The sequence below is a fragment of the Dermacentor variabilis genome, chromosome 7 (assembly GCF_050947875.1).
Source record: "Dermacentor variabilis isolate Ectoservices chromosome 7, ASM5094787v1, whole genome shotgun sequence".
Taxonomy (NCBI): domain Eukaryota; kingdom Metazoa; phylum Arthropoda; class Arachnida; order Ixodida; family Ixodidae; genus Dermacentor; species Dermacentor variabilis.
In genome coordinates, this window is record NC_134574.1 from 98,992,481 (window position 1) to 99,119,123 (window position 126,643).

The 126,643-nt window shown below is 47.4% G+C and overlaps 3 protein-coding genes and 1 pseudogene across 3 annotated transcripts; 1 reads left to right on the forward strand and 3 right to left on the reverse strand.

Annotated features, from left to right (window-relative positions):
- Nucleotides 1–5,531: 5,531 nt before the first annotated feature.
- LOC142588746 (isocitrate dehydrogenase [NADP], mitochondrial pseudogene) lies at nucleotides 5,532–8,606 on the reverse strand (annotated as a pseudogene).
- An 18,270-nt stretch (nucleotides 8,607–26,876) lies between these two features.
- Nucleotides 26,877–58,702, reverse strand: LOC142588747 (uncharacterized). Its single transcript, XM_075700565.1, has 8 exons — nucleotides 58,575–58,702; nucleotides 53,512–54,382; nucleotides 52,872–52,944; nucleotides 48,487–48,709; nucleotides 41,221–41,371; nucleotides 33,722–33,840; nucleotides 31,535–31,646; nucleotides 26,877–27,062 (listed from the first exon to the last, which is right to left on the reverse strand). Exons 1-8 carry the CDS (start codon nucleotides 58,700–58,702, stop codon nucleotides 26,877–26,879), a joined length of 1,863 nt encoding a protein of 620 aa, XP_075556680.1.
- Nucleotides 58,703–84,502: 25,800 nt separating this feature from the next.
- Nucleotides 84,503–91,012, reverse strand: LOC142587669 (isocitrate dehydrogenase [NADP] cytoplasmic-like). Its single transcript, XM_075698831.1, has 4 exons — nucleotides 90,807–91,012; nucleotides 89,295–89,599; nucleotides 88,324–88,665; nucleotides 84,503–85,839 (listed from the first exon to the last, which is right to left on the reverse strand). The coding sequence occupies exons 1-4, from the start codon at nucleotides 90,921–90,923 to the stop codon at nucleotides 85,353–85,355; spliced, it is 1,251 nt and encodes a 416-aa protein (XP_075554946.1). The 5' UTR covers nucleotides 90,924–91,012; the 3' UTR covers nucleotides 84,503–85,352.
- A 16,983-nt stretch (nucleotides 91,013–107,995) lies between these two features.
- LOC142588748 (uncharacterized) lies at nucleotides 107,996–120,163 on the forward strand. The gene is made up of 3 exons (XM_075700566.1): nucleotides 107,996–109,162; nucleotides 111,359–116,637; nucleotides 119,470–120,163. Exons 1-3 carry the CDS (start codon nucleotides 107,996–107,998, stop codon nucleotides 119,993–119,995), a joined length of 6,972 nt encoding a protein of 2,323 aa, XP_075556681.1. The 3' UTR covers nucleotides 119,996–120,163.
- The last annotated feature ends 6,480 nt before the right edge of the window (nucleotides 120,164–126,643 follow it).

Consider the following 126,643-nt stretch of genomic DNA (forward strand, 5'->3'; position numbering starts at 1 on the left):
AGACAGACAGACAGACAGACAGACAGACAGACAGACAGACAGACAGATAGATAGATAGATAGATAGATAGATAGATAGATAGATAGATAGATAGATAGATAGATAGATAGATAGATAGATAGATAGATAGATAGATAGATAGATTCAAAACACCTTAAATAGGCAGGGAATGTTAATCGCATTAAAACGCAGAGATGCTCATGCAACACCTGAGTGACTGATCCCATAGCATCATGGCTTCGTATCATGCACTGATTTATGTATCAAGATTCACACGAACATTATCCTACTCGCATGGCCCTTCATGAACCATTACGATGGTACGTTACTCTGATGTTCCTTACGTTGAGCGTTCGTTCGATTTAAATCCAATGATACTTTTTTTGCATGAGGCATAAACAGTATATGTGCCTACGACAGATGGTTACTGAATTACTACGCACCGCGGTCACCTCGACGTTCAAGGTGGGTCAAAAACGCCGCTATGGTTTCAGCATCCTTGGTGTCTCCTTCAAATGAGAACCGATTTAAGTGAAGATATTGTGCTCCAGTATCGCTATCACCCCGCCCACGCATTTGATGACACAGCAACCAGGAGTTGTGTGACATTGTGAACTTCTTTCTAGACACCTTAAGAGAACTTATGGAGAGGTAGGGGAAAATCCTACAGAGCCCTACACACTACTTCGCTTGAAGCCATAATACGTCCCGAACTGCACAGGCAATTTATGTCTAGCCGTGTAAATATGCTGATTATTCTGCTGGGAGAAGTGATAGACGTGGCACAGGACAGCTTAAGCGGCTAAATATGGCTTTGAATCGCCACAATAGGCGACTTTTCCAGTAGGAGGGCAAGGAGACTAAATTTCGCCTGAGGTGCGCTGAAAGATGACAGCAGAATAGTATTCAACGTTTTAGCCCTGAATAACAGCCAGAAAAATACAGCCGCACACTTAGTGGTGTCTCTAGATAAACAATTTTGAAATAAAAGATGTTCACGAAAAGCCAGTCCAATTGTGCGACGTTGGAGCTGCAAGCGCGTGAGATACCCGGTGTTATCTCGGTGTTGTTACTGGTGGTATGCCAGCCATCCGCCCCGAACACGAAGCAGATAGCATAGGTCAGCCATAACAAACTCCTACAGGCCGAACAATCAGCGAAAAGTTTAAGGGTTGACAATACCTTGCATTTGCTAGATATGTGCGTCGTAATGAATGTCACTAACACTCACCCATGACGTGGGTTTCTTGACGAGGCCGGAAGGCAGAGGAGAGAGGGCCGACCACTAAGGGTCCAAGGACCACTAAGGACCACCAAGACCGCAGGAAGCTCAAGAGCAGCAGCAGAAGCAGACACGGCGGTTGCAGTGTTGCAGTCACGATTCACAATATACCAGAAACACGAAGCTTTGATTTGGAGCCTAACAGGAGACACGAAGCGCACCGTCACAAACCTCCGCTGGCGTCTTCTTCTTTGTCGCCCTTTTATAAGGCGCGTGCTCACGTGACCCAAACACTTAGCGGGAAGCAGTTGCGCAGAAGTAGCAGTTTGGCCAAAAATTAGCAAGCACTGAGATCTATGCATAGTTGAAGGTTATCCTCAGTAGAGCGCTGACGATCTTTAACATTATTTTTCAGAGTACGCAATTGTAGCAACGAACTAACAACGTGATTTGGTGTAAGATGATGGGGAGGATGATGTCTTTATAATTAAAGCACTAAACATGAGGAAGCTTCTGCTTCATCCTCTTCATTCCTCGCTTTGCTTCCTTTTCTTTTCAACTTGATGTATTAGTCTGCTACAACATAATATTGTGGCCACCAAGCCACCTTCTATGCATCATAGGGGAAGCAGGGTGGTGAGCGATCAAGCCTCAACGCAATTGAACTGAGAAGAGTTATTCCGGCCACCCAGTATTTCTGGTTCTCAGACAATTTCGACAAAACCACTGCGGCACAGCCTGAGCTGAATGCACACCAGCCGCTTGAAGGTGGCATTTCTGCACCCAAGACTACAGTTAAGACCAGGCTGTGTTTCCATGGAGAGTGCAAACACACTTCAGCCTCGCATCCACCTGGACTACAGAACATTCGAACAATCAAGTCTGAGTGTTCCTGAACTAAAGACTGCCGAGGCCAGCTTAACATTCTGTGAGTGTACCATAGCGCACTCCCTTCCTTCTCTTATTTATTGACTTCGACTCGCGCCTTCAGCGGGCTGGCTCCCTCTCGCCAGGACACCGCAAGGTATAGTACGTAGAGATCCGGTATGAAACTGCTGGACTACATCTTGAAGCGTCGGGGAAAATCCCCTACATTTGCAATTGCTTAAAGCAGCGCTTTTTGAACAAAATACGGTTTTGACGCGACGGCACTGAATGTGCGATTGAATGAAAAAGCCGGCGTCTGTAGCAGCGAAACGACGTCTAAATTCCCATTGGCTACGACGCCACGTCACGTGCCTGCCTCGACGGAGCAGAGTGGGCGAAAGGCAACCATTGCTGCCTCGCCAGGTGTTGCGTGAGGGGAGAGGGCGTCGCAGCTAAGCAGCGGCGCCCTCGCACTCTCGCCCTCGGAAGCCTGTCCTTTCCGCAAATTCCTTGTATGCGGAAACTCTCGCCTGCGTTATAACTTCACCTCGGTAATCGCTATAACTCAAGACCCAATACTCTCAGAAGCCGATTGTCTCACCCACCGGGCATTACCAGCGCCTCCTAGCTATCACGCTTGTGGACACTGCTTTATGACATCATGCTAGTTGGACCAGCATTTCCAAACGAGACGTGACGAATGCGGTGACGTCAAATTCACTGTGGCGTACTCGGGACCGTCTCCATTTCTGTGGCAGTCGGCCAAGGTAGCTTGACGTAACGGATCTAAGTGCACCGGCTGTGCATTTCGATCCTGGTAGTATTGATAGTAAGGTCAATACTACCATGGTGTAGTTACTCGACGAAAAGAAATATAAGTCTTTCTGTGTTCTTTTTTTTACGTTAGAGTAATAGGCGATGGAGCTTTTGCTGCAAGTACCTCAATACACATGCAAATATATTTTGCATAGAGAGCACTCACTCCACAACCGTCATCTTAGAATAAATTTATTATGCGGTGGAATCACTTCAAAGGCTATCGGTTTTGCTTGGTGTCCTATTTTCAGCACGAGCCGATGTAGACCATATAGGCAGTACGACCTTCGAAACGTCTCTCTTTTACTTTTTTTCTTTTTTCCAACTTGACTTGTTCAGTGACTGCAGACCTCGAGACCGAGGATATATTTCGAAATCATACTAAAATATTACTAAAGGGCGATTTAATAAATATCTTACACGGCCACCTACACCAGCTAACCACTGACAATGTAATAGCTACTGACGCTTCTGTGTGCAATGAGAAGGAAGCAGTGGGGATCTCTGAATCTCTTCAATGCTCTTACTCGCTTTGCCTTCCCGACTTCACACCTATATTTCGGGCAGAATTATTAGCAATTATATTATCGTTACGAATACTCCCCCAAAATAACCCATTAGCTGTTATTGTAACCGAGTCGTTATCTGTATGTACAGCACTAACTGCATCTTTAAATTCAAGAAATCATACAACATTTCGTTCGATGGTGCCTCCGTACTTACGGAAAGTACGTTTGTTTTGGGTACCGGGACATCATGGGTTGCAGTTAAATGCAATGGCTGAATTGCTCGCACGAGCATTCCTCAACAGCCCTATCCTATCTCTTTTGCCGACATCAGCTTATGTCACCGCCGCTAGGTACAGAAATTTGCTATATCTCAAAACTCTGCAACATCCATGCAAACAACGTCTTCTGAATTCCACCATCTTCTCTTCCCAAGGAATAATAATTGGTGTCCTTTAACGCAATTCGAAGTTTCCTTTACAAAATTGAGATGACGTATACCTCCTCTAAATTTTTACGTACACACGTCTGGTCTCGCAATGTCCACTCTATGTTCTTTTTGCAGTGCACCTGAAACTATCGAACATTATTTTCTCTCGTGCCGCCGCTTTCTAAGACAAAGACAACTATCAGAATACTCATTTACCAAACATGGGCTATCGCTAACCTCGACAACCATTCTTTCTTTTGCGGCGACTTCACTGGGATCCAGCCATAGGGATGCTTTTCTTGCAGTTTACAATTTTTCTACAGAGACAAAAACAGTGCCTTGCTGAATTTCTAAGAAACTATCAATTATTTCTATTATTTCATTTCTTTACGTTAACTTATTTTATCAAAATTCTTAACAATTTTTTATTACACTTCTAAATTACAATTCGATCGTCCCACGCTCCCCTATTCAAATATAGTTCCGCGTTACTTCTAAGTTTACGGAAAACCGCCTGATTCTTGGCCAATCTCCCATAGTAGGTACGCGACACTGTTGAGGATAGAAGAAAAGACTGCAACTGCTTGGTCATCGTGGGAATGGATTTGGGAGAGTTTTAGGGGTTCACTGATTCAATAATATAATAAGGAGATGCGCTGGGCATCGCCTGTCTAATGTGTAGCTACTTCGTCTTTTGTCCAATACTGAGCACTTCGCAAGCTACATGCCAACTCGCTCAGCACTCTATCTTAAGTGCCCTAGCAGCGCACGTGTTTAGTACTACCAACCATTGTGAAGGTTCCACAGCTCGTTTCACTCGAAGTGGGACACATTCCCTTAGCTACGCGAAGAAACAGCACCCGACTCCATATGTTATCTCAACGAATGAATCAGGTCGCTGCGCCGCGACGTGGCTTCCACGACATACGAAATTTTGGCCCCTCAGGAGCAGCCATCGACGAAATCCCGCCTGGGAAGTGCACGAAGGCTTCACGCGCAGGTGGCAGCGCCAACGTCAAAACAGCAAGCTGCGACGGCGCATAACGAAGCTCGAACTGGATAGAGGCTCAGAACTATACGTTGGAACGTCAGCAGTGGGCCCAGATCTGCAACAGCGTCAACGGCCAGCTGCGCTGCAAGAAGACATGGCACCAGCTGCGATACCTACTGGATCCCGGCAATACCACGTCGGTGGCACGGAAGCAGCCGATGCAACTAATACACCGATAACCAGGCACCGACGCCGAGCTGCTTGCGGAAATCGCCAGGCGGTACATTAACACCTCGACACAGAGCGACGCTACGTCGGGGCTCCCGATGAACAGCTGGATGCCGATATTTCGGAGGCAGATGCCTGCGCTGCACGAGCTGCGCACGACGTCAGCTCCGGGCCCCGAAGGGGCTACGAAATAGGCGCTGCGTAACCTCGACACGAAGTCGGTTGGAGCGATAACCGAATACATGAACGAGTGCTGGTGCTCCAGCCGTTTACCTCCCGAGTGGAAACACGTACGGGTGGTGTTCGTACCAAACCCGGGCGAGAAACTGAACCTAGGGAACCTTCGCCCCGTTTTACTCGCCTCCTGTCTAGGCAAGCTCATGAAGCATGTAACACTTTGCCGCTTACGGATCTTCGCAGAGCAACACGACCTCCTACACCGCACGATGCTCCGTTTTCTAGCACACTTGTCTAGCCAGGTCGTCCTGCCGCAATTACACCACGACCTCTTGCATACAGACAGCGGTTCGAGCACCAAAGCTCTACGAAGTCTGGACGTTCATAAGGCTTGGTCATGTAGCCCGACTCGACGAGGTCGACGACCACCCTCTCGAGGGTCCTGGCGAAGCCGAACAGCTTGGCGTCGCCGTCCAGCTTGCCCCTGTGCCGTATCCCCTTCGTCCAGGTGAAGATGGTGGCCATCGAATTGGTGGACGTCTCGAAGCCGGCCTTGTAGCGGCGAAAGTGCTTCGTCACGGTGCCGTGGGCGACGTCCGCGATCAGCGTCTTGCCGTCGGGGCAGAGGAGCACGCTCGTCATGAGGCCGAGGGAGCCGAATCCCTGGGCCACGTACCCGGACTGGATGACGCCGTCGTAGTTCTTGCAGGCCCACACGAAGCCGCCTTCCATCCGCAACGACCTTGAAGGGGTTGGAGAAAAGAAAAGAAACTTTAAGTAAGACTTTTATTAGAACTTCGCACTCGACACTTTACTGATCATCATTCTGACGGGAAGCGCTCCTTTCCAACTAACGCATGAGCAAGCGCCAGGCCACCCCGATATTCTTGAGAAAATAGGGTCCTGCGTGAAACTGGTATTTGAAAATAACGAGAAATGGGGTGCACTACAACGAAAAGCAATCATCAGTATTTGTTAGAGGAGTATATTGCTGCGAAGCAACAGACGCTTAAGAGAAAGCCCGAGCAGAAGACCGGTGGACAGGAAGTTGACGTGCGACTCTTTTTGCTTGCCACTTGGTCTCTGGCGGAGCTGCTGCTGTAAATACATGGTAAACAGTGTGTTGTCTTTGTTGCTCCATCAATAGGCTTATGTTTTAAAACGTGGGAATAACATGATAAACAATGAGCAATATCCACTAGTTGGCATCTGAATATTTTCTCTAGGAGCATGTTCTTGAGGCTGAATTAAAGTCAGCCAGCACCCAGAGCATAACTTTCTCCTAGAAATTTCGCATGTAGAACCAGTTTTGAGAAATACGAAATCTGTGTCGTAGAACGCATTGCTCTTTCAGTTCACAGTTTTCTATACAGCATTTTCCGCCGTGCGAGAACGCTTGAGACAGCATGCATCATCATCGTCGTCTACGTCATAATCGGTCTAGTTTACCTCCACTGCAAGACTGCCACTCCCAGTGACCTCCTTCCCCATCCTGTCTTGTGTAGGCCTGCTAATCTTATTTCGTCACAACACCTATCTATATAGTTGTTATGAACAGCAATGCATTCCGCTAAAAAAATTGTGAGTACTTTAAACACGGAGAGGTGGGCGGGGGGTGGGGCAAGCGAAGTGGAGCCTTAAACGAGCGCCCGATCCAGTCACAAAACGTACAGGCTCAGACGCTCCGCAATAGAATTCGAAGCTCAGAAGGCACCTTCTACACAAGAGAGCAACGTTTTATTGCACTTATTCCGGTCGTGGTTGTCGCCTAGGGACCGCGCTGTTGCACATATCTATGACCATGATCATGCTGTTTGGGGACACGTCGTTTAATGGTACATGTTGCCCAATTATTACAGGTTAATGGTACCGAATTTGGCCAGTACCTCGGAATATGGAGTGACCTGCATGCCAGGAAAGAGTCTGAATAAAATTGTTGTTACTTTTCTGTTGTTACTTTTGTTGGTACTTTTCTGGTCAATAGTTCAGTTCGCATGGTTGCGGCATGCATTACTTTTATTTTTTTAATCCAAACGACGAGAATTGTGCGCGTACACATTGGGGCGGCGCTTGCGACGTTTGAATTTGGCGCCTACTCCTGCACACTCCATTAGCTCGGGCCGGTGCACTGCGTTACTGCGCTAAAGAAAGTAGTTCATCAAAGAAGCCAAGCAGAAGACTCATACATTTGCAAATCGCCGCAATTGTTCAGCAATAACATGATATTACGAATTTTGTTATCAAATGTTACTATTTATGATAACATAAGCGTGTATTTGTATGAGTGCACTTATATGATTGCGCATTTGCGCTGTTGATTAGAAATCGGCAAAACGGCTCACTTCAGTGAGCGGCTCAGAACGGCTCCGCTCACTGAAATGAGCCGGCTCCTTTGAGTGGCTCACCGGCTCACTTAAATCTGTAACGGTGATTGGGTCACTCAGGAGCGAGCCGGGTCTTTTGAGCCACTCCTTTAAAGAACTAGACTTCATAATACAGGTTACACTGTAACCTCTGCTATAGAGTCTAGTTATTTGGCTTTGAAAAAACCATATGTGCATTAGTAGAATAACCGTCTTATAGGTATTTTTACTAATACCTTCGAAATGTTGCACCACCTCACGATGGACGATCGGTGGGAGTCGTGAGAGGCTCTTTTGGAGAGCCGCTTCTCTCTCGTTCAGTGAGCCGTGCCGACCGGTTCACTCAACCAGCTTTCTCGCACTCCTAATAGATGTCGCGCAAATCGCACCCGGCCAAACACCCGGCTCTGACGGAACGGTACGGCAGGGCACATTACGGCTCACTGAACCCGCTCTCCAAAAGAACCGTGGCTCACTTTTACTGACCCACGGCTCAGTCGCTCCTTTAGAAGAGCGGCTCAAAAGATCCGGCTCGCTCCAGAGCGATTCATCTCTACTGTTGATGCTTGGCGCATTCCGGGAGTTCGTGCCCACCGTTTGCTCAAGAGGTTCCTGCGTTTTCTGCGTTCTTTGTGTGCTTCGCTGCGACTTCTTTGGAATATTCCTGCGTGTTGGTCGCTTTTTATGGCCTTGTTGCCTCGAAGATCGCCATGATCACCTCCGACTCAGCCACATCAAAGGTGAGTGTTTCGAATTCCTCTTGTTCGTCTATTGCGACGCGATGAACGGAAGCGCGGAAATGAGTTCAGCGCCTGTGCGTGTGTTCCGCGCGCCTGTTTCCTAGTTTTCATTTCTAGTACTATCCTTCCGTTGCGCAAATTAGATGTACAGCACTATATTTGTGGTATTAACATGGAGTTTTGTCCTGGTTTAACTTTACACTCCGCTTGTGGTGACGTAAAGCAGCTATGTGGTACCAGCTAAAACAGGGCGTGTTGTACCCCATGATTTCTGATACAGTGATCGAGCACCGATTGAGTTAGCTTTATTAATGAACGCAAAACATTGCGCCATGATACCATCCGATCTCGACTGTATTCGAACATAATTCGTTTGTGCCACGCTGTCTAGTACATGGCGTGTGAGCGGGCTTGTAGCAGCGAGGGGCGGTGGGATCGGCGAAAATGTGTTCTATTGCGCTGTTCGCTTCAGGATTGAGTGACCACGCGTTGCTTCAAGGCCGGTGACACGCCGTGCGGCCGACGTTCGCGCGATCAGAAAACACAGAGGAGGCTATCGCGCAATAAAAATAAAGAATTTCAAGGGTGTACATGCGATTCTATCCGATACGTGATTTACAATAGGGGTGGTGCCACCGAGTGCTGCGAAATCATCGAGTTATACGGCTTGTCAAACGCTTGTGTTTTGTTTTCCACGAATTCGCATGAATTCAACTTTCTTTTTTCATCTTCTCCGTTCGAAGCCATGGAGTGCTCCGCGCAAACGGCTTCGCGTAGGCGCTCTTTGCATTCACGGAAAGGCAGATTTCACGTCACTCCAGGTCCTACTTTACTAGGATAGAACATTCAAAATAATTTGATTTCGTGAAATTGCAGCATTTCGCACTTATGTACCTGGTTGATTTAACAAAGTCTTAAAATTAGTAAAGGAACGATATAGCTGGCATATCTGCCTTGTCATCCCACTGTGGTTCGAGGCGCCATGTATACGTTATGGGCAACATAAACATCAATAATTAGCAAAGTTTCTTATGACCATAGAAGTAATTAGTTACGTCGAGAAGTTATTTTTGCCTTTAATCCGAGCACTATAGAGAGAACAGATTGAAAGGGGAGCGCATCGTTGTGAACTAAATGACGACGCTTTGCCACAAGCTTGGAATAATGCTTTGTCGATAGAGCAGTTCTTTGAGATACCTTCTTTGAGAGTAAGCAGAACTTCAGTAGCATCAGGTAGACGGAGAGTAAAACAATGTAACACTGTGTTTTTACATGAAGGAGCAGCCTTTAAGATGTGGGCATAACATTTAAGTAGATGAGCGGAAATAATTTTTATTATAAGTAGAGGAATGCGAAACAAATTATTTGACAAGCTCACGCTGCCATTGGCAGGAGCAGCCACACTTTAGTGTTTTCAATGACTTGACATTTGTATCCGTCCATTTATGTCAGCCATAATGGTTCATGTAGCTCTTTTGATTCTTGATTTTGCTGCATCGTGGCTTAACGTTTTAATACTGACATCTTTTTTTCAGAATCAAATGAGCTGGGAGACGCCCCAGCTGGGACGCTAAAGGTGAATTCTTTGGCCATCCATTCTGTAGCGTCACCATAATCAAATACAGTGATGCCATGAAAATGCATTGCAGGAAGCAGAAAAAAACAACATGGCTGATGCAACTGCAAAGCATTTGCTCCAGTGATCAATTGGTGCAGAGTGCTTTCAGTAACAGACATGGTGCCTTTAAGCACTCAGCTGAAAGACTGTGCAACTGCACCAGGACTGGGAGTGAATTTCAGTGTCACTTGTGAACATATTAAATGCAGAATGTGCCTTTTAAGTCTATATGCCTGATATAAGAGGGGCATTCAGAAACTTGGTGGGGACATTAGTGGTCTACATGAGTGCACATCTTTCTAGTTTACCAGAATGAAGGTATTATGACCTATGTCATGCAGCAGGGCACTGCTAGGGGTATCAAACCAAAGCGGCAGCACCCATTGAGAAAGTTGACTGAAGAACGAGCAGTGATCGGGGCTTTCTGCATTTCAATGTCCAAATTCCAAAAAGATTGATGCCGAACTGGACGGTGTGCAGTGCCGGTCACCACATACTGTAGCCAGCATGGCATGAATCTCCTTGGCATTATGCATCTTTAAGATGCAAAAATTGCATCACTGCTCATAAAATAACTGGAAATTTGGAGGTTGAGGGGAGGTGGCAGTGCTCCACTCGGGAGCAGCCAGTGCATTCCCTTTGCTATGCTGACCATCCTACTTTATTGAGAACCAGTTATGCATGTTATCCTATTACGCAGCCAAGTGCATTCCTTGTTTTGTGTCAAGGGTGCACTAATGACACCCTAAATCAATTCAAATTAAGAAAGCATCGTTTTGAATGTCTAATTCTTTTAACTTCTTTGTACTTGGTTTATTGTTAGAGAAAATGAAGCTCAAAGTTCAATTTTCTGAGTATCGCCTCAAAATCTTCGTGCTGGCACCTCATGGCCACATCGTAGATTCGAAGTATTTTTTTTTCAAACTTGTGCTGTATTGGTTTTGTAAAAGTTTCTAACGCTTGTTATTTTGGGTTTTTGGCTTTTTGGAATAGGATGAAGAATACCTTTATTTGTAAAAAAATTGCTACACCTGAAAAGACACCACCAAAATCCATGACGCCACTGCAAGCTGGTGTGGTTACTTCAAGGCTGCACTGCCACCAATATTTCCTCTTGCTGCTTTTACAGTTTACTCAGCCTCTTGTAACGGTACGAGTGAATCTCTTGAATTGTAGGAAGGTCGTTTACAGATACATCTAAAATAATTTTTCTCTTTAGTGCTTTCGTGCCGTAGTTGCTTAGGGGCATTCGCACAGCGCCGCTGAGCAAGAGGTCACAGGATAAAACAACCGCATTTTGATGGAGGTGAAATGCAAAACTACCCATGTACCGTGCAGCATGATTTGGTAAAAATTAATCCGGTGTTCCCCACTATGGCGTGCCTCAAGATCAGATTCTCCCTTTGGCACTTAAAATTCCCGAATTTAATTAATTTAAAACGACAGAAAGCTCAGCTAGTTGGTAAGGATTTATTATGCAAAAAGGGTAAGGCGTGCAGACAGGACGCAAGAGAAGTGGACAAGACGAACGCCGACTATCAAGTGAAGAGAGCACTGCGGTGCAAAAAGAAACAAGACACAAAACTCATCTGGGCATGCTCTGGAATGACATCACCACGTGTCAGTCGGGTACATGTGCTGGTCTACGTGAGAGATAGCTATTAGGGCACTTATTCTCTTCCTTGTGTGAAGTAATTGAAGGTTTACTTACGCACGCACTTCCACCATTATAGATATACCATGCCTCTACCATAAGACGTGTATCTTCATTCTTGTGTCTGTACAATATCGCGCTTTCATCTACCTCTGGCGTGCAGTTACGACCTTGGCAATGTGGGGAAAGATTAGCAGGCGATCCACCATTCTAGAGCATATGCATACCATTCCAGAGCATGCGCAGATGAGTTATGTCTTCTTTTTTTTCGTCTCAGTAGCCCCTTCAGTTGATAGTCGGCGTTCGTGTTGTCCACTTCTCGTGTCCTGTCTGCTTGCCTCACCTTTCTTGCATATTTAATTAATTTTACTTTAGTGCTCCTTTAAGCTGTAGCATTCATTATCTCTGCAAGAACTCATACTCGAAATATTCTCCATAAAGATTAAAGAAACAGTAGATATAAGTGTATATTTGTATTTTATTTAGTGATGGTGCGGGATGACTATTAGACCGATGGCACAGCGAGGCACACAGAATTGTAATACAATGTGTGAGGGCACGATGACGGGCATCGAGGAAATGACCGAGTCTCCCTAGAGGTCCCTGACATGGACATCAACTGACTGTCCACAAACTTCTGAGTTCACTCCGTGATCTTGTGCAGCCTGTGCTTCGCGAGTCGATTAATTTAATTGATGACGTGGTGGTCGGCACATGCTGTCTTTGCGGCTGATGTACATTTCCTACAGTGGAGTGGAATCTCGCATATTGCTTCTGGAGCACAGCAAGCGAACCTGATGTGTAGTGGTAATCTTAGTTATTATCGACAGTCATGTCCTTCTTCAAGCTCCTAACGCTGCTTGCCATCACAAGCATCAGCAGTTGCCTAAGATACTGTGACAGACTTCCATTGAAAAGTGGCATATGCCCAGAGTAATATACCCAGTCACCCAAGCTGTTCTGACGGTTGATTATGAACCCACTTCCCTCAACATAGCAGCCCAATCCCTTCCCATTAGACAATGGGCGACCTATTGACACGAATGGGTGGGAAAATAGAGAAAAAGACCCAGAAATATGGAATATCTTAAGAATGGCAACCGCATTAAATAATACTAGATGTTTGGGATACATTGGTTTACCTATTATTTTTCTTGTTTGTGCTGGATTCTTTTTCTGAAACACGTGGCATCCAGACAGCATAAGAAACTACTAACAAGTCAAGTTTAGCATTCTAGATTTGAAACAGATACTTTTGTAATTTATTCGAAAGGCTTAAAACTGCTTTGCTAACATTTACTTAAACATGCAGGTTCACATAGGTTGGAGGAGTGCACATTGAGAAGGTCATCCTGGCACAGCTTACCATGGTCTGCTGGTGGACCAGGAAAGTTTGCAAGGGCCTTGCTTCCCCCTATGTTCACGGAGGCGGAGCTCATGGACCATTTGCGCTTTGGAAATAACACCAACAGGCAAAAGCGGCTCTTGATCCCACCAGGGTTAGTGCTTTTATAGGCAAGTACTATATATCCTTTCCGGTTGCATTTTTACATTCATATTTTTTCTAAAGTAAGCAACTTGCCATTGGCATAACAAACAACTTTTAAGTAGCCCATGTGTGCAGTTGTGTGTTACAATGGCCTACCATTTGGAAAGACTGTTCATATGATCTTAAGTGCCTAATGCCACCACACTCATATGCTTCTAAAATGTAAAACTTGCCTTCATTGCCAGAAGTTTTTGGCAGCTACACCAGTTGAGCTGCATTTGCGCATTAGCAGTGCTACTTGGCTGTCCTGGCAATAAATAGTTGTCTGTCAAAACAGGCTCCAAATGTAGTGGCATAGAGGACATGTTTAAGTAACCTGAATGTGTTATTCTAACGCACGAATTGCGGAGAAGCTTTGCCCAACTGTGGCTACTGCTCAGCTCGAGGAGCAGCACCTTCACTAACTTCCAGCAGTCAAAACAGCTCTCCAGGTTCTGGGATGTGAAACAGTAGTTTCACCAATTTTAACAGACCACATTGAATTAAAGTTGCTCCTATCTTGAAGAAGGTCCATGTGATGCCAGACAGCAGCCTTTCCGCCGAGGGAACCTGAGATGTATGGCAATTTTGTTTTGGTTGTTTCAATCAAAGAAACAACAGGGACAGAGTTGCCAGCATCACTCTCAACAGTACCATGTTTAGTGGATGCCTACGCATTCTAGGCACTTAACCTACGACTCGTATTTATTCACATGCACTTTATCACTTTGTATTCTAAGATATGAAAAAATGTGGGGCTTTTCCCCATATACTTCACTAATTTGAGAATAGGCCCTTGGGGCATAATGTGTTAAGCATCTTACAGACCATCGGACATGTCTACTGCTCAAATTCTAAAATTGTTGGAATTGTTTCCTGCTTCCGTACTTCACCTGCCTGTTTACAGGGTTATTATGAACCATTTCCAAGTGGATTATAGGCTTAAATTTATGAAAAAGATGAATGGGCTTTCCCGCCGCTCTTGTTTGGCCTGTTGAGGATCACATCTTGAGGATAAATGTGCCTCTCCAATTTAGGAGTTATATATTTTTAGTAGTGGGCAAATACTAGAAACTTTCGAATTGAACAGCGTCCTATTCGATTTGGCCCTTGAATGGTCACTATGTGTAAATGCGAATATCATTAGAATATTTCAAAACATCAATAAAACATAAAATTTGAGCCAAAGTATGGTAAATGTTCACCTCCAATAACATAGTATAGGCATGAAACGTGCGAACTTGTACGAATAGCGGACCAGGCTACGTTATTTATGTAGCTGTACTTTAGAGATTGTACATCAATCGTTTATGTTTAGTGAAGAGTCCTCTGCATGTGAAGAAAGTTTTTGCTGCTGCATATATGCTTTTAATAAACAGCTCTTCATAACATAGTATGCAATGACAGAGACTTGCTAACTTTATTTTATAATAATGGTTATATCAGCTGTTCAATATTCAGAAGCTATCCAATGTTCGATTGCTTCTTGAATTATTCGGTTTGGTCTCAAAAATCACTATCGCGCATTCCTAATTTTATTTCAGACTTGAGTTCTTCAGAGTGACTTTTCGGAAAAACTACTGGTAAATAATTGTTTTAAGTGACAATAAAGTGGCAAAACTCTTTTAGTATTTGCAGTTTTACATGTTTTATTTTTATATACAGCATGAAGCAACATAACTGCTTTGTGTAATGAAACTTACAAAAGATTGTTTTGTAGTAAACTAGGTGAAATGGCAACACTCCCAAACTATTGCAATGACAGACACGAAGGAGCTAAGCGAAAAATCACTTTTGGAAAAACCCCAAGGGGCGACAGCACAAGAATATTTTCTAGAAGTCCCAGAAGGTTGCAGCACCTCCAGGGTGATGCTACGCAACACTGTTCTGAAAAGGCACATCTTTTGCAACATGTTCCATGGCAGCCACAAATGTACAGCAGTGAACCTCCTGAGGTTCACTGCCGTATGGCTCTTAGAAGAATGAGCATTACTTCGTATCTGTCACATTTTGCATGTGCCATGGCAAACAGCTATGTGCACAACTATAGGGAATCCTCATTATAACAGTCGTTCAGTCATTGAGGCAGAAAACGCTTCACTGTAAGCGGTACTTTCTTTAGAGTCATCAGCCATTGTAAGGCGAGAAGTGGAGTCCAATCGCATGAGAACTCGTGAAACCTAGAAATGAAGCCACACTCAATTCTAGTGACATGGCAATACTGTATTTGGAGCATGGAAATGCACAGTAAAGTGCTGCACTTTTTAATTATGAAAGTTACAATACTTTTATTTGTCAGTAGTTTAGGTTTCTTTAGGACCAGGACATTCTTTTTTCACCATTTTTGTTTCTAAGCAAGTAAAGTTCATATCTTCGAAATTGAGGATATTCATAAAGTTATTTTGCTACGGTGTGTTGTTCCTCTTTCCCCTTTTCTGCATTTGACACTTAGTGGAGTCCTGTGCCACACTGAATGAATTTAAAGGTCAAGCTGTGAAGCTTTACCCGCGCAAAGTTGGAATAAAGCAACACAACTACATAAATCGATTTCATTATAGCGAAAGCATACTGCATACAACGCTCTTGCGTTTGGAAGTTGCTTTTCAACACTTGTTCTGCCTTTTCGTTGTTTTTGCAGGCTTCACGTGTTGCAAATTTCCTGGTACCAATATGCCCTATGTAAAGAACTCGTGCCTCGCTTCTCGCATGGGACCAAAAGCCTCTGAAGAGCCCGAGTTGGACAGCTCAAACAAAAACACAATTTTGTGCTTTTGTAGCTCTCTGCATCTTTATGTCCCTTTATGTTTATAATTGTCTCAGGAAGTGCCCAGTTCAGATTTCTCATACGAGCGTACAAATGGTGTGCCTTTCTATGCATTGGCATTATGTTAATTTTATTTGTTAGTTATGCTAGTGTACTGAGAAGCACATATTGGATTGCTTAATCCAGAACACAAGTGTTGTGCTTTGTTATATTTCACTACATTTTATGTTAGTTTTTGATATATTCCTGCAAGGATAGTGTTTCCTCATTATATTTTAAGTATCTTCACTCATTTCATGTCAAACCATCCAGTTGTGTCAAGAACCGTTTCATTATGGCAAACGATTTCAAGTTTGCTTGATGTTCAAAAAGTAGGTACAATGAAAAAGTTTTTGCAAAAAATTTGCTTTCATATATAAACCTGAGTCATTCCAGGGGAACTAACCAGCGTTTTTTTTTACCATCACCAATATAGTTTAAAAAATTTCGATGCGTTCGCTGAAGCTCCGAACTCTTTCTCCCAATTATTTTCCTTCCTAAAGGTTCTAAAATTTTGGCAATAATTTATTGTTCTTGCCAAGATGAGCTAGAAGGCATTGATCCATGTTTATATTCAAAGGGAAATTGCATGATCCAGACACTAAGATGGCGTTCATCTCAAGAGACTGAAGTAGTGTGACTGCGAAAATTGCAAAGTTTGAATTTATTTCTTTGAACGCAGGGAAATACACAAGGCACAAAATAAATATAGAATTGCAGCCTGGTTGACTTGAGATAGCTGCCAAATATTTGAATCCTTGGAGGTTCAGTTGATCACATAAACAAGCTAATGTTCAAATGTTCAGGAAAAAGCTTCATGTTGAAGGTGAACAAATTAGCTTTGGTGGCCGGCGCAAAAGTACGTGTCCCCCATCATCACATAGCCCTACATGTCTGCTGTTTCTGTGACAAGTTATGAAAAGGTACTATTCTTTAAGTGCGATAAATTATTTTTATAATGGTAATTTGTGGATCACACATACAGCATAAATATATGATGCCTTGTCATCTAGCAAGGAAAGATTGTTAATATAATTAGCCACAAAAACTAGTCAACAAACTGTGACTGCCTTTTTTCATCATTACAAAGGCAGGTGACGTCAAGCGCCACAGTCTCGACTCATATTTTTTTTAACATGAGCGCGAAAAGTGGTCGCCAACGAGATCTGACCTCATATGACTGAATACGGCACATATGGCTTTCATAGATGAGCGTGTTCCGGCTCTGAAACAGTGGTAACATGCAACACCACAATAATTTGTTCATACTCGTGTAGGTTTTCAGTTTTAATTATGAAGCTCTTTTCTACATACATCGTCATTGGGTTCCAGGAAGCAGGGCACAAAGTGTCCTGCTTCCTGTATGTTGAATTTCAGTGCGACATATGCTTTAAAATGCTTTGCATGAACAATATCAACGCTCTTTCTGAATTTACTGTGTGCGTATTAGCAGATATTTCTTTTTTGTAAACTGCATGAAACACATCTTTTATCACTGCAAGACTCCCTCACGAATTTAACACGCATCAATGTTTTATGTGCAATGACTGTATGGTTTACCCGGCCCACACCAAGCACAAGCCTCGTTGCGTTAGAGCATGCGTCTCTTCGCAATAAAATGCAGACCCCAACACCGCTTCTCTGTCATCTGGGTTGCCGACGAAGGCAGCTTTGTCGCCTGCATTCCCGGCTTTCAAGCTCGTGCGCACACCCTAGAAAATTCAGTGCTGACAAAAATTCAAAAAAGAATTTCTCGTACTTAAAAAATGCCATCTTATTTAACTTCACACATGTATAGCAGACATTAGAGCTATCCAATAATGTATCACATATTTTTTGGCCAACTACCAAAGCAAATTTTACCTTGAACATGAAGCTCCTTGCAAAAGATTTGAATTTTACAGTTTCATTACAGGCGATCAGCTAAACCTTCAGAGCTTCAAATATTGTCTACTATACTATGTAACCTAGCCTACCATTCAGTATTTGTCGTTTGAAATTTTCGTCAAAAAATTACCGCATTGCAATTTTACTCACTTTTGCCGGTGCCAAAAGCACTCGAAGTATTCAAATGTTCTAAAAGTTTGTTATTTTGGCAGGCGCATCACTTCACCGTATTCCCATGCACAGCATTTGTAGGCCTCGACCAATGCAATGTGCGTTTGATTTCCTCCAGCTCAGCTAAGCAGGAAAGCTATCCTGTCACTAAAATGCTACAAAATGTTTGACAAAAATAAATGAAAGTGGGGAAGGGGTTTTGAAGTCCAGTAAACATGTGGTGAAGTTTTCAGCTTTATCTGTGGTGTCGAAAAAATGTTGGTCGATTCTGTATGGAATGACACACCTGCAAGTTCATGTGTGCCATTGTCAGAGTTGTTCAGTGCAAACTGCATTTTACATAACTTCATAAAAATGGTTCATTTTGCTATCTAAAATACATGAGTAAGAATTATTAGGTATAAGTTGGCCTAAATTTAAAGTGCGACAAGAGCTCTCCGGTAATGGCAATGGTGCGCCTTTCATGTTTGCACGAAACCAGATTCTTTCTTTTAATTCTTTGCTTATTTTTGGTGGCAGTGAACAAAATTAAAATGAACTCACACAAGGAATAATCTTGTAGTATTCCAGCACGTCACTAATAGCTGTTTATTTCATATAAAAATCAGAGCAGTCAATATGAATAAGTTGCTTGATGTGGGATGTCTTGCGCAGGAACGTTCTCATTGCAGACAACAGAACTAAAATAACAGTGCCTGTATTTAAATATTACCCCTATCCTCTCACAACAAACATATCAACGTGACATCAAAGATAATTATATGCAGCACAAAAGCTGAGCAGTATTTTAATAAAAGTGCAGTTTTAAATACTACTAAATGCAAACTGGGGCATAAAGGGCTTTCAACATAATTGGAGTATTGGCATTCAACACAGCTGCAACAATACTTCAAAGGACTTTCAGTGTTGAGACTCAACAAATCTGCAACAATGCTCCAATGGGCTTTCAATTTGACAAACACATTTCAACAAAATCTCAATGGGCTTTCAATTTTGAGACTCAACACATCTGCAACTGTGCTTCAATGGGCTTTCAACATTAAAATGCATCATATTTTCAACAATACGCCAAAGATCTTTCAAATTGAAAAGCAGCAATGATGTTTTGAGAAAATGTGACGGGCCAATGATCAACACTTGTCAACAACTTCCTCAATATTGTTTCAACAATTCCCCAATGATCTTTCAAGGTCATTTGTTGACGTTGAAGAATGACATCTCAATAACCTTTCAACAATTTTTTTCCAATTGCTGCTGTTGCACCCATTATAGTGTGGCATTCAATAGAGCGAAGCAGGTGTGCCACACGTACGGCCGCAGGCGTTGGTTATTACAGTACAGAGCAACTCAGTATGCATATATCATGAAAATGCTTCTGTTACAGCCAAGCACTTGCATGAGATATGGTGTAGCGTCCGCAAAAATCCAAATAAAGTGCAGTGGCTGCAAATATCTAAGTTAATTTCGTGTAGTCACGCATCTAGGGCTTCCGAAAGCTGCCAGGACTCACTTATATGCAGCTTAGCTGCTTTTGATGTACGAGTTTGTCGGATTTGCTTAGATTTGCGAAGTTCTTTACGTATGTTTTTCGATAAGAATAAGCATTGAGAAGAAGTGCCGGCACCTTCGAAAGCTTTATGCATCGTACAAACACCGTAAGTTTCCCGATATTTAGGCTCAGTAGAGTGACCCATCTCCACACCTGTGACGGCATGTCTATTACTTTCTTTAACGAAGCCCTTTAGCGTCGGATTTTCAACAGTTTACTGGCGAAGACGGCATGCTCGGTATCAAATAAGAAACAGCACAGGAAAGCAACCTGCGTCGGAGTGGATAATTGTCTATTTAAACGTCGTATATATTGTTTATTTATAACGCCTTAAAAGTAAACGTTAGGTGACATATACCTCACATGAACAGACAACTTCCTTGCGGGTACTTTTGTTAGCGACGAATCCGTTATTTTTACTTCGCGTGTCGCATTTTACTCGCGGCACGTTGGAGCTCAGCTAGGAGTTTCTAGGGCTGTGGCGGTGAATGGTCCGAACTCGCGGTTCAGCAACGCAGCTGGCCTCGGAGCCCCGGTTCGGCCGCATAACCAGGGCGTCGGCAATGAATCATCACGAACAACAGGGAGGAAACAGACCCCTAGCACTTCCGCCAAAGGATGCGAAGCTGACTTACGCAGCTTCGCTGTCTTTGTTGCATCTTACTCAGATTGGAACAAATTTGGTTAGATCATTTATCTATAATTTTTGTTGATGCCACAAGCATGACTTCCCATTTAACCAGCCTGAGGACAGGCTTGACGTAGTAAAATTGGTCCATGCCTTATATGGACTATTTCCTATACCGCTGAAGAAAACAAAAAAAATCACGCAATATTGCTAAATTCTGTTCGTAAAATACTGCCCAGAACCGGGCACACCCCACAAAGCACAACGGGTGGAGCAACCCACAGCGATACGGCGCTCTTGTGATCGTTCAGAGGTCGACGATGAGGATCGCTGGGTCTCATACTGGAGGCCGCTTGCTGATAGTATCGTATAACTTTCTGAATTTCTTGAGACGCACGAATGGTCCGTCGGTGTAGCACTTCTTCGAGATGTCCGTCAGGTGCACGTTGAACAGGAACCACGTGAACTTGGCCCGCCTGTTTTTCGCCGCCATGACGTACTCGGCCTTGTCAAGGGTGGAGGGAAAAAGAAGAGGTCCCGCAATGTTACGATAATCAGCACGAGAACGGCCGCTCCGGCATTCGTGATTTAAGCTGCACATTGATATTGGAAGCGCCAAGACACATTTTCGCAACACCGCTTATTGGACACATTGCCGGCATACTTCATAATAACCATGACCTGTAAGTGCATTTGCAATGGCGTTCTTTTACCTTCAGAGAAACTGAAGTGACAAATTTCACCAGTGCACTCAAATCAGTGTTCAAAAAAGTTTAAGCATCCCTGATTCAGCTAAACTTTCGACCCGCTGAGGTAGTCGATTCGTCAAGGCGTTGCGCTAGTGAGTTCAAGGTCGCGGTTTGGATCTTGACCGCGGCTGTCGCATTTTGATGGGGGCAAAATGCAAAAAGCGCCAACATTCTCTATTTCGCTGCACGTTGAACAGTCCCAGGAAGTCTAAACTAATGCGAAGTCGCCAACGACGCCGTGCCTCATAATCATATCGTGGTTTTGGCATGTTAAGCCCTATAATTTTTTTGCACGCTTAGCACCCGTACTCAGCTGAGATGATGTGTCCTAGTAAAGCAGCGATTAAGTGTGATTTTGTCTATAGCTGCAATGATTTGCCGAATAGAATATTACAAAGCACAACCAATAGAAGCATAGAGAAGCGAACGGAATTGCATTGTCGGACGTCCATCAATAAATATACAAGTGTTGAAATAGAAGTGTTTAATTTCAACTAAGCCACAGCCGGTCACAGTAAAGGAAATTATATGGCAAACGCAAGTCAGTATAATTGCGTAGATTAATTGATCTATGATACAAACACATACAAAGAAAGGTATGAACAAATATAAAACATTGTAAATGTAACGCGATACGAGGTATATGAAAAGCGATCCATGTCGCGTTAGGCTGCTCTGTCCTGTGGCCAAAATTTGAAAGAGCAGTCCTGACTGGGCATGATCCAATGGGTTCCTGAAAATTAGCATTGGGTGCGCATGAAAAAATTGCTAATGAAAGCTACCAAGTGTCATGGGTTGGAAATTCTTCGAAGTGCGTGAGGTTGAAACTAAAATTTGCTGCGGAAAACGGCATAGTCATACAGCAAGAAAAATAGTTGTCCAAATAGGAGCATTTATATTCCTGTATATGAAAAGAAAACGGGCTGCTCAGTGGTGCAAAAAATTTTGCAAACTATTAACCTGTTTTGTGTCACTTCTGTGCGTTTTGTGTCACTTCTGCGAGTTGTTCAAGGGGCATGGCTATGATTGTGAAATATTCTCAGCGGTTTATTAAACTGAGAGTAGAGGAGTCAATATTGTAGCAGATGCAAAAACTAGGCTATAGGGGTATATTTTATGGGGAAGCTTAATTTTACGCCTTTCGGCCCAGGCGGTGTCAGTGGATGACATTACAGAGAGAATGGCGCGCAATTCGTAATACAAAGTAAATAGAAAAAAATGGAGCGTTGTCGTGAAGCCAGCAGTCTTGAGGCCACTGCCAGAAGTTTACATCGAATGGTGCAAGCAACCATTGTTCTGTGGAAAAATTATCAAACTAAAAAAATTATAGTAGTAGGAACACTCATTTCACTTTAGGCCTTCATCGGCGCCAAACAACCTCGGCATCTGGCTTCATATTCTTATTGGACAATAACAATGTGTTGAATAACTGCTCAAGAAAAAAATTATGAGCAAAGTTATTTTTGTGGCAAAATATCTCGATTTGCGGTGTGATAAATTGATGCCACCAAGGCTCCGTGGTTGTAAAATTGAGATTGGGAGTAGCTCATTCGTTTTCTTTAATATGTTTCCCGACGCGTTTTATATAAGAAGCCAATGAACACTCACACCAAGGACAACATAGGGGAAATTATTCCTGCTTAATAAATGAAATGAAGAAACGATAAACGTTTTCTCATTTATTAAGCACCAGTAATAAAGTATAGAAAAGAAACAAGCAATCAAGTTCACAAACGAGAGTTCTTAAAAGAACCGTCAGCGCCGCAGATGAGACACAAACACTTGAAGGCCGACCGCAATGAAATCTAACTTTTACTAAGTTTCTCAAGGAGGGACAGTAGATTTCACATACATGCGTCAACCACAGTCTCAGGAAACTGCGTTCTTATGCAGGTTAACTCGTAGCAATCGCTAGGATTGGCCGGGCGTCTCATTTTCCCTTTATTCGTTCTGTAAAAGTGCATCACGAGTTTATTCACAACGTAAGAGGTTTGATGGCGTCATTTGACACCCATAACCGTAATCTTGATAAAAGTTGTCAAATTATTATTTTTTGTATCATGCTTGTGACAGCTTTTTCAGAAAAAAAAGGATATGTCAAGCAAAATAGTCCCCTTGTAAAGCACAAAATTTCAGGGCCGAAAAGGTTAGGTTTCCGGTTCTGAGCCGCCCCTCCCACCGGCAACCGGATAGCGTGTGGGACGTAGAGAAGGGCGGCGCCAATGCTGCGTCACTTGCTGTGTCACTTGTTTCCATCGATATCGTTACCTGTCGGTCTTTACAGACTGCTGTATGGATCAACAGCGATACTAAAAAAAAGAATTACGCATGAATTTTCTACCCTCCAGGCTACACTCAAAGCTTTTGGTGTCATGGCCCCTGTGATGAAGCTCCGGGAGCTTCGTGGAGCTTTTTACAGATTCAGTAAGGAAAGCGTGTACTTCGGGGGGTACATTCTAACACAACATCGAGCACTTGCTCGTAAAATTTGACGCTGAGCCTTCCGTTGTGACTGCAGCATAACAATGCAAGTATTCCGTACAAGTCGCAAAATTTCCCCGCGGTTGGCCTTTAAACGACTGAGAGCTATGCTGGGCGCGATCTTGCCGAAGCCATCGACCACGTGTCCATGAGCGCGTATTTTGTCTCCTTGCGGTTTTATATATACCTTTAAGATGAATACGTAAATGCGCAAATAAACAAACAAATAAATCAGGCAGAACCGTTTGTGCAGACCTGCTGTGTGATATCAGCACAGCAAAAAATAAAGAAGCGCATGTTACCTTCTTCTTCATCGTCTCCGGAGTGTCGTATGAGTAAAACAGTGTTCTTCGTTGAGCACTGTTGATTCCGATCGATGTGATTTCGTTGGTCGGCGTGGTTTCGGGACTTTCACACGTCTAGGAAGAAAAGAGAAAGCGAGTGAGAGAATTGGTCCATCTGAATAAATGCAACCGGGCATTCTTTTCTTTTTCAATGCGAAGCCTTTAGATGCTTCGCTACATAAGTTCCTACTTCCCTTGAATAGAGTTCAGCTGGCGGCCAGTGGTGTTCTTGCTGCTTTCTTTTCTGTAGCCCTCGTGTAAACGTTATGCTGGCCGTACCTGTCAATCTGCCTTGCCCTAATGTCGCATTGAGTTTTTGCAACGAGCCCTACAATGTCCGACGTGCATCTGATTACGTTCTCTTCCTTCATTTCATTCCTGTCATTGCACAGCGCACCAGACACCCTCACCTTCCTTTGTTTCTAATTTAGAAGCTCCTAAGCCGACCGTGCATCCAGTTGTTAACAGTTTCAGATGTATCACATAACGCAATCAAGATTATTGTTTAGACATACTTTATGTTTGATTTTCATTCAGAAATACAAATATTCGATATTCAATTCGATATTCGAAGATTGTCTTTGACGATAACTCATATTGGATTCGATTCGAAAATTTTGCTATTCCAACACGCCTTTGAAGTGTGCTAGATCGAGCCTATTGATTCTTATCCATCGGCACTCACAGTCATATATAGCGGCGGATATCAGGCATCCTTTGAACTGCTGGCGTGAGTGAATGCTTAAAGCAAGTAAATGGCGAGTTATATGATGTAACTTAATTACGTAAAGTAAGTAACTGGTCGATAACTTAATTACGTAAAGTAAGTAACTGGTCGATAAGTCCTCGCATCTGACAAACACTCACAGGATTAGGTAAGGCCACATACACGGTTACGGTAACATGCTTTACAAGAATAGCTGCTATGGTATGCCTTAATTCTTAGTCGATTTCATAACCTCAAGGGTCAGCACAAAAGTGCTTTGGGAGAAGTTTACCAAAAAATAAATCGATAGATCCGCCGTAACCCGCAATATTTTTAAGTCGAGGCTCGCAGACGATACCGTTATATACCGCTATTTGAACAAACTCTTTTACGTCGACTTTCAGTAAAGCGTATGCGCCACTCGCTCTGTGCTGTTCTAACTGAATCTCTTTCATGCCAACTTGGATCCTTGGGTATGTAATAACCGGGCAATCGCTGGTCACAGCTTTATGTGTACACTTTTTTGAGGTGATGCTTGATGCTCATCAGCACCCCTTCGTAGATGAAACTGCAACATTATATAACATTCAGCGTTCTTTAATCGCCGTGATCGCCTGATGCTCGAGGTAATTTTTTAACGTTGACGGGACATTGCGGGTAGCTTTGGCTTGGAGTACCCAATTAAAAGCTGCGATATTTCAGCAACCACTTTGGCTGGGCTTCCATTGTACCTCGTTCTGCCGCTATCCGTCTGGGCTTCCGCCCACGCGGTAATATGAACGGTTATAACAGCCTCCAGCAGTGGCAGTTTCCTCGCACCTACTCAAAATCACGTCATGAAGTCTGCATAATTCAACACCGAACCCACTGCGATGGCCTCCTGCACCTCGCTTGCTCTCTCATAATTGTAAAAAACGTCTTTTTTTTTTCTTGTCTTTCCTTGATCCCGTGTGTATACTCGTTCGGCTTTAACAAGTGGTTACTTTTTCCACTTTGCCATGATGTCGCTAATCAACAACGTTCGAAGCAGAGTAGAACGGGCCTGCTGAATGCTAACCGCTGAAGCATTTCGACCGATTTGCAAGTGATTCGGACAATTCTTCCTTATATGCACTTACTTTATCGGCAAAGTCGTAGCGGTTTTAGACCCGGACGGCTCCGTTTTACGATAAGTTCGAAAAGACAATTGGTGGTGACAGCAACGTGCACGCATGGAGTCGGGGTGAATGCCTTCGCATTCTTTTGCAAAATGCCTTTAGAAGACGAGTATAGCGAGCGATAACAAGAACGCTAACATAATCCAAATCCATAAGAAAGGGGACGCCAAAGACTTGAAAAATTATAGACCGATCAGCTTACTGTCCGTTGCCTACAAACTATTTACTAAGGTAATCGCAAATAGAATCAGGAACACCTTAGACTTCTGTCAAGCAAAGGATCAGGCAGGATTCCGTAAAGGCTACTCAACAATAGATCATATTCACACTATCAATCAGGCGATAGAGAAATGTGCAGAATATAACCAACCCTTATATATGGCTTTCATTGATTACGAGAAAGCGTTTGATTCTGTCGAAACCTCAGCAGTCATAGAGGCATTACGGAATCAGAGTGTAGACGAGCCGTATGTAAAAATACTGAAAGATATCTATAGCGGCTCCACAGCCACCGTAGTCCTCCATAAAGCAAGCAACGAAATCCCAATAAAGAAAGGCGTCAGGCAGGGAGATACGATATCTCCAATGCTATTCACAGCGTGTTTACCGGAGGTATTCAGAGACCTGGATTGGAAAGAATTGGGGATAAAAGTTAATGGAGAATACCTTAGTAACTTGCGATTCGCTGATGATATTGCCTTGCTTAGTAACTCAGGGGACCAATTGCAATGCATGCTCACTGACCTGGAGAGGCAAAGCAGAAGAGTGGGTCTAAAAATTAATCTGCAGAAAACTAAAGTAATGCTTAACAGTCTCGGAAGAGAACAGCAATTTACAATAGGCAGCGAGGCACTGTAAGTCGTAAGGTATGATGACCGTATGATGATGATGATGATGATGATGATGATGATGATGGCGAGCGCCGGCTTAGTTTGAAGAAACGGGACGGGGGAGGCGGGGTTCTTTAAGCATGCTCACAGCGCGTTTCGGTAAAAAGCGTGTCTCGCACGTTATTTATCTAAAGATGAGATACACTCGCTAATAATGCCTCCACTTCTTCATTCTTTGTGAGACCTAAGTCATTAGAGCCACTTCCTTACCTTATGGAACCGTGAACGTCCGGCAGAAGAGCGTGATCCAGACTAGGCAAGTTCACGATAACTCAATTTGCTCACCGTACTATTAATTTGTTTTTAAGAAAGCAGCATTGTTTCTTGTTAATGCGGAAATTCCGTTGCTTTAAAATGGGATGTAGTATTTCTTATAGGAGGCTCACTTGCGATTGGTCTCCGAGGATAAAGCTGTTGCAATTCTTGTAAAGGGCATCGGTCGCTTTGCCGTGTTTTTCCGTCATGTTGTAGATGACGGTGGCCATTTGGAACGAGAACGCCACAACAACCTCGCTCGAAACTTGCAATTTGTTGGTGGCCAGCGGCAAAGCTTTTTCCTGCATAGATTGCAGATGAAGAAGTGAAAGGATGAAAGCGAAAGGGCAACACTCTTAGTAAGGCGAAAGCCCTAGGCGTCTATGTTGGCGGTGCCCTTGTCCGCGGAACTGTGCCGTGACGAAAAATGGCCGACGCCGCAAAGAGTAAAAGCACGTCAAAAAAAATGCTCGGATGGACGTCACAGTCCCCAGGGAGATTCCTGTAAACAAAGTAAATTAATGGCTTTCGAAAGAATAAAATCGTGCATTGTGAGCTGGGTGGGAATCGAACCCGGGCCTCCAATGTGCGAGGCAAGCACGCTTTGCTGAAGCCACGGCTGCTTTTCACTTTTCCTCATTGCCACAATGAACAGCACAAGCACCGAATCAAAAACATTCGGCGAGCCAGACTCCGAGAACTGGCCTTATTGTGCGGACGCGTTAATATTCGAACATGTTTAACAATGCTTCAATTCAAGCTCTGCGGTTCGAAAGTGGTACACAGCTGCAATTCTGCTGACGCTTTCCTTGACATATAGCCGCGTCGGCTTCGCGTCTATGTCAGCGATCCGAACTGCCATCCTAGACAGCGAAATGCTATGGAGGCTTTCAAGGGCACAACGAGGTCGAACGGAATGTCATGCTCATTTTCAACTGTTCAAAAAAGTTATGCCGAAAGCGTCCGCCGGCAGGTCTTTTTTGATGGCACGTTGTAAGCTATCGCAGAAGAAAAACGCTTCCCAACAATCCAGAAATACATGATCGATCATTTCTGGCTTCCGATAAAAGAAACGGTGGGTCCTCGAATGGCACGAAAATTCCCTTTTCATCCAGATAAATCTTCACATTTAATGTGCTTGTGCGCAATTTGAAGAAAAAAATGCTTTAACGCCTCCTGGTACATTAGTACTTTTAACTCGTTTAAGATCATTTGCCCATGGTCCCGCACAAAACCGGGATCTATACAGAGGAACGGGTAACACCACATCGTACAGATCGTTATAAAGTTTTTTTCCCCGACACACTTCAATGGTAGGCCAATGAAAAACGAGCCTGCAGGAAAGTACACGAAAGGTGGACCTCTTTTAGGCATCCGCCGAGGCCTCCCGGGATACGTTCGCACGTGACTACTAAACCAGGCAATGGTCTTCCCAGTCTAATTTGACAAACAGCCCGGAGAAACGAGTCTCATACATCTCGAGGAAACATGAATCAGTTCACTAGCTGTCGTATGTAGACGTGCGACAAACCCAATCCCCCGTAGCTCACACGACGAAATATGTTGGTTCGCCGTTTGCGCTTTCACGTAGATCCCCAGATGAAAACGGCGAAAACTCTATGCACCTTTTGCACATTCACACGTGAACAATGAATTACTTGCATTATATACAAGAATATTCATATTAAAAACAAATTACAGATCGTTGCTCTCGCAAAAAGAAGTCAGCAATAAAAGCACTCGAGGTTGTCTGCTTTCTCACGCACTTCAGCGACGTTGCGCCGCCAGAAATACTCGCTACCAAATACCAAATACCTCGTTAAAGAGTGAAGCTAAGACTACAGCTATCTTATCCTTTAGAACCTTATAGAATGAAGCTTATAGAATGAATCAGGGCCCAGTGGGCTCATCGCATACTCGTGGCATGAGAAAGTTAAAATGAATTTTTAAGGCGTCTACCTTGACTTCAGTACACGAATATAAGGAACTGTGGTATTCATAAAACGCTCTTTAGATGCCTTCCTTTTCTGTAAGCACAGCGTTTTTTCCCTCTACTTCTGCTGTTTCGTTCAGCTGCGCGCGACTTTTTTCCAATCCTCGTGCGCGCTTTTGCTAGGAAACGCTCCGCCCATCAAGCGGGCGCACCGAGCTCTGATTACTGCGCCTTCGTATTTCTCCTTATTTGTAATTTCTGATTTCTCCTTTATGGAACGCATGTCTTCTCTAAAAGTTCGAGGCTGACTGCACTCTTCTGAAACGAATGCGCTTAGGTTATCGCAGAGAACATTTTCTACAATTTCTGGGGTGTTATGGCGCCTGACTTTTCAATGGCTTTGAATTTAGCTTGATTAAACACCTCCCAGTGTTCCCCTACCACTTTATGATACCTTTTGTCCAATTTTACGATTACGTTCATGACATAGCTTGTAAAAACATCGTCATTTGAAAGATTATAATTTAGTCTCAAAGTTTCCCCAAACAAATCTACACTTTTTATCTTTTCTTTTCCCGACACGATATGTTACGAGACAGTGATCGCTAAATGACACTGGTTCAACCCGGTACTCTCCGATCGACGGTGCTAAATCTGCAGATAAATAGGCGCGATCCAAACGCGCGTGACTATGACCTGGAAATGGGTAAAGCGAATATCAGTCCCAAACCCACAACATTCTCCGACGTCTTCCAAATAACGCTAACTGATGAGATTATTTAAGGAAAGAACACTGACATCCCTATAAGGAGTCGAGCCGGTTTTGTCCTTTGCCATGCATACACAGTTGAAGACACCAATCACAATTACAAATACACCCTTAACACAGTAGTTACTGACAGTTTCAAACATGTGTTTCCTCTGTTCTGCATTTGAATATGCATAAACACATATTATGCGCCAATAGCATTTAAATATCATAACTTCACAAACTATGAAATGGGCGGAATTACACGTCACTATTTCTAGAACTGTACCCGATGTCCTAGGCATCATCAACGCGCACCCTGCCGACTTGTCCACTGCGAGACAGACACATACATCGTACACCTATTCGTAAAGAGTCGCACCATACTTTCCGTCTGTTCTTGACCCTCTATATTAGTTTCTCGAATTGCTACAACGTCCGAGTCTTTTTTCGGTAATTAACCTGTACCGCTGATTTTGCCTCCTCCTTGAGGCCAGCCCTCTGATGTTTAATGTCACCACAAACACGTGCTTTTCTAAAGTAGCCATCTCTAGTTTTGTTATTGTAACGAGAAAAACCGTACGGTGCCCATCTTGACATGCACGCTGACATCCCGACTGGTCCTGAAGAAACAGTTTGTAAGTGTCGTAGCGGGGAAGGGACGACGAACGTTGCGTTCGGGTCACGCGCTGCTTTTTCCCATCGACGAGCCACTCCCACTCCGCCTGGCTATTGCTTGCGTCATTGGGCGGTGGGCGTGACGGTGCAGAGGAGGTGGAACCGCATCACGAGCGCACAAAATGAGTGCGTTGATGACGTCATGAGGTCCACAAACGGTGCAATGCTTTCGCACTCCCCCCACGTAAGCAGTCTTAAGTGTCTGCCATTTTCTTTATTTCACTTCGCAGAATACAAGGTTAATAATCCCAGAACAAAAGAAAGCCTGATGTCGAACCTCCCATTCTAATATTTCGTGCGATAGAATGGGTGCTGACACGTCTGAATGAGGCGCAGGTTTCAGTGTATCTTCTCGCAGTTCGGTCGTTTGGGGTAGGTAATGTTCTGGTAACTTGACATAACCAGTGTTTTTTTTTTCTGAGAGCGGTGTAATGCTTTTATTGTGTGTATATTTACAGATGAATGATTACCTATGTAGACGCTAGTAGACGATGTCAATTATCATGAAGTGACATCTTAGTGACACAGGAATGTTCAGGGAGCATTCTCTCTGTACCCGTCTTTGGCGAATGTGCCTTGCACGGGAACGGAGCCTCGTCTCACGGCAAGTGTGGCCGATTTGGCGCTGCAGAGGTGTACTCCTCCATTACCGCTTAACTTAAAGGAATTCCTCCGTTTGTTCTATTTGCTAGAGCGTTGATCAACACCAGCTGTCACCGGTTTGCTTCCCCCAACCAGCGGCAAACTTCCGATCGTGTGTATACAGCGGCAGGCGGTGAGGGGCTGGCACACCATGTACGTGGCCCCTCCCCCCCTAAATAAAACCGTCTGTGTGCCAGAAATACTTCACATAAAAGGACCTGCGCCAACATACGCCTGCCCTGCCCCCGTCCCCTGATTGAGTACGTCTTTCCAATTGCACCTTCCTAATCACAATGTGTACGTTGCCATTTAATCTAGAGTATTAGTGTATGTATCCCCCTCATCCTTTCTGTAGGTGCGCTTTCACTTTAACGACATCGCATGACTCTCACCGCGTCATCAACTGGAACTAACCGACGGCGTAGCACCTTCATGAAAATACGGTGCATTACACTAACTACAACGTGTTATAAAAATTACATAAACAAAGATAAGGCGCGCCACAACGGCGGGCCTACATTTCGATAGGTAGATCTTTGTAAAATTAAAACGTCTAGTGTATATTGCTGCTCCAAAATTTATTGTAAGTACCTGCATTTGGCCATGTTCACCGTTAAGCGACGTGATCCTACTCACGCATCTAGATACCTTCTAATGAACTGGACGGGTTAACATTCTGCTTAACACCACATTATAACTACGACCTGTAGCGTTCCGTGGCGTATTGGGACAATATTTATGGTTAGTGCGAAATCGCCTAACCATGCACTCACGAATGTGGGCGGATACTTGCTGGTGCTCCTCATGGCCGTGGGTGCCATTGCGATGCAGTCCTGCGAGCTGGGCACGGTCAAGACACAGGTGATGACGACCAGGATGTCCCTCCTGAATGCAGAGCGGAGTTGCGAAAACGCCACAAGGACAATTGAAACTGCCGCGAACAAAACAAGAAAAAGAATTCCCAGCATCGCACTACGCACGCAAAATTGGAGGGGAGGCTTGTGCGTTAGAGATAGGAATTGCAAACGGCACCAGAAATCATTAAAGGCAACCAGGGAGACAATGTGATATTCACAAAGAACTATTAACAACCGAAAGCCCACTTATCGAGCAGGGAGAATAAATGCGGGCTCAAAAGAAATAAATTGATGGCAGTCATCATCACGAAATCCCAAAGAAAGGAAAAAAGTCACAACTAAATTATGTTCAGGTGTGGCATTGATGCACGGAAGATATCCGTCGCTGTTAACATAATCGAACACACACTGAGGCAAGGATCCCTCAACACTTCATTCTATCCTGTTTCCATACTTTATCTTTTCAGCCGATGAACGTATTTGCACAGAACGCGTTTTTTTTTTTTTTTTTGACACAGGTGCTCAATCAAAGTTTCTGCAATATGTGCCTAGATGTCGAGATACTTTGTTGCTGTATTGTGAGCGTGTTCGTATAATCAGTCGTTACAGCACTGCCTGAACACATGTCGCGCCGGCAGACAATGAAATAGCGGAACTTGAACATCAGAAGCGCCAACGAACGCGGACAAAAGGAAAACACATATAGACTTGACGGGCGCTAAACACGAACTGAAGGTTTAACGACGAAAAAAAAAAGAACATACACACTTGCTTAGGAACCTTCAAAAAGAATCAGAAGGCAAAGTTGTCACTCCGCTAAATTCCAGAGCCGCTTCAGATACGCCCTTTTATTTTGCATGCAAGACCCGCGAAGGTGTGCACACACATTGGTCAGTTTCGTTGCCAACGCACAAGGCCCCCAATATTTCTCTATCTTGACGCGTCCCAATTCTATACAAGACACGAGTCCCCTGAAAGCTAGAGAATCATTGGAGGCCTCGTGCGTTAGCAACGAAACAGATAAATGCGTGAGTAAACCTTCGCTGGCCTTGTATGCAAAATAAAAAGGCTTAACTCAAGCGGCTCTGGAATTTTGCAGAGTGAGAACTGTGCCTTCTGCTTCTTTTTGTAGGTTTCTGCTTTAGTATGTATGTTTCTGTTGTTTTGTTTTCTTTTTTTTGTCATTAAACCTTCATTTGACTTCAAGCGCCCGTCCAGTATATACGTATGTGTCATCTTTGTGTTCGCCTTCCTTAGCGCTTCTTATGGCGTACTGCTCGGCTATAACCAACTAACCCAAACTTCTGCGATGAAATAGAGCACCGCCTTTTCTTTACGTCCAACAAAACTATCGAATCGCTGCATCACGGACTAAACATTTGCCCATTTTCCGTATTTGTTATCCTCTACAGATTCGCAACTATTTACACGTCGGAAAAACCACCCTGACGCCGGCACTTCTACTCACGGTAGTTTTAATGAACTGCGTAGATTTAAGGAATGACACACGGATCTCCTTTTTTTACGGTTATCTTCGGCAGCACAATCAAATATTACAAATTTCCTGAGCTTCCTGAGAATTCCTGCAACAGCAGCTATAATGATCCGTGGGTACTCAGCTTCCGGAAGGCGACTGGCTTGCTCGTCAGAACGGCCTTGCAGTTAGTGAGCACTGGAGTTGACATCCTCAAAATTCAAATCATGAGAATGCTGAGAATACAACCATTCCGACTTTAGAGTGGCTCAATCAAACAATTCCGTCTCTCTAGTTCCGCTAAATGATATCTTTCTCGATATTTATCTACTATGTACGGTTCTACGTCTGGTAACGCAAAACGTATTTTTGAAGACCTAATTGTGCACAAGTAATGTTACCTAGCATTTCCCGCCCAAGAGCATACATGACCGGTTATCTTTATACTACGCTGTTTCCTGTAATCTTTCCAATATTAATGTTTTAGGCGCTACATACATAGGTTAGCTCAGCTAACGTATCCTCCCAATGAGAGTGGTTCCCTTACTGTCAAAATGGAACCTAGCAAGCCGGACCACGGCTGAAAACTAGCTGTTACCAGTGCCAGAGCTTTGAGCTGTAAAACTTACGGATTCGCCGCCTGCACCACTTGCTCTATTGTTGACCAAGACTTGTCCTCGTGGTAGTCAAAGAAGCCTACGCCCAAAATAATCCTTGTCTTTGTCCCCGCCGTAAGATTCTCTAGTTTCTGGAACAAACAAAAATGCAGTAACCGGTTATTAGCATGCGTAAGCATCGTTCTTCAAAAATATTCTAAGCCACAGGTGGTGAGAGATCGAAGCCTGTCTCCGGTATAGGACGGCAAATAATAATAGCAGAAACGATGCCCATCTATGGCACCAATGAAATCATTCTCTCGATCGAAGACTCCTTTGCAATACAACGTAGCTACCGACCCAGAGAGCGCTGCGACAGAGCAGGACGATATCTTCTGCTAGGGTGGAGAATTCCAACAACAGGACAGAACGACATCCTTTACTAGGATCAAAGCTTCCAACAACAATGCAGAATCACATCCTCTGCTAGGACGGAGAATTCCAACAACAGGACACAACATCCTTTACTAGGATCAAGACTCCCAAGAACAAATCAGGATGACATTCTCTGCTAAGAAAGAGAATTCCAACAAGACAGAACGACATCCATTACTAGGACCAAGACTTCCAACAACAAAGCAGAATGGCATCCTCTGTTAGGATGGAGAATTCCAACAGGGCCCCAGAACGACATCCTTTACTAGGATCAAGACTTCCAACAACAAATCAGGATGACGTCCTCTGCTAAGAAAGAGAACTCCAACAACAGGACCCAGAACGACATCCTTTACTAGGATCAAGACTTACAACAAATGAGGATGACAACCTCTGCTAAGAAAATTTCAACAACAGGACCCCCCCTCCCCCAGAACGACATCCATTACTAGGATCAAGACATCCAACAACAAAGCAGAACGACATCCTCTGCTAGGATGGAGAATTCCAACAACAGGGCAGAACGACATCCTTCACTAGGATCAAGACTCCCAACAACAAATCAGGATGACGTCCTCTGCTAAGAAAGAGAACTCCAACAACAAGGCAGAACGACATCCTTTACTAGGATCAAGACTTCCAACAAATGAGGATGACAACCTCTGCTAAGAAAGAGAATTTCAACAACAGGACCAGAACGACATCCATTACTAGGACTAGGATCAAGACATCCAACAACAAAGCAGAACGACATCCTCTGCTAGGATGGAGAATTCCAACAACAGGGCAGAACGACATCCTTCACTAGGATCAAGACTTCCAACAACAAAGCAGGATCACATCCTCTGCTAAGAAAGAGAAATCCAATGACAGAGCAGATGGACATACTGTGCTAGGATCGAGAATTGCAACCTCAGAGCAGGACGACATCCTGTGCTAGGATCGTGACCATCTCGATAATTGCAAAGACGGAGAAATTGGAACCAAACTGAACCAGGGGAACAGGTGAACGGAGGGCGGCTGACAAAAGGCACATGACGTGTGGTTAAGCTTAGCTACAAATAACGATTTTCAGGCTAGTTACGTGAAGCTTTCTCACATAGAGTGGTGCTCTTGTAAAACCAGTCAGCTGCTAGACAGCTAACCGATTGGCAAAATACTACTGCCCCGGAATTTTTACCTGCGCCCAAACAAAATATTGGCCTAATGATTTTGTGCCAAACAGCCCTAAAACGGCAATCTGAGTGGCCCATCGCGAGTAGTAGCCAGACGTCGCCAGAAGATTTAAAAAAGAGTTCGCCATTTCCATTGTCTGATAAAGGTGCATTTTCAAAGAGAAAATGTTAATTTGTGGTGGACGTTTCCTCCATATAAACTTTGAGCGTTCTCTGTCCGCTTTAGTCATGCCGAATCCACGCTGGTTTATTCGGGAAACGAAACGCCCCCCGTTTTCGGTTGCATAAAAAAAGTGAAGATGTGTTAAAGGGAGAGAATGTAAAATCAACAGACACCGCACATACAGACTGGAACAAGCGTCAGCAGTACCAAGGGCCCATAGCCGAAAATAAATAAAATTCTGATGCGGCTTCCTCATCTCATTTTTGATGAAGAAGTCGGAGTGACTCCGACACTGTGTTAATTTACGGTAAACCTTCCTGGATGGCGAATGGTGTATTTGCATAATTTTATGTGCGCCCCAATCAGATTAGCTGCAGTCCAACTGATACCCAATTGTTTGCCCACCTTGTGCACAGCCGCCATATCTCCAAAAAAGTGGCAGGACCGTGAACTCGAAAGAAATTCCGCTTCATTACAAGCCACTCTTACAATCAACCGTTCCAACTTCACCTATATATCCCAAGGCCAGTTCACTCTCATCCATGAAATCGTGCCACTGGCTCAAAATTTCGATTACCAAGGCTGGCGTGACGAAAGCCATGACGTCAAAACTGTGACGTCACCGCGTTCGTCACCACGGTGACGTCACAGTTTTGACGTCACCGCTTTCGTCACGCCAGCCTTGGCAATGGAAATTTCGGGCCAGGTATCACGGACGTCGCGGATCGGAGCGAGCAGGCCTCGTGCTATCTAGGTGAGGTTGACCGTTCACGGCTGGCTCGCATCTCATTGATAAGTGCCGGAGGTGTGTCGCTCTCACCCTTGATGAAGCGCGATAAGAAACTGCGAAAAGGCGCACGTGACCTCCGCAACACGCATGCTCGTGACGGGTGCGCGGAGCGTCGTCAGTTTGCTTATTCGCAGCACCCGCTGTTTCTGGCGTTCCTGCATCCACGCGCTACGCGACGCCGAGCGATGGGCGCGACACGCCACCTGCCGCCAGTGTTCGCGATATTTTTTTTTTTTACAGATTCCTCAGCAAGAACTTCAAGCCGCGATTTTGTAGCAATGCCTTTTCTGATGCCATTTTCTATCGCGCTTAGCCAGTGATCATATCGATGCTCCGCCCACGTTATCAGTGGCATAGGCCAGCCGACAACGGCGGGTGAGAGAGTTGCATATATTCGAGCAGAAAGCGTGGCTGCAAGATGGCAGCCTCAGGGGTCGCGCTACTGCGGGTGGATTACTCTTTTGGGATACAAACACTTTCGCGATATTTCGCTTGACACGGCTTCATAAAAGTGTTTTAAATGCGTGCCAGTAAAAATGTTTTTCAAAGCACGAAAGAAGGACGTGTATATGGGCAAGGTTCCTGGCCAGTCGCGCGGCAATCTTTACGTGTAATCGTGGGCTCCTCTCTTGCTTGGAAAAACAATCAGCATGCATTGAGCAAGAGCAAGCTGTATCGGCAGTTTTTCATGTTACTCTGCAATTTTCTCTGTGGCACACCTAATCTAACTATAATATTTCATAATTCGATTAATTAATAGGGACCTATTATTTGTAGTGGCCTAATGTAACAGAGAACTGGAGTACTTGGAAACGACGGCAAAACAGTTTACCACGGTTCTGTCCCGCTACGTGGCATCGGCATACTTTTAATGTTTGGCTCAAGCTATCCGGAACACCCAATGTGAGTATATATATATATATATATATATATATATATATATATATATATATATATATATATATATATATATACACGAAGTGATCATTTTACTTTTACGGACTTTTTATACATCGAGTAGCAGACTAGAGCGCACTAGCTCAGGTCGACCTCTCTGTGTTTCCTATCCATAAATTATATTCTATATTCTATTAAACATCGCCTGAGGCACACGGCATAATTCTTATCCTTAAGCTGGATTATTAGGACCCGGACATTTCTAGCACGCGAAATCGAAACACATATTGAAATAATTACCAAAAATTCACTACTTGATGTCTTACGTACTAACTTTACGGCACATTGCAAAGTATGAATTCTATACGATTAGCTCGTAAGGCGTGTACACTTGAAATGAATTATCAGGACGACAACAGTTTCGAGATATTTCCCATAGTGTAGAACGAAATACATAGGCGTTGCAGTTACTTTCGTGCTTCAATGCATAAACGACACTTTTCTTTACACAAAAATATGTAAATGGAACAAATATGCATTTTTAGGGCAAGTTTGATGGCGCATATCTCCAAACTGGCGTCATCCTTTAAATTCTAGAAATTTATGCCGAGTGGATTTGCCTTGAATTCTCAGCGTCCACAATTAGTCAGTTGCAATACGTGTCGCAAAGTAATGAATACAAAAAACAATTGGTGGCCTTTTGTTAATTTGTTGAATAAAAAATTTAATTATGGGGTTTAACGTGCCAAAACCTCTTTCTCATTATGAGGCACGCGGTAGTGGAGGACTCCGGAAATTTCGACCCCCTGGGTTTCTTTAACGTGCACCTAAATCTAAGTACACGGATGTTTTCGCATTTCGTCGTCATCATCATCAGCCTGGTTGCGCCCACTGCAGGGCAAAGGCCTCTACCATACTTCTCCAACTACCCCGGTCATGTACTAATTGTGGCCATGTTGTCCCTGCAAACTTCTTAATCTCATCCGCCCACCTAACTTTCTACCGCCCCCTGCTACGCTTCCCTTCCCTTGGAATCCATTCCGTAACTCTTAATGACCGTCTGTTATCTTCCCTCCTCATTACGTGTCCTGCCCATGCCCATTTCTTTTTCTTGATTTCAACTAAGATATCATTAACTCGAGTTTGTTCCCTCACCCAATATGCTTTTTTCTTATTCCTTAACGTTACACCTATCATTCTTCTTTCCATAGCTCGTTGCGTCGTCCTCAATTTAAGTAGAACCCTTTTCGTAAGCATCGAGGTTTCTGCCTCGTACGTGAGTACTGGTAAGACACAGCTGTTATAAACCTTTCTCTTGAAGGATAACGGCAACCTGCTGTTCGTGATCTCAGAATGCCTGCCAAACGCACCCCAGCCCATTCTTGTTCTTCTGATTGTTTCAGTCTCATGATCCGGATCCGCAGTCACTACCTGTCCTAAGTAGATGTATACCCTTACCACTTCCAGTGCCTCACTACCTATCGTAAACTGCTGTTCTCTTCCGAGACTGTTAAACATTTCTTTAGTTTTCTGCAGATTAATTTTTAGACCCACCCTTCGGCTTTAGCTCTCCACGTCAGTCAACATGCATTGCAGTTGGTCCCCTGAGTTACTAAGCCAGGTAATATCATCAGCGAATCGCAAATTACTAAGGTATTCTCCATTAACTCTTATCCCCAATTCTCCCCGATCCAGGTCTCTGAATACCTCCTGTAAACACGCTGTGAATAGCATTGGAGAGATCGTATCTCCCTACCTGACGATTTCTTTATTGGGATTTTGTTGCTTTCTTTATGGAGGACTACGGTAACTGTGGAGCCGCTATATATATCTTACAGTATTTTTACATACGGCTCGTCTACACCCTAATTCCGCAATGCCTCCATGACTGCTGAGGTTTCGACTGAATCAAACGCTTTCTCGTAATCAATGAAAGCTATGTATAAAGGTTGGTTATATTCCGCACATTTTTCTATCACCTGATTGATAGTGTGAATATGGTCTATTGTTGAGTAGCCTTTACGGAATCCTGCCTGGTCCTTTGGTTGACTGAAGTCTAAGGTGTTCCTGATTCTATATGCAATTACCTTAGTAAATACATTGTAGGCAACGGACAGTACGCTGATCGGTGTATAATTTTTCAAGTCTTTGGCGTCCCCTTTCTTATGGGTTAGGATTATGTTAGCGTTTTTCCAAGATTCCGGTAAGCTCGAAGTCATGAGGCATTGCGTATAAAGGGTGGCCAGTTTCTCTAGAACAATCTGCCCACCATCCTTCAACAAATCTCCTGTTACCTGATAATCCCCAGCTGCTTTCCCCCTTTGCATAGCCCCCAAGGCTTTCTTTACTTCTTCTGGCGTTACCTGTGGGATTTCGAATTCCTCTAGACTACTCTCTCTTCCAATATCATCGTGGTTGCCACTGGTACTCTATAAATCTCTATAGAACTCCTCAGCCATTAAACTATCTCATCCATATTAGTAATGATATTGCCGGCTTTGTCTCTTAACGCGTACATCTTATTCTTGCCAATTCCTAGTTTCTTCTTCACTGCTTTTAGGCTTCCTCCGTTCCTGAGAGCATGTTCAATTCTATCCATATTATACTTCCTTATGTCAGCTGTCTTACGCTTGTTGATTAACTTCGAAAGTTTTGCCAGTTCTATTCTAGATGTAGGATTAGAAGCTTTCATACATTGGCGTTTCTTGATCAGATCTTTCGTCTCCTTCGATAGCTTACTGGTATCCTGTCTAACGGAGTTAACACTGACTTCTATTGCACACTCCTCAATGACGCCCACAATATTGTCGTTCATTGCTTCAACACTAAGGTCCTCTTCCTGAGTTAAAGCTGGATACCTGTTCCGTAGCTTGATGTGGAATTCCCTCTTACCTTGATGTGGAATTATTTTCCCTCTTACCGCAAACTCATTGATCGGCTTCTTATGTACCAGTTTCTTCCGTTCCCTCCTCAGGTCTAGGCTAATTCGAGTTCTTACCATCCTAGGGTCACTGCAGCGCACCTTGCTGAGCACGTGCATAACTTGCATGATGTCAGGGTTAGCGCAGAGTATGAAGTCGATTTCATTTCTAGTCTCGCCATTCGGGCTCCTCCACGTCCACTCTCGGCTATCCCGCTTGCGGAAGGAGGTATTCATTATCCGCATATTATTCTGTTCCGCAAACTCTACTAATAACTCTCCCCTGCTATTCCTAGTGCCTATGCCATATTCACCCACTGCCTTGTCTCCAGCCTGCTTCTTGCCTACCTTGGCATTGAAGTCGCCCATCAGTATAGTGTATTTTGTTGTGACTTTACCCATCGCCGATTTCACGTCTTCATAGAAGCTTTCGACTTCCTGGTCATCATGACTGGATGTAGGGGCGTAGACCTGTACAACCTTCATTTTGTACCTCTTATTAGGTTTCACAACAAGACCTGCCACCCTCTAGTTAATGCTATAGAATTCCTGTATGTTAACAGCTATATTCTTATTAATCAGGAATCCGACTCCTAGTTCTCGTCTCTCTGCTTAGCCCCGGTAGCACAGGACGTGCCTACTTCGCATTTCGCCCCCATCGATATTCGGCCGCTGTGGCCAGGATTCGATCCCGCGACCTCGTGCTCAGCAGCCTAACAAATTTGTTGAAGATGTGTTTCCATTTCTCGTGCAAGAAATAACCGCCTCTGAATAATCCAGATCAAGGAATAGAATTACGTTATCTGCAACATGCTACCCTTGAACACTCCATAGGACTTAAAATTGATCGTCTTGTAACAAGCACATACATACATACATACATACATACATACATACATACATACATACATACATACATACATACATACATACATACATACATACATACATACATACATACATACATACATACATACATACATACATACATACATACATACATACATACATACATACATACATACACGTTGTTCTGAGTTCCTTCCATGCTGTATTGACCTCTACAAAGTGAACGGCTTCCCACACTTAACACACAGTTATCTCCGCTTCGACACCCAAACAGTTAACGCATCAATAAAAGATATTTCATACCTTGAGAACTTCGTCCGCGTTGGCAGCATAGCCGCGGACCGTGCTGGGCTTGTCGTACATATTGAGGATTCCCAAATGCATGACGTTCGACTTCCGTAAGCGGACAACCTCCCTCCATAGCTCGGTCGACAACTTCGCCGGCGTGATGAAGCTGCAAGGAGAGAAAGCGCTCAAGTCACCACATATCTCCAAGTCACCGCATGAGGAGAAGCGTGAATTTCGATTGGCATCTCTCTGCACGCCCTCGTGCACTTTTTTTTTTTATCTGAACTAGAAGCTGTAATAATTTATTCTAAGCAGTAGCGGCATTTCGCATAGTAGTTGAGTTACGCAGTAGGCCATCTTTAGGAAAAAAGGAATAATTCGCCTCAAGAGCTAGCCTGGTACAATTGTATGGAGAGATGTATTGAATGCGGTAACAACCACTATAACATTTCGGCCGGGAAAGAACTTTCATTACGTACCCGCACACACATTCAACCTCGCCATGTGGCCTGGAATCTGTAAAAACGTAACCTAGGCCGTTGGCCATTCGTTCCAATAGTACAATTATATAAAATTGACATTTCTGTAAGTACTTCGCATCCACAGTCGGTCTATAGCCATATTGTCAAGAGTCATCTGATATGACATGTCATTCGCTATTGCTACACCAATCACATGGTCGCTCCCGAAGCGTTCCCGCCGTCGGCGGCGCCACCGCCGTCGTAGTGCTGTCACAGTATTGAGGGCGTATGAGTGGCCCGCGTTCGTGCTGTTCGAATGATTAGAATGTCTCCATTTTTTTTTATTTTTTTTTCATTGTCAAGGATTCTTTTCGGCAGTGCGTCTGCAATGCAGAAGCTACTGGGTTGTCCCAACCGTCAGTCAGTCACATCATTACGGTTGAAGGAAGAGAAACACGGGTACGAGATTTCTCTCCACGGTGCAGGAGAGAGCCGCAGTCGGGAACGTTTCCTTGACCGCGACAAGAACTCTCATCGCAATCGGCCGCCCTAGGAAGCTCAGCCACGGCTAATCGAACCGCTTTATGTATGTATATATATATATATATATATATATATATATATAAAGAGCGAGAGAGGGTCAGATTCACCTTCACTCTAGAAATAGTGAAACTCGCAAACTAAGACATGTTTTAGTAATCGTAAACGACACGTGGCCTCAGGTCCCCTTGCTGAACATGCAAAATATACAGGCCACAATATATATATATATATATATATATATATATATATATATATATATATATATATATATATATATATATATATATATATATATATATATATATATATATATATTACTATTTCAGTAGGTTAAATAGCCTGGAAATGCTTTGGTCAGTTATATTTAACAGACAGCAGGGACCTATGTGTCTATCACACTCTGTTAACCATGGGGCTACATAAATTATATGAATTTTCATATATCTATTGCAACTATATCAAGTCTCGAAATGATAGAGGCACAAAATGAAATGAGTGCCTCAAAGTGCTCCTGGATCTTGCCCAGTAGCAGCAGTACAGTGCAAATAAAATGCGCATTTGCTACAGAGAATTTGAATAATTCGACAAAACCTTGTACTCGTAAGTCTGCAGCATAAATGTATCACTCGGTTAGGTCATAGCATTGTCGAGGCTATGCGCAACGACGTATAACCAACGTAAAAACTTGCAGAATTCCCACAAAAAAATATCGAATCGCCATCCCGGCCCTTCTACAATGCATGTCCAGTGAATCTGGCCAAAATCACCACTACACTTGGTGAGTGGGTTACGCAATGCTTTATTGCTTTATGACCCCCCACCCCCAGCTCAATTTCCGCTTTATTTGAAAAAGGTCAAGTTCACAGTTCTACCAGGGCAACAGGATAAATTCTTCGTTCGCAAAACACATTCATAAAGCTCGGGATAGCTTACATGCTTCATATGTCATAATTAGTCCCCTATCTTCGAAGTCTATCTTCATATTTCCCATAACGCGCCCTTTATTTTCACCTACTATAAGAAAAATGTCTTGTTTAGTTCACCAAGGACATCCCTGAAACTAAGCACGAGCGTGTTATGACGCTAGAAAATACGGAAAGAACAAAGACGGCTCATTAATTATTTGCAACACGTCTAACCAGACCAGAAACGTAAAAATTTTGTCGCACATTGCATTTAACATGTCGCCTCTCTCCTTTCCACAACATATAAACCTCTTGCACATTATATATAGCTATGTTGGGACACTGGGTAGCAAAGCTGATAGCGGCCATATCGCATGCTCTAACGTTTGAACATGAAATTTTTTTAGAAAGGCTGTGTTTGATCCAACCGCATTTAACCTCGCCCAAAAAGTATGCATAGTGTGCTACCAGTTTTCGCTAACTTTGGTCTTGGCGGCTTTTATAGTTTTGTCAGGGCAGCGCGCTCGATAAGTCTTTCCCGCTTCTTAGACACGCTTAAACACTCTGGAGTGCTAGCATGCGTAATTTATTGCGAAAGCCCCCATTACCCATCTGTATTGAACTTAACCTACATATCGCCCATTAACTTCTCCTAACAGTCACTAAACATAACGAAGCTGCCTCCATAAGTTCAGCGAGGACACCAGGCGAAACTAATATATCATGCACAAAAAAAATACGAAGAAAAAAGATGAGGGTTCAATAATTATTCGTAACACATCTCAATAAACCAGAAAGGTTAAAACTACGCGACACATTGCACTTAAAATGCTGCCTACTTCTTCAAAGTATAAGGTATCAAAAAAGCAAAGTTCTCCTGGGACACTAGGAAATCCAGCTAATAGCAGCAGCATGATAATTTTGAACACTCGCTTACAATATTTTTACGCTGTATTTGATGAACACGTATTTACCATATCGCACATAAACTTAGCGTATTGTTCCCCTTGTGTTCGCAAAATTTGATCTCAGTTGTAATCATGCCAGCGTAGCCGTCTCACACCGCTTATAAAGACTAATAACGAGATGGGCCACTTGTATACGCATTCTATGCTGAAAAATGTGCATTTAACCCATCCATTTGAAACACTGCCTACATTTTATTCCTAATAAACCCCTGATTTTGACTAGATATAAACAAGGTACCTTGTTTTGCTCAACGGGGACAACGGCGAGACAAACTACGAATCTTGTAATGTCCCTTCAGTCACAGCGTAGACATTTGTGAACGCGACTTATTTTTGCCCTTACTGTGCAGTTGTTGTAAGCAATACAGAAATGAACATTAAGATTTTAGTAAATTGAACATTCTTCATTCTTGAAGTACGCCCATCTCACTTCTGAGTGAAACGTATCGCTTCAAACAACCGATTTCGTGAAGGCATTACCGTCTTTGGCGGGACGTCTGAAGGGCGGCATTTCGGTAGTAATCGCGAAAGATTACTTCTTCCCTGGTTGTAAAGCTTGCGCCCGATAATTAACCTGTGCATGTTATTCGAGCGGGCGATTGAATACATTTAATGAAGAAACGTAGCATGACTGACTGTACGATAAGTGAATACTTAATTACTATGTAATTATGATGGGTCACTAGAGATTGCAGTCGTTATTTCACCTTGACTTGCTTTCTATATGGAGTCTCGAGCACCTTGGGATAAATTATTTAAATTTCACACACTTACGGACAGTCGATCGTAACTCGACAATGAATGTGTTTCCCGAAAACACACGAAAAAAAGGAGGGTTTAGTAATTATCTGCGACACTTGCACATAAAGCAGGAAATTGAAACTTTCGCAACGCATTAAGCTTAACATTTTCCCATATTCACGGAATTTCACATCGGTATCTCGTGCGTTCTTTTAGGAGTCTAGGAAACACTTAGATTACCGGCAGTATCACGCCCTATAACGCTTAAATTAGTAACTTTCTACAAAGGCTGCATTGAACCTACACAGAATAATCATAGATCGCTCGTCACTCGCAAAATTTTGTGCGTCGAATAAACAGAAACGTCGTGCCCCGTATATTTTACCGAGGATACAGGGGAAAACAGCCAAACACTGTGTATAACACATAAAAAGTTCGATAATGCGACCATTCAGTTACTGTTTTCAGAGTATATAAGCAACCTACACAGTGGAAATTTTTGGTGCATATCACCCAAAAGTGGCCGTCATTTTCTCCAAATATGAAATATCTGCTCTGTTTGCTCCTGCGGGGAAACAACTAATAGCGCAGCTCTTATTTTATAAGCAGCCTGAAAATGAAATTGTCAATCCGAAGTGACACGCCTTTAGAAATAACTCAAGTCAGTGTTTTACAGATATTGAAATGGCTCTGCGAGTCCGACCAAGGTCATTGTCACGAGCATATCTACGATAAGCCGTGATTACACAATGCAATTCGACAATTATACCTGGAAGAGGTTTGATTATATTTCTGATGGTGATAAGGTACCGAGACTTCAACGCTGCAATGGACAGATCCGATTGTTCCAGCATTTGATAATCCAACCATTTCCGGCCGTAAAGCACACCAGTCGTTGCACCCCATCACTGAAACTTATATCACCAGCAAACCTTTTACGACGTGACGCAACACTGCTGTGTCGGCTGTGGGTAGGAGTAGCATTCAATAGCTCCTAAAGCTATCCTATTGGAAAGGCGGACTCACCAATGTGCGCTAAATGCAAATGTGAAGAGACCATCAGTCATCCTCTGTGCCACTGTTCTCGCTTTGATAACCAACGTAAGACTCTCCAGTGTGCCTTGAATAGACTGGATGACAGGCCATTTACAGAAGCAAAGATGTTGGGAGCCTGGCCTCACAGTTTATTAGCCCAGATAGCAGTTCGAGCGTTTTTTCACTACCTGAAGGCAACAGACTTGAGTGCCCGATTATAGACATCCTAAACCTAACTTAGTGCATGTGAAAGCGCGGTATAGACTCATGTTATCTCTCTCTCTCTCTCTCTCTCTCTCACTCCGCGTTCCCCTCCCAACGTGTACGGTGGCAAATTGGACTCAGTCGGGTTAACCTCCCTGCCTTTCTTTCTTCCCTTCTCTCTCTCTGGGCGTGGCTGATTCTAATACTTTGTCCGGACCTCCCCCTCCGCCACAGATTAAACGTAACAAGCTGATTGTGTTTTAGAATACGGATATAGCGGTCCTCAAAAACTGGCCATGATGCAAGATGCGCAAGCTGACAAGTTTGTTAGGGCGGGAAATGGCCAGCGCCAGGCGTTATCCGCAACGCGAGCTTCTACGGCGAATTCCACGCGTCGTTCGCTACAGGGCGTCCAAGAAGGCCCAAATGACAATCGTTCTTGTTAGTATATAAATGTGGTTTAGCAGCGCAAAATCGGCATAGGCTATGCAATCCAATTCAAGAAGAAAAAGGCTGCGTTTATCTATACATTATGTAAAATGCCAGTGTCATCGAGAAACTTACGCACGTCAGGTAATGGGACTATCAGATCAACTCCTAAAGTTAACGCAGGGCGTAAGGGTATGCGTAATTCATATAAATGATGCAAAAGGTTTCGTTTGTGTACTTCAATATGTGTACGTGTCAGTAACATACGCATAACGTTTAGTGATTCGTGGCATTTCTCGCATGTTGGGGCGTCTTCTTTCGTAAGTAAATAATTGTCTGTGAGGTGTGTGTGCTCAATGGCGTAGTCGGCATAAAAACACTTCGAAGAACCGCTCCTGGTGGTTGCACAACTTCCAGTCACCAAGTACGGATTTAGTAAGATGTAGCTTATCTGAACAATGGTCCCATTCGTGTTGCCATTTTGACAGTAAGGCCTTCCTAATTGCCGGGATACTATCTTTATATGGAAGTGTTGTGCTTGTTAGGCCTTTGTCCGCTGCCATCGATGCATATCTATCAGTTGCTTCATTTCCCGGTATCCCAGCATGGCTTGCGACCCAGCAGAAACGAATTGAACTCAATTTTTTTAAGAGCAACCATGTTTTAAATGCCAACTTTCAGTGGTTCACACAAGGATTTTAGATGTAGAGATAGTGTACTTGAGGAATCAGTGTATACGACTGTATTTCTGTGACGGTCAGTGATAATCTTTGTAACTACAAGCCATATAGCATAAACTCCTGCAGTGAAATCAGAGGCATGTTTCGGTAATCGAATATTTGTTTCCCAATTTCCCGTTACGGCACCCAAACCCCCGTGTTCTTTTGGTTTATGGCCATCAGTCTAAAATTCCATGTAATTTTGATATTAGTCCTGAAGAGAGCGGAATTCTTGTATACTCTGTTCGTGTGGGGTGTCTCTTTTCTTTAGATGTGTTAATGTCCCGTCACATACCTGTGTGAAATCGTACCACGAGGGCACGAGGTTGTGGTTCTTTTGGCAACCTGGGGTCAATTCATCAGGAATATCATAATCCCAACATTTCTCATAATGCAGGACAAGAGGCCTAATCATTTTCGGTTTACTTGTATCGTGTAATCGTCGTTGTCCAAGCAGGGATATGGATATTAAAAAAAAGCATCACTTATGTGTTCACTCTACTAAAAAAGAAAATGTAGATTTAGCTGTAGTTTTAGTGGACTTTTGGCCGAAAGTGCCAGTACGCGCTTTCAAAAGTGTGCGTGGGGGGGGGGCACAAATGAAATACTGCCCCCCCTCGTTTTTACAGGGGGGAGGGTTGAAGTGCCGCCCTTGCTTCCTGCCCCCCCCCCCCCCCCCGGTAGATACGCCTATGATAGTCGGGCTGGCACACACAAGTGAGCGCCGATTAAAGCCTACAGAGAATCAAGCACATGTGAGCCTATTCCGTCGAGCGCAGGCTCACTTGTTGGACAGACTTTTTGAGGAAGCGAAAGCAAAGGCAATTGGCTTCGCGCAGAGTTGGCTGGGGCTGAGTGGCGTAATGCTCCCCCCCCCCATTTTATTTCTTTTTTGACGATAATTTATTAACACCCCCATCGAAACGGGGGAGGGAGGGCGAAAGATAGTCACCTAGCCTGCTGGAGTTAATCAAGTAAGCCATAGGTATTTACCAGCCTAGCATTTTGTCTGTGTCTCCCTGACCTTTCCTACCGTATTTAAAACCTCTATAGCTACCTTGTTCAGTTACCTAGGCAGGTAACGAAAACCGGTCCCACCAATTTCTCTCCCGATTCTTTCCACCAATGCTCTAATCGCCTCTCGCTTATCTCAACTGCCGATCGATCGGTGCTTCCATCAACTTTAAATCCCGGTGCACTTCAGGAACGTGTACGCTTCCTCCATGGTGTTAGCGGCGCTACGCGGCTTTTGGCTTTGCCGAAATGGAGCACTCACCGTGAGTCGAACGAAAGGCCACAGGTGGTCTTCGAATATCGTGAGCGGCACACCGAGGTGAACGTATCGAAGCTCACCAAGTCGTCGACCGCCATAACAATGTTGTCTACGGCGTGAACGTGTGTGTACATGAGGATGTCGCACAGGCTGTCGTCCGGATACTGTATGGACAGCGTGGCCGTCTCAGACACCGAGCACATGAGAGGAGCAGGCGTGGTCGTGGCTGCGCATAGAAGCAAATTTGCGGAGTGGGTCACCGCGTTCTATTGCCACTCTGTCGTAGAGTGGGGGGAGCCCCGTAATTCCACTACATTAAACTCCTCGGACTGGTTTAGCGTTTCAGCATTGTCACTCCTGGAATGGACTCGCTGATCCAGTCCACTTCCACAGTTCAATGAAAAAAACGCTCTCTTCATAATTGTTTAGTATTTCACCTCCCCTCCCCCGCAAACACAAACAAACTAAATACATAATTTCGAAGTCTTAACAACGCCGCAATAGAATTCCTTCCCACTAGGACAAACAATGTGACCTGCGATTTGTGGAAGCCGTCGTTGCATGTAATCTCTGTAATATCGTTTTTTTTTCACAGAAGTACTTTACAATTTCAGATTTGCCAAACATCTCTCTGCCAGTCTGTGGAGAAAGCTATAGCATTAGGCCTAAAATAAGCATTGCGCGAGCACTCTGATGGTAGAGCGCCTGCATGGTCAGTACAGGACCTAGACATTACAAACTTTGTTTCATTGACACGTGTACAAGATGGAGTAGACTTTCCTAGTTCATGAAACGTTCGATGTACAAAGTCAGTAATTTACTATACCAGTCCTTTACTTTTATATAAAGTGCTTATTTTTCATGAAGATTTCATTGCATTGCTCTTCAGACTGCGTCGGTGTTTTTAGAAGTCGCGAATATAGGACGTTACTGAAGAAACACGTACAATTCCTGCGATCAAACTCTCTGCAAAACATGCCAATTTGTGGTGAAATCCATCCATGTGGTCTCCTTTTCCAAAGCCCCTCCCGAATTTCTATATAAAGAAAAACTAAGAGACAGAAAAGATCTCTGTTTTGCTTGAAATTCAAACGTGACGCTAACTTTAGACAACATTGTGCGTCGATGCCCCAAGCACTGGCGAGCAGCGTTCTGCTCGTAACCGCTGCAGTTCGCTTCACTTTAGCTGCCCACCAGTCAGGTGCTTCACTGAATCGCACGCTGCGATGCAAACAAGGTTTGTCTTGAATAAAAACCGCCATTTTAAAAAAACTTTATTTTTCGGAAACTATTTCTATTCCAGTAACCGAAAGCACAAAATATTCCTACATTGCTCGGCATGTCATGCATCCATTACCTTATTCCGTCGCTTTTGTGACTAAGATAAAAACGAAACGCATTGCTCCATTTTGAAAGGCGATCTTTTCGTTTCTCATTTAGCGACACGTTTAAGGCTCCACTTTATTTTTTCGGGAAAACATCTCTGATCATCTGTTAACGAGTGCGCTGGACACTCGACGGTGCGAAAAAAAAAGGAAGAAAGCGTGTCGCGGGCTCCCAGCCCCCGGGGACTCGCTCAGAATGAAACTGTTCACGACGTCGAATCCGATCTCCATACTAGAGTGGTAGGCCATGCACGCTCTTGCTAAATCGAAGCATTATTTCAAAGATAGGTGGCTGCTATTAAATGCATACTTCTACCATGTAACACAGAAAGGGTTCTCGGTCTTCCAAATAATAATATACGTGTAATACTGTGTTATAATTAATTCTCGCGGCAGATAGACTAACCGATACGTAGTTAGTCAAAGAGAAGGTACTGACAAAAAATTTAAAACCCAATACAATCGCCATGTTTATTCTAACTAGTATATTTATCGTATTTGTAACCTCGCTTAAACTCAACATTTACCATTCCAGGGCTGGGAGCCCGTTCCACTCCTACTTCCTTTCTCGGGCTCCAATTTTATCCCCATTCTATTTCTCGCGGAACCGCTCATTTGGGACGATTCCGGAATATTTCCAACTCTGATGCTGTCACTCCGCGAGTGTAGAGCACAGCAGCATTGGCGCTGATAGCGACATCTTGTGACACGAAGTTTGACCGCACAGCACACGACGTGACATCCTAGCTGTTGAAGCAGCGCACGGACACGGACGCAGTGAAGACACACAAGACGACGTCGGCAGCGAGTGCCGTCTTCTCTTGTGGGTCTTCACTGTGTCCTTGTCTGTGCGCTGCTTCACCGGCAAGGTATGATGATTAATCACCAACTAGCCCAACTTTCCACAGTAATGATATCCTAGATTGCGTGGCACACGCACGGCCCGATCTCGGATACCAGGTGCACAAAATAAACGCGGGATACAGCTAATATGTTCTACCAGAATAGTGGCGTAGAGTTGGTAGCGAGCTAATGGTTAGCAGTCCTTTCTCGATTTCTTGTTCGACGAGAACACTGTCGCTACGCAAACATTTCGCATAACGTATCTCGCGGCGAATGTCGACGTCATTGCGATTAAGCACTGAAACACTGTAGCGACACGCCTTATAGCCACCGCCGAGACGCGTCGTGTACGAGACACGCATGCAACTAGGCTCCTCTCGTGCTTCCCTCAGGACCTCGCTGCGCCATGTAGCAACCCCACATCGAAGACGATATATATATGTACCACACGATGACTCGACGCTAATGCGCTTACCATTGAATCAATACCGTTGAAGTACCTTGTGTACGAGGCGCGAACTGCAGCGAGATTCCTCTTTCGCGCTTCCCTAAGGACAACCGGCGCCATCTAGCGCTGCTCCTGCGAAGCCTGCGCGGGGCCTTCGAAATGTACAGTCGCGATCAATTTGAAGGTGATCGCGCGAGCATCGACCGGCGGGCCTTCCAAGCAGCATAGCGGCATATTTCTGAACTGCAAACATAAAACTTGCGCTGCCTTCTTCCCCTATTATGCTCTTCCGGGCTGCAGCCATCACCCCCAAGACATACTCGCCACATTTTTGCGTTTGTTTCGCTTTCATGGCAATGATCTGTGTGCGTCGCTTCCTCATCTTGACTCACAATGACGCCTCCGTGCAAAGGCTCATAACGCAATCGAAATGAATTCGCAGGTTATGTCGTGAACGGTGACGGGAGTGACAGCTTTTCAGGGAACACCAAAAGAGAGAGAGGGGAGCTATCTGATGTTTCCCTCTCGACCGACGGTTATGACGTAACGTGGCGCTGCTCCTAGTTTTGGTCGCCGCTCGAGCGATCACTTTCAAATTGATCGCGACTGTACAGCACGGTAGGTATTTGCCTCCAAGAGTGTGCCGCTCCTCAATGACGAAAAAGATCGCTTAAGCCTCTCCGATCATGAACGCCATCAAACCCACGTCACAAGGCTTCCTCGGGGGCGGCAACTTGCCGCATTAGCAGGCTGCGCAACAAATGCGCTGCGTTTGTGCCGCATTTCAAAGAATGCATTTCACGCCAATGCTCTAGCGAGCAGCGCCATGAAGGCACTAGGTATGTGCGACTTTTCAATGACCCTCTCGCCAATTTTAATTGCTGAGTATTGTTGGGAGTCAGATGACGGCGACCGGCGTTGGCTGCAGGTTGCATCCCACCCCTGCCACCAGTTGTTGAGACTCGGGGTAGTGTTAGAGCAAATAATCCTTCGGGCACAGGGATGACTACGTCAGGGAGTGGGAGTAAAAGGTGTTTATTTTATGTTATTTACATATTAAAACAAGTAGTCAGATTCTAGTCATGATAAAGACGTCTGCTGACATGAGCGTCCTCACCACTGCAAGCATGCGTCTCCTGACTAGAATCTGACTGCTTCTTTCAATATGCATATAATACAAAATAAACCCCTCTTTCAATACTACTCCCGGACCTACTGATCCCTATGGCCAAATGATACCTTGCCTAAGCGCTACCCCGAGTCCCAACAGTATGTGCCAATGAGTGGGTCCCGGCAAGGGAACAATTCTCAGCGTTTGAAGACGCTGGCGCGTCACGCTTCTTGTCTCGGAGGTCATGGGTGAATTTCGCGGCAGTGCCACTAGATGGCGCAGCGTCCCCAGAATGAAGCGCACTAGCGAAGCCTGGTTGCTGCATGACGCGTTTCTCAGGCACCGTGCATTTCGGAAGTCATGCGCAGGCTACTTGGTGGTGACTCTAGATCGCGGCGCGTGTTATTAGGGTAGCGCGAAAGACAAGTTACGCTGCAGCACACGCTTCACATCTACCTCGTCTTGACGGTGGCAGTAAACCGTGCCGCTATATTGATTCAAAGGTAACGCATTAACGTCGACAGACATCGTGATATTGGTGCTGCCGTAATTTTTTTGTTATTGAAGGGTGGCACACAACTTGTGGCACATAACCACTGACCCAAGTTGGCGTCACCAGCTGACACGGACCCAAGAGGTTTATTAAGGATGGGCGCATACGCAGCAGCACATACCTACTCACGAAAGTGGACCAGAAAGACGTTAATTGAAGAGTGGCACTTACCCAGAGGCAGTTGCCTAATGACAGAAGTTGTCATTATAGAAATTCATTCAAGAGCGGCAAATACCCAATGCAACAAACCCAGTGACCCAACTTGGCATGAAATAGGGTCTTTGAGGAGCCGCACATAACCGGTGTTGCATGCCCAGTTGCCGAATTAAGTTACTCCGACAGTTGGTTCCGAGCCCACGACTCTGAGCTCGGCAGCCCGATGGTCGGCCCAAGTTAACTTGGCGGGAAATAATGATTGCATGCGGATAAACGAATAAACAGACCGGCACACAAGCAATCCGCGAACTGGGGGGATTTCCCAAAGAATGCTAATCGCAATAAATATGTTTCGAGTGCGCTGTAGTTGGACCAAATGTCCCAAGATGTCGCTACCAGCTCTAATATTACCCTCCCCGCATCCGTAATCCGGTGTACCACACAGGCTAACACGTTTCCGGAGAAGCCGGAACCCTATTGTAAATATCATTCGTCGCCATGTGACGCCGGCCATTATCGCGACGTTTCTTACTGGGAGAAATAGCGGGCGGGGCGGGAGGTGGCGTAGGCTGGGCCACTGGAGCTGGGGCTCGAGTGCTTTGAGGAGGAGGTGGCGTGGGTTTGGCCGCTGGAGCTGGGGCTCCAGTGGTTTGTGGAGGAGGGGGCGTGGGTTGGGACACTGGAGCTGGGGCTTGAGAGCGTTGGGTGGGAGGGGGCGTGGGTTTGGCCGCTGGAGCTGGGGCTCGAGGGCGTTGGGTAGGAGGGGGCGTGGGTTTGGCCGGTGGAGCTGGGGCTCGAGGGCGTTGGGTAGGAGGGGGCGTGGGTTTGGCCGGTGGAGCTGGGGCTTGAGAGCGTTGGGTAGGAGGGGGCGTGGGTTTGGCCGGTGGAGCTGGGGCTCGAGGGCGTTGGGTAGGAGGGCGCGTGGGTTTAGCCGGTGGAGCTGGGGCTCGAGGGCGTTGGGTAGGAGGGGGCGTGGGTTTGGCCGGTGGAGCTGGGGCTCGAGAGCGTTGGGTAGGAGGGGGCGTGGGTTTGGCCGGTGGAGCTGGGGCTCGAGGGCGTTGGGTAGGAGGGGCCGTGGGTTTGGCCGGTGGAGCTGGGGCTCGAGGGCGTTGGGTAGGAGGGGGCGTGGGTTTGGCCGGTGGAGCTCGGGCTCGAGGGCGTTGGGTAGGAGTGGGCGTGGGTTTGGCCGCTTGAGTGGGGGCTCGAGAGCTTTGAGGAGGAGGGCGCGTGGGTTTGGCCACTGGAGCTGGGGATCGAGAGCTTTGAGTAGGAGGGGGCACTGGCCGAGGCAGGGGGCTTGGGGCTTGAGAGCCTTCGGTAGGAAGGGGTGTGGGCTGGGCCACGGGGCCGGCGGCAGGAGGCGCGCTGGGCCTCCGGGCTTGCGGTGGGCGTGTCGGTATAATCTGTAAAAATGCCAGCACCAAAACAGACGCTAAATATCGAGGTATATAATATTGCAAAAAATCAGATATTCCAATTCAATCCTTTACAAACATGACACTAACAATTCTTTACAAACGACGATAACACTTTAGAATCGCATTACAAGTGAAGGGGTGTTAGCCCCGTGTGTCGCCTGAAGGTACGGCGCCTATAGATTCTCTACAGACCTTTCTGTCGACCAGGTAGAAATGATACCAAAAGAAAATATTAGGCTGAGATAGGTTCGGCTCAATTTAGTGGTATTTCCTGCATAAATACCAAGCCCCCTCCGGAGCTTTACGGGGGAGAAGGGGGGGGGCTGAGCCCAGCCTCCCCGCCTACCCGGCCTCTTGAGCCCAGCCTGCCCGAAGCCTACCACCCCCTAACATGTACCATTGCCACAGTTTTGTCGCCCACCTCATCTGACGTTTCTTTTAACTTGCTTCGACCTTAACCCAAAATTTTATTGTGGTTAATAGCTTATGGCATCAGTCTTGGTGCGATTGAATTGCCTGTTGAATTGCTTTTCGCGTTTCGTGCGTGGTCAGAGCGATGCTTCGGCCACGTTATCAAGGGCATTTTGTAATCAATGTGATCAGTCTGCCTTGAGAGGCGTTTAATAAGTGTGACTTAGAGAGGAAGGAATAGCTGCAAAGCCGCGAAATCTCCTGTTGGTGCTCCTTTCGTACCATGGCAAAGTAATACGCTGTCTCTTCGGATTTGCGACAGGCAATGCAGTTTCTTTCAATCAGCTTATTTGAGGGTGGTGCTTCATGATGCGGGTGGGAGCCCAGTCACGCGGTATTTGTCATATTTCGGGAGATTTTTTGTACAGTCAGAAAAATTGCACGCAACTGGTACGTCGCTGAAAACAGAGCAGCTACATGTCATTTGGGGGTGCCTGGGTTGCCTACAAATGCCTCATTGACACTTTGATAATTAGGACAGTATTTCTCGAATTAGATAACTAATTGCAATTGCCAAAATGAATTTCAGGAACGAAATAATTACTGACCGCTACACCACTATACTGGAAATACTATGCACTATGTTTCGTTCGAGTAATGCTACTGCTCTTTCTTTAAGTCTTGGTCTTTAAGTCTATATATATATATATATATATATATATATATATATAAATTTCTTGCACTTGAACAGACTTCGTGTGACCTCGAAGAATTGTGCACTGACGTGACGGCCTTATATGTGAATTTACAAGACCTGATATCAGCACACAGTTCAATTTCACAGCCTGAGTCCTCTCCCGGCACATAGAATGCGGCGTCTCTCGGTATTGTAATCTTCTTGCGGGTAATTGTCGTATACTTCGCTATCACTAATACTGCTTCGCCTTTCCGGCGGAACTGCAGCCTCTCTCTGTCTTTTTTTTTTGTTTTCTGTGAGTTCGAGTATAAGCGCTCATGCGCATGACTGCTGCTGATTCTGATTTCAAGTGAATCCAACTTGGCCCCATTTCGGTTACTGAGGGTGCCCCAACTATCATTCACCAAGACTTCCCATCTTGTACTCTGTATATATATATATATATATATATATATATATATATATATATATATATATATATATATATATATATATATATATATATATATATATATATATATATATATATATTACAAGATGGGAAGGGTTTCGCATTCAAAACAACATTCAAAAGTGGTCGAGCCCCAGCCCCCCCCCCCCCGCGAAAACTGAAAGCTTTCAGCCTACGGCCTCAAAACATCCGTTTCTTCCTTGTACCCCTACCTATTCCTGTAACGGATCCGGTCGTATCAATCTCTTCCCTACTTTTTTTCACCAATACTCTTAAATGTATCTTACTTATCTCGACTACTGACCGGTTGATGCTTCCGTCCACTTCAAATTCAAACGCTCCTGGAAGTTGTACGTTACCTACGGGTCTCACTGAATGAATCCATTCACATGCCATTAGGATGACCTGAGTGGCCTCTCCATTTATGCTGCGGCATACAAATGTCTCATCTTGTTGCGAATATTTGCGGCGAGAAATCTTTGTCCTTTGACAACCAGCTCGAGCCTCAGATAACAATGCACTGGCCTTTGTGCTGGTGTACAGATTTTCACTTCCAATTTCTTTCTTCTTGTTCTTCTAAATATCCGTGGTCTTCTTTTTCTTTTCATTCTTTGAATCCAATTCACTTTGTCTGTTACCTTCATTTTCTTTCTGACGACTTTTGGTTATCTATTTACACTTTCAATTACCCTGAATGTGGTTGCCAGCTTTCTTGCCCTCTCCCTCCATTTTGTGTCTACGCTTTTCAGGTACAGATATTTGTGCGCTTTAGCTGCTCATTATTTTGATCCATGTTCCTCAGTAATTTTTTCAACATTAACTTTTTTCTGTGCTTCTCTGACATCAAAGAAGGTTCAAACCATGTTACCTTACACTGCCTCATTCGTGGTTTTACCGTGGGCTCCCCAAGGCAGTCCTTACCGATCTTTCGTTAACTTCCAACCCCGACAAGATATCTGATTCAAGCGCGGAATGGTATTTGCGAACGTTAGTACTGGAATTTTTACTCCTTTCCTAATTCCACAGACCACCTCATATTCATTGTGGCCCCTAGGTGCACTGTTTCATTGTTCCTGCGAGAACTCTGAAAGCAACGCCATCTCTCGGCAATCACAACAAGGGCCGTGGATTAATTTTCCCAATACAGCGCGAACAAACGTCGAGGGAAATTAGTTGTACTTCCAATTGAATTTAAAAAAACTAAATAAATTGTAATGAAAGTAGATGAAAAAAATGGCAGCAGGTTGGATACGAACCCGTGCCTTCCAATTAACGCCTTCGATGCTCTTACCACTTGAGCTACTGCGGCGCCGTTTTCCCACCCACTTTCTGGCGTATTTATGTTTTATCTGCTAGAAATAACCGTGGTAGACAAGCACGTACGTCAAAGCCAGCCACTAAGTCCGTGTTTATTCTAGTTACGGAGTTCTCTGAGCGGGGCCTCAAGGATAGTTTACGTGAGTAAAATTGAATCCCACGCGATGGTATGCAACGGGAAACAGCCACGGAGCAAACATATGCAAGCTCCTTCAATCAATACAACTTACGTGCGGATTGTTGTGCGATATTCTGCGATTTTACTGCAATAAGATGTTACGATCCGGCTGTCTCTGTACCATGACCTAATATGGTGTCCGAACACTTCAACAAGGCTTCAACAACGTGGAAAAAATGCTCCAGCGATGCCGATTAAATTATTTATGTATCTCAGACACCAGACAGGTTTCAATTTCACCATATAAATTATATTATGCTGGATGATTTTACCCCGCTAAGCAGTTACCAGTCTGTATCACCGTGTAACATTATGCTTTAACGCTTTTATCAACTTGAAAATGATAAAAATTGTCCGCATTATTTCGGTTTGCTCCAAGAATCTGGCTGTGAAAAGGCGGTGTAACACAATACTACATAACAACTTTAAGGAACTACAGGTTTCAGCCCGTCACCGCCAACGGCAACTGTGCCTTGGTGGATGAATTTGACCGCTAGCAGAGAAAAACGGTAAACTATTGTATCGAGCCGTGTACAGCGGCGTTCAAGGACAAAGCAGCAGCACTTCTGTTAAAAGGATCGCTCTGTCACATGACTTGGGTTGCGAGGCCCATGGACAGTGTGAACGGCTTCAACTGGAGCTGCTTATAGCACAGCCAGTGATCCACTTCTACTTAGTCTGCGGGGACATTGCACATTTTTCTTTTGTTATTTGAGGTGCTACGATTAAGCGTCTCAGCTGGCATGTGCGTCACTTGAGCACAGTGCTCAATGCAAAGAGACGCGCGCATTGGAACGCTCGGAAGTACGTGGCAGCTGTGGGCATGTGGTATGTCTCTGTACACTTTGCTTTTTGCAAGTTTTTTTTTAATTTTTTTGTCCGGGCATTCTTTTTATCGGCGTCGTTTTATTGCGCTGGAGTTTTCCCGCTAAGTGCGTTTAGTACCCGATCATTTTCTTGCTGATCTTCGGCGGAACTCTGTAGTAAGCTTGACCTTTCTTCGGCTCGACCCGCTAGCGTTTACATGAACCCGACGACCGTTTCTCCATTCGACAAAACATTTGACTGTACCTGAATGCTTAAGGTTCGTGTAACGTTAACCATACAGGTGAGTAGTACTTACGGGAGTAGAGCCATTAGACGCTGGCGCTGTTGGAACAACGATGACAGGGGGATCGTAGGAGATACCGCCACCACCACCGCCACCACCACCACCGCCGCCGCCGCTGCCGCCTCCTCCGGAGGAGACATCTCCCTCATTCTCTTCCAAGTTCACTTGAAGGAAAGGAGACATAAAGTTGGCCATATGCCTGTTGAAGCGCGCCTTCGTTGCCATAGCGTTTCGAAAAAATTTCTCAAAAAGAACCTTCTAAAAAATGCTCCGTTGTAGCTACAGGCCCACAAAAAGACAAGATACGTGTATATAAGACAACGTTAAACGCTGGGCGCGTTGCTATATCGACTCAGGCAAAGAGACACCGAAAATGATGGCCACAGAACATACACTAAGTACGCAGGATGAATGGCGGACGAACAAGTGTATTTTACTGTCGACACAACTCGCCAACATCCCACCAAGCGCATGCGCCAGAACACAGTCGTGGACAGACAGTTCCTATGCCTTTTACAACACCCAGCACTAGGTCACGGGGTCGAATCCCGGCCACGGCGGCCGTATTGCGATGGGGACGAAATGCGAAAACACCCGTGTACTTAGACTTAGGTTCACGTTAAGGAACCCCAGGTGGTCCAGATTATTCCATAGTCCGCCACTGCGACGTGCCTCCTAATTAGATCGTTGTCTTGGCACGTAAAATCCCGTAATTTGTATTACACAGCGCCACACACCACAGCAGTGAAACCTAATATCTTAACAAAGGGGACAGGTGGAAACACTTCCTTTTAGTTAGGGTGAGTGACGATGATTGACGCATATGTAATTTTGTATCTTGAACAGGCTGATGTGCTTAATAAGACCTTGCGGGCTTAAGTCAACGATAAGCTTTAGTTACTCCACCATTTGTGCGGCGTATTTCTTGCATGTTGCGTATGCGTCTTTTTTCACATCGTTCGACATTCGACACTGGACATTCACATCGGAAGCGGAGCGTCTAAGCGGACAAGCGGATTTTCAAAGCGGCGAGGTGGCGAGCGCCCGCGCCTGTTCAGACTAGCCGCGTTGTCTGGCTATCCACGCCGCTGGGAAGGCGGAGCATCTCGCAATTTCTTTAGCAATTTTAGGAATGTGCCGCCATCTCGCGGCACTTTGGGTTTGTACGCGCCCTTTCGATATTTTTTAACGCGACAGCGTTAAGGAGCTCGTGGCGCAGAAAAGCCGGTGTCGTCGGTGTCGGCGGCGTTGGACGTGAGCGATAACATTCCGGAAGGCAATTCATAAATAAAAACAACTTGCAAGATGGGCTGTGTGGGAATCGAACCAGGGTCTCCGGAGTGTGAGGAGACGCTACCACTCAGCCATGAATTCGATCGTTCAAAGTGGCACAAAAACGCGTTTAGTTAATGCGGTATTGCCTTACAAACGTGCCGTAGAAAGCTATACTGCTGTGTATTTACATAGCTATAAGCTATGTAAATTACAGAAGTCGCAGTTAAACGCGTAGCGAAGTACGTTTCCGCTGCATTTCTTCTGCGCTTTCCGCACACGCAGAGCCATCTTGCGGCAAAGACAGAACACCCCCTGCTCTAAATGTACGGCGCTGCCGCGACAGGTGGCGCCCACGCGCGAATTGGGGCTGCGCGGGGACCGGTGCGAGGCGCGTCGCGACCTGGACTTCCTCTCCCCTGACGACGCTTCGCCCATTATGCCCAAAAATGCCACATACTGCGGTGAGCTTAAGAATGTCGAATAATCAGTCCAGGCTTTGCTTTCCTTCATCATCATCAGTCTACTTTATGTCTACTGCAAGACGAAGGCCTCTCCCTGCAATCTCCAATTACCCCTGTCCTGTGCCAACTGATTCCAAAAAGTGCCTACAAATTTCCCAATTTTATTGCCCCGCTTAGACTTCTGCCGTCTTCGACTGTGCGTCCTTTCTCTTGGCACTCATTCTCTATCCCTAATGGTCCACCGGTTATATAACTAATGCATTGCATGACCTACCAGCTCCATTTTTTTTCTCTTTATGTCAATTAGAATAGTGGCTATCCCCATTTGCTATCTGATCCAAACCGCTCTCTTTCTGTCTCTTAACGTTATGCCTAACATTCTTCCTTCCATGACTCTTTGCGCGACCCTTAACTTGTTCTCAAGCCTCTTTGTCAGACTCCAAGTTGCTGCCCCATATGTCAGCCCCAGTAAAATGTACTGATGGAACACCTTTCTTTTCAATAATAATGGCAAGCTTCCAGCCAAGAGCTGACAGTGTCTGCCGTATGCCGCTCCAACCCATTTTTATTCTTCTGTGAATTTCCTTCTCATGATCAGGGTTCCCCGTCAGTAATTGACCAAGGTAAACCTACTCCTTCACAGACTCTAGAGTCTGAATGGCAATCCTGAACTCTTGTTCCCTTGCCCGGCTATTCATCATTATCTTTGTCTTCTGTATATACAAGAAGTTCCCCTCCTTCACGGTTAGTCAAGTATTTCAGAATGGCTGTTCGAGAAACTTGGCAGTTTTGCAGCTATGGCATGAGGTGAACATGAGGTGGTGCCAAAGGGGGGCCGAGGAGCTACGGAAAGGCCGGGCACTGCCCAATGGGCCCTCCTGCACACACTTGATTTGCAAAGAGAAAGTACGATTCTTGCTACGGCTGTCTACAGCACACAAGGAGCAGACTTCAAAGACCCTTAGTGCCGCCTGCCAGAGCAAGTCGGAATAACGCTGTTGCTTCTGAGCATGCGCCGCCATATGGGCACGGCTTTGCCACTAACTGTCATAACCATCCTTGCGCAGCTCTGCTTTCGCATGATTCTGGCCGATGGCAGGGGGAGCCAGGATAAGCACCAGACAATTGTTATCAGCGCATTTCTTGGCACAACAGCATAGCTGCTCAGCGACAAAAAGCTGCACACCTGCGCATCATATCATTGGGCAGAATCATTAGAAAGGGAGAGCTGCACAAGGGACACAGCTATGACCGCAAGTGGCGAAGCCCTGTCCACCCTGGCAGCACATGTTCAAAAGCAGCTGTGTTGTTCCAGCTTTCTCCAACAGACAGCACCAAGGGGTCTCCAAGTTCACTGCTCCCGCACTCCATACACAGCCATGACGGGCTCTAAAGGTAGGTTCAAAGGTTTACGGGACCTGAGAAAAAGCAGAATATGTTGTACAGCCCGAATATGCAGCCTGAATTTCAAATGCTCTAGGTGTATGCGACCAACATACTGTTTTAACAGTTCTAACAGCTGGAAGCTAATACCGGTCTGATACTATACTTTTCTCTGAAGCTGCATTCCATAAACTATTGACACTGCCTGAACCTAAAGCTACTCTGTATCACGAGACAAATACATGGGATGGTTTTGACGGGTGTATTTTGAACATCACTGATAAAAGCATGCTCTTCGAGGCAGAGGCCAAGCAAGCTCACCTAACAATGGCACAGGCTGGAAAGAAAATTTTTGACACTTTAGGGCTCTGCACAATTTCCAAAATAAATTACGGGGTTTTTTTTTACATGCCAAAAGTACAATCCAATTATGAGGCACACTCCAGTGGGCAACTTCGGAAATTTGCACTACCTGAAGTTCTTTATCGTGCACCTAAATCTAAGTACACGGGTGTTTTCGCATTTCGCCCCCATCGAAATGCCACCACCGTGGCTGGGATTCGATCCCGCGACCTAGTGCTCAGCAGCCCAACACCAAAGCCACTGAGCAACCACGGGGGGTGGCGTAGCGCAGGTGAACGAGAAGGAAATGCTTCAGGGACTGAAGCGGTCGGCGAAAGAAGAGCGCGTCGGAGAGGTCGAACGGCTGCGGCCGTGGCGAGTCATGTGACCTATGCGTTTGCATTGGAAGCATATGGGCTTCGCGTCGAGGGTGCGCCACTTATTCGAACGGGTTATGTTGTCGAGAATAGGGGCAAACGGTACGTAATGCGGGCAAGGGAGTACAATGAGGTTCAGCTGTGCACAGGGGCCGTACAAACTTAAGGCTGAAGTTTGCAAAACTTTGCAGGCTACGGTATGCATCAGTAACATCGTGGCCACAGACGGGTCACGTATTTTGGAGCAAGTGGGTGCCGGACATGGAGCTTCCAGCTCACGACGAACGATGCAGCTGAGGTTGTCGCTTGAACAGGGCTGGTGTGAGAGCTCGTGACGACACGATGTCACAGCTGTGTTCTGAAGATGCGTGAAGTGCTGGGTAACTCGATGGCTTTTCACTAGTTTCAGGCGGTAGATTTTTTTGAGGATGCTGTCAATGCTGGTAACCTTGTTGAATGTCAGTAAATTCAAGGCGTCATCAGCATACCATTTGAAGAAGTAAGCAACCTAATCCTGCTCGGACATGTTCTGATCGGCCTTGCGACAAAGAGCCAATACGTCGAGAATGTAAGGGATGGTTGACATCTGCACCCGGGCAGCAAGGGCCTTCTTCGAAACTACACGGTGACCAAACGGATTACCGAAAAGACCACGGAGCTTCTTGTTCAACACATGCTACCCAGGGATCTCTTTCTCATGCGTCTGAAAACTGAGAAAACATGGGTCTGATTGCGGCCGAGGTAAAGAGACAACATTGGCGAGCATAAACGTCAGATCCCACCTGTTATTGGTGGTGACTCGTTCATGTATGTTCAGCAAATTCTCAGCATGAAGACCGTCCACGCAGAACATTCCAGCATCCCGAGGATGTGAAACTGTGACGAAGGTAGTAGCCGCAGGCGAAGTGGCTGGCGTAGATGATGATCCGTCACGAAGGGTCAAAGGGGGATTGTCGGCGCTACTATTGCTGTGAAGTTCGATGGCGGGGCCAAAGGACGCTTCTTCACCCATGCCGTGGAGTAATATATAGATCTAAAAGCTATGTTTAACTTATATTTACAGTGTTAGTGCAAGCGCGATGAATGTGGCGATCGACAAAGATCAGCACCACTTCGTTTGCTTCATCTTCACGGGGGGGAAGGGGGTGCGCTGCGATCGCCAGAGTGTGAAGACGTGTCCCACTTTGGCTCTTAGATGTTTTCTTTTAAGCTTGTGTGGAACTATCATTCAACATGGTAAAACACTGAGCAACGACACTGTGAGTACTTTCTGTGAGGGGGGTGTGCTTTTTCACGGCTCCAGTTGACGTTTTTTCTGGCTACAAGGACATTTTCGACGGCGACCCGCTGACCTAAGCCTAATCAGGTCTGGGCCTAGCCCGAGTGCGGCCTCGGCGAGGCCGGCCAGGTGAGCATGACATCATGTCGCCACCACAGCAACATTCGCACTCGAGTTGACCCAGCACGGGAACTCCATGCTCAGCTCAGCTTAATGTCGCCGAATTGTTCAAGAATAGCCCCTCCAAAATGCAGACAACGCGACGAGCGAAGCGCGCCGAGAGCACCGAAGCGCCGAGTGAACCCCGAGCTGCAGCCAAAGACGCTGTGGCGCGTCACTCGATGGAAGAGGCCAGAAGGAGGGAGTCGCAAGTGAACGACCAAATGGATATTCAGGATGATAGCGAGGACGACAACGACGATAGCAATGACGAAGACAACGAGGAGGACAGCGGATGGTCCTTTTTCAGCAAGCGGAAACCGAACAGAAAAGTCAAGCCCGAACAGCTTCGCCTCGAGCGGGTAAGTCGACCTCATTTTGCGCTCTCGATCAGGCCACTTGTGCGTGACATACCTAAGCAGGCTATAACGGCGGCACTAGAGATGACGGCAAGAAGTTGGGAACTTGCAGAATTATCAATTTTTCGCTACGACCCTGCAGCGAACTGCATAAAGGTTACTGTCAGGGATGAAGAACACGAGAAGAGGCTTGCGGCGCTGACACGATTAGCTGAGAAAATGAGTGGTCGCGTTCGTACGTATGAAGTGATAATTGAAAGAACGCCAACACAGAAGGTGGGGAACAGTCAGGGGGTCATCAAGGTGCGTACCGGCCAAACCATGGAATATATCAAGGATCACTTGAGATGCGAGACGGCAACTATCCTAGAGACACGTCTGCTCGGTAAGACAAACATGCTGCTGTTAACATTTAACACGGAATCTCCCCGAAACAGACTCGTGTTGTATTATGAGATCACAAGGGTGCATGAGTACAGACCGAAGGTTATATATATCTTGCTACAATTTTCACGGCTTGGGACACATTGCCAAGTGTTGCCCTTCAGACGAAGTTTGTAAACAGTGTGGTACAGAAAACACCCTGAAGACAACGAATGCGACGAAGAGATATTCTGTGTCGCATGCCAGAAACAGGGCCACATATCGCTAAACTCAGCATGTCCTAGCCGTGCACCGAAATACATTAAGAAAGTCGTGCAGAACATAGAAGAAGGTCAGAGGACAGTGACCTGGTCTGAAAAACTACTGGCGGGAACATCCACACAAAACCACGCTATCCGCTCACTATGAGCAACAAATAAAAGAACTAAGAAACGAAAATCAGCAGTTGAGATCAATGCTGCAGCAAATACTCGCACGACTGCCACCAGAGCAACGAGATACGCAACCACCGCCAACGCCACGCCAACGTGAATCAGAAACGCCGGCAGACCGAGAAAAAACGCACGCGTTCTAACAGTCGGGTCGGGCGGTCAATTAGTCGGAAAACCACGGCAAACTCTAGAAAGCTGCAACACGCAGGACCTGCACAGACCCAGCAGAACTAGGCACCGTCAGTGCCAAAACCACTAACAGCCCAAGACTCGGCGTATGCGCAGATGCTGAGCATCCTAAGGCAGGAAAGACACACTGAGACCCAGCTCCTCGAAAACAACCTACGGGAAGAATTTCAGACAGTAACGAATGCAATATAAACTCAGATGCAGGCGATATTCACGGAAATTCAGAGAAATATTCAGAAGCAACATGACGAGCCTAAAAGGCGTAAGCCAGCAGATGAAATATGACGGCACGGCCTATATGCGTCCAATGGAACTGTCGAAGTTTTACGCAGAATGGATCCACACTAAGATAGCAAATTAAAGAATTCAAACCCCTTGTCGTGCTTCTACAGGAGACAAGGGGACAATGCACTATTCGAGGTTACCGAACCTTTCAGCAGGCTACGACACTACACCAGGGCAAAGGAAACCAACACGCGCAAGGCCAAGCTGCTCTTTTAGTAAGACATGACTGCTCCGCAACCCAACTGCAAATACCAGATTTGTGCAATGATTTTAGATAAATTGTGGCAGTAAAGCTATGTCCACGCGGCCACCGGCCGATGGTGGCAGTCTCCCCGTACTACTGACCCCTAACGGGCGAGCACCGGAATGACTCCTACCAATGGCTCAGTAAGGTGCAGGCACAAGCCGGAGGCCTCCGCATTCTAGTGGGAGGAGATTTTAACGCCAAGCACCAAACATGGGGCTACGCCAAAGCTGACCCGAGTGGACGCATACTGCACGATGCAATAGAAATGTCAACTCTGGACATATGCAACACACCAGAAACACCAACCCGCATAGGGCTACACGCGCGACAACAGGACACAACGCCCGATCTGACACTAGCCACTCAAAGGCTCATAAGGCAATGGAACGTAGAATCGACGACATGGGGAAGCGACCATTTACCAATAATTATCACGCTCAATTGCAAGAAGATCCGAGAGAGGAGAGAAACGGTGTTTTTTGACAGAAGAAAATTTAGAATGGCTACCGCGGACTCTTTTGCGGACTTTGAATAATTCAGCGTTAAGACAGCGGAGGCACGGCCGGAGGCTAGAGAAACTATCCCATGCGGTGACACTGCAACTCACATGGATATGCACCTTGCAAATCTATGGCGGAAGGTCAACCGCCTCACACAGCAATACCGGTATAAAAGAAAGCGTCACAAAGATCTAATGCGCCTTAAACATCAATACCGACTCATCAAGGAATACCAACAACAACTCGAAGCAGACACGTGGCACAGTACGTACGCGAAGCTTGGCCGGGAACCCGGGCTAAAAAGGCTATGGCAGATTTTAAGGAGCCTGCTTGGGAACAAGAAAGGCGCACCTCCTCTCGCGGAGCTCTTTTTGCGAGAAGAGCCTGCCGTGCTGGAGGACCGCGTCATCCACACTTTCTTCCCACATGCTGCCGAGGCGCCTCCTGAACCGCGGCCTTCTGCAACGATAGACAACGCGGAAGAGGAGCTAGACATGCCCTTTACGCTGGGTGAACTCGTAGCAGCCCTTGCACAAGGCAAAACGAAGTCAGCTCCCGTGCACGATGGAGTGACTTGGCAAGAACTTCGAAACCTCAGCAATGAAGCTCAAGCAAGAACAGCTCTTAACAATTATCAATGAATCCTGGGAATCCGGACTAGTGCCAGATTCACTAAAACTATCTCTCATCTGCCCTATACCGAAGCCGGGCAAAGACCACAGGAAACCAGCTAACCCTACGCCCCATAGCTCTAACGTCAACTGCCTGCAACTTGATAGAAAGAATGCTACACACAAGAATGCAGCACTACATCGAATATGTACAACCGGGTTTGCATCCTGCGCAGGCAGGTTTTCGGCCGAACATGGGCACACATGACTGCCTCTGGTTGCTCCGCAGAGTGATCAACCGTAAGTCTCGCAAACAGATACCTGAATATATTCTTGCAGTCGATATGCGTAAAGCATTCGATAACGTGAAACAAGAGGCCATCTTACAGGAATTGGCAACCAGGTGCCCTAGCCCAAGAACATACAATTGGATACGTAGCTTCCTCCAAAGCCGACCAATCCAGCTCCATGGCAAGGCACCGGGATGGAGTCCGAAGACCTATTACTTGGATAGGGGAGTGCCCCAGGGCTCCATCCTCGGACCTATGCTATTCAATCCGGACATGACACGTGTGGCAGAAAGTCTTGAGCGGGACACTTCGGCCCGTTTTACTATTTACGCCGACGATATAACAATATGGACGGAAGCGGCGGATTATTACGACATACAGAGCATGCAAACTGAACTACAAGCAGCGATCCTGAGCCTTAGCAACACTTTAATTAACCTCGGACTGCAACTCTCGCCAGAGAAGACAGAATTGATCAGCATAGACGGAAAGAAAGCGACCAATGTAAACAAGCTGATCACTTTACACATCGGCCAAAGCGATATTACGCCGGCCAATGGACAAATTAGGATTCTTGGAGCACAGATTGCTAAGTGCAACAGCCCCCAGCTATGGATTCGCACACTAAAGCAAAAATAGAGACCAGTGTTGCCCATGGTTAGACGAATATCGAGCAAGTATTGCGGAGCGCGTCAGAAAGCGTGCCAAACGCTTGCAAAAGCGGTCGCGGTTGGAAGGATTCTTTACGGGGCACCCGTGTACGAATTCTCCGAACGAGACCTCGGCGACATCGAAAAGTTAAACAGGCACACCCTCCGTACGATCACTGGGCTACCGAAGCACACGAGGAACGAGGACCTGCTCAAGCTCGCAGCGATTCCACCTATACGGGACATAATCAGTGAAGCACGAATTCGAATGCGATCCCGGTCGGAAATCTTGAAGGGGCAGCGCAAAAAGACGATGACAGAAGGCAGGAACACACAGGACAGCGTGTTCTGTCATCTGTCATCGTCTTTTTGCGCTGCCCCTTCAAGATGTTCAACCAGTACCAACTCGCCCAAATGTCGATCCGGTCGGAAAACACGACTCAAGGAAAACAGATCATGGCATGGGATAAACAAGTCCATGCGAAGCTAGAGCCCACGGAAGCGACCATACCGCCACCATGGGAAGCACCACTGGGCATACGGAGGCAACAACGTCCTATTGCCAGACGAAACGCGGAAGCTAGAAAAATATTTGTAAAGAGATTGGAATTAAGAATGCCGCAGCACACCATTGACATCTACACGGACGCTACAATCACAAACGACATAGCAAGCATGGCCTGGGTTAGCACATCTGCACCCGAACACAGCGGCTATCACACATGTCAGCTTCCTGGGGGTGCAACCTTGCACGCTGAGCTCTTAGCTATATGGGGAGCGGTCAACACCATTCCCATTGACATGGGAGACATTGTAGAGCAGAGTAGTGTGCGAAATAATTATCGGATCATTACTGATTCGCACGAAGCAGTGGCCGAATTAACGGGGCCTACGACAGATGATGCGGTGGCCAACGACACCAGAAAAAAAGCTAAAGAGAATACAGGACAATGGGACAAATGTTGAAATCCTATGGACACCGGGGCACACCGGCATGGAAGGGGGAAACGCAGCCGCTGACGCAGATGCCGCTTGGGCTTGATTACGCGTACAGCTCCCCACACTCCATTTCCTCGCCAAACCCCGCGGACCAAAATCCATACCTAAAGATATTGGCCGAAGGCTCTGCTAGCAGAGCACTGATGCATTACATTCGTACTAAAATAAAAGCTGACAGTAAACGGAGATTATTAGAAGCTACACCAGCACATGTGTTTGACGACAAGGGCGGGCTTATTCGCACGGAAGAGGTTTTTTTTAATATTGTTACGACCAACGCTGTATACACACCACACATACTTGAGAAATGGCACCAACCCAGACAAGCTACGATTGCGAAAACTTATCCCCGATGCACACATTGCCAAAGAGTCATGCAGAGCAGACTTGCAACATCTTATTTGGAGCTGTGCAGCTTTTTCACAATGGAGATCCAACATTCAGCATTTACTACACGGAGACATTAGAACACTAGGAATCGCAATACAAACTAACCCTGAAACACGGAAAGCCATTGCGACATATGGCAGACAAAGTGGCCTGTTTCTAGCAGTGTAGAAGGGGTCGATCAGCGCATGTGAGAGCGGCGGAACTGAACATGCACCTGAGCCTGCATGAAGCGGAAGATCCAAGACTGAGATGAAGATGTGCTTCAGCCAACAGTCTCGGAACCCACATTGCCTTCCCTCCTAATCCCCATCAGCGGCCTAGAGCCACCCCCTTCCTTAAAATAAAGGCTTTATTCATTCATTCATCTTCACTCTATCCATGTTGAGGTGGTATCTATCAATCTATCTATCTACACACACACCCAAGTGCACATACACACACACACACACACACCTGTCGATTCGTCATCTGCGTGGTATTCGGCAGGAACGCAGCCGACGCTATCACAGTTTGAGAGAGACGCTTGCAGTGGTGGCTTCGTGGCTATGGCACTGACCCGCTGAGCACAAGGCCCCGGGATCAAATCCCAGCCACGGCGGCCACATTTTGATAGGGGCGAAACGCGAAAACACCCTTTTACCGTAAACTGTTGCACGTTAACGAATCCCAGGTGGGCAGGGCTAATCCGCAGGCGCCCACTATAAATGGCGTCTCTCATTCATATCCATATACTTAGGGTTGCGCACCAAACACGCGGGCGGAGGTGATGACTAGGCGACAAGTATGTTTTGTGTGCAACCAAAATGATGAACGTAAACAAAGTACCAACTCGCCGGGCTTTCAGGTCTTCTGGCGTGCTTCTTAATCAAATCGTGCTTTTGGCACGTAGAGCCCCGGAATTTGCTATAAATTTGTTTTTTCACGAAACTCCGAAAGAGTGTTAAAAGAAAACATTACTTTAAAACGCACACTCACCATCAGCGCCGTAACTGATCAAATAAATGACCAGAAGGATGAGTCCTCCAGCCAAAAAGCACACGATAATGCTGATCAACAACGTGTTGTCGCTTAGAGGGAGATGAGAAAAAGAAGAAAGCAGTGTTTATTCAGAACTCACGCAATGCGTAATTGTTGATAGAGCTGAAGAAAACGAAGAAAAGTATGAACGAGCAAAAACAAATTACTGGCTAGGTATGAAGCATCATACTATACAGCGAACGTTTTCTGAAATGAAACAGTAAAATAGTAAAATAAAGCAGGGTCCAGGGACATCGGTACACATGTTTTATGGGTGTAACCATGTAATCGAAAACTTCCAACGCAGCTGCGTTGCGATGCAATGTTTAAAATGTCCAGTTTTCACCTGGAGCTCAAGGGTTAGAATTCAACCTAGTGTACCTATATTCACGAACATTTTGACTATGTGCAGAGACGTTCGAATACGTGAGAGAAAGCTACAGAAAGCACGACGCGCATGCGAAACACGTTTTTTATTTGTCTGACGAACACACTTTCCTAACGGTGTCACCTAGTCTGAAGATGCCTGCGTTGACACCATAAGGTAGCTCGTCAGTTGACGATTCAGTTTGCACCAGTGCAGACTAAGGTGCCGCCAAAGGTAGCTGCGTTTATTCCTTTTAGAAGCACGGTGCAGACTAACGGCGGTGGCGTTATTAAATGGTTTAGGGTTAGCGTGGAGCCTGTTTCGTTTCTGTGGTACGTTGTATGTGATGCGAACTGCGCATGCGCCTTCATTCCTTGGTAGCACAGTAGAGAAGACGAGGGGTCGGTGTAAAATTGGATGGGTGATGCCGTAAAAGAAATTTGGAGGACGCTTAAGCTTCGCCTTTAAGAGTGGAAGGCGGCAACATTCAAAGAGCCCTGACCGCTCCTCGCGGTTCCCGTCAACTGCAGCTTATGTAATCGTAATGGTTACCGGGAAACGCGGCGGCAAACGCTGGGCGCTAAGGCGAGCTTTCTGGTAGTAATGCAGCCTCTTTTATGGGCCGATCCCGAAGGTTGTGCCTCAAGAGTGCCAAAAAATTACATCATTTTCAGGTTTCTGCTATTGTTTCGAACTTTTAATATTGAAGTCTTAGTAGATTTAACATAAGAAGCATGCGCTGTCGATGTTTCTTCTCGTGACATTTGCTTGTGGGCTGTCATTCTAAAACCTCCCAGGAATAACTTTGCCAGGAACGGTGCTACAATATAAGCCGTATATACCGCATCTCATATAGCAAGGTGTGCCATATACATATACTGAAACATATGGGGCAATTTTCGCTCGCGGCCAACATCGCAGACGCCGACACCTCATTTTCTACGACACGGGGCCCTTCACTTCCAGAGCATTCCGCATCATCAATTAATCACCAACGCTAATACTGTTGCGCCATCTACCATGAGGAAATAAAATCACTTTCCTGGCTCTGTACCGTGTCTCCAGGCCTAGCAGCGTCGAACCTAACAGTTCGTATAAATAATAACAGTAAACTAGGCGGAAGCGTGACGTGCCACCGCTACGTTTTACCGCTTAGTCATAAAGCATCGGTGCGTATGTATATGCGGCTCAAAGCAGGCCACGGAATTAGAGCCATAACACGGTAGTACACACACTTGAGAGGGAGTCGTCCAGCTATGAATGCACTCGCGAAGAGGTTCAGTGGTGGCCATTCCGCGCCACTCGTAAAGTTATTAGTTGGAACGAACCGTTCTAGCAGAGTCGCCCTAACATTACACCTACCACTAAAGCTTCGGATTGGAAGCTTAAATTCTCCAGATATTCGTCGACACTTGAAAGTGTCCTCGCAGGGTGCATGCGGCACCACTTCGAATTTTCTCAGCAGCTCTAACCTAAGGTATATTTTGTATTATGTATGTGGATGACAAGAACAGACTTTAATCCAATGCGTCTAGCTCTCCGGCGCTGTAGACAAAGAGAGGAAGCGCGAGGTCGAAGTGTGCATTTCCGGCTGCTGCGGCTGCTTTTCGAACATAGAAGTTGTAAATGACAACGCAGCATGAAGAAAAACAGAGGAACGAAAGTACAGTGCGTTAGATAGCCCGGCTGAAGATCCTGTAGCTGTGCAGTTTGACAAAGAGCCCCGTCAGTGATAAGTTGTCCTGCGCCGCACCGACATTCTAAAACGGAAGGCTAGTCGGGTGCCGTTCCTTCCACTAGCCGTACCCTCCCGTCTTGCACGTTTCATTCTTTCTCGTTGATACTTCCCTCGAGCGGACAAGAACGGCAGAACCTTAGCGGGCGATCATGATACCTCACAATTTAGTATTATTGCCTCCAAGGCTGCGATATATGCCAGTGCGCGCAATTTCAATTCCAATCAATCATGTCGCCGACATAACGCACAGGAGGCTGACTGCCATGCGCTGGCCTTTCCTTCCATAACAATGGCGACAGTATCTTAGTCAAAGGCAGCCTTGTCATCATCCGCGTAGTACTTTCGTGGACTGAACGTGTATTTCTGGTACTTCACGCTGCTACTCTACGCGAGAAAGTGCAATTAGTGCAGAGAAAAGCGCACTCAGATATTCCTTCGTGGTTAAGGCGCGCTCATTCGCCATCTGTACCAATGACCACCAGGGTTTTCTAGTGATAGCTTCGTTGTGCTGCTGGGCCGGAATGTATTTTTTCATTTCGAGCTGTTTTAGAAAAAAGCATAGTCTTGTATGACAAGCTAAATGCGGGAATCATCTGCCATACGTGGTGTGTGTGTGTGTGTGTGTGTGTGTGTGTGTGTGTGTGTGTGTGTGTGTGTGTGTGTGTGTGTGTGTGTGTGTGTGTGTGTGTGTGTGTGTGTGTGTGTGTGTGTGTGTGTGTGTGTGTGTGTGTGTGTGTGCGCGTGTGTGTGTGCGTGTGTGTGTGCGTGTGCGTGTGCGTGTGCGTGTGTGTGTGTGTGTGTGTGTGTGTGTGTGTGTGTGTGTGTGTGTGTGTGTGTGTGTGTGTGTGTGTGTACACGAGCGGCGCACTGACAAGACATGTCACGGCTCTAAAGAAGCTAATAGGTTTCAAGTGCCGTCTACTTGCCTATATACATTTCATTATCACAATACTGTGACAGCATGTAATACACACCTCTAGCATGACCTTTATTGCCTCACTACATAATTTTGTGTACCTTAGTATAGCGCTTTCACCTTTATGCCTCTACTGCGCGCTAAAAAGGACTTTGAAAACTCCCACACGGGCAGCAGTTGCAGTGGAATCCACGGAAGCAGAATACAAAAACACTGCATGCTTACCTGTCTTCTGAAAAAAAAAATGAAGAGCGAATTTTTGATATAGCTTTTGAATGCAGTTAGGGAGTTTAACAGGCAGCGCATTAAGGTTAGTTTATGCTATCGGCTTTGCCAACGAAAATGCAGCGTCGAGCTCCACTTACAAGTACGTCCTGTGGCGTCGACGTTACACTAACGCGCGCAAGGCGCCTGCGTGCACGATTTCTAAAAACTGGATAAGTGGGAAGCACTAATAGCTGTGACTCTCTTACTCGACACATTGACGGAGTTATTTGTCGGGACGTATGAACATTCGTATTTTTTTCAGAATGAAATAGAAACTGTCACTTTGAGTCAGAGCATCGGATTCTAGAAATGAGTGTTATACCTTTTCTGAGATATTCGATTATACTCCAGTATTAAGAGCTGCTGCTCTGCTGTGAGCGCTGAATGGCAACCAGGAAAGGGGCAAGCTAACTTTGACTGATTGACAAGCTGTCCAGTCGAGCGGTCCTGCACATTGGATTGCGGGTAACGACGAAGTAGACGATGTTTCCTACGCCCTAATCTCCCAATGTTCCTCTTTCTAAATTAAGGAGCAGAATGATAACTAGCACTCGAATCGACATTCGTGGTCCCGATATTAAAACTACTTTTGTTGGAATATATTCCGAAGCTTCACTACTGAATGTTCCTCACAATTTTTGTTGCATATCAGCAATGAGTACTGTCCCGAAGCGCCACAAAATCTATGTCCGCCTTGCTGTTTCATAGATATTGTGGGCATTGTCGGCGCATTGCAATCTATTTGTCAGTTTCATACATTCAGTACACACGAATTGGGGCAAAAACACCGGAAACAAGGGAGAATACGAATGATTCAAAATGTAGCAGCGCTAACTTAGACGAGGATGCAAGCCAAGGAGTACGTGGCCCAGCCTGTGACGTTAAAAAGGCAGAAGCTGATCGCTGGCCTTGTTCTAATACATACATTTCTAAATGCCACGAAACACATATTCGGTAAAAGAAATAAACACTGTCATTTGCAATATCCAATTGATTCAGTTAAACTGTCGAATGGCGTTAAACTGAGATAGGAAAACTAAGCCCACATATTATGCTGGCTTAACGGACCGCTGTTCTTGCAACACTTATTCCGACAATCGGACCCAAACTAGCATAGTCGGTGGAGCCATATTTTTGTATAGATAGCATTATAGGAACTCTTGTTGCTGGGATTGCTGCAGATGAAAGTAAGAAGCGTACAACGCATTCAACAAGCATAAGACAGAAGAGCGACACACGCATAGCGCCCACTTCCTCGCAAAGCGCAACACGCATAGCGTGCTACACTTTTAACTGCTGTGCACGACCACTCGCCTGCTCCCTTACCTTGCTGGGTTGCTACAACTGCACAGAAAGAAAAGAGAGAGAAATTGGGAAGGTTTCATAGATGCAAATTGGCAGCGAAATTAAACAGCGGGTACGCAATGCAGAAATGATGGATTCACTTACATGACGTGTCGGACCCCAGCTCGGACATTTCGTCAGATTGAAACATACTTGACTCCTCCGTTTCTGTAAGAAGAGAAGAAGGTAGAAACGCCATCCGCTGCCTTGCACTAAGCCATACCTCATAACGATTGTTGCAGTTTCAAGGACGTTCAACCCTCCCTATTAATTTTTCAGTTATCGCGAGAAAGGCTAGCTGCGGCACCATTCAGTCGAATGTTCTAATGACTAAGGAGCTAAGAACACCGAGAAATAAATATCAACGTTTGTGAAATTCTTCTAAGCAATTTGGTGGTAAAGCTTACAGTGCGTCATGGCTTCCAATTGCGTCATGGCTTCGTACCATGCACTGATTTATGCATCAAGATTCACACCGACATTATCGTAATCGCATGGCCCTTCACGAACTATTTTGATCGTACGTTATTCTGAAGCTCCTTACGTTGACTGTTCGTTCGATTTAAATCCAATGATACTGTTTATGCATGAGGCATAAACAGTATATGTGCCTACGACAGGTGGTAACTATGCACCGCGGTAACCTCGACGCTCAAAGTGCGTCAAAAACCCCGCTATGGCTTCATCGTTCTTGGTGTTTCCTTCAAATGAGAACCTATTTAAGTGAAGATATTGTGCTCTAGTATAGCTATCACCCCGCCCACGCATTTGATGACACAGCATCTGGGATCAACTCACCAGGAGTTGTGTGACATTGTGAACTTGTTTCTAGACACCTTAAGAGAACTTATGGGGAGGTAGGGGAATAATCTTACAGAGCCCTACACACTACTTCGCTTGACCTCATAATACGTCCCGAACTGCACAGGCAATTTATGTCTAGCCGTGTAAATATGCTGATTATTCTGCTGGGAGAAGTGATAGACGTGGCACAGGACAGCTTAAGCGGCTAAATATGGCTTTGAATCACCTTGGCGACTTTTCCAGTAGGAGGGCAAGGAGACTAAATTTCGCCTGAGGTGCGCTGAGAGATGACAGCAGAATAGTATTAAACGTTTTAGCCCTCAATAACAGCCAGAATAATACAGTCCCACAATTAGTGTTGTCTCTAGATAAACAATTTTGAATTACAAAATGTTCACGAAAAGCCGGTCCAATTGTGCGACGTTGGAGCTGCAAGCGCGTGAAATTCACGGTGTCATCTCGGTGTTCTTGCTGCCGGTATGCTGACCATTTGTCCAGAACACGAAGCACATAGCATAAGTCAGCCATAATTGAAGCTCCTACACGCCGAACAACCAGCGAAAGGTTTAAGGGTTGATAATACCTTGCGCGTGCTTGACGTGTGTGTCGTAATGAATATCGCTGACACTCACCCATGACGTGTGCTTCTTGACGAGACCGGAAGGCAGAGGATAGAGGGTCGACCACTAAGGGTGCAAGGACCACTAAGGACCCCAAAGACCGCGGGAAGCTCAAGAGCAGCAGCAGTAGCAGACACGGCAGTTGCAGTGTTGCAGTCACTATTCACAATATACCAGAAACACGAAGCTTTGATTTGGGTCCTAAGAGGAAACACGAAGCGCACCGTCACAAACCTCCGCTGGCGTCTTCTTCTTTGTCGCCCTTTTATAAGGCGCGTGCTCACGTGACCCAAACACTGAGCGGGGAGCAGTTGCGCAGAAGTAGCAGTTCGGCTAAAAATTAGCAAGCACTGAGATCTATGCATAGTTGAAGGTTATCCTCAGTAGAGCGCTGACGATTTTTAACATTATTTTTCAGAGTAGGCAATTGTAGCAACGAACTAACAACGTGATTTGGTGTAAGATGATGGGGATGATGATGTCTTTATAATTAAAGCACAAAAGAGGAGGAAGCTTCTGCTTCATCCTCTTCATTTCTCGTTTTGCTTCCTTTCCTTTTCAACTTGATGTATTAGTCTGCTACAACATATTGTGGCCACCAAGCCACCTTCTATGCATCATAGGGAAAGCAGGGTGGTGGGCAATCAAGCCTCAACGCAATTGAACTGAGAAGAGTTATTCCGGCCACCCAGTATTTCTGGTTCTCAGACAATTTCGACAAAACCACTACGGCACACCCTGAGCTGAATGCGCACCGGCCGCTTGAAGGTGCCATTTCCGCACCCAACACTATAGTTAAGACCAGGCTGTGTTTCCATGGAGAGTGCAAACACACTTCAGCCTCGCATCCACCTGGACTACAGAACATTCGAACAATCAAGTCTGAGTGTTCATCAAGTAAAGGCTGCCGAGTCCAGCTTAACATTCTGTAAGTGTACTAGCGCACCACCTTCCATCTCTTATTTATAGCCTTCGACTCAGGTTTTCACCAGACTGGCTCATTTTCGCCAAGACATCGCAAAGTTTGGTACGCCGAGATCCGGTATGAAAGCGCTGGACTACATCCTGAAGCGTCGGGGAAATTCCCCTACATTTAGAATGGCTTAGAAGAGCGCTTTTAGAACAAAATATGGTTTTGATGCGATGGCATCAAATGACCGATTGAGCCAAAGCCGGTCCTGAAGGGCCTGCGGCAATGAGGAATAGGGCACAACGACTGCTGATTGCCTTCGTTCGAGACACGGGGCTCTTCGAAACCTGGTGACACACACTGTGACACTCATAGGAGGCTCAGGCGGAACAATTGCCGGCTATGTATGCCAGGCTAACACCGCCTGCTGGAACACCACCACCACCACCACCGAAAAAGCCGGCGTCTGTAGCAACGAAACGGCACCTAAATTCTTATTGGCTGCGATGCCACATCACGTGCGTGCCTCGACGGAGCAGAGCGGGCGAAAGGCAACCATTGCTGCCTCGCCAGGTGTTGCGTGAGGGGAAAGGGCATCGCAGCTAAGCCACGTCACTCTCGCGCTCTCGCTCTCGGAGGCCTGTACTTTCCGCAAGTTCCTTGTATGCGCAAGCTCTCACCTGCGTTATAACTTCACCTCGGTAATCGCTATAACTCAATTAAGTGTATAGAAAACAGAATAAATTCGAAAGGAAACGTTCGCGTTATTGAGTTTCGAACCTAAGACCCAATACTCTCAGAAGTCGACTGTCTTACCCACCGGGCATTACCAGCGCCTCCTAGATATCACGCTTGTGGACACTGCTTTATGGCATCATGCTACTTGAACCAGCATTTCCATTTCCAATTGATTGATTGATTGAAAACTTGTTCCACTGAGCTGGGGTGCCCGCCTGCTAACCTACACGTAGGTAGGGGGGGAGGACGAAGCAGTCCCCGCGCGTTGAGGACGGTGAGTCTTCACGGCCTCAACGGCCAGGCGGATTGCTCGACGCTGGTCGTCTTCAGCCTCGCTCTGGAGCAAGGCCTCCCAGGCTTCTCTACTGTCAATGTTTTCCTTGGCCCCTGGGGAGCCAGCACACTCCCATATTATATGGTCTAGCGTACGTTTTTGCTTACAAATTTTGCAGAGGGCGTCGTTATAGTCCCTCGTCTGTGTTAAGTAGATCCAATGGGGTGATGTATAATTGTTTCCCTGGAGGCGTCGCCAAATGCGAGCGTCCTCCAGAGAGAGAGAGACCGATGCGGAGGCGGAAAGATTCTTCTTTCGGCTTTGTAGTGATCGACAATTTCCCTGTACGTGATCATGCTATCTTTTATCCCTGGAACTGGCTCCTCTAGAGTTGCCCCGTGGTAGAGTGCTCGGGCGAGCTCGTGAGCGGCTTCGTTGCCTAGAACTTCTTCATGTCCCTCCTGGGAGGGTTATGTACCATGTGGAGGGCTTCTTCCGAGATTCTTCCTTTGTTAAAATTTCGGATAGCTAATTTGTTATCGCATAATATTACTCCCGCTTTTGTACCCGCACAAGCGAGCGCTACTGCAACCTCCTCGGCTGTACAGGTGTCCCTCGTGCACGTGGAGCACGCTGTCTTAACGCACCCGTCGCCATCAACCACCGTCGATACCGCAGCCCCGTCTCTGCCGTAAGCGGCGTCCACGTACGCTACGTTATGCGCCGGTGTGCTTTTAAGTTTATTTACTAGAGCCTTAGCCCTGTGAGCTCTCCTCTATTTGTTGTAGATAGGATGCATATCTTTAAGTAGGGGGCGATTCGGAAGCGCTTACGCACGTCCAACGGAATGTCTTTCTTGTCAGTCTGGGCACCCCTGTCGCTTTGAATTCCTACCCATTCCACGATTTTTCTCCGTGTTTTAGACTGGCCTAATCTTTCCAACTGAGACACTCGTACTGCCTCAGCGAGTTCAACTAGCGTGTTGTGAACCCCCATATTGAGGAGGAGGTCTGTCGAGGTCGAGTCTGGGAGCCCTAGGGCTCTCTTAACGCTCTTCCTAATGATCGCAGCTATTTTCTCCTTTTCTTCTTGTCTAAACACAAGATACGGTGTGGCATACGCTATACGGCTGGTAATGAAGGCTTGCATGAGTCTGAGGAGGCTGTTCTCTTTGAGGCCCCTGCCTTTGAGTGAAATTCTCCTAAAGATCCCCCTGACCTTCGCCGTGTATCCTTCTAGCTTTTTGATGGTCGTGAGGTTGCATCCATTTCTCTGGATATACATGCCCAGAATTCTTATTTCCTCCACCTTGGCAACCTCATTTCCGTTTACGAAAACAGTGATGGGTCTGCTGCTTCCAGCGTGTCCCCTTTGATGTTTTGGCTCAACGATTAACAGCTCCGATTTCTGTGATGAGCACGCCAAGCCTCTGCTGGCCGCATACTCTTCTACCATATTCGCCGCTATCTGTAGTTTAAGTTCGATGGCTGCGTCACTCCCACTGTTAACCCAGATGTTGATATCATCAGCGTACATGCTAAATTTCCAAATCAGGCATGACGAAAGCGGTGACGTCAAATTCACTGTGGCGGACTCTGGGCCGTCTCTATTTCTACGGCAGTCGGGCAAGGTAGAATGACGTAATGGATCTAAGTGCACCGGTTGTGCACTTCGATCCTGGTAGTATTGATAGTGAGATCAATACTACCATAGTGTAGTTACTCGACGATAGGAACTTTCAGTCTTTCCAGTTTTTTTATTGTGAGATTAGAGCAATAGACAATGGAGCTTTTGCTGCAGGTACCTTAATTCACATGCAAATATATTTTTTATAGAGAGCACTGACTCCACACCCTCATGTTAGAATAAATTTATTATGCGGTGGAATCCCTTGAAAAGCTATCGGTTTTCATCAGTGTCCTATTTTCAGCACGAGCCAATGTAGACCATATAGGCCGTACGACCTCCGAAACGTCTTTCTTTTACTCTTCTTTCTTTTTTCCAACTTGACTTGGTCATTGACTGCAACTGCTTCGTCACCGTGGGCTAATGGATTTGGTATAATTGTAACAGTTCACTGATTCATTAATATAATAAGGAAATGCGCTGGGCATCGCATGTCTAATGTGTAGCTACTTCGTCTTTCGTTCAATTCTGAGCACTTCGCAAGCTACATACCAACTCGCTCAGTTCTCTATCATAAACGCCGTAACAGCACACGTGTTTAGTAGTACCAACCATTGCGAAGATTCCACAGCTCGTTTCACTAGAAGTGGGACACATTCCCTTAGCTACGCGAAGAAACAGCACCCGACTCCATATGTTATCTCAACGAATGGATAAGGTTGCTGAGCCGCGACGTGGCTTCCACAACATACGAAGTGGTGGCACCTCAAGAGCAGCCATCGATGTATTCCCGCCTCCTGCTCATGTAGGAAGTGGGCGAAAACCTCACACGCAGGTGACAACGCCAACGTCACAACAGAAAGCTGCGACGGCTCATAGCGAAGCTAGAACGGGAGATAGAGGCTCACAACTATACGTTGGAACGTCAGCAGTGGGGGCAAATCTGCAACAGCCTCAATGGCCAGCTGGGCTACAACAAGACATTATACCTGCTGCGATACCTACTGGATCCAGGCAACACCAAGTCGGCGGCACGCAAGCAGCTGATGCAACTAATACGCCAATACCCCGGGACCAACGCGGAGCTGCTTGCGGAGCTCGCCAGCCGGTACGGTTACACCTCGAGACAAAGCGACACGCATATGCCACGCTACGTCGGAGCTCCCGATGAACAGCTAGATGCCGATATTTCGGAGGCAGATGCCTGCGCTGCACGAGCTGCGCACGACGTCAGCTCTGGGTCCCGAAGGGGTTACGAACAAGGCGCTGCGTAACTTAGGCAAGTCGGTGGGAGCGATGACCGAATACATGGACGAGTGCTGGTGCTCCAGCCGTTTACCTCCCTACCAGAAACACGCACGGGTGGTGTTCGTACAAAAACCGGGCAAGAAACTGAACCTAGAGAATCTTCGCTCCGTTTCCCTCACCTTTTATCTAGGCAACCTCATGAAGCATGTAATAATCTGCCACTTACAGATCTTTGCAGAGGAACACGATCTCCTGCCACCCACGATGCTCGGTTTTCGAGCACACTTGTCTGCCCACGACGTTCTCCTTCAATTACACCACGACCGCTTGCATCCAGAGGTGGTTCGAGCACGAAAGCTCTACGACGTATTGACCTCCATTGCGCCGTTCCAGGACTCAGTGCACAGACACCTTCGGGCTCTCTATGCGCTGGCACCCTTACCGAAGAAGAAGCAGCTGCCATTGCGTTGGCTGTGACCTCAACACACGCCTGTACAGTTATGAGCGACTCCAAAACCACCATAACAAGCTTTGCACGAGAAATAGTGGCACATACCACACTAAAGCTCCTACAGTCACTATACAACAGAGTAGAATATATGGGTCCCGGCTCACGCGGGGAATCCAGGGAACGAAGCGGCCCACCGACATACTCGAGGATTCGTCCGCCGAGTGGAGGGCCTGCCGGAATCGGAGACATCAAACGAAGTCCTGCCCTCACATCAGGACATAACCAAATACTACCGTCTTACACGACACACTAGGCCCGCACGACACAGTAAACTAAACAGGCGTTAGGAGATCACTCCTAACGCCTGCTTGGCGCAGGTTACAGACACACTCATACCCGAACCCCTACGTATACTCGCACCTTTATCCGAACAGAGAAGTCCGTACTATCACCTGTGCGGCGAGCTAGCTGCGCTCAGTCACATGCTCTGGGACTGTGAGGAGGAACCCCCTCCCCACGATTTGCTGGCCCTTCCCTCACCTTCACCTTGGGAGGAAGTGCTGCTTAGCTCCAGCCCGGACGTGCAACTCCGAGCCGTGGAGCGAGCCGAAGAGGTCACCGTCACGCAACGCCTGGCGGCCATCTGGCCTTCCTGACGAGCCCATCAATCAGCTCCCCACACTGACGAATAAAGTTATCTCTCTCTCTCTCTCTCTCTCTCTCTATATATATATATATATATATATATATATATATATATATATTCGACACTAAAGTGCCACCACTACGCTCGTGTTTATTAGTTGTCCAAAGGCGCAATGGTCCGCCTATGGGTTTTTACCTACAGAACTATTTTCGATGCTACAAGAAATATTAGTAAAACACACAGATATCTGCGTCTATCATAGAGGATGTCCCTTCTATCTTGGAGCAAGGTAAAAAGAAAAACTGATATTATCACATGAATAAGAAAGGGCCCTTATTGTTTGGTGTCTTGATGAGAAACCGCCGTTAAATCTTTAATCCCTGACGTTCAGCTATTAAATAAGTTGTAATTACATCACTTTTTAACTGTTCTTCTAATTATGTGTCCTTTAGCATGGTTTAGAGAATGGAATCGCTCGCCTAATTACGTGTTTCTAGCAAGGTACACATCGCGCGTTAACTTTTTTTCTGGCAAATCGGTAAATTCAGTTAAGAAGGAAAAATACCACGCAACTGCGCACTCAGACAGCAGCTCCAGTGAGCAGCCTCAGTGGAACAGAAAGCTCGCCGTTCCGGGCAGCGTATTGGGTCGATATTAATGCGCCATATTCTGTGGCAGGTGTTCCTGTGACGGAGAAATAAAGAACACGGGTGCCTAATAAAGGGAAAGTAAGACACCCACCAAATCGCACCAGGACGAGTCTTTCTTTAACTGCGAGGCTTTTCGTTCGAGGAACCCGTAGGAATCCTTTGTAGCAATTGCTCCGATAGGGTGAATGTCCCATTTTTTTCCTTTAATAATTATTTCTCTCCACCTTGCGGGTTTGCGCAAAACTATTACGTCAAACAGGGGTGCTTTTATAGTCGCCGCTCGGTCCAGTAACCCGAGGAACATTTTTCGCCTTTCCGCTGGCGATGTTTGATACACGCTGCTTTCCCATGGGCACGGCTGTGACGTCAGTTGGCATTGTTCGTATTTCGCTGCATTTCTCTATTTGTCATACAAGAATTAAACTAGCGACGTGCAATTTTCGGGAAACATCCTAGTTTTACGTCTCCTAACAGCTTCTTCTTAACAACCCAATTGATGCGTTGCCCATTGGATGAAGAAGTTCGCCAATTGCTTCTTCTCTTTTTTTTTCGAAAAGGAGGCGTCTCACAGAACAGCCATGTAAACATCACAAACGCATCATTTCGCGCAAACGAGGTAGCGCGAGCCGTAGAGTTTCCTACAATAATTACTAGAGGGAACTCTGGCGCTGCAGTCGTACCACCATGGGAATGATGGGAAGTATTTGTCTGATCTTCGTGCTTGTGGATTCAGACGTCCTTGTGGCTTTGTATATTACGCTATATAAATCTTATTGCCGAAAGTTTCAGCGCAATCTGTACCCTTCAATGTAAAGAAAACGTCGCGAACACGCACAATTGCTATTAATTGCAACGATTGAGCTTGTCCACGCGCCAAGCATCTCAAGGCACTCGCATGCCCGCAATAAATTCATAACGGCGTTTCATTCGCATGTCGATACGTGCGTCTGTGGCTTAATGGTTTCAATATCAGGCTTCTGTGCTAGAGTTGCTGTGTTCGAATCCTGCAGCGGGACAATCTTAATGATGTTTATTTATTACGCAGTACATTGTTGAAAATGACGAGTTTACAAAGGCAGAAAGCCGTTTGAAGCCAAACGGATGAAGTTTAGGCAAATCCATGTACTTCCCATACTGGTACAACCACTCTCATTGCAGCTCCCGTAGACACTAGCGCCAGATTTCCCTCTAGTAATTATTGTATGAAACCTTATGCAGCGAGCCAGCTTTCGAAGCAGCAGGATGAGCCCCTCGCCGAGAAAGAGGTGTGCTCCATCAGTACCAGGATGTCAAACAAACGCCTGCGCAGCGCCTAATTAGTGAGCACTCTGCGAAAAAGCGAGCTCGTCTCATAAACATGCGCACTAAATAACGTATAAACGCCCAAATCGTAAGCGCCTATACATAGTATGCACGTACGTCATTCAACTATACTCCGCGACTTCCGGTTTACGGCAGCGTCATGTTGGAGAACCTATAGGCCTATGCGCGCGCCGGTTGATAAGGAACCCCAAGATGGCGGAAGGTAGCGGAAGCAGACGACAGCAGCGGATTCGACTTCACGTGCATACTGCGTGCGTATAGGCAAGCGCTAACAAATCTATAAACTTACGCGGAAACGTTGTACAAAGTTGTGAGCGTTGGATCTGCATTGTTTTTTTACTTTCTCGAGCTTAGGATCATAACGTGCAGTAAATTAATGAAACGACGTTTATTCCACATTAGAATGCGCCGAGGGCGCTGCGGTAGAAGGGGAGGGGAGCATTGTTGCAAAAGGGAGGGGTGAGGCCGCCAACGTGGAACGCAACTGGTTTGTCCGCCGCCTCCCTCTGCCTGCGTCGCGTCAATGAGTGGCGAGTCCGGCCGTCCCTAAATAAGGCGCACAGCGTTAACTAAACGCGACAAGCCGAGCTGTGTACGAATGCCTCGCAGCCAACGCGCGGCGTCCACAGTCAGCGAGAACCTCGAAACTCGGTTGCGCTGCGTGGGCGCACCTGAAGTGGACGCTCCGTTCACCCCACGCTGCCTTGGCGCCGTAACCTTTAAGCAACTCAAGCCTCCGAGACAATTGGCAGGGTTTGCGTCTTTGACGCGTCGTGTATGCTAGAGTTTGAGTAAAGGGCAGGGCGAGAATGCACTTGCCGACGTCGCTCCAGCGAACCGGCCGTCCGTGCAAGTTCATAGCTAGGCAATAAAAGAAAAAAAAAGCTTGGATAGACGCAGATACCTGTCTGCTTATCAACCCTGGTTCCTTGCGTTGGATACTGCAAGCACGAGTGCAAACACTTTCACACAGTAACGCATTCTTTACCATATAAATTACTCGTGTGACTTTGTTCCTTGTAGAGCACAAAAATATGATAGCATAATAGTCGGCGTCGCCTACACGCGCCAACGTCTAAAGCCAACAAATATTTAAAAATCTTCGGGAATGTAAAAGTCGGCATCGTTTGTCGTCGTAATAACACAGGCGATTATTTAAAAAGCAGCTGGAAATGTTGAAATAAATTGGAAAAAAACACTACTACTTGGAAAAATACGCGCAGAAAATAAAGCGAGGAAATTAAGCCGACTGTTCCATGAACACCTGCTTGTAGGCCGGCGTCATGAGCTCGGCCACCTTGTCGATAAACTCGAACGTGTTGAGGTAGTCCTCCCTGCGGACGTTCCCGAACCCCCTGACGCACATGGCCAAGTCCTTGGTCATGTAGCCCGACTCGACGAGGTCGACCACCACCTTCTCGAGGGTCCTGGCGAAGTCGACCAGCTTGGCGTCACCGTCCAGCTTGCCCCTGTGCCGTATCCCCTTCGTCCAGGTGAAGATGGTGGCCATCGAGTTGGTGGACGTCTCGAAGCCGGCCTTGTAGCGGCGGAAGTGCTTCGTCACGGTGCCGTGGGCGACGTCCGCGATCAGCGTCTTGCCGTCGGGGCAGATGAGCACGCTCGTCATGAGGCCGAGCGAGCCGAACCCCTGGGCCACGAACCCGGACTGGATGTCGCCGTCGTAGTTCTTGCAGGCCCACACGAAGCCGCCTTCCATCCGCAACGACCTTCAAGGGGTTGGAGAAAAGAAAAGAAACTTTAATTAAGATTTTTATTAGAACTTTGCACTCTACACTTCACTGATCATCATTCTGACGGGAAGCTCTCCTTTCCAACTAACGCATGAGCAAGCGCCAGGCCACCCCGATATTCTTGAGAAAATAGGATCCTGCGTGAAACTGGTATTTCAAAATAACGAGAAATGGGGTGCACTACAACGAAATGCGATCGCCGGTATTTGTTAGAGGAGTATATTGCTGCGAGGCAACAGAAGCTCAAGAGAAAGCCCGAGCAAAAGACCGGTGGAGAGGAAGTCGAAGTGCGATTCGTGAAATCTGGGCGCGAATCGGTGACCACTTGGCCTCTGGCGGGCCTGCTGTTGTATATACATGGTAAATGGGCTCTTGTCTCTGTTGCTCCATCAATCAGCTTATGTTTTAAAACGCCGGAACATAATAAACAACGAACAATTTTCACTTGTTGACATTTTAACATTTTCTCTGGGAGCACGTGCTTGAGGCCGAAATAAAGTCTGCCAGCACTCAGAGCATAATTTTTTTCAGTAAAGTTCGCATGTAAAACCGCTTTGGGAAATACGGAATCTGTGTCGTAAAACGCATTGCGGTTTCAGTTCACAATTTTCCATACGGTATCTTCCGCCATGCTAGCCAGAACGTGAAGCCCAGCAGCGAACCTCGAGGGCCGAACCTCGGCGATACCACCGTCGCAGTCGGTAGGTTCCGTCGTTCCTTATGGCGTATTATGGCGTAAAACCCCTTCGTAAGGTAGCGGCACGCTTCGAAGAATGCCGCCTCCTCCTCGCGCGCTCTGGCCGACGCCGCGTCATTATTGGCCTAATAGCATCACGTGGGCCCTCGCGCCGTGCTTCAGCGCCATTTGCGCTCGAGAAGCGTCTACGGAGTGGCGAGGAGCGCATCTTGGCGCCGTTGCTACGCTCCAGTGGTGTAGGCGGCGCCACGGTCGAGGAGAGCGCTTGAAAGAGAGGAGAAACGAGGAGCAGTGAAGGCGGAGGAGGAGATTGTCGCTACTTTACGAAGTTTAAGGGGCTTTATTATGGCGCGGAAGGCGACACCATCTGGTGGCGTTGCCGAGTACCGTGCCTTGCGTCACGTGACCGAACTCTCCGCTCTCTTTGATGGAATCGCCCGCGGCGTCGCTACGCAACCCGACCCGAACCGTTTTTGTGGCTAGAGAAGGGACAGCTTCTACTCGCAGAGGCAACCAACAATAACCACGATAAACGACACCTGCAACGATGGAGTAGTTGGCAAAGAAAGCTTAACATTTAATTCGTCTGATTTCAAGCGGAATCAGTGGGCTGCACAGAGCACGGCTGCTCGATCAAAGCGCACAAGGTTATTCGCTTTGATGGAGTGGCCGTGGACAGTATATGCGTCCTCATCTCCCTATAGCTGGATAATTTTACATGACTATGGTCACTGTGCTACTTCCGCTTAAGCAAGAGCGACGAAAAGCGCTATATTCGATGCATTTTTCCTAAAACAATAACAGCAAATGCAAATAACTGTAGCAACGTTTTCTGCAACACGAATAGTTTCTTGGCTATTTTCAGACGCCATGGATGAGCAGTTGTCATCGGTCAGTTTTCTCCTACAACACCGAGTTCTCAGAATTAGGGATCCTGATGTTGCCTGTAACGCTGGTGATTAGATTTGAATTGTAAAACTTATATAATTTGATTTCATTCTTAGCAGTCAGAAGTATATCTGTAGCTGGCTTCCTGTGCATCGCGCATATCACGTACCCTCTTACAGAATGTCTGACTTTATTACAAGCTTTCTTCAATCCTCTCCAAGAAATCCTCTCCAAACGCAATTATTACTCATTAGTCAATTCAATTATAGGGTTTTACGTGGCAAAACTACTTTCTGATTATGAGGCACGCCGTAGTGGTGGACTCCGGAAGTTTTGACCACTTGGGGTTCTTTACTCATTATTCCCATAGAGTGCAGCGAAAATGCAACGGCGTATTTTACTAGAACGCCGTAAGTTACTTTTACGTGTTAATAGAGATTTTTGGAAAGAAAATAAGGGGGAAGGGGGTGTTGCCTATTGCTAGCCAAATAATATAAACTAGAAACGGCCCCATACATTGGAGTTATGACGAGGAACTAACTAATGTATCGAAGTATCCTAATGAACGCATGAGGAGTATTGTACAGGATACAATAGCTCAGCTAGTATGTTACACGTTTCCCAAATACTTATCTTCCTAGTATCATGCATGCGTGTCATGACGCAGTTTCAAATATATTGGTTCAGCCCTATCGCAGTGACAGTACAGCCAATGACGAAATACTAGGCCATGCCGTTATGAACATGACAACCTGTAGGCACCAGGTGCCGTTTTCAATCGTATTTAACCCCGCCTCTGGCTGCTTGAAGTTCTCCATTACTGGTCGTTAGCTGTTTAGCTCACTGAGAGTCCCTGAACAGATGATGTTTGATACCTGGCCACCATGTCATCCATGAGGCGGTGCTGGAAGAAGATGCCAGCGTTTTTGAACCTCGGCTTGTACTTCTTTTCGTAGAGGCGCTCGAAGATGTCCTTGAAGCGGCCGTCATACTTCTTGAGGATCGTCTCCTTGGTGCTCAGGTAGAGCGGCAAGTTGCGCCTGAGCGCGAACTGGAAGCAGCTGTAGGCGAACTCCGTGATGGACTTGTCCGTGTTGCACATCACCGCGGCCACGCCCTGCGTGTCGTCGAAGTCGTAAACTCGCATGCGGTACGGCGAGCCAATGTCCGGCTTGTAGCACACGTCCAACGATCCCGGGCCCGGAACCACGAAATCCCTGCGTACAAAATACCTTATAAACAAAACTCGAAAGAAAAGCTCAAGTTGCGTCGAAAACAAAGATGGCCGACCCGGCAGCGACGACCGCCAAGGTCGCGGGGTCGAACTAGTCGTATGGGGACAAACAATCAGCTCATTTTTCTGGTCGCGTAAGCGACTACAGGCGCATAGGCAACGACAACCGTCCACAGACTCGACCCGCGCCATCTTTGAAGCTTGCGTTGGGAACACCGCGGTACCAAACCGTGACGCAGAAGCCCAGTTCATTTTTTTTACATGTAATAACTACTTTGAATGTTGATTGTGGCCACCACACCGTATAAGGCTGCAAGAAGCTAAAGTTCGCGCACTGAGATACATTGTTTGCTTAATCGAACTAATAAGCGCAGCCAAACTGCCTGGCGCATTTTTGCGGTTGAGCCAACTCTGACGTCATACCCGGGGCTTCCGTCACGCGCTTAGCTCTGGCCGCGTCGCGAAGGCCTTGGCAGCCTGTTGCACTGCATTCGTGCTGTCCTCGAGAGCGAGACGTTGCATTGGGAAGTACGGACGCGATAGAGCTCGGAAGTCCCCATCGCTACGCCACCGCAAAAAAATAAAAAGAAAGGAACCGGGACACTCATTAACCTGCCGAGGTGTTGGTCCCCGAACGCGTGTCGGGCTACGACGATGGGCTTGCGCCACTGCTTGATCAGCGGCGGCACGTTGGTGCAGATGATGGGCTCGCGGAAGAGGGCGCCACCGAGCGCGTTGCGGATCACGGAGTTGGGCGACTGCCACATGCGCTTCAGCTGGTACATCTCGAGCACGTCGCGCTCGGCCGTGATGGTGGCGCACTTGATGCCGCAGTTGTAGCGCCGCAGCGCGTCGCGCGCCTGCAGCGTCACCATGTTGTCCGTCTCGTTCCGGTTGCCGATGGACAGGTCGTACACCTGCGAGCCGAATCGACGACGAGCGAAAGGCGCGGAATTACCACGCGTGATGAGGTCGTCGTTGTACACAAACGCTGCGCGCGCGAATCGCAGAAGAGTGCCGTTCACTGTACACGGATTTACGTGCACCAAAAAGAAATGACTGTCCAATGAACTCACTGTGGTACTGCGACAACTAATGGAGAAAAAAAATGAAAACGGATAGAGCACGATTGCCCATTCGCGACAGGTCAAAAACGAGCTGGATGACTAGGCCAACGACACCTATACTTAGTATGCACGTGACGTCACGTCCGCTGCTGTCGTCTGCTTCCGCTGCATTCCGCCATCTTGAGGAACCTTATCAACAGGCGCGCGCATAGGCCTATAGGTTCCCCAACATGGCGCCGCCGTAAAGCCGAAGTCGCGGAGTATCCTTGAATGACGTTCGTGCATAGTATGTATACCCCGTTCCGTGCATAGCAGTCAACGTCGTGAAGGCTACGCAAGAAGTTCGGTCAAGAAAAGTTATCACTCCGCGCGTTGCGTGCATGGTTCGCCGCGCGCCAAGAGCTCTCGCTCGCGCAAGCGTGCACATGAGGCCCCTCGCGACGGGCTGCAAAGGAAAAACCCGAGAAGAACAGCAAAAATAAAAACGATCTAAAACAACACATTAACAGCCATACAACACAGTGTGTTTGTTTCTAAGGATTAGAAGCTGTTTCTTTCAGTACTGAGTTTACACAAACAACAGTTGCGCACAATTGCAGTCAAAAAACATCGAAATATACCCAAGTGCGAACGAAGCCATTGCAGGAAGTCTTCGTAGCCTCCTCAGCGTTGACTTCTATGTATGGAACGGAGTACAGAGCGACCGGCGCAGGCCTCACGTGCTGCATTTGGCCGGGACGTCGCGCAACTTTGAAGAGAGAATCATGACTAAGGCACACAGCAAATAGCTTAGTCGGCGAGAGGCGTTCCAGAGCTCCTCTAAGCTTTGGGAACCTGGTTCTGAAGCTAGTTCTCCATAACGGTGAAAAGACACGACCCTCGTTTGTGCACGATCCTGCGTTATTCTTACAATCGTTCTTGCGCTCGTAAATGTACAGTCTCCCGAACGTGGCCCGAAAGCTGTTCCATTCTCCTTCGATGAACGCGGCGTCCGCTCTGATTGCGCACGCGCCACGTAAAATGGCAGCTGTTCGCTGCAGAGCGTGCCCTCGCGTACCTTCAGGTCGATGTCGACGTAGGGCACGATGAGTTTGTCGCGGACCTGCTCCCAGATGACCCTCGACATGTCGTCGCCGAGCATTTCGACAATGGGGCCGCACTTGATCTTGTCCATGACGTCTCGCGATCTTCTTTCCCGGTGGTCGTGGAGGAACGACAGCAACCGCGATGGTGGTGGTGCAGGATCGAAGCAGCGCTCGGGTGCGCGCTTTGCAAAAGAGAGAGAGAGAGAGAGAGAGAAAGCTCGTTCTTCACTGCACGCGGCAGTGGTGCGCCAAAAGCACGCGGCGCGGAACAGCCCTACTTTCTTTTCTTCGTGGGACGAGCATTGCAAAGCCTAATAAAGAGTCCGACGCAAAATCAGTTTAATCTGGCAAAGTAAGCCGATAAAACCACTTTTTTTTTTGTTTGCAGAAAACAGGTCGATTGGTATTGGAGAAAGTCAGTGTCACGCATCACTGTTTCTTTTCTTTTGTTTTATTTTCTTTTTCGTTTATTCTTTGTGTGTGTGCGTGTATCCTTCATTTTTAATTTCGCACCGAAATGCCTCTGGCGGTTGTACGCGTATACGGGCCGATTCGGCGCTGTAGAAGTTTGTGGAACCTGCTAGTTTGAGTAACTCGTTCCTTCTGAACGAGAATAGAAGGGGGTTAACCGAGGGGCCCGATTTTCATTAATCATATCACGAGAAGCTAGCAACATTAATCCTTCCGAGTAATTTTGAAAGAGTGTCCTCAGTGTTTCGGTTGGTGGGTGGGAGAGCACGTGCCGCTACGACCGACTCCAGCTGCATTGGTAAATATACAGGTATACGCGTTGGGTATACGTACAGTCCAGTTCAAAAGCTTACGGACCATAGTTGCCGCCAAATTTCTGCCTTTCTTCTCTACCTAGGCATAAAGGCTGAAAACACGTGTACGGACCACGTGCGCCTGCTTGACGAGCGCCACGCTTTTGTAGAAGTTGACGTGGCGCTGCTATGCTAGAAGAAACTTTTCTTCTTTTTTTTTTGCGTGTCCTTGGTCTCTAGACTTTTTGGCTCGGCTGTATACACAGTAAATTGTAACGGCGATAAACCACTCTTCTATTGCAAAGGTGGACAGTAAATATTCGAGAAAATGGTCCCCTGCGGACGTACTTGGCATTTTTAATATTTCTTTAAATTTCTTCTTCCGCAGTCAGGGTAAAAGTCAGGGGCAAAAAAACTAAGACGAGAATAACACTAAAAAGGACGCACAACTCGTAATTTCATAGCGTCGAAAGGGGATGTTCCAGTGAACTCTTATTTTATGGGGCAAAAATTTTAGAATGTCGCATATACCCTCCGCTTTCGTCCCCCCCAAAAAATAACGTGCGTAAACGCAGACCCATTTGTGCGCTTTTACGGGTGGCAGCCCCGTAAAAACGCGAGAAAACTCGGCACCTTGTTCCTCACCTTTCGCTATCTTTTCAATGCTGCGTTAAAGGTTTCTTTTAAAAGTTGGGCAGTGTTATCTCCTTCTCCTTCTTCTCCTCCTCCTCCTCTTCCTTCTTCTTCTTCTTCTTCTTCTTCTTCTTCTTCTTCTACTACTACTTCTTCTTCGTCTTCTCCTCCTCCTTCTTCTTCTTCCTTTCTCCTTCTCCTTTTTCTTCTTCTCCTCCTCCTCCTCCTTCTTCTTCTTCCTTTCTCCTTCTCCTTTTTCTTCTTCTCCTCCTCCTCTTCCTTTTTCTCCTTCTTCTTCTCCTCCTCCTTCTTCTCCTTCTCCTCCTCCTTCTCCTTCTCCTCCTTCTTCTTCTTCTCGACCAGGTATTTGCGAAACGATTAATCATTATATGCACATGGCCGAATAACCAGTTGGAGGCCGCACAGCGCTCTACCATACTCCCGAAGTAGAAAACGAGAACATTACTGATAAATAAAACGCGCAACGGGTGAAGCCCCTAGACAAGGGCCCCAGCTGGCTTCTGTACGTCGTCTTGCGTGTCGGACCATGGCCCCTTGGACCTCGTCCTGTGAATTGGACAGCGACGCCTCCCATTGTGTGCGCTCCGTAATTTCTGTGTTTGTTTTTTGTGTATATGCCGTGCATGCCCGTGAAATGTGGTCCAGGTTTGGCGCGCCCCCACATCATGGGTATGTGTCCGTGTATCTTTCTGCATAAATTTTACGGAGAATGTGTAGGTTGTTATGAGTATAGGGTTTCAGCTTTCTCCATATAGCCTGTTCTTCCTTACTGAGATTCTTATGGGAGGAAATGCAGGGGGGGGGGGGGGGGGAGTTTTATTCCCGCTGCGATAGTTTAAAATGCAGAGTAGTTCTGGTAAATTGGGATGAAGTTGTCAGAGGCGTCCTGTGAGCACCCCCGCTGTGTAGTATATGCGAACTCTGTCAGCATCTTCGTTTCTCCCCGATTCTCTCATGACTGGGTACCCATAAAAGGTGAAATTTGGCTCGGGGTTTTATATCTCGTATAAACCTATAGGCTGCAATGCATATTCGTCCGTTGAGGTAGCTTCCTGCATGCCAATTGTGAGTCCGCACTACTTTCTGTGGCAATGAAGGGAACGCTACAGAGGAAAAGCGCGCACAACTGAGAGCGCTCACCGAAATAGTCCCACATTATCATCCGGATTAGCGTAATCCGAGGGGAAAGAGAAAACATAAACAAATTGCAGCAGCAACACAACCAAATACACAGCTGTGTGTTAAATTTGACTTTATTTCGATTGCTTTGCTCTTCCGCGTTTGGCCAAATGCGAAACCATCGCGCGTGGAAGCTACGCTGATTCAGTATCTGCTACAAAAGAGAGAGAGAGAGAGAGACGAAAGGGCTCTTACAAAGCGTCGTTTTATGCATTCAAGCACAAAAGTAACTGGAGAGAGAGAGCGTAACCTCTTATTTCAAATCAACAAGATTTGAGTCCGGCGTCTTTTTAGTGGGTCTGGGCACCCGCCGCGGACGCGGTTCCGAGACCTTGTCTCGAAGCGGCTTCCTCGGCTCGCTGGACGGCCCAGAGTTGTGCTGTCAGGTCAGAGCTGAGCAGTGCGGTCATCCAGCGTGGCTGGAGGCTGGCGATGGAAGAGACGGAGGGGCCAGCACTGCCCGACTTGTTTGTTAGGTCCCGACACTCCCATAACATGTGATTTAGTGTGGCAACCTCGCCACACGATGTGCATCTGTTTGTAGTGTACATGTCTGGATACATGGCGTGCATGAGTCTGGGGTTTCTGTAAGAGTCTGTTTGTAATTGTCTGAAGTGTACTGCTTGCGTCCTGTCTAACCTAGCGTGAGGGAATGGGTATATGCGTCTTTGTAATTGGTAGTGTGCCGTGATGTCGTGAAAACTGGTCATACGATCCTCCCATGCCCAGACGTTTGCAGTTCCCCGCGGGGGCTCTGCCTCCGATGCTGCTCGGTGAGTCAGGCCTCGAGCAACGCCGTGAGCCGCTTCGTTGGGGGTGCTCATTCCAGTGCGTGCCGGGATCCATAGCAAATGCCTTCGGTTATCAACGTCGGCCTCTCCCTGGTGTATGGGATGTCGCTGGAGTATCTGATACGCCTCTCGCGAGATGCGCCCATTTGCAAAATTTCGAATTGCCGTTTGCGAGTCGCAGATCACGTATGTAGCTTTGGTTTGTGTGAGGGCCAGTGCTATGGCCGCTTCCTCTGCCACTTCGGCATGTGCCGTGTTCACGGTGACGCTCGTGAGGTGGTTGCCTCGGTGGCTAGTAACTGCCGCCACGAAATTCTTCCTGTCTCGATAGCGGGCTGCGTCGGTGAAGACCGCCTCCTTGTCGTTAGAATAACTTTGTTCATGTGTTTTGCCCTGGCTTTACGCCTCCCCGTGTGGTGTTGGGGGTGCATGTTGCGAGGCAATGGGGGTACGTATAGTTGCTCGCATATGGGTCTTGGAATGTCTACTTTGACGCCGTGTTGCGAGTGGTATGTGATGCCGAGATTTTCAAGTACGTGTCTGCCCGGGCGGGTCTTGGATAGGCGTTCAAGTTGGGACACTTGTTGCGCCTCCAGAGTTCTTCGAGCGTATTGTGTAGGCCTAGTTCTAAGAGCTTGGTGGTGCTAACTCCAGGCGCCAGTCCCAACGCACATTTGTACGCATGAGCGCGTTGAGCTTGTTTTTTTCCGCAACCGTCCAGTTGTGAAACGCTGCCGTGTACCTTATCTGAGAAATGACGAAGGCTTGTATGAGACGGATGATGCTGCCTTCGCGCATGCCCGCGTGTTTGTTGGTAACTGGAACGCCAATGCATTTCTCCGCAAAATTCGGCAATTTATATCTCGAAACTGTTGTCGTCCTGAGAATCCGTTCCAATTGGATACGCCTTGCGAACTCCAAGGCTAGAATTTTTAAATCGCAATAAGGGCCACAAGGTCATGTGCTAGAAGGTTAATTAGCGGTCTTTTTGTTAGTTAGTCAATCATGCATTTCAATTCTTTGTGCAAGTAGTGTCCGCCGCTTCGAGTAGACCACCTCATGAACTAGAATTGGGCTATTTGCCCCAGGCAACGTCTAAGAATTTTCGGAAGTGTTCGCTGAAACACCCGGTACAGTGCCGCGCGCCACGGCACTGCTAGTCAGTGCGGTGATTTCGGTGAGTTCCGTCATGCGCTCCGATTGACGAACATTCGACTTCACAGTCAGTAGCTGCCCCTAGAGTCACTGGAAAAATTTTCAGAGTACCGCAAAGGTCGGGATTTGACTGGCAACACTGAGCGACCACCGCCATATACGTTCCAAGCCGACTGCGTCGCGGGAAGGCCGCCGTGTTGGAAGAGCTTGATATTCGGTGACACATCGGGCTGAGTGTTTGCTGAAGTGCAAATACTTTGTGCCCGGAGATAATGGTTGCTAAGAACGAAACTAAAATGTTATTTTGTGCGAAGTAATGCAGCCGGTGGTTGTTTTGCACGCCGATTGTGTTTACTGCTGGAAGCGTGCTACGATTGTGGGCAGGAGCTTAGCGCTGCTATCGGGAGCTTATGCACGCGCATTTTTTTCCCCTTACGCGGAGCGGGCTATACGAAGGAAACATTTCGTCCCTTCGAGCCGGAATGAGGCAACCTTGTGCTTTTGGGTATGAACATCGTGGACCGCCGTCGGCTTCTATTGAATGTTTCCAGTCAGGACGAAACTAACACCTCACAGTGTCACAGGCACGCACGTTCATTGTATAATTTCACAAGCTAAATCGGATACGTTTAATTTAGTTTGTAAACGGATACCGCGCGTCCTCGATTCTGCCGGGTGACTTTGCCCGCCGTATACGCACGACACACTGCGACTGCCGTGTGCGCACCAGTGTTTGGCCGTGATCCTAAGATGATCTGTGCACAGCAGGCGTAAAAACCAACTTCGATGACCATATTGCGCACTAAATTTTGTGGAAGGCCAATATGAGCCATTTGCGTAATTACAGCAACGTAATGTACTTCTGTACACTGATAATGAGCGAGAGTTTGCTACATTGCGATTTATGAACGCGGCTGTCTAGTGCGTTCCATGAGCGGTTACCCTCCTCAACTTCTTTATGACTGTTTTCTTAGACTGCCAAGATTTGCTGCCTGTGTGAAAAAAAAAGCAGGAACACCCGCTGGTGACGCAGCACTTTTTTTGTAAGTTACATAGGTGATGTACAATATTATTGTGCTTTTAGAGCGGTTTATGTAACATGCATAGTGACAGAGTGAAACTAAAGCTACTGGGTGTTCTGTTGTTTTGTATTTCTTGTTATGCATCAAGCACAACATGATTTGGATATGCCCCGTGGTATTTCAACACAAAACCTAATATGTATGCTGACTTCAGTTCATAGCATGTGCTCGGCTTACAAGCTCAAAATTTGAAGCATGTGTTGCGAATATCCCCTGGCCATTGGATTCAAGCTCGAAATGCGTATGTATAAATTAACAAAGGATAAGTGTAAAAAAGGAAGTATCATGGGCTTCGTATTGGCCATGTTTTTATTGACTGCGATCGTCAAGATCTGCGAAAGACAAGTGCCGAATGGGTCGAGTGACTCGAGGTGAGAGCGCGCTCACGTGCGCGGAGAAATCATGCGAGTACCTGGTGCACGTGAGGCCGCTGAATTCTCTTGCGACAAGTGTACCTTCGCGTGCCACGAGCACGGAATAACCGCGTGTGTTGAGCAACAAACGCGTACACGTGTACCCGCGTCAAGCGTGCAAGACGCGAACGATCCCTGCAATGAACTCCTATTTTCGTAGCATCGCTAACACCACGTGCACTTCGCTTAAATATCTTCTAAAACAGTGCCGAAAAGCACAAGCAAGGTGTACTTATACCTCGCAGACGCGGGTGTTTTTTGTAGGCTTGAAGTTCTCCCGGCCGATTCTGTGTAACCACACAGAACGAAGCTCTCGGTCATTTTTCCCGGCCGGAATCTAGATAAAAGTCTTTCCAGACTCAGTTTGGTTGCTGCATCCAAAGGCGCAGCAGCCAGGCATGATTTCCTTGCAGTCAAATACGAGCGCGACAATCGGAACACAAAAAACGTAGGGAACCTGCGCTGCCTGCGCTCTAACTCAGCAGGCCCGCCCGGCGCTTGGAAGGTATATGGCACCCCAAAGTCGCGTGGTACGGTTGGGCCAATGAACGCGTCGGCGGCGTGGGGAAAACGAATGCGGTACCCTGAAATTTTTTCCAGTGACTCTAGCTGCCCCCAGCTCCTGTGGACGTCCACGCAAATACGCGAACGAGACCGAGGCGCCGTTGGATAAACGTCGCAATGCTATCTCATTACCAGCTTATATTATCTGCTATCAACAAATGAATATGCCTTTCCACTGTATTTTAGATCGCAGCACTGGGGCACCCGTTTCTGCGTTGAGCGTCTGCGTGCCTCGGTGTTGTACCTCGTAACCGAGCGAAGGAGCACAGCGAACGATGAAAGTTTCGCTTTCATCGCGGAATGCAGCGGGCGACAAAAAAAAGAAGGCGCGAGGAGGAAAGTGGAAAAGGAGGAGGAGGCTACAGTGAAAAGCATGAGACTGAAAGTGGAGGAGGAGCGGATGGGAGGCGGCTTGCGCATGCGCTGGAATTCCGGCAGCCCCTTGGGCGACCTCATCTGCGCTTGCGAGGGGGTCCATGGTGGCGTCAGGTAGTGAGGGCTACGCTCGTCCGCGGCGCCAGCTGCTGAAGTCAATCCTCGGTACCAGCGTATGTGACGGGGATCACTGCCCCTGCAAGGAGCGACAGCGAGCGACTACTCGAATGTGACACTTCCTTGCGCGTTGTCGCAGTTGACACTGGTGGCAAGATTTCCCCGCAACGAAGGCGGGGATATGGCGCCAGAGTAGCGCGCTTCGTGTGTATGGAGACAAAGCGCTGCATGAGCGAAAGTCTGTCCGCGGGGGGTGCTGTGAATCGCGCCCACGCTTCACCCACACGCTGCCTTTCGCGATCTGCCGATTAGCGAGGCAGTCACCCCACAATTCGCTCCGTTTTCAATGTGCCGCACGAGACAGATTGTCCGCGTCAGCTACGCTACTCGCAGCGTTCTCTTCCTAAGATAAACCGTGCGCCTGTATAATAATAATAATACAAAGTATTGACAGGTGAAGTGAAAACAGGTGTAGTGCTGAGCGCCACTTTCGCATTAGGCAGCGCCGTAACCGTCGGTGAACATTTTTGTCCACATAAAGCCCTTGTGCTGCCTGCAAATCGTTCATACACACGCGCTGGAAACGCTTCCGTCGGAGTGGACATGGGAATGGCGGATGCCTAAGTAGACGCCGCGGTTGTCTCTACCCCGTATGCATCAACGGGCAGGGAGGACATCGAGGCACCCTAGGATGCGTAAAGCCCCTAAATGCTGCGCGAAGGCGAGCGCCATCTGGTGATGCTTCAAGGAACCCAGCGCCCCATGGACGCGGCGAGCGCCTCCTGTTGATTGGTTGGGACCACGTGACATCTTTTTTGTGATCTCTCAGGAGTTACAGAATGGAGCGTCATTTCCTTCTTTAGGTCACTGTCACTATCACTTTATGATTTTCCGCTTCATAAGCCATATAATGAATTAACATTAAATGTTGGCCCGATAGCTTCGTTTAGCATTGCGCCGAAAGCGTTTTAGAAACGCTGGCGCTTCGCTGACGTGGCGAGTACGCCTCCAGCCGCGTTGCGGGCGTCGCATCTCGATGGTGGTGCACGACATTAAAACCGTCGGCGTCTATCAGCGCCTAACCGATGAATGAATATTAGCTCGAACTTCACTGCCGCTCAAAACAGTGTTGCATGCACACAGCTGCTAGGCAGGAAAGCTAAAGGGCGTGTGTACAATGCTCGTGCGCGCAGCGAAAGCAAGAACGCTGCTCTGTCTCCGGCAGACAGGATCGAGCCCGAAAGTGCGTCCAACTTGGCTTGGTTGCTTTTGCGTGCATCGGCCTCCGAGACCGGGATGCGCACGCCACCCGATCTCAGAATTTGCATCTGCAGGGTTTCTCACAAAATTACCTATAGAGGGAAACCTGGGGCTACCGCCTGTGGGAGTTTCCCTAGCGGGTGGTGTCAAATAATGTTAATGGCAGCACATGGGTGCGCGGAGCTTGTGTTGGCTCGTAAATAGCCAAGCAGGCTTGCTCCTACGATTTGCTGGAGGGAAGCTGCCATCGCAAAAGTCAAGCCGGACATCCGCCATATTATCACAGGCAGGAAAAAACGTTAGCGAATAGCGGGGAATATACCAAGCGCTTCATCGCATTACGCGATAGATGCATGGGAGCCATTCGATCCATTGTGGCGTTACCACATTCCCATTCATTTGAGTACTGTTGTTGTTAGAGGGAGCTATGGACAATTTCATCTGGGCGCTGCTGCCACTTCGCGTCGTTTAGCCTGATCCTTGCCTTCTGCGTGACGTGAGATCCTGTTCCACGAAAGATAACTGACGGGACCCACCTCCCCATAACTGTGATCGGGTTCGCGAGCGGGTTCGCGCGGTTACGACGACAGACGGCGACGCTCAAGAAACGAACGAGCGCCTAAGCGCTGCGCTCGAAGAGAAAATGCTTCACAAACGCAGCAACGGTCCACATACGGTAGCGCTCAAATTGAAAAGAACAGTCGATATGCGACGACATTTATGTCCTTCTCGAAAATATGGATAGACCCGTTTGCAACAATTGTAAACGTAACTACCGAACGAGGATTAAGGAAGTCCGATAGTTATCGCGCAAGTGGCCACATTCCGATGATTGGCGCCGGCGCCACTCGGAGGATCCTTGCTGCAACTCTCGAGCTCAGCAGTCACCAACTCTCCGTATTGCTACACCGTAGCACAAGCCGCACTCGCCGGTTTGGGGCAGGGCCCCGACGCACCCTTGGACGCCTCGCCCAGGTTCTCAGGTGTCGAACGGTGCGGGCGGCACCGATACGCACTTGTCATGGCGATCCCGTGGAGCTGAGTGCGACCACCGTGTCTGTCTGGCCCCTCCTGCAAGTGATAAGATGGAGAGGAATGTTGAATAATTGTTTTTAAGGCAAACGGGCGGGCGGGGGGGCTGGAGTTTGGGGGGGGGGGGTCAGTAGCGAAGTCTTCGAATGGAATCAAACGCGAATATTCGAAAACAGCGTTTGGGTATCGAATGGAATTTCGACTACTTAATATTTTTAAGGGGTAAGCATTCTAGCTACTACCGTCGGAAAACTATCCGTCCGTCCGTCCTTAATCAGGCAAAACCAAGCTTTCGCTTTGCGCATCCGGGGTTAGCTGAGCTAAGCCGCAGCGAATTTTTTTCTCACTGACGCAGCACACTAAATGTAGCGTGCAAGAAAGGCATTGGTTGCGATATCGAGTTGCAGGAGTGCGCTAAAATCTAAGCCCGCAAATTTTCAACACTTTTCCTCTGTACATAATGGCAATTTTACAAGTGAATGTTGTCGTAAGGTACACGGAAATTTTGTCTATTAGTCTTGAGGCGTATTGCGCATTTCTATTATCTCAAAACACAAAAATAGACTTCATGCGCAATGAAACAACTAAAAACGCGCTTTGTGTTCCGGTGCAGTAGTCTGATAAGGCCCGTGACCGGATGTTTCTTAGGGCCGCACCCTCGCTGCTGTTATCGCACAAGTGAAACAGTCTATACGTTATAGCTTACATACTACATTAGAGTTTCCGTTCAATTACATTCTAAGTTAACGAATCTAAGGCAAGTGGGCGGTCGACAAGAGGACTGCATTGATAAAGCGAGGAGCGAGAAAGGTCCTCATAATGCGTGCGTCCACTCGTAGATACTTTAACGTGATAGGGTTAAGGGCCCCGTGTAGCAGATAAATCCGGTATCGACGTCGGCGGAGTTGACCGTGAGCGAAAATTACGAAATGTTTATATGCCACGCCTTGCTATATAACATGCGATATATGCGGGTCATCTTGCCACACCATTCTATCACTATCACTGCCACTATTCTATCACATTTTTGACAAAATCGTTCCTCGAAATTTTTATAATGACATCCCACAAACAAATGTCACGAAACAAAACACCGACAGCGCATGCCCTTTATGTTAAATCTTTTCAGACTCTGGTATTAAAAGTGCGAAACGATAACAGAACCGTGAAAGTGGTGTAGTTGTTTGGCGCGGCTGTCCACTACCTCCGGGATTGGTGTGCGCAAGAGGCAGCATTTCTACCAGAAATGTCGCCTATATGCATACATATAGCGTTCGCCGCCAGCGTTTTCCGGTAAACATTACTGTTACATAAGCTGCAGTTGGCGGGAAGTGTGAGAAGCAGTCGGGGACCTTTGGATGCTATTGCGTTCCACTCCCTTAAAGGCAAAGCTTACGCGCACCCTCCCATTTTTTTACACACCCTTCACGAGCCCAAGCTTGTCACGGAACAATAAAGGTCGTCATTTTATAGCGCATTTCATTTTAAACTCTACACGCGTGCCACTGTACCGTCAGGAGCAATACGCAATCCCTGGACCCGCTCATGTATTGTCACATAACACTATCTGCACTCACTTGGATTAGGCCGATTATTTTTGAAGGAAAAGATATTGTAAAGGAAAGTCGGGGTATTGGTTTATATTCGAGGATGCGTTTTCGGAGCAACCGCCTGACACTTCCGGCGGCAGAAATGCCAAAGTCACAGGGTGAAAAGGAATGTCGCTTATTTTATCAAAACAAAAATGAAAGGCTGGATTGTACGACGAAGATAATACAAGGTGAGGATGGTTACAAACGTTCCAGGCGTTTCTCGGCAAAAGCTTATTGAGTCCTGTCTGTACTTGCACATGTCTTCTACAACGCGTCTATTTAGCTCAGTGAAGTAGTCAATGGATCCCGGTGGCATGAGTTCAAAATTCGGCCGAACTGGTAACGCGAGCATCCCGAAAGTTCAGCATCTTGAACGGGGATAGACGGAAGTTAGGACACTGCAATCTGGGAATTAAATCGGCGAATAAAGAAGCCAGCGATGCCGGCGACAACGACGTCAAGTGAACGTTTCGCATGCTTGCAGTGAACTTCACAAAACCTTAATAAAATATGTTTTTACTGCAGTCGAATGCCTTCTTTTTTTTTCGACTTTCATTCGAGCAAAGATGATTTTTCATTTTCTGACTTCCCGAATTTTGGGCGACTTATAAGTACACTCCAAGGCAAAGCTCTTAAATTAAAAAATAACATAAAGAAATCATCGAAAGATTGCAAACATCGAGCAACGCTTAACCGTTGTCTGTGGCAGAGAGTAAACGGGCAAATCACCTGGATCAAACAAGAAAAAGAAAATGATGAAATCCCTTAGTGACAGCTTGATGTGGGCTCGTTGGTTATTAATTAAAACTCAAGTATAACAGCGCGAATAAAAAAGGACGCGAAGTCTGTGGTAGTTGTTCCTTCGCGTCCTTGTTTTATACTAGCTGTTAAACCTTGGTTCTGATGAAATCCCTTTCTGCGTGTTATGAAAACAAAAAACATGACTAACAATGATTTTGAAATGACCATGAACATTGTGTGTCTTTGTGTGACCATGAACATTGTGTGTCATTGTGTGAAAGTGTGTCTCCTCCTCGAATCTTGTGTCGATTGTCGAATAATGCTTTACTGCGTAGTGAAAAGGACAAATTTGTAGTTATGAATGCGTGACAAACATGAAGCCTGTTGCATGAATTTACATTTAAGTGAGGAGCTTTAGAAGATGTGTCTTATGAAGAACCCATATTTGTAATAATTTTCTTAGTCATAAGTTTATTAGGTAGCGAGTTAAACTACAATAGGCGAGGCTTTATAAGTTGCATTAGTAAAGGCACGGCGCAGAAGACCAGGACTCAAGAACACGAACGACAGGTCGTTTGTGTTCTTCTTGAGTCCGGGTCTTCTGCGCCGTGCCTTTACTAATTCAAGCATGAACCAACGAGCCCAAGCAAGAGTTTTACTTTATAAGTTGCATTCTAGAGTTCATTCAATTGCGTTCTATCTGCAAGTTAAATTCAATGGCATTCTGTCTCCAAAAAAAGTTGCAGGTTAGCCCGAAAGGCTAACCTGCGAAATTTGCTATCGATTGCGATAGCGAATTAGTGGACAGCTATACGAAGTAAGGCTAGTGGGTTTATCGGCCGTATAAAGGTGCAAACATAGGCATTCTGACAAGCATGGTGTCACGCGCAAACAAGCAAACGTGAACACATCTCACTCGATGACCGCGGAAACTCGCTGTCGAAACGCTGGAGTGACGAAGCGCGGAAGCAGCAGCGAGCGAATCGACTTTCGCGCTGCGTCTCGCATCAGCGGAAACCAATGCACGAAAACACAGCGCACGGACGGCAGACGCTTGTCCTCGTCGCAGATGACTTTCAAGCCACAGCGGGCCTGGCGGGCGCGCGCGGTTGCCCGAGCCGCCCGGAGTAAGACGCGTCCCCCCCCCCCCCTCCCTACCCTCTTTACGGATGCTTGCGCTCGACGGAAGACGGCGCGCTTCCTTCCCGCTTCCCTCCCTTGCGTGCGCGAGATTGAGCCGCGATCGCCGGGTCACCGTCGCACGCTTTCACTCGCACGTACAGCACACGGCGCGCGGCGATGGTTTTATCGCCCTTAGACTTTGTACGGAACCTCGGACAATCGCCCCTTTACAGAGGAAAAAAAGCTCTAGGACACTGGTCCAGACGGGCTTCGGCTCGCAAGGTCTTAAGGGCTTTGCTGAAGTTTTTAAGGACATGCGAATTGTGCGGCCGCCTTTGAATGTTGTAGCACGTAGCATCGCGTGACTGTGTGAATTTTCTAGTTTCCATTTTTTTTCCTCTTCTTCTTACTCCTTTACTGCCCAGCACAGGGTAGCCAGCCGGTACTTACACTGGCTAACCTCCCTGTCTTTCCTCCCCTTTATCTCCTCCTCCTCCTCCTCCTCCTCCTCGTGGCGACGGCGACGGCAGAAATGAGCTTGGAGTGTCCGTATAATTGCTATCGCAATAAAAAAAATCTCGGGGCAAGTCGGCACAAAATAAGATGTCTGCTTTGAAATTTTGAGGAATGAGGAAAGGCCTCGTCGTAGGTGTATCTCGACTCTAAAAATAGTTCGCATGCTTCAGCGTTAAAATTTTGTCATGCGACAATAAAAAACATCTTCGTTTCGCAAATTTTCTTTTTTTAAAGACTATCGGTAACACAACTTTGGATTGCGTAAGAGGCCTAGCTCTAAAGCACGGTGTGAGACCGGACTAGTTGGTATTCCATGCTGAAGTGACTAGCGCAAGAGTGGACACGGGACACTAAAGAGGCGACAATTAAGGACAAGCGCGAACCGAAGACCGCTGCGGGTAGCTGCTTGTTCCGAATGCAGTATCCCAAGACGCGGGCATGACAAACAGTGATTACGATCAAAGTTAAAAGGACAGACGGATGCAGATTAACACAATCAACAAACATGGTTCAGGACAACATTCATTTAGGATAGATTGTGCATACTTGAAACGTCTGTGATTTTCCTTATATGTGCTGATTTTTTGGTGAATAAAGATAGATGAAGTTGGCGCTTGTCCTGTGTCGTTCTCCCTCTCGTGATCGTCTTAGTCGACGCTGTTCCTTCCTAATGAAATCAACAAAGCCCACGGCTTTGTTGTCTTCTTCATCGGCTTCCATGAAGTGCCTGCCTTCTGTAGCCACCGCTGTAACGACGTTCCGTCATCGACAGGATGTTGGCGTGGGCGACCAGTGCATCCCTGGACTGAGAGACCTTCCTAGACGCTTCTTAACGCACGCAAGCCGTCGGGCTGCTGTCTTCGAGAAACCAGTGTGACGCGAATTCGATTCCGCCCAGCACCGAGGAAATTTTAAATATTTTTAGAGTGTGGCACGTGCCCATTCTGGGAGACTGACCAAGAATGGGTACGTACCCAGTGGACCCAAGCTGGGGCGTCAATAAGGTTACATACGCACATACAGAAAAGTGGGTAAATCTCCCAAACAACGCTAATCTCCTTAATAGCGCGGATACAAGTGCGCATATGTTGCTGGCTGGATGTCATAATCATCATCATCAGCCTGGTTACGCCCACTGCAGGGCAAAGGCCTCTCCCATACTTCTCCAACAACCCCGGTCATGTACTAATTGTGGCCATGCCATGCCTGCAAACTTCTTAATCTCATCCGCCCACCTAACTTTCTGCCGCCCCCTGCTAGGCTTCCCTTCCCTTGGGATCCAGTCCGTAACCCTTAATGATCATCGGTTATCTTCCATCCTCATTACGTGTCCTGCCCACGCCCATTTCTTTTTCTTGATTTCAACTAAGGTGTCATTAACTCGCGTTTGTTCCCTCACCAAATCTGCTCTTTTCTTATCCCTTAACGTTACACCTATCATTCTTCTTTCCATAGCTCGTTGCGTCGTCCTCAATTGATGTCATAATATACATCTGAAATTAGAACATGTGGCCAGTTTCCGTGAAGCCCTAGGGTTTAGGAACAGTAATTGAGAGTGTACCCATTGGCGCAGTAAACGTAAGCGGGAGGTCGTTGTAAGATTTGTGGCGCATAGAAAAAAGAGAACCAGAGCCCTGTAGAACATATTTGAAATGAGTGATACACATGAAGGGATATCACTTTAGTGATGACTTGACGGACGTTATATATATTCAAATGTTTAAAAATAGGCAGTACTGAGATTTCCCTTGTCTAAGCCTATCCACATTTCCCGCCATCTATAGCCGAAAAGTAATTCATGAAGTGGGCTCCCTGCAATGTCCAGGAGAGATAAACAACTAAAAAACTCAGTTAGAGCCCTCACATACTTTACAAGCTTCAAAAGCACCGCGTGCGGTAGCTTCGTTTTGCAGGCTTAGCATCCAACCCTATCGTTTGCATGCGAATTTTCTCATGATCGCGTACAAAATTTGTGTTCGGTAAATATTAGAATTTGGTTGCGCGCTCTTTTCTAGTGGTGCAGCGTACAAGATAATCCTTACAGTAATAAATGCAGTAATCCCTTGCAGTAATAAAAAAAAAGTTCCGAGCATTTGCATCGGACTTACTCACGTTGTGACAAATGATGTGGTTTGCCAGTAACCTGATTTACCTACTTTTGCAAATAGATTCCACATGCTCGCAGTGCCAGCTTCTTAAAATGGTCTCCTCAGAAAAGAATAAAACATGAGTTTATCAGACGATCTAACGATATTTTTTCTGAATCTCAATGGCCATGATTACATGCACAACAGGTGTGCAAGCACGATGAAGAGAATCAAGAGATAGATATTCGTAGCGTCTTCCCTCAAATTGCATCCTCGCCAACCATCATCATTTAGTTCCACAATTTGGTTCCCTCAGCACAGCCGCCCGATGATCTACACATTAGACCACGGACAACCCGGTGACGCTAGTTGGTGTGAATGGGGACATACGCGAACAAACAAACACGAAGAAACGTACGTAGCAGAAACTGAGTGAGTTTCCCAAATAAGCAAGATGGCGAGATGGGCCCGTTAGTTTGTAGTCAAATTGGCGTGGGGGGGGTGATAATCGACAATGCGCAGTTACGACTCAGCGCCGAGTTGTCATGTGCATTCTTCTTTCGTTGCTGTTTGTTTACGCTGTTTCACACGTTAAAATGAATTTCCAGAGAACGATAATCGCATTATTATTTCCTGTTTTAACATTGTCATTCGCTTCTTGACCAATCTCTCGTTTTCAGTGTGCGCGATTTTCTCGGGTCATTGTTATGCTCAAGCAAGTGAGGGAGATGGCAGACAGACCATGAATGGACGCTTGTGCCGGACAGTGTGTCTGAAATCCGCTTTGTCTCTGTCGCCGTACGCAGAGGAATCTTTATTAATGAGTCCGCTGGCTCGCTCGCATCGTCGTCAATAACTAGTCTGGTTTTACATGTTCTTGCTAACTTTGCTTTTATAACAGGCGCCAGATTTGCGCGCCTTTTAATCCTGTATTGCAATGAATCATCCCTAATTTCCTCTGACGACATTCTACACATAGGGCAAATTCGCGTGGAACATGGGCAAATACCTTTCACGGCAACGCAAGGGGACATTATAAAGGTTCCGTTGTAGAGTGTCCAACCTAAACCTTTGCCTTCATATATGTGGTTTATCAATGACTAACTATGGCACTTTTTCTAACGAACAAACACAATTCACCATTTCTTTCTGTCCTTTCACCTCTTCTCCTCCCTCCGCAGAAAGTTTCTAGTACTTCCGATTGGTAATCTGGGTTTAACGCTATCAACATCAAAGATATTCTTCTTTGGTGCTTCTCAATTAGGCACAAACCACGTGCGCGTCTATTATTATTTCTATGCACAAGTTCACTGAAGCGTCCGGAAGGTTACGCTGCGAGGGTACCTATTCTAGTGTACGTTATTATTTTTCCTCATCAATAAGTCGTCTCTAAATTTTTTTATGTCTAATGTTGCTTGTTGCTGTGTTTTTCCATTGTTCGCTTCTGAGCCTTTTTTGTCGCTTGTTGGGTGCAGTTTTTGTTACTACCAGTGTGGCCAATCCCCACGGTGGGTACGAGCCATCTTCTGAGGTAAAAACAACAAAAGAACAATAACAACTGTAATCTGTACCATCATAGAAGGAAGACGAAAACGAAACGAGTCACGTTCCGTGCTACCACGCGAGCCCCTGGCCTCACACGCTATTGCCCCGTGGAGACGGCAGCCGCAGACCTCAAAGAGCAATCGCTGAGCACAGCGCATCGAGTACTTCAAGCATGAAGCGATCGGAACCAGATGTCGAGAAGACCGCGCAGGCAAGCAGCTCGCCGGCTGAGCTCGACCGCCGGGTAAAGACGCCCGAACTAGGTGCAGCACCGTCGGCGGCCATCGCTAGCCGTAGCCCCGTCAAAGGTCCGACTCGGCCAGAACGTTCACCCGACGATGCAGGCGGCTCGCCGCCCACGTCAGTCGAGGCCGCCTGGGCACTGACCCCCATCAGTCGTGCGGACGAACCGAGGCGTCGTGGCTACGCGCGACGACGGTTCACGTCGAGCTCGACGTCGTCGCCGCCGTCTTTAAGAAAGGCTGCCTCCACCGCGAGAGAAGGGTCTTCCGGGGGCTCCGACGACCTGAAGCGCCGTTCGTCGCGGGAGAAAGGGTGTCATTTTCTCGATGCGACGACGAGGGAGGCCGTTGAATCGACGGCAACTGCGGGCCGCGGACACCATCGTGAGGGCGGCCATGATGAATCGCAATCCCGTACTTGGCTGAATGAGCTTGAAGCGCGCAGAAAGCTATCGCGGGGGCCCGCGAAGCACCGAGAGCGCCGAGGTTTGCACCGAGCGCCAGAGCCCCAGCGCCCAGCGCGAGAGGGAGTTGCCGTGACCGCGCACGGGGAGCATCGACCAAGACTCGCGGAGTGCTCGCAGACGCGAGCGTCGCTGTTTACCGGGGAACCCGTAAGCGTCGCCGACAGGTCTTCACCGCAGCAGCATGGGCCGTCCCGGACGCGACGTCGCCCTTCCACGAGCCCGTCCCTGGCGAGACCACCCCGCGACACCAAGCATCGGGCGTCTTGCTCGGCCACGACGTTACCGACCGTGTCGCAAGGCGAGCGCAAACTCGACGCGACCGGTGCGATGGGAGACGTGACGTGCTACGCGGCGTGGGAGGCTCGGAAAGGGTCCACGACGACCTCAAGTCGAAGGAGCAGCAGCTCCCAAGAGCTCTCCTCGGAAGGCATGCTCGCCAGAGGTAGGGCGGGTGGGCCCGGCGCGCTGACTTCCTCGAGAAGACGCAGTTCGTCGACGGGAGGCATCGGAAACCTCCGCAGCTCGAGGCGACGGAGCCAAGGCGCGGAGATATCGACGGCCTCGATCCCAGGCGGCTTGGAGGACCGGCGTCGTGTTCCCTCCAACCTGGGTGTTGGGCGACAGCTAGAGGTAATGTGCACAACGGGCAGTTACGTATGTCCAATTCGTGTTATAAAATGGCACCATCTTAAAAGGAAACACTCTTACTTCAGTGCAGCTTAAACGTTTGTTTTGCTCTACTGAAAAAAAGTGCTTCAACTGGCGCGATAAGTAGATCCCTGTTGCTAAAGTTATTCACCCAGCCTACGGATCAAACCTCACCTTAGTGAGGCCTGCAGTACAACTTGGGTTTTTTTTTCTTTAAAAGGCGTATTTCGTAGGGTGCCGACTTCCTTAGCGCTAACCAAATTCTATACCGTGGAAGAAGGCCCAGTTTAAGTAATTTGATATATAAAGGAGCATCTGTGCAAAGCTTGATATTCGAAGTATTAGCGGAAGCGTCACGAGAATTTTGTAAAAGATTGTCGTTTTTGATACCGGAAGTCGAAAAAAGTCGTAGTTTCTCCCGAAAGGCGAAGCATCCATTGCGATAGCGAAATAGTAAACAGCTATGAGAAGTAAGGATAGTAGTTTTATCGACTGTATGGAGTTTTAAACATTCGCTTACTAACTAAATTGACAAGCATGGTGTCACGCGCGCACATGCAAACGTGAACACATCTCGCTCGATGACCACGGAAACTCGCTGTCAAAACGTTTGAGTGAGGAGGCGCGGCAGCCTCTCGCTTCTACGTGAGCTAAGCGGCGAAAACAAAGTGCACAAGAAACTATCAGCGCTCAGCGTGCTCAGTCCCCATCGCAGATCGCTTTCTAAATAGGGCCCGCGCGGCCGCGTCGTACGCAACAGCCGCCGGGGTAGAACGCCCCCCTCCCTCCCTTGATGCCTTGCGCGCGACGGAAGACGGCGCGCGTCCTCCCCGCTTTCCTCCCTTGCGCACGGCATATTCAGCTGCCGTTGTGGACTCAGCCTCCCACGCTTTCACTCGCACATACAGCATACGGCGCGCGGCGACGGTGTTCTCGCCCTTGGACATCACGCGGAACATAGCGGCTCTCGCCGACGGTGGCGGCGATGGCAGAATTGCGCCTGGGGTGGTCGTATAATTGGTATCGCAATTTAAAAAGGCCGCCGTTGCCGCTCGCCCGAAGCAATGCGAGGCTTAGCAGGCGTGGCACCTCCGCACCACCTCCGAGGTAAGGCGGCGCCCGCGGCTGCCCGAGGTGCGATGAAAAGTCTCGGAGACTGGGGGACTTGGGTCACAGCGCCGAACCGCCCCACGTAGCGTTTGCTTAAGGTGCCGTTTAAAGGCTGCTCGCCGGAAAACTTGCCAGCCCTGCGGCATTGCCAAGATGGCTTTCGGGTTATGTACTCTTCATTTTACTGAACAAACTTAGTCAAAGTTAAATTTGCAGTGGGCCTTTAAAAAGCTTGACTATTACGACAAGATATCTAGCGCGAACTTAAAAGCTAAACAGCACGTGGCTACCAGCCACATCTTCAATTTTCTGATCATTTGCCACTTGATCATATATATATATATATATATATATATATATATATATATATATATATATATATATATATATATATATATATATATATATATATATATATATATTATAGTTACGCCATTCTCACTCACGGTATATACTACAATGTCCGTTATCACAAAGCCCATACTCGACCAGTTTTGAGATCTCTTAAACATAGTCCATGTAGAGTAGATGCGTACAGCACACAACCAATTTGCTCCCAAATCTACGGCCGGATTCGCAAACGTTCTGTTCGTGCGAACTATTTGTTATTCGATAAGCTGCTTGCTTAGCAACGGTTTCATTATCTTGATTCGCTTTTTACTAAATCATGTAGTACGTATGATTCACTGGTTTGGCAATGCGGGTTAATTATCACGCAGATCTATCACGTGCGTGCGCTTCGCGATGAGGTGGTGAATATTCGCCATCAGTATGATGGAGAACGAAGTGATAGTGAACTGGGGCCGAACTTTTTGTTCTTAAGTGCTATTTGGTCATTTCCCAGTCAGCTTTACCAATATGTCTCACATCACGGTTGGCTGCGGTCTACCTTTAAGAACAATTCTAGCCTAAAACCACCTTTGTAAATGGTGCCCGGTGTATCGTATACGACTGCACAAATGCGAAATACACGGTCTTGGCATGCCGAGCGCTCGATGATTTCATTATGAGAAGGAAAACCTTCCTTTCCCATTCTTGGGCTTGTAACATTGCGAACAACTTCCTTAGGTCTCTGTGGACATCACGAAGAGACATCACGCCACAAGGGCAGAACCAGCTTTGGCAACATCAAGCCGCACCGGCAGCTCGCAGTCTTTCGTGGAGCATATCTCTGCCACGGTGAAGATTCGTCCCGGCAGAGCGCCCTCACTGGGAGGACCGCCGAAGCCAAGCGACGATTCTCAACTCGCGGAGAAACGAGAGGAGTATACCGACCAGGAATATCCGGTGGATCTAGAAAGATTCATGCCTCAGTCTAAGGAAGCCCTCGCTTACACTGAATTGCTCGACTACCCCAAACACCGTCCGAAGGCAGCTCCGCAACCCGCTGTAAAAGAGGCTGACTTAGGACCAAAAGTGAGCCTTGAACGCTTCATGCCTCAGTCCAAGGAAGCCCTCGCTTACACCGAATTGCTCGGGTACCCCAAACACCGTCCGACAGCAGCTCCGAAGGCCGCTCGGAAGGCAACTTCGAAAACAGTTGTAAGGGAGGCTGACTCAGGACCAAAAGTGAACCTTGAACGCTTCATGCCTCAGTCCAAGGAAGCCCTCGCTTACACCGAATTGCTCGGGTACCCCAAACGCCGTCCGACAGCCGCTCCGAAGGCAGCTCCGAAACCCGTTGTAAAGGAGGCTGACTCAGGACCAAAAGTGGACCTTGAACGCTTCATGCCTCAGTCCAAGGAAGCCCTCGCTTACACCGAACTGCTCGAGTACCCCAAACACGGTGCAGAGGCAGCTCCTGAGCCTCTTGATGAAGAGCAGCAGCCGGAACCGAAAGTGGACTTTGAAGGCTTCCTACCCCAATCAAAGGAAGCTCTCTCTTACACCGAACTACTCCAGTATCCGAAACACCGTCGAAAGTCTTCTCTGAAACCCGCTACGAGTACAATACGCTGGGGGACGCAGGGAATGAGAGGAGTCTCACCGCCATCCAAGACATTCTCCTGGATTCTTCCAGAGAGAGGTCCAGGACGGCCCACATCCCGTCGTGCTAGCCTGGCGCGACCCATGGGACCAGCAAAACGAGGGACTACTCCACCTCCACCGCGGAAAGCTGCTGGCGTCGCCGCTCGTCCGCTTCGGGCAAACGTTCGCGACACCACTCCAAACGCTGTTACCAAACAATCCAGCAAAGAATCCCTACAAAGACGAGCATCGGTGGCTCAAAGCGGAACGACAACACCGAAAGCGGGGGGTGCGCCACGCAAACCGTCAAAAGAACGGGTAGCTCCCAGTAAGCCGGTGACCCCTCTTCCTTCTCCTGCTCCGGGAGGAAAGAGAGTAGTTGCCGTTCGGCCATTTGTGGCTAGTTTCCATGCAGTCGATGAGCTATATGAAGCCGACGAAGGCACAGATGTCGCTGGTAGCCGGCCAGCCGCTCCTTCAATTACACTGTCGATGCCTCAAACCCCCATGGTTATCCACGGCGCCAAAGGACGTGTTTTAGCTCGTCCTTTCTACATGTCAACTCAAGGCAAGTTAAGCGACGAGCAGCCAGCCCTGAAACTGCCAGAGAAACTGCCGGAGGAACCGTCTAAACAGCTTCCAAAGAAGCCGCCCGAGAAGCCCCCAGTGAAACCACCTGTGCCGGTAGCCGCTTCCATAAGTCGTCCGCAGCATCGACGCTTACCGAAAGGACTGCGGCCATTCAAGGCATCCGTGCGTGACACCGCGCTCATCGCCGACAGTGTCATGGCGCGAGCAAAGCCCTTGATCATCGAAAAAAAAGTTCCCACACCCATGACCAAGGGCGCCGCAAGGGCTCCAGCCGCAAGGCCTTTTGCCATCGGCGTCCAAGGCACGTCGGATGGACGACGCCGTCGGCGAGTCTCCAGTACCAAGGCCCTGACCACGCCTCGCGGTTCTGTCGGTGCTCCGTCTGTGCCTCTTCCGCCAGCACCTCCAGGCATGCGCATAATCACAATGTCAACCGGGCACAAAGACTTCCGCGAGGCGATGCTCTGGGACTATAGCCCCGCACCTCCACCGAAGACACCGCAGATCCACTCCAAGCGCGCCTCGATTGCCCAAGCACGGCCAGGAGCTGCACCTGCCGGGACTTCGAAAGGAGGAACAGGCATCCCGTCAACCGTAAAGTCTTCAAAGGAGGCAGAAGCAAAGCCTACCTCCCATAAGCCTCCGTCGCAATTGGCCACTCTGAGACGGCAGTCGGTACCTTCAACTACAGCACAAGCTGTACCACCGGAATACCAAAAGGCTAACAAGGAAGTAGCGAAAACCGTTTCCGCACCACTGCTTCTCACTACACCAGTGAAATCGGCTTCTGCTGACCCAGAGTCTGGCGTGAAGACAGAGGCCAAAAAGCCTGAAGCCAAACCGGAGCCTACAAAGCTACCTGCGACAACGACTGCCTCAAAGGACGTGAAGTCGTCGACGGCGCCGAAACCTGCTTCAGCAACTTCAGCTCCAGTAGCGCCTGCACCGCAAGCGGGAAAGACTCAGGCTGCACCCAAACCACTCGCGGGTAAAGTGGCCGCTGCCGCAGAAGGAAAAAAGGAACAAGGTGCAACTGCGGGTGCTCAAGAAGCCCCGAAAGTCACGCAGAAAGGAGCTGAAAAGGGCAGAAAACCGTCCTTACCGAAGACCGCAATCGATCCTTCCAAGGCACCGGCAGCGAAAGTGCATGGGCCAGCCTCGGAATTCCAGAAGGCTATTGGTGTTGCGCCAACGCAGCCTTCTGACGTGGACGAAGCATTAGTTGACTATCGCTTTTACAAAGCGTCCGTCCAAGTGAGAGAATCCCAGGAACTGCCAGTCAAGGCCCCGGCTGCGACCTTGTCACGCAAGGCCTCGATACTGAAAGCGACCCCGTCACGCAAGGCCTCGATACTGGCAGAACCAAAGGCTCCAGCGCCTGTGGCCGCCCCTGTCGCAAAGCCGGAGGAACCACGCAAGGAAACGGGCGATCCGCTTCACGTAACGGATTCCAAGGCTATTATTCCGTGGAACGAGGAAAAATCCGCCGTGCTACCGGTGGAAAAGCCCCCTGCGAAACCTGAACAAACGAAAGCGCCCCCAACGGCACTAAAGGAAGCTCCAAAGCCGCCACCTGAAGTAGCCAAAAAAGCGCCTCCGACGAAGACGCCAGAGCCAGCTTCGCATTCGACCAGAGAATTCAGGGTGGCCGTCTTGAGTGCTGGAAAGCGCAAGGCTCACGGCGGGCATAGGTGCGCCAAGCACAAAGACGAAACCTTGTCGCAGTACGAGCGCAGAAAGGCCATGGTGAAAGCCAAGCGTAAAGCGAAGGCGAAAGCAAAGGCAAAAGCTGATGCCCTGATAAAGGTTTATGAGGAAACATCTGAGATAAAGCCGCTTCGAAAGAAGTCCAAGAAAAAGAAGCACAAATGCCACGCTGCGCGAAAGGCGGAGAAAGAAGAAAGCGAGTCCCGCGAGAAGGCTGAGACCACGACGAAACAGGATGAACAAACGACAGGTAAGAAGCTGTCCACGAAGAAGTCCAAGAAAAAGAAGAAAAAGCCGAAGAAAGAAAAAAGTGAGTCTACCACCTCCGATCTCCAGGTCAAAAAGAAAGGCAAGAAGTCCTCGAGAGATAATTCCAAGCAACGCGGGCCGCCCGTGCAATATGTTGAGACTAGAACGTGTTCAGTAATTCCTTGTTGCATCTTCTTGGTCACAGCCTTGATCGTTGTTTTGCTGATAGCCTACTTCTGGCCAATCCTGGAGGCTGCGACAACCACCACCACCAGCTATAGCATCCCCGATGCCGCCACGGCAACACCTCCGCCACCGTACTCAACAATATACACGTGTTCCAGCGACATCTGCAAAGCCGAAGGCGCGTACTTGAAGTCGCTTCTCAGTACCGACAAAAATCCCTGCGACAATTTTTACGAGTATGTGTGCGACGGTTGGAGCAAAGTCCACCCAGTTCCGGGCACGGGAGCTGGTGGCGTCCAGTCAGTGGACACGATGCTGCAGGACAGGCTCTTGGCAAATCTTGAGCCCTTGCTGCTAGGCATGCCAGACACAGACGTCAGGGTAGCCGCCGATCTGCACGGGGACTGCTTGCGACGGGACAAGGTTGGAAACGATGGTGACACGGTCGTCGGAGTTGCCCGGCAGTTATTTCGCGAGTGGGCAATCAAGGAGTGGCCGTTACTCAAACCCGATGCAGTCACAACTTCGGTGGCGTGGACGTTTGCGGGAGAACTAGTGCGGGACCTTAACGTGGCCGCTTTGGCCTCCGTCAGCGTCGGTGTCAGCACCAAAGTGCTCGAAACCGCGGCCATCGAGCTTGATAAACCACGCCTGCTATTCTCTTGTAACGACGCGTCCACGCCTGCCGTGAAGGATCTGTTCAGTTCCGCCCTCAAGGAAATAATGACTAGGTTCTCCGCAGCATCCGGCAAGCAGGACATCGATGAGGTCATGAGGGTCTTCATACGCATCGGTTCGTCCCCCGCGTCTGCGGCCAGCCCGGACACTGGTCCTCTATCTTACACGTTAATGAAGCTCATCGACCTGGACAACGGCTACAAGCTCTTCCTCGAACGTGTATTCAGCGGCATAATCGCCATTGACGGCACGACCGAAGTGATGCTCAAGTCTACCGACTACGTGCGCAACCACCTGACGTCGGCCATGCAGGAACTGCCGGCGCACGCCGTGGCCAACTATTTGGGCTTCGTGGCGCTCGCCAAGATGGCGCCCTTCTTCCCGGAAAAGCTCGCCAGTCTGCGGCAAGTGTTCGCCAAGGACGTGCTCGACCGCACCCTGCCTGACGTCTCGCGCACCAAGACCCTCTGCCTGCTGGCGGTGCAGCAGCTGCTGCCGGGGTGCTTCGCCAAGGCGGCCGTGAACCTTCGCGGCATGTGGCACGCCGACCTGGGCCTGGTCGACTGGCTGTCCCGGATGCAGTCCTCGTTCGGCCGCCACCACGAGCTGGTGGCCTGGATCGACGAGCTGTCGGCGCTCTTCGTGCGCTATCGGCTCAAGAGGAACCGCATGGCGGCATTCCGCGACGCGTCTTCGGAGCCCTGCGCTCCAGCGCCCAGCGAGATACCGCGGCGCAGCGAGCACCCGCTGCGCTTCTTCCACCAGGTGTCCATGCTGCAGGAGCAGAAGCGGCTCCAGGCGATCCTCAAGAACGGCCGCGACGTGCTGGCACTGAGGGGCGAACCGCGCTCCGAGCTCGCCACTGTGCCAGAGTACGAGGTGATGCGCCAGCTGGTGCACGTGTCCATGGCGCTCTTCAACACGTCGGTGCCGGCCAACAGCACCATGTTCGCCTTCCATCTGTCCAGGTGCGCTCAGCGTTGACTATGCGCGAGCCGTAATATCGCTCCCGATTTGTGTGACCCAAGTGCGTCCACATGCGTACACTACAGGGTCATCGTTGCAGTCGGTATAGCCGCACCAAACGCATTTAGCTTGGCATCACAGAGAAGTAATCGTTCGGCGCAAGCTGACACCGTGCGACGGCATGCCGAAATACGCCTGATATGCACTTCCTTGTGGTTGCCACCTTATGAGACATGCCCAGGAATTTTTGACGTTGCACTTCGGCAATCTGTTGAACTTCACCGCAATACACCAGCGTTACTCAGTGGGCAACCATATTAAAAATATATATAGTTCAGGACATCGGTCAACTTTCAGTCAACCTCAAATAGCAAGGTCCGAAGGGTACTTGCTTCTAACCGCATACGCACTTACGGCACTTAGTCGGCCCTTTGTGCTGTGCTGTAGCAGCGTTTTATTCAGGAACAAAACACTTCTATAACACAGCGCTATGTCACAAATGTTGGTCGTAATTAGTGTCGTTATTCGAAGGAAGTACACTTTCGACGTTGCTAGCGAAAGCTTTTTGAAACTCGGCAAATCTACTGATTTATATTTTAGGGGTCGGGAGGGGGTTGCTGCTCATTAAGTTACACTGACGTATTTCGGTTATGTTTTGCAACGAATTACCGAAGGGGCAGCGTCCAAAATGCATGCATTGAAGAGAAACGTTAAATCACCTTCGCTTGCTAAGGTATTCTTTAATTCAGTTTTATTGGTTCCGCGAAAAAAGCATCGACTGATGGTGCAGAAAATGAAGGTAAAGCCACGCCTTTCATAAACTTATACACCTCAGCTCCGGTATGGCAGTGTGACGTCACGGAAATTTGGTTGTCGTACCAGAACTGATTAGGCATTCGCTTAGTTCTCGAGACTTGGTCGATTGGTAATGGGATTTTCTTAGCATACGATGCGATCTTTTGTGCAATTGATGAACTGTTAAACCCGAACAGACGCTGTCTTAATTTATGACGTGACCGACAGCTGGAACTTGGTGGCGGCACTTAGCAGCCCTTGTTTCGTACTTGCTTCTTCTCTAGCTTGTCAAGCCCTCTGTCACGGTATCAGAGCAGCCGTCTTGCTGGCTATCGCAAAAGCACAACTTGCTGATGCAACTGAACTTAATGTTTATCTTTAGTGTCCCTTCATCGTACTTTCTATGTGCTTACAGCGTGTCGTCGTCCGAAGTTCGCGTCCCTTACACACGATGCTGTAAACGGCTCTGAAAAGAATCCCCAAGGCCGAAATGTATTCGACGTAGTCGCCGGCCAAAGCAAATACCCGAGGCCCGCGTCTTGGCCATGGCAACGGCCAAAGCGCCGCTAGAATATTGCACTGGCGAAACGAGTTCTGCGCAGACTTCTGAAAAGCGAAGGAAGTTCCGTCGAAGTTGTTGGCCTTCACGCAGCAGGCTATCGCGGGAAGACACGTGACCACTTCGTGCACAAAGTATCACGCCGTGTTCCAGCAGGATATATGTGCGCGTCGGATACGTGGTGGCTCGGGCTGTACGATGCTCCATGCTTGCTCGATGGTTGGTAGGGCACGTCAGCTTGAAGGTTGATTGGTATCGCTTGGTGTACGATGCGGACGCAAAGCAAGGTGCGTCACGGTAGACGACTGCTCCAGTTAATGGAATATATTGAAGGCTTTGCGGGATCGGTTGTTAGCATTACTGCTGAGACGCAGTTACTAGCACGAACAAGGCTAACGGACACAAAAAAAGGTTTGCACAAGACAGTCGAAGTCTAGCGCTCTAGCTGTCCTGTACCAACCTTTTTTCCGTTAGCCTTGTTCGCGCCAGTAACTACCTCACAGCAGTTGCACGAACACGAACTAGCCCAACTCTTTTTGTTAATCAGCACGACTGGTCGCGCAACAGGTCGAGCAGTTTGTACAGGCGTCTACACAAGTCCGTCGCCCGTTCCCCACTCCTTGCCTTTACTGCGTTTGTAAATGTAAATATCCCCCTGTCTTTTCACAAGTATGACTCTGCGATGCTTGCCCATCAGTGCAAATAGCGCTAAAGAAAGACACAGGAATGGGGACGAACACAAGTGCTTGTCTCCTGCCCCTCTTCCTCCGTGTCCTTCCTTTTTAGCGCTGGTTCCCTTCGGAAGGTATGCAGGGCCAATCAGCGCGACAGTTCGTCCTTGAAAGTTACGTATCCATTGCCTGTCAGCGAAATGTCATATTTATTACGTGTTTACTGTTTTAAACGTTTCCTTGGGCAACTTGTATAATTGCGCTACGGCTAATTAGATTTAACACCTCGAAATACGTTTCTTCGTTTGTTCTGTTCATTTTCTTTTTCTTTTTTTCAATTTTAAACATGCATTTCTGATTGCCAGGCTCTGCCCCCTCCAGCCCAACGTATAGCTCTGAAAGGCCTGCAGATTGCGCGCGCGCGCGCGCGCGTGTGTGTGCGTGTGCGTGTGTGTGTGTGTGTGTGTGTGTGTGCGTGCGTGTGTGTGTGTGTGTGTGTGTGTGTGTGTGTGCGTGTGTGTGTGTGTGTGTGTGTGTGTGTGTGTGTGTGTGTGTGTGTGTGTGTGTGTGTGTGTGTGTGCGCGTGCGTGTGCGTGTGCGTGTGCGTGTGCGTGCGCGTGTGTGTGTGTGTGTGTGTGTGTGTGTGTGTGTGTGTGTGTGTGTGTGTGTGTGTGTGTGTGTGCGTGTGCGTGCGTGTGTGCGTGCGTGCGTGTGCGTGTGCGTGTGCGTGTGTGTGTGTGTGTGTGTGTGTGTCTTTCGAGCCTGACCGAATAATAAACCATTACTACCACGCGTTCTCCCGATCGCAGGGTGGCCGTCCGCTTCTACCGCGCCCTGGTGCAGCTCCTGTTCCCCAACATCTACGAGCGAAGCGCCCCGGTTACGCTCGGCGACGGCACCAGGCGGCAGCTCGAGCGCCTCCTCGCCTGTTTCGAGGACGACCTGCGCCGGCTCCCGGTCGCGCTGCGCGGGCCCGTGTCCGTCCACTCCGGCAAGACCCGGGCGGCCCTGCTCCAGCACGTGGCGGCCGTCAAGCTCGCCGTGCGCGCCTTCGGCGACCACTTGAACGTGCGGCGTATTTGGCGGGCCGACTTCCGGTTGCAGGACCTCCCCGACACCTCCTCGGACGCGCTGTTCTTTATCTACTACGCTCTGGACAACTGCGAGTCGGCGGACACCGTCTACGCCGAGCACCGGGGCCACTGGCTCCCCGCGCACTACCGGGTGAACGCGGCGCTGCGGCACGTCGACGAGTTCGCGCACGCGTTTGGCTGCGCGCCCACCGCCGACATGGCGCCCAAGGCGCTCACGTGTAACGTCCTGAAGCGCCGCTAGGGCGCCGCGGCAACGTGCGCTCGCCTGCCGCGAGAGCGCAGTATTTTTTTAGCGAAAGCATACCCGACCGCATAGGGAACTCTGAACGTTATGTAGCCTTAATATACGCGGCGTAGGATAAGCCCTGTGCGCGTTCCGTACGCTTCGTTGGTGAAATGTTTTCTAACGTCTTTCGGGGGGGGGGGGGGGGGGGGGAGCGCTTACTCTGAAAGCGCGAAAATTGAATAATTTTCCCGCGCATTAAATTTACGTGTTCGCAATGCCGGCTGACGAAATTACTTGCTTTCACCAACGAAATCGGTAAGTGTCAATTACGTTAATATTGCGAGCGTATCGAGTCGTAGCTAAGTTACACGGTAGCAAGATCTTAAATGCGTATACTCTAGACTGCTTTGTTGTGTGGAGTAGAATAAACTTGGAAAATAAATGACAGAGCTGTCGCGTGTACGTTAAATTGTCGTCGTAGTTACGTAGTGGCAGCAGCGGGCAACCTGCCTGTTGTCTATACGTTTATGGGCAGCAAAGGTGGTGAAGGACGCAGCCCAGGACCTCGTTCGCCGTGCCCTTCAGCGCATCGCCGATGAAGACCGCAAGGCTCCTCCTGGATTGGATAACTGGGCGTGCGTGCACTGCAAGGTGCTCTCGCGCTCTTCCGAGGCCGTTGTAGAGAAAAGCGGCCTCAGCGACATACAGTGTCTTGGGGGCGCCATCCAGTCGCTTCGAGAGCGAGGGGGATAGCACATGGTTTATATATTATATTTGATGGACTTGCCGCAAGGCATATGTAGAAATGTATCACAAAAAGGCGTCAAATAAATCGGCTTTAGTTAAGCCTCTCTATGCATTGTGCGCCCAATGTCCTTAGTACCAGGACGCAACCGCAAGATGTGATGACTGTCTGCCGTAGCCACAGGTGCCTGGCACCTGTGTCCGGGTCGTACGGTTGCCACTTGCAGATCCCCAGGCGCAGGTGAGGGCGCTTATCACATTTATCAACTCGTGAATTAGAAGCTCTGGGTGCAGGGCTTCGCTTGCATAATCGCTTCGCGCTGCTCCCTTGGAGGTGGAGTGCCGCGTGTTCGCGTTTTCATCTCTGCGCCGTTTCCAAGATAAACGCCGGCCTGCACCACTTGTCGCTGATCTAAGAGGCGTTTACCGGAGACTGAACGAGGCGGTGCTTTTCTTGCCGCTTGCACAATGCGGCCTCGCAGACCGATAAAAGGACGGTGCCAATCGGAACACATTTGGTAGCACTGTGGCCTCTGGCCACCTTCAACAGCAGTTCAGCTGCTACATAGCCACCAACGGCACCACTCTGAGTATCCTCTAGCCAGCCCAGCTGATGTATGTCCACGACGGTGCCTCAGCCACGTCACCATAGCGGTTGTGCTATACATGTATTCTTGCCATCTTTAGCAAGAAACTTCTGGCTGTTATCTTCCAGCAAGCCTTTCACTCACATAAACAGATCAAAAAGCAATTGAGCTGTGAGTGGTCTTTAGCTGTATAGCTTCTCTTTCAGAGGTGAATGGGATGAAAATACTGGCTCCATCTCTGCTGGTAAGAAGCTACGGGGGCTACCATTCGAGCGAATTTCTTTTATATAACCTCCTTGGCATCGTGCTGATAGCCTAGTTCATGTACGCCAGCCGTAGCTGGTCCTCAGGGTTGCCAGCTGGGCCTGTTGCACTGTTGTTCTGCTTGTGCTTCGATGGGCCCTGTCTGTGGGTTCCTTCTCTGCATTACCAGACCATGGGGCGTGTTGCAGAATTGGCAGTTTCTTGCATAAGGTATGTACATTGCGTGTATCTGGAATAGGGTGGCCGCCGACCTCCGGTCACCAATGGCTTGGTCTGTGAAATAGAGTTCATCCACTCGCAACCTACTTCGCCGGCCGACCGCGGCGAACAAGTTTGACCAAGACGCCATTCTGGAATCGAATGAAGCAAGTGCAATCTGACAGCGCCCCCTCTTCCCCTGCCAAGGCTTTGTGCCTCCACCTTGTGGATGTAGATGCAACAACCCAGCAACGACCTATATATGCAAGAAGCGTGCGGTATAGCAAAAAGAAAAGAGGCAATAAAAGAGGTAAAAAATAAAGAGAAGATAAATGACAGAGTTGCTAGAAGATGAACGCAATATGTCGTGAAATTTGCATTACAAATTTCCCAGAACAAGAATAACGTAATGTAAAATTAGTGCAGCAATGATCCTTTATTTTTGTTGTGTCGTCGATTCTCGATATAAACATAAAAATACTTCTCGACGCTCCGTTCCGCCAACTTAGACTTGTTACTTTCTTTTTTATTCATCGCTATTGCAGATAGTGTTTTTGTGTGCTTTACTCTTTTTTTCTCCCGCACCCTAGAATTTTCGTTTACAAATTTCAACTTCCAAATTGTTAATTTCCTTGTCCTTATTCGTTCCTTCTACCCACCAGATTCACGGCCGAATCCCCCAATGCGGGTACACGCCACGACCGCTCAGGTCCACAGCGACAACAACAATAGCAACGATTTTCCTTGACTTCCCCAATTATGATTTTTGCCCGGGGCCTCGTCTCACGGATGTGAGCCACAGTGGTGTTTGCCCTGCATTGTGCAACTTCGCTTGCGTAGCTGTGTGCCTTATTAGGAGTCACTTTTATTTTTCATTTTTCTTTTCATTTTCGCGAAATCGTTCGCGGCCTCTGTCACAGGTCCAGCCTACAAAGGCTACGCTTTAAATGGGGGCGCATAGCGCTAACGCTCACGAATGGTCTAAGAAAGGCATAGGCCATTTCCTCTTTGAGTTCCGAAGCTCTTCGGCGCTGCGCACTGCATGGTCCACCTGAGGTTCCCCGTCGGCAATGCAGCTTACGGCTAGGTGTAACTATGGCTGCTTTATTTCTCCAGCGCATATGTAGTTGGGTTTTTTTTACCCATTATTATCATTAGTTCACCCATTATGTCCATGACGCGTGAGCTTGCCAACTATTTCGTATTTTGTGTGGCTCAAAAGAACTTGAAGCGCAGTCACCCGCCGAAGGCACTTGCCTTGAAGATAGGAGAAGAGGAGGCAGAAGAGCGTCGACGTTTTCCACCGTTTTAGATATTCGGAAACTTATGCTCCATATTAAATTGTAATAATCCACCCATTTCTCGACCAATCCCCCATCGTGGGTAGGAACCACACACGTGATGACACGTGAAGAGGACGGTATGGACACCCCGTCCACAACGAGGGCAGACGCAAGGCCAGAGCAGCAGCCATCCTCAAACAGATCAGGCAACACGACATTAAAGAAAGCTTCGTCGACGCTGCGAAGTACAGTGACGGGAAGACCTTTGCCGTCGTTGTGGTCGACTCGAGCGGAAAGATTTCCAATAGCGCCTCGATTCGCACTTCAGACCCCGGAGTCGCCGAGCAAGTCGCCATCGCCCTCGCCCTGCTAGACGGTCGTGGGTCCGAAATCTATAGTGATTCCAAAACGGCAGTTAGCGCTTTTCAGAAGGGTTGCATCGCCAAGGAAGCTGTTCGTCTTCTTAGCGGCTCGAGTCCACATGCTCTCACAAACCATTCAATTCACTGGTTTCCCGCTCACGTAGGATCGGTCAAGGGTGCTCCCCCGAACCTCAATGAGTCTACTCACGGGGCTGCGCGTGACCTCGCCGACCGCGCTTCCTCTGCAAGAAGCACCGACTCCCCTCCTCTCTACGGTCACAGGGACGCTCCCGCTACTCACAACGAGATTATTAAATATTTCTGCATGACCAGAAGGGTCTTTCCACCCCCTCACCCCAAGTTGAATAGGGCGCAAGCCGTTTCGCTAAGGCTTCTACAGACCAGCACATATCCGTGTCTGTCCGTTCTCCACAAGGATTACCCCGACGTGTATCGCGACGACGCCTAGCCGTCCTGCGGCCAGACCTCCACTCTACCTCACATGCTCTGGGAGTGCGGGTCGACGTACCGGAAGTTCATCAAGGAGGAGTGGGACTCGCTTTTGCGTAGCCCCGCTCTAGAAAAGCAAATCCTGGCCGTCCGGCGTGCCCGCGACCGGGCCGGTGGGCTAGACCTGCCGGTCCCGACGTGGGACTAGCCGGGTGCGCGACGAGTTCGCGTCCTCGTCGGACCTGCAATAAAGTTTATTCACTCACTCACTCACTCACCACACACGTGATAGGCAACAACAATAACAAGGGAAAACAATGTGGAATCACAGTCTAGACAAATTGGCATACATTGAATTTTTTTTTTCACTCGCGTGTTCTTTTTCTGGGAGCGTCCTCTCTTGGACATTGTCATAGGGATGCTTGCTCAGCAGTGGATGAAATTCCACATTTCAAGTCAATTTCCCGGACAAATTCTCAATTCGGTATTTGTTTATTCAAATCGAAAATTTCTATTGTTTCTACTAATAGTACTTTTTTTTCCCCTAACAGCATCCGAATCTTGGTCAACCCCTGCAGGGGGTGTGCGCCATCACTAAAAGAAAACGAAATGACACGTCAATCAATTCCTTCAAAACATATAAATCAATCCAACCAGCGAGAAATAGGTGCTCCTGCGCGCCGAAAGGACAAAGAAAGAACACATCACAAGGACATAAGAGGTCGGACAGAAATCTATACTGAAAAACAACCCGGTTACATTATTCTTTGAAACGAAGTAAAGCGGGACGGGTGAGGCCTGGGAATCCGCCCCTCGCCGGTGCACGGTGGGCCGATATGAAAGGCGAACACCAGATTTCCGTTGAACGCCAGATATTCTTGTTCGTGTGGTGCAGCTGAGAGGCGTTCCGTCGGTGGAATTCCCGAACTATGCTGGAATCGCTGTTCGAGTACAGGTTAAACGTTGTTCTTCGTACTGGCGACGTGTACGTGTCATTCCGATCCGGCGACGGCTTGCGATGACTCAAACGATGACCCTGCACATTCGGAAGTAAACCCAAGTGAAAATGGCTGGCGTACCGCGCCCAATCCTCCGCGTCTTGGTGATCCGCAGTCTCGCCTACAGTCACTTTCGTATGTAACGCATTCGCGCTTGACATGGCACTGTGTCCAACCGACTCGTCCGGCATTGTATTCTTCGCATTGCAATGTAGCGCTCTTCTGGCGCTAAGGTGTCAATGTCAACTGAGGACACCGCCTCAGAAGTTATACAAGTCCAATCCCTTCTCGGTCGTCGTGGGCTCTTTCCATTTGAATCAAGCAATAGCAACAACAATTTAGGATCCCTGAAATAACCTGTAGTACTGATGCCTGAAATGAAACTGCGACAGTTTGTAGAGAAATGGCAAGAACCACGAGGCAAGACGAACGAACTGCCCCGTTGTCAGGCTGACAGTTGGTCAGCGGCGGTCTTTTGTTTATTGTCTACGTCATCGGTCTTTTCGCTCTGCGACAAAGAGACCTTACAGTCTCGCCAGCTGTCCATCCATGGAGAACATATGCCACAGGCTTCGCCCCTGCACTGCGCATTTGAAATCTGTCCTGTTCGTGAGAAAGCAGCGCCCAGACAAGTAAAGATGGCTTGGAGTGCGTGCAACCGGCACTCCCACATGGTGGTGGAGAGTAGTTGCCGAGTACCCTGTTAGAGCACAAGTGCGCGGAGAAAACTGCAACAACCGCGCATACTCCACGGATACTCAATCCCTTCGGCGCGTCACCGCTTCGAGATTCAAAACCGAAACCATATAAATACAAGAACCAAATCGAAGGTGATTGTCAGAGTTAGCGAGCGAGCAGCTTATGCGGGCCACAGAAATCACACGGACACACTAGCGATACTTCCGAAGCATATCCTGCTGGCGTCAATAACCGTGCTTGATGATATGGCGACACAAATTATCGTCGACGTGTTTTGGCTGGCGACATAACAGCGTGATGAAGACGACGGCGGCGACGCGAGGACGCTGGTAGAATGACGACGCTAGAGATGACGACGGAATAACGACAGCGTGACGACGACGGCACGATGACGGCTGCGGGATGACAACGTAACGGCGACAGCGTGACGACGGTGGCACGAAAACGATTGCAGACCACGGCGTTTTCTTCTCCACTCGATTACTCCACGAAGGTGCAGATGCTCCTTCAACCGTTCACTTCCAAGATCATGCAGCTCTTGCGAACTCTGGAAGGTCAGTCTAAGCGAAGCTGCGGTGAGCCGGCAGGCTGAACTGCTGCGAATATCGCAATTGAGTCGTCGCGCAGCGGACTTCAGCGATGAGCGCGTCACGCAACGGTCAGCCCAAATGACGGAGAAGTGCAACACACCGGTCGCACGCACATGTCGCACGCGCGTTTAGTTGGAACGCAGTTCGAGAAGTTCAAGCGCGAAGCTAAACTTCAATTGCAATCGCTTACACTGCTTCGGGCGAAACTGTCCTTGCTCAGTTATTTGAGGAATATTTATTTACCAAGTCGAATAGCACGTCCAACGACTCGGCGAGGCCGCACAGGTTATACAAGCAGTGAATAATTATTGGAGCGTCAATGAATGTTGAATGCGTATGTTTAAACTATGTCAGTTATCCCTATAGTATCTTTTTAAAGTCAACCATTAAATTGTTCTTCTTTGTTTTCTCTTCCGGTTTCTTTTCTCTCGTCATGTTTTTTTTTCTTTTTTTACTTCTCATGAATGACGAAGTTAAAAAGTAAAGCG

Excerpts from the sequence above, each read along its gene's own strand:
- LOC142587669 (XM_075698831.1), bottom strand. The coding sequence starts at position 90,923 with ATGGACAAGATCAAGTGCGGCCCCATTGTCGAAATGCTCGGCGACGAC. Across the intron at positions 88,666-89,294 it reads GGGGACCAACACCTCGGCAG|GGATTTCGTGGTTCCGGGCC; the intron begins GTTAATGAGTGT and ends TTTTGTACGCAG. Across the intron at positions 85,840-88,323 it reads ATGGATGACATGGTGGCCAG|GTCGTTGCGGATGGAAGGCG; the intron begins GTATCAAACATC and ends AACCCCTTGAAG.
- LOC142588747 (XM_075700565.1), bottom strand. The coding sequence starts at position 58,702 with ATGTCTCCTCCGGAGGAGGCGGCAGCGGCGGCGGCGGTGGTGGTGGTG. Across the intron at positions 33,841-41,220 it reads ACGCGGACGAAGTTCTCAAG|AAACTAGAGAATCTTACGGC; the intron begins GTATGAAATATC and ends TGTTTGTTCCAG. Across the intron at positions 31,647-33,721 it reads GTGGTGCAGGCGGCGAATCC|GAGGGACATCCTGGTCGTCA; the intron begins GTAAGTTTTACA and ends CTCTGCATTCAG.
- LOC142588748 (XM_075700566.1), top strand. The coding sequence starts at position 107,996 with ATGAAGCGATCGGAACCAGATGTCGAGAAGACCGCGCAGGCAAGCAGC. Across the intron at positions 109,163-111,358 it reads GTGTTGGGCGACAGCTAGAG|GTCTCTGTGGACATCACGAA; the intron begins GTAATGTGCACA and ends CAACTTCCTTAG. Across the intron at positions 116,638-119,469 it reads TTCGCCTTCCATCTGTCCAG|GGTGGCCGTCCGCTTCTACC; the intron begins GTGCGCTCAGCG and ends TCCCGATCGCAG.